The sequence below is a fragment of the Erinaceus europaeus genome, chromosome 5 (assembly GCF_950295315.1).
Source record: "Erinaceus europaeus chromosome 5, mEriEur2.1, whole genome shotgun sequence".
Lineage (NCBI taxonomy): Eukaryota > Metazoa > Chordata > Mammalia > Eulipotyphla > Erinaceidae > Erinaceus > Erinaceus europaeus.
The window spans coordinates 43,507-187,685 of record NC_080166.1 but is presented as its reverse complement, the minus strand read 5'-3'; the positions used below and the strand labels follow the sequence as shown (position 1 = coordinate 187,685).

Below are 144,179 nucleotides of genomic sequence, written 5' to 3'. Positions count from 1 at the left end.
TTTTAAAGTTTCCACTGGGAAGCTTGCTTGGTAGAAAATGAATGTATGTAATGAAAAATATCTAGTGACATAAAAATATGTACAGCATGAAGACAACATGATTAGTCTTGCAGGTACACTGAGTTAAGGAGTCCTTTGGGGGCTCATCCAGGAACCCAATCTTCATTTATAACGAGGCCGCTGTAAAGACTGAGCTCTTGGCTCCAAACTCTGGTTCCAGATCCAAGTCCAGAGCAGTCACATCTTCCTCTTCTTCTTCTTCTTCTTCTTCTTCTTCTTCTTCTTCTTCTTCTTCTTCTTCTTCTTCTTCTTCTTCTTCTTCTTCTTCTTCTTCTTCCTCTTCTTCTTCCTCTTCCTCTTCCTCCTCCTCCTCCTCCTCTTCCTCTTCCTTTAATTTTTTATTTATAAAAAGGAAACATTGACAAAAACCATAGGAAGAGAGGGGTACAACTCCACACAATTCCCCATATCCCATTCCCTCCCCTGACAGCTTTCCTATTCTTTATCCCTCTGGGAGCATGGACCCAGGGTCACTGTGGGAGCAGAAGGTGGGAGGTCTGGCTTCTGTAATTGCTTCCCCGCTGAACATGGCCGTTGGCAGGTGGATCCATACTCCCAGCCTGTCTCTCTCTTTCCCTAGTGGGGCAGGGCTCTGGGGAGTCAGAGCTCCAGGACACATTGTTGGGGTTGTCTGTCTAGGGAAGTCTGGTCAGCATCATGGTAGCATCTGGAACTTGGTGACTGAAAAGAGAGTTAACATACAAAGCCAAACAAATTGTTGAGCAGTCATGGACCTAAGGCCTGGAATAGTGCATATGAAGAGTTGGGGGGGGGGGGTCCTCCATTTTGTAGATAGTTAGTAGGCGTATTTTAGTTATATTCCAAAGGGCCTGTGGCTATACTGGTTTTTTTTTTTTTTTTCTCTGAGCCTGAAATCTGATATGCAGGTGGATCCAAGTTATTGTCTGGGGACATGATGACATGGCTGGAAAAGGAACAGAAAGCTGGATCAGGGAAGAGAGTAGCTCCCTAATATGGGAAAAGTATATAAATATTGTTGACTATAAATTTGATTTGGTCTGGGCCCCATATTCAGCTTAGGAGCCTGTGTGACCTCTGCATCCCTGTAGATCTGAGCTCACATTCTGTGGTCATGAGTAGGAACATTCCAAGCTGCCACAATCTCAGGACCCATCTTCCTCAGATGGAGCATAGACTATGTTGTCCAGCCTCCCTTCAGAGGATGGAACATTCTCTACCATTGTTGATCCAGGTTGAGGGCAAGGTCCTATGGGGGCCCGCAAAGGGGTCTGTTGTATTGTTCCTGATAGAGATGACCAGTAACAATGGAGAGAGGGATTTATTTGAGGTCTAAGCCCATCATGTCTGTTTGGGAATCTCAGGATCCCTGACTAGGGCCCCATCAGTTACAGCTTCTTCTTTCTCACACTCCTCACAGCCAGAATCCTCAGCTTCAGGTTTTGTTCACAAGATTTTGTTTTATTTCCTTGTGGGAATTTTATTTTACAGTAAAAATGTGTGTTTTTTTTTTTTTTTTAGATTGAAATAGAAAATGTACATGAGGACAGAGGACAGAGAAATTTTCTGCTTTGCCCACCGAGAAAATCATCCGGTGTGGTCACAGTCAGAAACATTGCACCTGGTTGCTGCAAAAGCCTCCTTACCGTCCATCTGAGTGGCAGAGCTGCTTGATGAGCTGCCGCCTCTCCTGACCTACTGCCTCCCCCAGCCCCTTGACCTCTCTCCCCACAAACTGCCGCTATACGCAGGGCTCCTGTTACAAGATCCTTCTGTGACTACTAGGAGCCTTGTGTATTTATATTTCTTTATTGTTATCTTTATTTATTTAATAGAGACAGGAATCATGAGGCAAATGGGAGATAGAGAGACAAAGAAACACCTGCAGCCCTGCTTTACCATTTGCAAAGTTTTCCCCCCTGTAAGTAGGGACTGGAGGCTCGAACCTGGATCCTTGCGCACTGTAATGTGGCACTCAGCCCCTATGGAGCCTGTTCTACGGCTCCTCTCAGCAGATCTGGACACCTGTTTCCAGCTCCATTTTCACCCTACAATCTCCTTGAAGCACTAAACAGAGCAGGCTGAGAATTTCCTAATTGGTGGGTTCGGCACCGATCCTTACACAGTGGTCAGATCAGCTTCACGTGGACTTGGTAGAGCTGAAGGGAACCCTCCAGTTCCTCGGGGACAGAAGCTTAGGGCACACTGAGAAAACATCGCGTGGGGCTTACGGTGGCTTTTCAGAAGAGGAAAGGTGAACCTCTGTTCCTCACGCTTCCTGCCTCTTCCAGCCCCGCCTGTGAGACTCCTGAAGAGAGCTCAGTTCAGAGGCTGCCACCCTCTTCCCCTGGAAGCAGCTGGTCTGCCCTGTGGCGCCCACGTGGCACTGCTGACATTCTGCTGGCGGGGGCTTCTAGCAAAGGCAGCTCCGAGCCCTCTCCCCGTACAGTCTCCCTCAGTACCCGGCAGCGTCCCTGACACACAACAGGATTCAAAACTGTGTGTGAAACTCCTGCATCCTGTTTCCCTGGCAAACACCACATGAGCAGGGACATTTTTATTATTACAAACACGTTGTGTGGAACTGATTGATGGAGGGTGTCCATACCTAGGCCCCTGAGGCCTCTTCCAGTTAAGCCTGCATGTGCGGCCATGTTGACAGTTTCTTTCTTAAAAGCAATGTCCGTTAGTCCTTTCTAGTGTCTCACAAGGCTATAACATCTGAAGCAAGTAGCTCCACAGCACAGCACACCCATCGGCAGAGTTCTTTGCCCCTGATGACAGCCACCCCGGTCCTCACCAAGTCTGAGAGACAACTTGCAGGTCCATCCGTGCTGGTTTTATTCCAGAGCCTTGATACCAGTGAGAACACTCCTCACGGTCACAGCGAGTGGACTGCCTGGAAGTACTGACCGCACCACCCATCACCACCCAGCAGACCAGGTGCTTAGCGTTCAGACACCGGTGGGCTCACGTGAGGCAAGCTGTACCGGGTACTACGCAGTTTCCGTATTATTTGATTTTACTGTTCTTGCCATAACTTTTATAGCATCTTTAGAGTGCCGGGGGAGTACGTTGTTAGCATTGTGCTTTCCTGCCCTGAAAATTACCACAAAGTCTCTCATTGGAAAACAACCTTTACGTCACTGCTCTACTTCAGGAAGGTGAAGGCTGGTTCATTCTAGCTGTGAGCGACAGCCGCCAGTTCCAGCTGATGACAACAGAAAAGAGATTCCTGAAAGCACAGGGACGGTTCACAGAAACGGGCCAGGTCAGGGACTGGGTCACAAGAAATACACCAAGTAGCACAGCGGACCTGCCCTGTGAAAACACCGCCATGTCCCGTTCAGACCCGCAATAATGCGACAGCCTTTCCAGTGCAGCCGTGGGCGCTGCCACCGCCGTCTGAGCAGTGTGGAGTTGCGTCACAGTGACCACGCTGACAGATGGGACTGGGACGTCGCTGAGTCTGTGAGTCCCCAGTTTCCTAGTCCAAGCTGGACAGAGGAGCACCAGGCAGGGCTCTAGCTGAAATGTGGGAGACTGATTACCCAGCACGCCTGTGCCCCGTGAGCAGCGATTACCCAGCACGCCTGTGCCCATTGAGCAGTGATTACCCAGCATGCCTGTGCCCCGTGAGCAGTGATTACCCAGCACGCCTGTGCCCATTGAGCAGTGATTACCCAGCACGCCTGTGCCCCGTGAGCAGCGGTTACCCAGCACGCCTGTGCCCATTGAGCAGTGATTACCCAGCACACCTGTGCCCATTGAGCAGTGATTACCCAGCACGCCTGTGCCCCGTGAGCAGCGGTTACCCAGCACGCCTGTGCCCATTGAGCAGTGATTACCCAGAATGCCTGTGCCCCGTGAGCAGTGATTACCCAGCACGCCTGTGCCCCGTGAGCAGTGATTACCCAGCACACCTGTGCCCATTGAGCAGTGATTACCCAGCACGCCTGTGCCCCGTGAGCAGTGATTACCCAGCACACCTGTGCCCCGTGAGCAGCGGTTACCCAGCACGCCTGTGCCCATTGAGCAGTGATTACCCAGAATGCCTGTGCCCCGTGAGCAGTGATTACCCAGCACGCCTGTGCCCCGTGAGCAGTGATTACCCAGCACACCTGTGCCCATTGAGCAGTGATTACCCAGCACGCCTGTGCCCCGTGAGCAGCGGTTACCCAGCACGCCTGTGCCCATTGAGCAGCGATTACCCAGCACGCCTGTGCCCCGTGAGCAGCGATTACCCAGCACGTCTGTGCCCCGTGAGCAGCGATTACCCAGCACGCCTGTGCCCATTGAGCAGTGATTACCCAGCACGCCTGTGCCCATTGAGCAGTGATTACCCAGCACGCCTGTGCCCATTGAGCAGTGATTACCCAGCATGCCTGTGCCCATTGAACAGTGATTACCCAGCACGCCTGTGCCCCGTGAGCAGCGATTACCCAGCACGCCTGTGCCCATTGAGCAGTGATTACCCAGCACGCCTGTGCCCATTGAGCAGTGATTACCCAGCACGCCTGTGCCCATTGAGCAGTGATTACCCAGCATGCCTGTGCCCATTGAACAGTGATTACCCAGCACGCCTGTGCCCCGTGAGCAGCGATTACCCAGCACGCCTGTGCCCCGTGAGCAGCGATTACCCAGCACGCCTGTGCTCATTGAGCAGTGATTACCCAGCACGCCTGTGCCCCGTGAGCAGCGGTTACCCAGCACGCCTGTGCCCATTGAGCAGTGATTACCCAGCACACCTGTGCCCATTGAGCAGTGATTACCCAGCACGCCTGTGCCCCGTGAGCAGCGGTTACCCAGCACGCCTGTGCCCATTGAGCAGTGATTACCCAGAATGCCTGTGCCCCGTGAGCAGTGATTACCCAGCACGCCTGTGCCCCGTGAGCAGTGATTACCCAGCACACCTGTGCCCATTGAGCAGTGATTACCCAGCACGCCTGTGCCCCGTGAGCAGTGATTACCCAGCACACCTGTGCCCCGTGAGCAGCGGTTACCCAGCACGCCTGTGCCCATTGAGCAGTGATTACCCAGAATGCCTGTGCCCCGTGAGCAGTGATTACCCAGCACGCCTGTGCCCCGTGAGCAGTGATTACCCAGCACACCTGTGCCCATTGAGCAGCGATTACCCAGCACGCCTGTGCCCCGTGAGCAGCGGTTACCCAGCACGCCTGTGCCCATTGAGCAGTGATTACCCAGCACGCCTGTGCCCCGTGAGCAGCGGTTACCCAGCACGCCTGTGCCCCGTGAGCAGCGATTACCCAGCACGCCTGTGCCCATTGAGCAGTGATTACCCAGCACGCCTGTGCCCCGTGAGCAGCGGTTACCCAGCACGCCTGTGCCCCGTGAGCAGCGATTACCCAGCATGCCTGTGCCCCGTGAGCAGTGATTACCCAGCACGCCTGTGCCCCGTGAGCAGCGATTACCCAGCACGCCTGTGCCCATTGAGCAGCGATTACCCAGCACGCCTGTGCCCCGTGAGCAGCGATTACCCAGCACGTCTGTGCCCCGTGAGCAGCGATTACCCAGCACGCCTGTGCCCATTGAGCAGTGATTACCCAGCACGCCTGTGCCCATTGAGCAGTGATTACCCAGCACGCCTGTGCCCATTGAGCAGTGATTACCCAGCATGCCTGTGCCCATTGAACAGTGATTACCCAGCACGCCTGTGCCCCGTGAGCAGCGATTACCCAGCACGCCTGTGCCCATTGAGCAGTGATTACCCAGCACGCCTGTGCCCATTGAGCAGTGATTACCCAGCACGCCTGTGCCCATTGAGCAGTGATTACCCAGCATGCCTGTGCCCATTGAACAGTGATTACCCAGCACGCCTGTGCCCCGTGAGCAGCGATTACCCAGCACGCCTGTGCCCCGTGAGCAGCGATTACCCAGCACGCCTGTGCTCATTGAGCAGTGATTACCCAGCACGCCTGTGCCCCGTGAGCAGCGATTACCCAGCACGCCTGTGCTCATTGAGCAGTGATTACCCAGCACACCTGTCCCCCGTGAGCAGCGATTACCCAGCACGCCTGTGCCCCGTGAGCAGCGATTACCCAGCACGCCTGTGCCCGTGAGCAGCGGTTACCCAGCACGCCTGTGCCCCGTGAGCAGTGATTACCCAGCACGCCTGTGCCCATTGAGCAGTGATTACCCAGCACGTCTGTGCCCATTGAGCAGTGATTACCCAGCATGCCTGTGCCCCGTGAGCAGCGGTTACCCAGCACGCCTGTGCCCCGTGAGCAGCGACGCTCGGGGAGTTTTTGTTGTTTTTTGGGGTTTTTTGTCCTTTATTGGGGGATTAATGTTTTACAGTTGCCAGTTTGTACATGCATAACATTTCCCAGTTTCCCACATAACAATACAACCCCACTAGGTCCTCCACTGCCTTCCTGTTCCAGGACCTGAACCCCGCCCCCCCACCCACCCCAGAGTCCTTTACTTTGGTGCAATACGCCAACTCCAGTCCAGGTTCTACTTGTGTTTTCTCTTCTGATCTTGTTTCAACTTCTGCCTGAGAGTGAGATCATCCCATATTCATCCTTCTGTTGCTCTCTCTCTCTCCCTCCCTCTCTCTCTGTCTCTCTCCCTACCCCTCCCTCTCTCTCCCTCCCTCTCTCTGTCTCTCTCTCTCCATCTGTCTCTCCCCTCCCTGTCCCTCCCTCTCTCTCTCCCTCCCTCTCTCTCCCTCCTTCTCTCTCCCCCTCTCTCTCTCCCTCTCCCTCCCCTCTTTCCTTCCCTCCCTCTCCCTCATTCCTGTAGGTCTGAGCTGGCATTCTGTGGCCATAGCTGGGAACATTCTAGGCTGCACTCATTTCAGGACCCATTTTCCCCGGGTGGCAGAGTAGGCTGACCCAGCCTCCCTTCAGAAGGTTAACCCGAACCCCTAACCCTTCATTGCTGCTCTGCGTTGAGGGCAGAGTCCTGGAGAGGCCCATTAGTGGGTCCATGATGCTGTTCTTGATGGAGATGACCGCGGTGGTGACGAGAGGGATCTGTTAGAGGTCTAGGCCCACCATATCTATGTGGAAATCCCAGGATTCCCTGACTAGAGCCCCAGGTGATAGGGTGGCCTGGTGGTGACCAAGAGAGCCGTCATTCAAGTGTGCCAGTCTCTTGCCCTTATTGCTGGGTAACTTAATTTGGTGTCAGTCACCACTGAGTAGGGCTTTTTGAATCTGAGAATCTCTCCCTCACCCTTTTTTCATCCACTGGCCACTTGTGTTTGCATTCACCTGTGGTTTAGTGAGTTTCTGGAGAAATCCTAGCTGTATTGTGTTGAGTTTTCAGGTGATTGGTCCTTGCTTTTTCTAGTTTACCAGGAGAGCAATCTGACATAGTTCAGCTCCATAGTCATGCCTCCACAAGTTTTGTTTTTGTTTTGGTTTTTTCCCCTTCTTCACTACTCAGCTCTGGTTTATGGTGGTTCAGGGGATTGAACCTAGGACTTTGGAGCCTTAGGCATGACGGTCTCTTTGCATGATCATTATGCTGTCTTCCCTGTGCTTCAATGTTATTTTGCTCATTCAGTTACTTTCTCTTACCCCCACCCCACAGCCCTTGATTTTTCTGCTGATCTCAGTTATTGGTGGAAGTTAAGAAACTGAAAACACAGTGTGAAACTTGGACTATTTGTCATGTGTTGCAACAAAAGATCTTAATTCTTCTCAGTATCTGATGGTATCTTACAGTGAGCCCATGGGAAAGTCTCTCAAACTTTCTGAGCTTAAGTTTTCTCACAGAAAATCCACAAAGTGCCTGGGGTTTGTAAATTCTCTTAGTGACAGTGTTAAATGCCAAAAGAGTGCCTTGGTGTGGCTCAGTGCTCTTAAAATCTGGTCATTCTATGTTAGCGTAGGGTCAGTGGTTTCTGAACCTGGAAATACATTTTAATTTCCTCAAAGTATATTATCAAATTTCAGTTTACTGTGACAGTTGTGTGCATATCTGCTACTACACGCCCGCAATTTACTATGACACTTGTGTGCATATCTGCTCTTACTGTGACAGTTGTGGGCATATCTGCTCTTACATACCCACGATTCAAAGCAGTAGGTGCTATTCGGCAAAGGTGTAGCCTGCAGTAACAGCCGCATCTAACAAAGCATAGAGCACCGTCATCATACTACAAAGCTTCCTTCTGCCCCACTTTGCAGTTGGTCCACTGGACCTCTGTCCTGTGCTACCACTGACACACTTGTCATCACTGTAGATCCGTGGTGTTCACTCTGGAATTTTATGTGCAGAAAAAATCACAACCGTATAGAGAATTCTCTACCTAGATTCTTTTTACTTTATTTTATTTTAGCCTCCAGAGTTATCAGTGACACTTGGTGGTGGCACTATGAATCCACTGCTTCTGGCAGCCATTTTTTCCATTTTATTGGACAGGACAGAGAGAAACTAAGAAGAGGGGAGGTGAGGGGGAGAAAGACAGAGAGACGCCTGCAGACCTGCTTCCCTGCTTTTGAGGTTTCCCCCTGCAGGTGTGGAGCCTGGGGCTCAAACCTAAGTCCTTGTGCTTTGTACTATGTGTGCTTAACCGGGTGCACCACTGCCTGGCCCTCTATCTAGACTCTTTTGCTAAGAACACCATTATTGAAGACATCCATATCGTGACTCATATGAGTGATTTTCCACTCTGTGAATGCAGGCTTGGGCTGCAGGGATCCTCCTGTGGACGGCATCTCTGCAGCTGATGTTCATGAGTAGAAAGAATTCTCATGCAAATCCGGATTCAGGAAAGCTTTAACTGGGATGTTTACCTCAGGTTGGCACCATTCCCTCAATCAGGTGTCCGTGGTTGACAATAGTAAGCTGGTCAGAGGTTGTGTGATGGTCAGACAACACTCACTTCTGTTCAACAAACTCAAGTCAGGTCTCACGACTTCCCCTGCTCATGAAGTTCCTGATGCTTTGGACAAATCCCAGAGTCAACTTTGCAAATACTCTTCCAGCTCTCAGGCCCCTGTAAATTGAATTTTGAGTCCCACTGCTCACAGGTAGGTCAGTAACGTGATCTATAATCTCCATCCTGTCAGAGGACCAGAGGTGCTTCCAGCAGCCTTCTGTTCAGTCTAGCTGTTGGAGTTACTCGTGGCAGTTTTACGAGTTGTTTTACTGTCTGGTGAAGTTTTTCTCTTTACAGTCCAGGGAAGCATTCTTAGACTATACTACACAAACGCCACCTTCAGGAGGAAAGTGAGACATTCTCGTTAGACCACAGAGAACAATTTCTTTTTTTTTTTTTTAATTTCTTTATTGGGGAATTAATGGTTTACATTCGACAGTAAATACAATAGTTTGTACATGCATCACATTTCCGAGTTTTACATATAGCAATACAGCCCCCACTAGGTCCTCTGTCATCCTTTTTGGACCTGTACTCTCCCCGCCACCCACCCCAGAGTCTTTTACTTTGGTGCGATATGCCAACTCCACTTCAGGTTCTACTTGAGATCACAGAGAGCAATTTCTTTGCCTCTATGAAAACTCCAAAAAGTCTTGAGATCTATGTATAATTTTTGCTTTAATCTGATAAAAAATTAGATTTATATATCTCAATCTTGTTATAATCGCTTATTATTTTCACATATTTCTGTTCTTTCTGCATAATCATGTCATTTCTGAACAAAGTAGTTTTGTTTCTTCCTCCTCAAATTGTGTTTAGTTTTTGTAAACTTTTCTTGTCTCATCGTAGAGTGTAGTGAATAATACAAATGAATGATGTTGTCTACAAGTGCAAAGAGGTCAAGGCCTCATGAGTTGCGGGCATTGTAGGACAGGTCAGAAGAACAGGTCCTGAAGACAGCAGACCTGATGGTCTTGGGACAGGGTGAATTCACAGTGTGTCTCTTCCTCTTTGTCTCCTGCCGGGTTAGCCTGAGGGTGCTTCTTCCCGAGCTCGTGCTCTCTGGGTTGGAGAGAACTCAACTGGAGCCGATCTAGGCTGCTGCGTGGGAGAGGGATCAGGAACTCGTGCCGCACTAACTTCGCAGGAGATACACTCTGGAACTCTCGGAGCCGGAAAGCAATTTCCAAGTGTCTTTAATCAGAAGAGCAGCTGTTTTTATACTCTCCAAGTAGGGTGGAAACAGGATGTGACATAGAGAGGGTGGAGCGAAAAGAGACTGGTGACAATCAGAGTGTGACAAGGAGAGGATCAGGGTGTGACAAGGAGAGGGGGTGGAGCAGGTGAGAATTCTACCACTAAACCACCAATGCCCTGGAGGGAGTGTGGTGCTTTCTGTCAATGTAAAAGTGATTTATGTAAATAGACCAAAGCTTTGAATGGGATCAAATCTGTCCCTATATAGGCATATGGTTAAGCAGAAGCCAGGGGGAGCTGGCATACCACCCAACAGTCTCCTTCAGTTTTGGGGATTAGGAACTGTCTGCAGCTGAACTAGAGGACAGAGGCAGAATCTAGACCCCACTAATAATCCCCTAGAGTTCCCAACTTTGAGGCTGGGAATTCAGTGGTAAGTAGAACTGCTAGTCACTCTTTTCAAGATATTTAGAATCTAGTAGAAAAGGAAAGAGGGCCAGGCAGTGGCGCACCTGGTTAAGCGCTCACAGCACAGTGCGCAAGGACCTGGGTTCAAGCCCCTGCTCCCCACCTGCAGAGGGAAAGCTTCACGAGTGTTAATGCAAGTGAATGGCTACAGGTGTCTCTCTCCCTCCCTCTCGGCCTCCCCTAACCCTCAGTTTCTCTCTGTCTTTATCCAATAATAAATCGATAAAAAGGAATACTAAAGAATAAAACTTAATAAAGACCATAGCAGTAAATGAGTATTTGTGTGGGAAGAACAAGAAAACTCATAGAGCAAAAGACCCAATGGCCTAATTTAGTTGACAGATGGGATAGAAACAGCCAAGTACTGAAAAATGCTTCGGGAAGGGAGTGTCTTGGGCAAAGGACAGTGTAGCTGGGGCAGAAAGTATGGGGACAGCTGCAGGCCAGGCCAGAACCAAGAGCCCAGCTTTGATGGCTTACAGGACTCTCCCCCGCCCTACACACATTTTATCTTGATTCGTTGTTACTGTTTTTCACCAGAGCGTTATTCAGCTCTGGCTTGCGGTGGTGCAGGGGACTGCACCTGGACCTGGGACTTCGTGGCCTCAGGCATTAGAACATACTAATTTACTAGAGTCTGTTGAGCTCATTGTGGTGGCAGGGCTAGATTGTGGGACCTGGAGCCTCTGGCATGAAAGTCCCTCATGTAAACCGTTATGCTATTTCCCAGGTTCTAAGTGAATCTTTTTGAGGAACATGGGTTTTTATCAAAAGTGTGATGGGAATGATTGAATAACTTTTAAACGGAGCCAGGCAGTGGTGCAGCACACATGGTGTGAAGCGCAAGGACCGGCGTAAGGATCCGGGTTTGAGCCCCCGGCTCCCCACCTGCAGGGGAGTCGCGTCACAGGCGGTGAAGTAGGTCTGCAGGTGTCTGTCTTTCTTTCCCCCTCTGTCTTCCCCTCCTCTCTCTATTACTCTGTCCTATCCAACAACAAAAAAAACTATAACAACAGCAATATAAACAACAAGGGCAACAAAAATGGGGAAAATGTCCTCCAGGAGCAGTGGATTTATAGTGCAGGCACCAAGCCCCAGTGATAACCCTGGAGGCAAATAAATAAATAAATAAATAAATAAATAAATAAATTTTTTTTTTAGGAGGCCAGGTGGTAGCGCAGTGAATGGGTTAAGCGCACACGGTGTGAAGCCCAAGGACCAGCACAAGGATCCCGGTTCAAGCCCCCGGCTCCCCACCTGCAGGGGAGTCGCTTCACAGAAAGTGAAGCAGATTTGCAGGTGTCTGTCTTTCTCTCCCCCTCTCTGTCTTCCCTCCTCTCTCCATTTCTCTCTGTCCTGTCCAACAACGACGATATCAGTAACCACAACAATAAAACAACAAGAGCAACAAAAGGGAATAAATAAATAAATATTTTTTTAAGTAGCCACATGTAAACTGTCACACTGGATCTTCCAGGAGCCAGATTTTCATGAGCAAGATGACTGAGGCTCAAACGCCTACTGCAGAAGGAAAGAAAAGAAAAGAACTGCTTTGTAGTGTTCAGATCAGAAAAGACAAGGAAACAGTCAGCACTTTGACAGTAATTGTCTTTCTCATGGGTGATTTTATTTTATGATTTCTGTTTCAGTGTATTGATTTGATAATGAGAAAAGCATGATAAATAAAGTTAAACTTTCTGAGTATTCTCTCCTTCACCGCTTCAACTTCTTTCCACCGCTGCATGTCCTGAGGGCCACGGAGAGCCTGCCTAGATCTTCTTTCACTCTTCAGGATTCTGGGGCCCTGGAGGACAGGCCTGAGAGTCTGACAGTCAGCTCACCTCAAACCTTACCTGCTGCTCCTCCTCCAGCCTCCTGATGGAGGTGTTAGGGACAGATGTCACGTCTTCTCTGCACCTGGCGCTGAGCCAGTCTGTCACTGAGGTCGGCTCATGTAAGTGCTTTTCTTCTGAAATGTCTAGAGGGTGTACCTGGGAGGAAGGTGTTTGCTGTCATCAGATGTGTGGCTTAACAGTGGCTTGGAAAAGAACTTACCTGAGACCACTGATGAGTTTCTGATCGCACAGACAGGTAAACCAAGGCCAGAGGAGGTACGAGACTTGGCCAAGACTATGGAGATAGTGGCAGAACTACAAGTGTATTTAATTTTTTTTAATTTTTATTATCTTTATTTATTTGATAGAGACAGCAAGAAACCGAGAGGAAGGGGGCATATAGAGAGGGAAGGAGGCAGAGAGACACCTGCAGCCCTGCTTCACTACTTGTAAAGATTTCCCCCTGCAGGTGGGGACCGGAGGCTTGAGCCTGGGTCCTTGTGCACTGTAACATGTGCGCTCAACCAGATGCACCACCACCTGGACCCCAAGTGTATTCAAATTTAACTTTTTTTCCTTGGTATTTCTTTCATGTTGATCTCACTCCATCCTACTGCCTGATTATTAATGGTTGAGCCCAGGGGAACTTGGGAAGGGGCAGGATGAGGTGGGAGCATGGTGAGCCAGGGCAAAGAGGATCATGGGAGTGGAAGTAGGGAGGGTGGAAGTCAACAGGGGAGGAGGAGAGGAGACTGCCAGCCTCAGAGCAGGGTCTCAGACTCCGGGTTAGTCCGACTCAGGCCTCAAGCTGCCTTTGATTGGACCATCCGGATGAATTCTCCAAGCCGTACTTCCGGGACTGTGCCCAGCTGGCAGGATGAAAATCATTTGGAAAATATCCGGAAATTACCACTCACCAGGGAGCATCTGTGAAAAACACTGGCCACAAAGAGGCTGGCAAGGGCCTGGGGACAGCGTCCTGAGGGACTTCCCAGACCCCACGCCAGGGCTGGGGCTGCTTGGGCCTTACAGACATTTTTTGGTGGTGGTGCCTCTTCTAATGCAGGACACGTGTTTTGAAAACCTGCGTAAGTCAGTGTTTTTATACCTGGAAGTGTGTTTTTCAAATGTATTCACATATGGCCGGTCTGTGATGACTCTCTAAAGGGGGAAGTTTCTGAGTCAGTGATTGGCCAGTCCACCGACTTGGGTATTGTGATGGTTAGAGAGGAGACGTTCTACCTCAGGCCTTGTTACTCCAAAGTTACCCCGGGTTACTCCAAGCATCACTCATTGTTCCCCTCGTGTCCTGGGTGCTTGTCTAAAAATGGCTGATGCTTCAGCAATATTTTCCTCACTTGGACATTAGAATACGTGCCCACACTTAGGGCCGGCTCCACAGTCCCTCTGGCCTTTTCATCTGCTGAGTAGGATTACGTAGTTCATCAGAAAGTAAGCCAGAGTTTTATAAAGAGGATGAATAAGAGAAGAAATGTTTGCTTGTCATCTGTACGGGTCAAGACTGTCCAGAGACACAGCACTGAGAGCAAAAATGGACGGAGATGCATGTGCATATGAAATGGGGACTTATTGTAGGGTAGATTCCTACGATATGATGGCTGACAAATCTCAGTCTGGAGCCTGCGAAGTGAAGAAGGCCAGTGGGCTGGCGGTGAAGACCCTCAGAGCTCTCAGGTGAAGACCCTCAGGGCTCTCAGGTGAAGACCCTCAGGGCTCTCAGGTGAAGACCCTCAGGGCTCTCAGGTGAAGACCCTCAGAGCTCTCAGGTGAAGACCCTCAGGGCTCTCAGGTGAAGACCCTCAGAGCTCTCAGGTGAAGACCCTCAGGGCTGACAGGTGAAGACCCTCAGGGCTCTCAGGTGAAGACCCTCAGGGCTCTCAGGTGAAGACCCTCAGAGCTCTCAGGTTAAGACCCTCAGAGCTCTCAGGTGAAGACCCTCAGGGCTGACAGGTGAAGACCCTCAGGGCTCTCAGGTGAAGACCCTCAGAGCTCTCAGTTGAAGACCCTCAGAGCTCTCAGGTGAAGACCCTCAGGGCTGACAGGTGAAGACCCTCAGGGCTCTCAGGTGAAGACCCTCAGGGCTGACAGGTGAAGACCCTCAGGGCTCTCAGGTGAAGACCCTCAGAGCTCTCAGGTGAAGACCCTCAGAGCTCTCAGGTGAAGACCCTCAGGGCTGACAGGTGAAGACCCTCAGAGCTCTCAGGTGAAGACCCTCAGAGCTCTCAGGTGAAGACCCTCAGGGCTCTCAGGTGAAGACCCTCAGGGCTCTCAGGTGAAGACCCTCAGGGCTCTCAGGTGAAGACCCTCAGAGCTCTCAGGTGAAGACCCTCAGGGCTCTCAGGTGAAGACCCTCAGAGCTCTCAGGTGAAGACCCTCAGGGCTCTCAGGTGAAGACCCTCAGAGCTCTCAGGTGAAGACCCTCAGGGCTGACAGGTGAAGACCCTCAGGGCTCTCAGGTGAAGACCCTCAGGGCTCTCAGGTGAAGACCCTCAGAGCTCTCAGGTTAAGACCCTCAGAGCTCTCAGGTGAAGACCCTCAGGGCTGACAGGTGAAGACCCTCAGGGCTCTCAGGTGAAGACCCTCAGAGCTCTCAGGTGAAGACCCTCAGGGCTCTCAGGTGAAGACCCTCAGGGCTGACAGGTGAAGACCCTCAGGGCTCTCAGGTGAAGACCCTCAGGGCTGACAGGTGAAGACCCTCAGGGCTCTCAGGTGAAGACCCTCAGAGCTCTCAGGTGAAGACCCTCAGAGCTCTCAGGTGAAGACCCTCAGGGCTGACAGGTGAAGACCCTCAGAGCTCTCAGGTGAAGACCCTCAGAGCTCTCAGGTTAAGACCCTCAGGGCTGACAGGTGAAGACCCTCAGGGCTCTCAGGTGAAGACCCTCAGGGCTCTCAGGTGAAGACCCTCAGGGCTCTCAGGTGAAGACCCTCAGGGCTCTCAGGTTAAGACCCTCAGGGCTGACAGGTGAAGACCCTCAGGGCTCTCAGGTGAAGACCCTCAGAGCACTCAGGTTAAGACCCTCAGGGCTGACAGGTGAAGACCCTCAGAGCTCTCAGGTTAAGACCCTCAGGGCTGACAGGTGAAGACCCTCAGAGCTCTCAGGTGAAGACCCTCAGAGCTCTCAGGTTAAGACCCTCAGGGCTGACAGGTGAAGACCCTCAGGGCTCTCAGGTGAAGACCCTCAGAGCTCTCAGGTGAAGACCCTCAGGGCTCTCAGGTGAAGACCCTCAGGGCTCTCAGGTGAAGACCCTCAGGGCTGACAGGTGAAGACCCTCAGGGCTCTCAGGTGAAGACCCTCAGAGCTCTCAGGTTAAGACCCTCAGGGCTGACAGGTGAAGACCCTCAGGGCTCTCAGGTTAAGACCCTCAGAGCTGACAGGTGAAGACCCTCAGAGCTCTCAGGTGAAGACCCTCAGAGCTCTCAGGTTAAGACCCTCAGGGCTGACAGGTGAAGACCCTCAGGGCTCTCAGGTGAAGACCCTCAGGGCTCTCAGGTGAAGACCCTCAGGGCTCTCAGGTGAAGACCCTCAGGGCTCTCAGGTTAAGACCCTCAGAGCTGACAGGTGAAGACCCTCAGGGCTCTCAGGTGAAGACACTCAGGGCTCTCAGGTGAAGACCCTCAGGGCTCTCAGGTGAAGACCCTCAGGGCTCTCAGGTGAAGACCCTCAGAGCTCTCAGGTGAAGACCCTCAGGGCTCTCAGGTGAAGACCCTCAGGGCTCTCAGGTGAAGACCCTCAGAGCTCTCAGGTTAAGACCCTCAGGGCTCTCAGGTGAAGACCCTCAGGGCTGACAGGTGAAGACCCTCAGGGCTCTCAGGTGAAGACCCTCAGAGCTGACAGGTGAAGACCCTCAGGGCTGACAGGTGAAGACCCTCAGGGCTCTTAGGTGAAGACCCTCAGGGCTCTCAGGTGAAGACCCTCAGGGCTCTCAGATGAAGACCCTCAGGGCTCTCAGGTGAAGACACTCAGGGCTCTCAGATGAAGACCCTCAGGGCTCTCAGGTGAAGACCCTCAGGGCTCTCAGGTGAAGACCCTCAGGGCTCTCAGGTGAAGACCCTCAGGGCTGACAGGTGAAGACCCTCAGGGCTCTCAGGTGAAGACCCTCAGAGCTCTCAGGTTAAGACCCTCAGGGCTGACAGGTGAAGACCCTCAGGGCTGGCGGTGAAGACCCTCAGAGCTCTCAGGTGAAGACCCTCAGAGCTCTCAGGTTAAGACCCTCAGGGCTGACAGGTGAAGACCCTCAGGGCTCTCAGGTGAAGACCCTCAGAGCTCTCAGGTGAAGACCCTCAGGGCTCTCAGGTGAAGACCCTCAGGGCTCTCAGGTGAAGACCCTCAGGGCTGACAGGTGAAGACCCTCAGGGCTCTCAGGTGAAGACCCTCAGGGCTCTCAGGTGAAGACCCTCAGGCCTCTCAGGTGAAGACCCTCAGGGCTCTCAGGTGAAGACCCTCAGGGCTGACAGGTGAAGACCCTCAGGGCTCTCAGGTGAAGACCCTCAGGGCTCTCAGGTGAAGACCCTCAGGGCTCTCAGGTGAAGACACTCAGGCTGACAGGTGAAGACCCTCAGGGCTCTCAGGTGAAGACCCTCAGGGCTCTCAGATGAAGACCCTCAGGGCTCTCAGGTGAAGACACTCAGGGCTCTCAGATGAAGACCCTCAGGGCTCTCAGGTGAAGACCCTCAGGGCTCTCAGGTGAAGACCCTCAGGGCTCTCAGGTGAAGACCCTCAGGACTGACAGGTGAAGACCCTCAGGGCTCTCAGGTGAAGACCCTCAGGGCTGACAGGTGAAGACCCTCAGGGCTCTCAGGTGAAGACCCTCAGGGCTGACAGGTGAAGACCCTCAGGGCTGACAGGTGAAGACACTCAGAGCTCTCAGGTGAAGACCCTCGGGGCTCTCAGGTGAAGACCCTCAGGGCTCTCAGGTGAAGACACTCAGGCTGACAGGTGAAGACACTCAGGCTGACAGGTGAAGACACTCAGGCTGACAGGTGAAGACACTCAGGTGTGACTTCTGAAGACACTCAGGGCTCTCTGGTGAAGACACTCAGGCTGACAGGTGAAGACACTCAGGCTGACAGGTGAAGACACTCAGGGCTGACAGGTGAAGGCTCTCAGATCTGAATGGGAACGGCTTTCTGGTCTGACTGGTGAAGGCCTTCAGTTCTCTATGGTAAATGACGAAAAGCCATGAATTGCCAAATCACTTCTGAGGAGAAAAGGGAAAATATGGAAGTATCACACTCCCCAACTTCAGTTCATACTACAAAGCAATAATAAACATAGTACTGGAATAAAAATGGACTCTTGGATAAGATCAAAAGTCCAGAAATAAACCCACACACATAAAACCACTCAATATAAAAACCATTCAATGGGGTGGAAAAAAATCTCTTCAACAGATGGTGCTGGGAAAATTGGACACGCACATGTAGAAAAGTGAAACTAGGGGGGCCGGGTGGTTGCGCAGTGGGTTAAGTGCACATGCCAGAAAGCACAAGGACCGGTGTAAGGATCCCGGTTCGAGCCCCCAGCTCCCCACCTGCAGGGGAGTCGCTTCACAGGCGGTGAAGCAGGTCTGCAGGTGTCTGTCTTTCTCTCCCCCTCTCTGTCTTCCCCTCCTCTCTCCATTTCTCTCTGTCCTAACCAACAACAACAGCAGCAAGAACAATGATTAGCAACAAGGGCAACAAAAGGGGAAAAATAACCTACAGGAGCAGTGGGTTCCAGGAGCAGTTGATTCATAGTGCAGGTGCTGAGCCCCAGAAATAATCCTGGAGGCAAAATTAATTAATAAGAAAAGTGAAACTAGACCACTACCTGACACCATATACCAAGGTCAAATAAAAATGGATTAAAGAATTAGATATTAGACCAGAAACTATAAAATTTATAGACGAAAATGCTGGTGAAACTTTGCAGGACCTTCACATCAAAGATGTATTTGGGCATGCAAGCCTCTGGTCAAGGGAAATGAAAACAAAAGTAAATAAATGGGATTACAGGAAAGTAAAAATCTTCTCCACATCAAAAGCAAACTTTGCAAGGATAGTCAGGCAACTGAGTAAATAGGAGAAGATACTTGTACATCAATACAAATAAGTGACTGACAGGAAACATCTGATAGGATTGGTACACATCTACAAATGAAGGGAAAATATCCAGTAAAAAGTGGCCTAAAGAACTAAACAGACAGTTTTCTAAAGAAGAGATACTCACGGCCCACAGACACATGAAGAAACATTCCACTCCTCTTGTCATTAGAGAAACGCAGGTTAAAACCACACTGAGATTCCATCTCACACCTGAGAGAAGGGCTCCCATCAACAAACAGGAAATGGCAGGTGTTGGGGAGGTCGTGGAGAAAGGGGCTCTGCTCCATTGCTGGTGGGAATGCAGATGGGGGCAGCCCTGTGGAGACTGTGTAGAGGGTGCTTAAATGCAAGTGGCATCACCTTATGGCCCAGCAATCCCACTCTCAGGCATTTATCCAGGGGACACTCAGACACTCGTTAGAAGGGACACGCACCCTGTGTTCATAGCTGCGCTGTTCACAACAGCCAAGGAGTGGACGCAGCCTACATGCCCGTCAGCAGATAACTGGATAAAGGAGTTACGGGGTATAGACTCCATGGAATACTATTCTGCCATCAAAAAAGATGAGACTGTGTCCTTTGAGTCAAAATGGATGGGACTGGCGGTGATGGTGCTTAGTGAGATAAGTAAGAGATGAAAGACAAGGACCAGATGCGTGGAATCCAGAGATCTGATTGACATGAGCTTGAACAAAAACAGAAGCAAACTGTTTCTAAGACTTGTGAGAACTCTGGTGGTTGTCTTTGGGCAGGTGAGAGAGTGGCAATACAGAACTTTGGTGGTATGTGGTGTGGAACTACACCCTGTAATCTTACAATTTTGTAGCATAGTATTAATAATAAAATAAAACAGTTTTCCTAGTAGCAACCCAGGTGTCCAGCAACATAAGTGGCTGAGAAAGTGTGGTCTATATACACAATGAAATGCCACTCAGCTATTAAAATTGGTGAACTCACCTTCTTTAGCTCAGCTTGGATGGAGCTTGAAGAAATCATGTGAAGTGAGATCAGTCAGAAACAGAAGGATGAATATGGGATGATCTCACTCATAGACAGAAGTTGAAAAACAAGATCAGAAGGGAAAACACACAGCAGAACTTGGACTGGAGTTGGTGTCTTGCACCAAAGTAAAGGACTCTGGGGTGGGGGGAGGGTTCAGGTCCTGGAGCAGGAAGGCAGAGGAGGACCTAGTGGGGTTGAATTACATGTATGTACAAATTATTGTATTGACTGTTGATAGTAAAACATTAATCCTCCAATAAATTTTTTTTTAAAAAAAGAGAGAGAAGGACGAATATGGGTTGACCATGCTGATAGACAGAAGTTGAAAAATGCCACCACGACGCCACCCTGACCTCCCTTGGCAGACGCCCTCACCCATGGGTCCTGGAGCCTCCCCTCCCCAGAGCCCTGCCCCACCAGGGACAGACAGACACAGGCTGGGGGTGTGGGTCCACCTGCCAACACCCATGTCCAGCGGAGAAGCATTGACGGAAGCCAGAACTCCCACCTTCTGCTCCCCATAAAGGATTTTGATCCATATTCCCAGAGGGATAAAGACCAGGGCAGCTTCCAGTGGAGGGGAGGGGACACGGAGCTCTGATGGATGGAACTGTGTGGCATTGTACCCCTCTTTATTTATTTACCTTAATTTTTATTTATTGACAAGAAATATTGACAAGACCATAGGATAAAAGGGATACAATGCCACACAATTCCCACAACCAAATTGTACCCCTCTTATCCCACAGTCTTTTTGATCATTATTAAATCACTAGTGATAAGACAATAAAGAAATTTAAATTGAACTGGAGTATTACACCAAAGTAAAAGACTCTGGGGTGGGTGGGTGGGGAGAATACAGGTCCATGAAAAATGATGAATGAAATAGTGGGGGTTGTATTGTTAAATGGGAATCTGGGGAATGTTATGCATGTAAAAAAAAATAAAAAGAAGTAGAAACGCAAAAAAAAAAAAAAAGAAATTTAAAAAATAAGAAAAAAAAACAACTAAGCACAACTTGGACTGGAGTTGGTGTATTGCACCAAAGTAAAAGACTCTGGGATGGGGGTCCTGGGACAGGATGGCAGAGGAGAACCTAGAGGGGTTGAATTGTTACATAGAAAACTGGGAAATGTTATGCATGCACAAACTACTGTATCTTACTGTCGACTGTAAACCACTAATCCCTCCAATAAATAAAAAAGGATTAAAATAATTTAAAACTCATCCCAGGATGGTGAAGCCCTTGGAGTAAATATATGTATTAAATATTAATTTATTTACTCACATTAAATAGTAGGACCGTGTGGCAGCTTTACTGTGATTTCAGTTTAATAGAAAATATAAGATACTCTCAGTAACTAGAATGTGATAAGAAAATAACTTCACTGTTGACAGCATCATTAATATGTTACTTGCCTATGTTCATAACTGAAGAAAGTTCTGCATTTCAAGTAACAAGTCACAGAAATAATGTTTCAAGGGTTTTCCATGACAATCTTTTACCCTCTAAGGCACATCCAGGTGTGAATTCCTCTTCTAAATTAATTTGACAATACCCTGCTCACTGTGCCTGGTGGTGTCCTGTTTTTTGGACACTGGACAGTGAGATCATTGCTACATCTTTCCAGAAGGGGTCAGACTTGCATCTCTGAGTGTCTGACATCCAGTTACTGCTATAATCTCCCAAAGGGAGAAAAAAAAAATCTCTTGATTCAACTTTTAAGACAGATAATCCACTAACTGTCTAAGACATTGAAGATTTGATCTCAACAAAGCTGATTTCAAAGAGAAGCAGAAAGCTTGAAGGAAACAGATTCTAAGACTGAGAAAGTGCGTCTGAATCAGGAGATTATCTGCCAGAAACACTGTCTGAGGAGGAAAGGACTTGAAGGAAGCAGATTCTACAAAGACTGAGAAAGTGCGTCTGAATCAGGAGATGATCTGCCAGAAGCACTGTCTGAGGAGGCAAGGACAGATGGAGAGACTACACTGTGGATGGAGGGTCTACACTGTGTGGATGGAGAGTCTACATGTGTGGGTGGAGGGTCTACACTGTGGGGACGGAGGGTCTACACTGTGGGGACGGAGGGTCTACACTGTGGATGGAGAATCTACACTGTGAATGGAGAGTCTACACTGTGGATGGAGAGTCTACACTGTGTGGATTGAGGGTCTACACTGAGCGGATAGAGAGTACACTGTGGATGGAGAGTCTACACTGTGTGGATGGAGAGTCTACACTGTGTGGGTGGAGAGTCTACACTGTGAATGAAGGGTCTACACTGTGTGGATAGAGAGTCTACATTGTGTGCATGGAGGGTCTACACTGTGTGGATGGGGAATCTACACTGTGTGGATGGAGAGTCTACACTGTGTGGATGGAGAGTCTACATGTGTGGGTGGAGGGTTGACACTGTGTGGATGGAGGGTCTACACTGTGGATGGAGAATCTGCACTGTAGATGGAGAGTCTACACTGTGAATGGAGAGTCTACACTGTGGATGGAGAGTCTACACTGTGTCGATTGAAGGTCTACACTGTGTGGATGGAGAGTCTACAATTTGGATGGAGGGTCTACACTCTGTGGATGGAGAATCTACACTGTGAGGATGGAGGGTCTACACTCTGGATGGAGGGTCTACACTGTGCGGATGGAGAGTCTACACTGTGGATGGAGAGTCTACACTGGATGGAGGGTCTACACTGTGAATGGAGAGTCTACACTGTGGATGGAGGGTCTACACTGTGTGGATGGAGAGTCTACACTGTGGATGGAGAGTCTACACTGTGGATGGAGGGTCTACACTGTGGATGGAGAGTCTACACTGTGGATGGAGGGTCTACACTGTGTGGATGGAGAGTCTACACTGTGTGGATGGAGAGTCTACACTGTGTGGATGGAGGGTCTACACTGTGGATGGAGAGTCTACACTGTGTGGATTGAGGGTCTACACTGAGCGGATAGAGAGTACACTGTGGATGGAGAGTCTACACTGTGTGGATGAAGAGTCTAAACTGTGTGGGTGGAGGGTCTACACTGTGGATGGAGAGTCTACACTGTGGATGGAGAGTCTACACTCTGGATGGAGAGTCTACACTGTGTGGATGGAGAGTCTCACTGTGGATGGAGAGTCTACACTGTGTGGATGCAGAGTCTCACTGTGGGTGGAGGGTCTATACTGTGGGTGGAGAGTCTACACTGTGTGGATGGAGAGTCTACACTGTGGATGGAGAGTCTACACTGTGGGTGGAGAGTCTACACTGTGTGGATGGAGAGTCTACACTGTGGATGGAGAGTCTACACTGTGGGTGGAGAGTCTACACTGTGTGGATGGAGAGTCTACACTGTGGATGGAGAGTCTACACTGTGTGGATGGAGAGTCTACACTGTGGATGGAGAGTCTACACTGTGGATGGAGAGTCTACACTGTGGGTGGAGAGTCTACACTGTGTGGATGGAGAGTCTACACTGTGGATGGAGAGTCTACACTGTGGGTGGAGAGTCTACACTGTGTGGATGGAGAGTCTACACTGTGGATGGAGAGTCTACACTGTGGGTGGAGAGTCTACACTGTGTGGATGGAGAGTCTACACTGTGGATGGAGAGTCTACACTGTGGGTGGAGAGTCTACACTGTGTGGATGGAGAGTCTACACTGTGGATGGAGAGTCTACACTGTGGATGGAGAGTCTACACTGTGTGGATGTAGAGTCTCACTATGGATGGAGAGTCTACACTGTGTGGATGCAGAGTCTCACTGTGGGTGGAGGGTCTACACTGTGGGTGGAGAGTCTACACTGTGGATGGAGAGTCTACACTGTGTGGATGGAGAGTCTACACTGTGGATGGAGAGTCTACACTGTGGGTGGAGAGTCTACACTGTGTGGATGGAGAGTCTACACTGTGAATGGAGAGTCTACACTGTGGGTGGAGAGTCTACACTGTGTGGATGGAGAGTCTACACTGTGTGGATGGAGAGTCTACACTGTGGATGGAGAGTCTACACTGTGGGTGGAGAGTCTACACTGTGGATGGAGAGTCTACACTGTGGATGGAGAGTCTACACTGTGTGGATGCAGAGTCTCACTGTGGATGGAGAGTCTACACTGTGTGGATGGAGAGTCTACACTGTGGATGGAGAGTCTACACTGTGGGTGGAGAGTCTACACTGTGTGGATGGAGAGTCTACACTGTGGATGGAGAGTCTACACTGTGGGTGGAGAGTCTACACTGTGTGGATGGAGAGTCTACACTGTGGATGGAGAGTCTACACTGTGGATGGAGAGTCTACACTGTGTGGATGTAGAGTCTCACTGTGGATGGAGAGTCTACACTGTGTGGATGCAGAGTCTCACTGTGGGTGGAGGGTCTACACTGTGGGTGGAGAGTCTACACTGTGGATGGAGAGTCTACACTGTGTGGATGGAGAGTCTACACTGTGGGTGGAGAGTCTACACTGTGTGGATGGAGAGTCTACACTGTGGATGGAGAGTCTACACTGTGGGTGGAGAGTCTACACTGTGTGGATGGAGAGTCTACACTGTGGATGGAGAGTCTACACTGTGGGTGGAGAGTCTACACTGTGGATGGAGAGTCTACACTGTGGATGGAGAGTCTACACTGTGGATGGAGAGTCTACACTGTGTGGATGCAGAGTCTCACTGTGGATGGAGAGTCTACACTGTGTGGATGCAGAGTCTCACTGTGGGTGGAGGGTCTACACTGTGGGTGGAGAGTCTACACTGTGGATGGAGAGTCTACACTGTGTGGATGCAGAGTCTCATGTGGGTGGAGAGTCTACACTGTGCATTGCCCAGCTGGCTTCGCGGTTGGGAGCAAGAGCCGACCAGGGACTCCTGGCTGAGCACGCAGTTCAGTGTTTATTCATGAGGAACGCAGTGCAGTCTCAGCCATCTCTAATCACAGTCCTGTCCTTCTACGTCCTGAGGCGCAAGAGGCAGGTCTGAAGAGGATGTACGCAGGATGGGGTGGGGAGAAGGAGAAAGCGTGAAAAACAGTGAGGATTAATCCATTGCCCTGCAGGCATGGCGGTGCTTAGTTAACAGTGTTATGTAAACAGAATACAGTGTTAAACGGGGATTAAACCAGTGCCCTGCAGGCAGGGTGGTGGTTAGTTAACAGTGGTTATGTAAATAGAATACAGTGTTAAGCAGGGGGATTAAACCAGTGTTGTGGAGGCAGGATGGTGCTTAGTTAACAGTGGTTATGTAAACAGAATACAGTGTTAAGCAGGAGGGTTAAACCAGTGCCCTGCAGGCAGGGTGGTGCTTAGTTAACAGCGGTTATGTAAACAGAATACAGTGTTAAGCAGGAGGGAACCAGTGCCCTGCAGGCAGGGTGGTGCTTAGTTAACAGCGGTTATGTAAATAGAATACAGTGTTAAGCAGGGGGGTTAAACCAGTGCCCTGCAGGCAGGGTGGTGCTTAGTTAACAGTGGTTATGTAAATAGAATACAGTGTTAAGCAGGGGGGTTAAACCAGTGCCCTGCAGGCAGGGAGGTGCTTAGTTAACAGTGGTTATGTAAATAGAATACAGTGTTAAGCAGGGGGGTTAAACCAGTGCCCTGCAGGCAGGATGGTGCTTAGTTAACAGTGGTTATGTAAATAGAATACAGTGTTAAGCAGGGGGGTTAAACCAGTGCTCTGCAGGCAGGGTGGTGCTTAGTTAACAGTGGTTATGTAAATAGAATACAGTGTTAAGCAGGGGGGATTAAACCAGTGCCCTGCAGGCAGGGTTGTACTTGGTTAACAGTGGTTATGTAAACAGAATACAGTGTTAAACAGTGAGGATTAAACCAGTGCCCTGGAGGCAGGGTGGTGCTTAGTTAACAGTGTTATGTAAACAGAATACAGTGTTAAGCAGGGGGATTAAACCAGTGCCCTAGAGGCAGGGGGTGCTTAGTTAACAGTGGTCATGTAAATAGAATACAGTGTTATACAGGGGGGTTAAACCAATGAAACAGAAGGCGTCTTAGAAGCAGAATTAGCAGACCAACAGTGTGGGTAGAGAGTTTGCTTGTTGGGATCAGAGCAGAGCCCTCCTGGTACCCATCCAGCATCATGGGCGCTGTCTGTTGGTGCCTTTCTGGTAGGGATCCGTCCACACTGCTGGTTCGTCTGCACAGCCTGCGGGTCCTGTGTCCTGGCGTCTGAAGCGACTTCTCTGTGTGGCGGCAGGTGTGGGAGAGCAGCAGGCGGCAGGAGCCAGGAGCCAGGAGCCTTCTTAGCGAGGAAGCCAGAGCCAGAGCGACCAGAGGCAAACACATAAACTAGTTTCCTGCTTCAAACTCAGATCCAGACACCAGTGTTTTCACTGAAACTTTCTAGTGATTTTTCGTATTTTATTTATCTATTTATTAGTGGACAGAGACAGAGAGAAATGAGAGGGAAGAGGAAAAGAACCACCTGCAGCCCTGCTTCACCACTTGAGAAGTTTCCCCTAGCAGGTGGGGATGGGGGCTTGAACCCGGGTCCCTGTGCACTGTAACATGCAGGTGTGCTGCCAGCCGCCCGAGTCACTGGGACTTTGTTGCGTTTCAGTTTCTGAATTTTCCTCTTAGGATGTGAGCTGAGTGTGGCCCAGGGCGGCTTAGGTTCAGGCTCTGCTGGCGGCTGCGAATGTCCTCTGGTGGGGAAGGTTCTGAGACCACCGCAGGCGCCTGTCCGCCCTCCGGCACAAGTCCCGAGCTCCTGCGGCAGCTCCGAGCGGCCAGCCTGGCCACCCCCCGTCCCGACCCTGGTGGGACTCCGCTGACTGGCCTGCAGGAGGCCTTTGCCGCTGCCTGCGGTGTCACCCTGGGGAGGCCTGTGCCCACCACGAGACCCCTGGCCGCTCTCTCCTGTGGGGCCAGGCCAGGCGCACCCTCGCCACGGCCACTGGTGCTGAAGTAAGGCACAGTCCACCTTCACGTGGTGACAGCCTGTTCTCTAGACGCATCAAGATCCCCAGTGGGGACCCCATGGGAGGACCGGCAGATGTCTTGCGGGCACCTGCTCCTCCTTTGCCACACGGGGCCATCAGTCAGCCAGAGACGCGTAAGCCCTCACCCCTGACCGGCGGGGAAGGTGCTGTGTCCCCCTGCTCAGCCTCCCCTACGCACGTGTGATGGAGCCGGCCTCCTCCTGTGCTGTGTCCTCCGGAGGACAGGCAGATTCTGAGCTGGGCGGACGATTCTTTTCATTCACGTTTGTTTTGATATTAGGCTCTGAAGCGTTTGTTTCAGAAGTTCTTCTTCATAAATAAAACTTTGTTTTTCTTAGAAGCTTAATGGTTCCAGCCCCCGGCTCCCCACCTGCAGGGGGATTGCTTCACAGGCGGTGAAGCAGGTCTGCAGGTGACTGTCTTTCTCTCCCCCTCTCTGTCTTCCCCTCCTCTCTCCATTTCTCTCTGTCCTGTCCAACAACAACATCAATAGCAACAATAATAACTACAACAAAACAACAAGAGCAACAAAGGTAATAAATAATTTTTTTAAAAAAAAACTTAATGCCACATAGTGCAGCTGATACATGGGTCAATTTCTGTTCTTCTTGGGATGAGTGTCTGCACCAAGCCCCAGCGATAACCCTGGCGGCAAAAAAAATAAATAAATCCAAGTAGTAAACCTCTAAGCCCACCAACTTCCAGAGACCAGGAATCCCACAGAAAGGTCACACACCTCTGTTACATGCAGATGCCTCTCACTGTCATCATCATCATCATTATTGGATAGAGTCAGAGAGAATTTGAGAGGAGAGAGGGAGACAGAGAGATATCTGCAGCCCTGTTTCACCACTCGCAGAGCCTTCCCACTGCAGGTGGGGACCGGGGACTTGAACCTGGGTCCTTACACACTGTAACATGTTCACTCAACCAGGTGCGCCCCCACCTGGCACCTCTCACTGTCTTTCATCTTTGCTGTGTGGTGTGAGACATTTCTGTGGGTCTTCAGTCCTCCAGAGGGCTGCAGATGAGGATATGCCAACTCTTGTCTTCCAGAGTGACTCCTTCAAAACTCATCAGGCGAATTTTTTGGTTTCTATCACTTGACTTAGGGAGGATGTGAAAAGTTTCCACAAACTCTCTCTTCCCAAGGGGGAAAAAAAAAAAGGCAATGGCCACAGATGAGATCTTTCGCTTTCCTCAGATGGTTTTGTTCAAGTCAGGCCTCTCACTGTTCAAGACAGGCCCGTCCTGACCTTCCTGCCAAGCGGGTTTCCTGTTGGTGTGCAAAGTTAGGAGGAAGGGAGGTGCTTGGAGACCGTGACAGAGCAGAAATGCAGAGACACAAGGAAAGTATCACGGCAAGAATGGAAGCTACAGGGGCCACGGGGCTGCTCAGCCGGCCCAGTTTAGTCATGCTGGCGCCCTGGTTCAAATGGCCTCACACCGCGTACCTGGGACGGCACAGGGCCAGTGCCCAGCATGGTGGGGTGGCCTGTGCCGTCTCCTTCCTCACATCTGTCTCACCTTCTTTCTTCTCTCCGTCTAAAATCAAAGATATAAAGTCTGGCCCAGGGACAGATGCTGAGTAGTCGTGTCACACACGCACAAGGCCCTGGTGCCACATTAATTCCTGGCAAGGTCCACTCTGATTCTGACTATTGACTCTGTAGAGTCTTTGTTCTTTACCATCAGAACAAAACAGCAGCAGAAGGTTAGGGAGTGAATCAGACGATGGCTCCTCTCAGGGTGAGAACCTTGCAGAAGCAGGACCCCCAGGCCCCAAGCATCCCAGGGTTGAGAGGAAGTAACTTCAGCCACCATGTAGTTCACCTGGAGAGTCTGGGGAACAGCACCCAGACACCTGGACTTGGAGAATGTCAGGTGTGCCAGTGATCTGAACTCTGGCAGAGTATTGACTGATAGAATCACATCACATCAAAAAGAACAGAATGATCAAAGATGTGTTTAAGTAAATTCAATTCAGGAGCAACTGTCAAAGCACAAATGATTTTCAAGGTGTGGGAGCCGGCAGGAATGTGTTAAACCTTGATGACAATAGTCTTCATCTGAATGTCATTAGTCAGGTGCAGTTCTCTGAGGCATCAAGAAACGTTCAGGTCACTCTATTATGCACCACCCTCAAACCCTTCAGAGAAGGAGCCAAGGTCAGAGCTACAGATGTGCATTTTGCACAATCTCAAGGCCTGTGTGTGGGCTGCTACTGTAACTCTCTGACATTCTTCATTCTTTTGTATGAAGGAAGAGGGACTTGGGACAAAGAGGAGAGCCTGAGCTTACTCACTGGGCAGGCCTTGTGGGACTCTGGGACAAAGGAACAAAGGAATGCACCTGTTAACCATCAGCCACATCGGTGTTGTAAACATGGAGTTCAAATCAGCAGGATTTCTAACAACAACTATCAAGAAATCTGGGGCCATAAAACTTTGACATCAGACCCCATGTTGGTGTCTGGGTTCACTGCTCCTTCCTCTACTTCTGCCTGCCTGCACGCTCTCCCTCCACAGGACACTCAGCCACTACCCTCTGTATAGCGACAAACTCACAAAATACCAGATTAGAGAAGACTCTAGAGATGATTTCGTCTGATCCCCTTGATGTACAGGTAGGAAAATTGAAACCTATACACATACAAGTTGGGAAAATTGTGTTTTCTTCCGTAGTCTGTTAGAAATGTGGGAAACAGAGGAGACAGAGTCAGGTGAGCCAAGTTGGTTTTAATCAGGCAGATTAAGAGGGGCAACACTCCCAGCTGGAGCCATGGGGAGTGAGGGCTGTGGGAAGCAGCCACAGGGAGCAGGAGAGCCACCTGACAGGAGGGGCCCGACAGAGGGTCTTGGTCCAGGGCAGTTTCCGTGGCACGGGAAGACCGGAGGTCCTTGGTTGAACTTACGGCGCATTCAGGGCGATTTCTCTGGCTCGGGAAGACTGAGCCTCAAGGTCTCTCAGACATGTCCGATGCAGGCAGGAGCAAGGTCAGTTTTTCCTGTTCGGGTGAAGAAATCTGTTCTTCGTGTCATCCTCGGACTGTCTGATGAGTTCTTCCGTTTAGTAGGGGCTGGGCCTAAGCAGTGTTTCCTTCACTGTCTCCTTGTGCCAGAAAGTCTGGCACGTTTTTTTTTTTTTTTCCTCCAGGGTTATTGCCGGGGCTCGGTGCCTGCACCATGAATCCACCACTCCCAGAGGCCATTTTTCCCCCTTTTGTTGCCCTTGTTGTTGTAGCCTCGTTGTGGTAATTATTATTACCATTGTTGATGTCGTTGTTGTTGGATAGGACAGAGAGAAATGGAGAGAGGAGGGGAAGACAGAGAGGGGAGAGAAAGACAGACACCTGCAGACCTGCTTCACCGCCTGTGAAGCGACTCCCCTGCAGGTGGGGAGCCGGGGGCTGCAGCCAGGATCCTTATGCCACGTGAGCTTAATCCACAGCACCACCGCCCGACCCCCAGTCTGGCACGTTTTAAGCACAAGTAAATATGTCCCAGATATTTCACTGAACTTACAAATGCAAGATGATTAGAATTACAGTCTGAAATATTTGAGGCTGTGGTTTTACACTGATTATTTTCAAGTCCCTTAAAAAAAACTTAAATTCAGAGAATTATTCTGTCTGCTTCATTTCCTTTTTTGGGAAATCTTTTTAATCTGGTTGACAAATTACTTGGAAAGTCAGACAGCCCCATCAGGCACCTTTGTCCTCACCTGGGAACCCTAGAGAAAGGAGCGATGCAGCTTATTAGTCAGAAGGTATGAAGGCTAATAGTGTACCAACTAGGACAGGCTTCAAATCTAGATATTTGCTTAAGCACCAGTATAGGTTTGCTTAAAACTCAGTATATTACCCTGGGTTTTTTAAATCTTTGTATTTATTTTTACTTTTTATTTTTTAAACCTAGGGCTTTGGGCAACACATCTGACCGGTGAGCACTCTCCTCATCCTTAGTATTATTTTATATTCATTCATTCCCTCTGTTGCCCTTGTTTTGTATTGTTGTAGTTATTATTGTTGTTATTGATGTCATTGTTGGACAGGACAGAGAGAAATGGAGAGAGGAGGGGAAGACAGAGAGGGGGAGAGAAAGACAGACATCTGCAGACCTGCTTCACTGCCTGTGAAGTGACTCCCCTGCAGGTAGGGAGCTGGGGGCTCAAACCCGGATCCTTATGTTGGTCCTTGTGCTTTGTGCCACGTGCACTTAACCCACTGCGCTACCGCCCGACTCCCTTTTAAATCTTTTTATTTATTCATTCATTATTGGATAGAAACAGAAAGAAATTAAGGGGGGAATAGAAAAGGAGAGAGACAGAGAGACCTGCAGACCTGTTTCACAACTTGCAAAGCTTTCTCCCTGCAGGTGGGGACGGGGTGTTTGAACCTGTGTTCTTGTGCACTGTAACATGTGCACTCAGCCAGGTGCACCACCACCCAGACCCATCATAAGTCACGTTTAAGATATTTGTTGGCATTTAAGCCAGCAGGCCTTGTAGAAAGCCCCTCCCCTCCCAAGGTGACCACCATAGTTCTGACAGTCTTAGAAAGACTGTTTACTTCTAATTTGGGGGGGGGGGGTTGTTTGTTTGGTCTGTCTGTCTCACATTCATCTATCTCAGACATTTAGGAAACTCATTTAACATGCTTATTCTTTGAACTCATGCCTTGTTTCAAAGTTAATTTTCAGATGACTTCCAAGAGCTGGCTCAGTCCTTCCCAGGTGCAGAGAGTAGGAGCTCTGTTCACCTAAAGCATGACCTTTGCTGCTAGATTCAAAGACAGCTTTCCGCTGAGTTTCCCCGAGCCTGTCTGTCCTCTTCCCCACAAAGTAGTGTTTGGGAAAGGACCGTCATTTCCACACCTGACTGCAACGTCCCCCTTCCCTCTGGCCCACAGGAGTCCCTGGGCTCATGCAGGGCTGCTGTTTATTCCATGGCTGGTCTCTGTTTGCAATTTCGGGATGTAGTGCCAACTGGCTTCACCAGGCTGTCAGCTAGAAAGTCTCCACTCTCCTTTTTGCCATGCAATGGAATTTTACTAGATGTTTGTGGCTGAGAAGGGGGGGGGGGAAGAGAGAGGAAGGGGGGAGGGGGAGAACTGTCAGTTCAGCGTCAAACAGGAAACAATTAAAATTGCCCATTTTACTAGGCCCTTTCCTTCTTATAAATCCAAGGAATCTCAGAATTCGCTTTTGGGCATTCCTGGGAGTCTGTTTCAATGTTGCTGAAGACACCTTTCCATTTCTCCACAGAGGCCAGCTTATCATCCCCAAGTTAATGCTACACTCTGTTTTAATATTTTAATTTATTTATTATTGGACAGAGACAGAGAGAAATTGAGAGGAGAGGGCATATATATATATATATATATACCAGGGGCTTGAACGCGGGTCCTATAATGTGAGCGCTTAACCAGGTGTGCCACCACTCGCCAGCCTATGGTGTGTGAAGATCCTGGCTACCTGTAGGCATGGCGCCTGACTGACTGTGCTGATGTTTCCCAGTGACACAGGGCCCAGTACTCACTCCAGCACCCTCTGACCTTAGTCCTGGGAAAGTACCTGACCCTACAAGGACTCCACAGTTACTTGCTGTGTAGTAATACATGAGTAGGATGAGTACACAAATGGTTCAAATTGACTGAAATGCAGAGTCGCATTAAGTCTGCAAATGCAGGCGAGGCTTACCATTAAAGTTCCAGTCCAGGGAACCTCAGCTTTCACAACAGTAATCATGTTAGAGAGTAACTTTTTCTTTTTTATTAGTAACTTAATAATGACTAACAAGATTGTAAGATAACAGGGGTACAATTTCACATAGTTCCCACTACCAGAACTCTGTATCCCACCCCCTCTCCCTGATAGCCCCCTCTGGGAGGATGGACCCAAATCCTTTATGGGGAGCAGAAGGTGGAAGTTCCGGCTTCTGTCATTGCTTCTCCGCTGGACATGGGTGTTGGCAGGTGGATCCACACCCCCAGCCTGTGTCTGTCCCTAGTGGGGTAGGGCTCTGGGGAGGGGAGGCTCCAGGACACATGGTGAGGGCGTCTGTCCAGGGAGGTCAGGATGGCATCATGGCAGCATCTGCAAGTTGGTGGCTGAAATGCTGTAAGATATGAAGCAGGACAAATTGTTTAATAATCAGGAACCTAATGGTAGGAATAGAGCAGATGAAACTAGGTGTCTTCATGTGGGAAGAAGCTAGGAAGTTTATTTTAGGTTTCCATTTAGCTCTTGTTGAATCTAATCAGAGAAACGAAATTGCAGTTCTAAACACCTTAGTGTGTACATAATGTGAACTCTATCATGCTTGGCACATTTGGGTCCTCAGACTTGAGTGTGTTTGAGAAATTCATGAGGAGTTGCCAAAATGGAGTCCTAGACCCCAACCCCAGAAATTTCAAAAATTAGGATGAGAGGCCCAGAAAGTTGGCATTTTAAGATACACAGTGTGTCTCTCAGGCGCTGCATTTGAAGTGTCATCTGAGAAACATTTCTGGGATGCAGTGACTTATAAACCAAGTCATGCCTCAGAGCTATTGGAAGAATTTTCTAAAATCAGCAGAGATCATAATGCACATTCTCAGACCTTAGCCAAGAAACGTCTATTTTTCAGTCACCAGTAAAACGTGACTTTGAGGGAGGAACGTAACCGGAATTACTTAAATCCTGCCCAAGGATATGAATTTGGATGGAAGACAGGGTGTCCACAGGTTTGTCATTTGACCAGTCAGGGAAAAGCAGTGCTGCCGAGAAGCACAGCTGGCTTAGCTGCGAGGACTCAGATGGAAACTTCCAGAAGGAGACTCAGGGTCTCCAGGGCTTTGTAGAGAGTTGCTGTTACCATTCATTATTTTCATTCACTTCATTTCAAAATCCAAAGCTTTATTTGGGTTGAGTGAAATGTTTCATTCATATCTCTCTAATTTTCAAAAGTTATCAGTAGGTTTAATGAAATGAAAAAGTCTGGTAGAAAGTGTACTGAAATACCAGTTTTAAAAATTCTCCCAGGAGTCGGACGGTAGTGCAGCAGATTAAGCGCACGTGGCACGAAGCGCAAGGACCGGCATAAAGATCCGGATTCGAGCCCCCGGCTCCCCACCTGCAGGGGAGTCGCTTCACAGGCGGTGAAGCAGGTCTGCAGGTGTCTGTCTTTCTCTCCTCCTCTCTGTCTTCCCCTCCTCTCTCCATTTCTCTCTGTCCTATCCTATAATAATGACAACAATAATAACTATAACAATAAAACAACTAGGGCAACAAAAGGGAATAAGTAAATATTTTTTTTAAAAATTCTCCCCAGAGTGTAAGAATGGAAACTGAGAGCTCGTGCTGGGGTCTCTGCCTTGTGAGGTGAGAACACTGCAGAAGCAAGACCCCAACCCAAGCCCGACTCTCTGGACCTGTGTGTCCTCTGTGCCAGGTTCCTAAGACCAGAGTGAGCACATTTCCTGACCAGTGTCACAATTCATCTTCCCCTCTCTACCCCTCATCTAGCCTGAGTTTCAAATAACCAGAACTTTGTTCTGTTCACTGCTAGCTTCTCAAATTTTTACTTGTCAGAAGGTGTAGTTCTTAATGCTCTGAACAAAGGGGCGTGTAAATAAGCACAGCATTTCAGGCTCCTGCGGGGAGAAAGGAAAATGTTGCTCCAAGCAACAGGCAGTCAGTTCTAAGAGGGGCAGCTGGGAAAATATTGACAAGTGAAGAGGCCAGGGTCTTCTGATAAGCTTCTATTTTCCTTATTTCTGGTCTAGACATGTTTACTGGATAGAAACTGAACTGTGAAATCTCCTGATTTCCTACGTGATTTCTGTGGACAGGGCCACCTGTTGTGTTGCTCACTGTGGTCTGCCTTCTGTCCTCTGTTGGTCTTAGTCAAATATCTGATCATCTCTTTTCCCATTCGTATGATGAGAATAGGCCAAGGTAGCTGAGGAGCTTGCATGACTCCCTCTACAGTTGTGCAGGTTCCATTCTTAAGGGGCAATTATCATCCACATGTGTGGTCTGTAGCTGGATTCTGTGGTTGGCTGTGCAGTGTTTTCAATAATATGTTGTAATTATCTGTTAGCCATATTCATTGACTCCAAGATTCATCTCTTGCCATGGATATATTGCATGCTAATGTTCAATTACTATGTCTTTTTATCTAATTGTAAGGTCTCATAATTTTTGTAAACCAGAATTAAATTACTAATCTAAAAGATCTCGTAGTAACTGATCCAATGCTGACAGCCATGTAGAGCTAATTGCAGCACCTGTATTTTTGTCTCTAGGAATAAGTTTTATATCGTATGAGTAAATCTGGAAGTGTGTGTTCACTCTGCTATTCTGATTATTCTTTCCTATACACAAGTTTAAGACATCTTTTCTCAGTTGTCTTAAGTTTCTGTTGAGTATTGACTGTGTACACAGGTTTACTTGGAAGAGTTGAAAATGGGAAATATAGGTCTGTTGACATCGTCTGTGGGTTTAGTATACAGAAAAGTGAAGGCACAAGCCAACCGGTAGGTCTGTGTGCTTCTGCGGGTAGGTCCCTGCACACTGGCATCTAGGTCTCCAAATTTCCTGCCACTAGTGGAGGAGCAAGGTAAGGGCTGGAAGTAGAAGCTGAATCCTTCTTGAATCCTGCTTCTGCTCTTGGGTGCTGTCTGCCCTCTGGGCTCTTTGCACCTGCACAATTCCCCTGCTCCCAGCAAACTCTTTTTAGGTAGAAGGTGAGAGACAGCGAAAGAAATAGACATAAGGAATGGCACAGCTCCACGGCTGGTGAAGCCTCCCTGTTTGAATGACTTTCCCATGTGGTGGTCAGGGGTGCAACTTGAGGGCCTGCAAGTAAGGCATGCCCTCTACTGGGTAATTTTCCTCCCAGCTCCCTAATTTCGCATGGTTATGGCCTCTGGTCCATGTGATAATTGAGGAATTCAAGAACCTGGCACTAATATTATCTTCAATCCAAAACATTCTGGTTCCTGATGAACAATAAGGAAGTGAATTCAGTGGCCTTGATGCAGATGTTGTTCTAGCTACACCCACTAGACTTCCAGCTACACCCACTAAACACTATTACTTGAGACTGAAAGTGTCTGAGCTATATCGCATGTCTGTGTGTGTGTGTGTGTGTGTGAGAGAGAGAGAGAGAGAGAGAGAGAGAGAGAGAGAGAGAGGGGACTGGTTCCTTCCAGTCAGGTTAATGAAGAGTAGTTACACATTTACTTAAATATTTTACAGTGTAAAAATAATTTTATAAAAGCAGACCTGGAATCATCACAAATACCATGTGCTCATCCTCCATGTCAGCCTTAATTCGTTGATACCACGTGTTATCCCGATTGTCTTGACACATACTCCAGATGTAGGACAGTCCTTTTTATCTATTGATGACTAGTGGTGATTTACAAGTTGTCAGGTACAGTTCCAGGCTCAGCCGCTGTCAAGGTTCTGTGCCTGTGCCCTCCCAGAGATAAATAAGCAGGCTTCTTACAGGTTTGCAGAGCATTTGTCTTCTCATTTGGGGTGTTTTGTTTTTTGAAAGTTCATGTGTTCCAGCCTCTAGACTCCACACATGAGTAAAGCTATTAGGTACAAACTTTCTTTTTGTTAGTTCACTGAGCACCATCACCTCCAGTTCCATACACTTTGTCCCAAAGGACACAACATCATCTTTTCATTGCAGAATAGTATTCCATCAAGTATATATCCCATAACTTCTGTAGCCAGGCATCTGATGATGGACATTTAGGCTGCTCCTACTCTTTAGCTTCTGTGACTAATGCAGCTATGAACACAAGGTGCATATGTCCCTTTGAATAAGTGCTTTTAATATATCAAAACTATTCTCACCCTAACTAATTACTATAAAATAAGATGAGTGGGATAAGAACTAGAGGGAAAAAGGAAAAAGGGAAGCAGAAAGGGGAGAGTAGCTTTTGATAGTTACTTTGTTCCCATAAATAAAAGTTAAAATGAAGTAACAAAAAGCTGGCTGGGTACAAGTTAATTTGCTTTGCTTTGGAAAAGATCCCAGCTAGTAGTATTTACCTTCAAAGAGTAAAACTCACTGATTGTGATGCCTGTGAACTTCAAACACTTTCAGCTGGAATTTAGACTCTGTAGGAACATTTGATGCAGCTGGCGGTGGGTGTTACAGAGCCAGAACCACTGACTCTGGACTCCTTTGCCATAGGACAAGCAGACAAAGTCAAACTTGACCTTTTCTGCCTTGCTGGTTTTATTTTGTCGTGTGTTTCTTTTTTCTAAGAATTGTCAGGAAAGATAGAAATATATCAAGCCACAGAGATTAAATGTCATCCCAAACAATAATCAAATTCCACTTCTAGAGTAACCAGGGAGTGTGACAGGGGAAACAGTTCAAGTGGTAGAGCATTGGACTCTCATGCCTGAGGTTCTGGGTTCGACTCCTGGCACCACATGTACCAGAATGTTGTAGTTCCTCTCTCTCTCTCTCCCCCCTTCCCTGCCTCCCTCCCTCCCTCTTCCTCTCTCTCTTTCACATGTAATAGAATTTAAAATTTTTTATTATCTTTACTTATTGGATAGAGACAGCCAGAAATCAAGATGGAAAGGGAGACAGAGAGGGAGAGAGACAGAGGCACCTGCAGCCTTGCTGCACTACTTGCAAAGCTTTCCCCCTGCAGGTGGGGACCAGGGGCTTGAACAATGTAACGTGCACTAAACCAGATGCACTACCACCCAGCCCCTATAATAAGTATTTTAAAGAAAATAGTCAAGTAACATTTCTATAATCTGAGACTGATTATCTCCTAAGCTCATAAGTACAAGACCCTTTTTTCCCCACTTGATGGCAGGGGCAGGGTTACACTTGCAGGCACCCTGGCACAAGCCTTCACCTCCTTGTGACAGCAGCCCTATATGGGACCTCTCCCAGCCCAAGTTGCCTTCCATCACTGTGCCCCATGCCCCATCCTTTGGGCACCTGATGAGAAGACACCCTCCTACTACCTGACAAGATTGGGCATGTTCAGGGCCGCATGACCATGGACACTGACCCATTATCAATAGTGCCGCGGAGATGACCTTGGGACCTACTACCCCCGAGGGAGCCCTGAGGCAACCAACTTCAAGACACCCCTTTGAGAAGAAGCCAGGATGAGTTTCAGCTGCCAAGGCAGTGTTTATGGAGTGAGGCAACGTTCTGATAACCGAGACCCAAACATTGGCTTTCGGGAGATTAAAGATCTATGATAGCAATTTCAGAACAATAAGCAGCTTTGATTAGTATGCAATTTGGTGCTCTGCCCGCGTGGCCTCCTGACTATGAACAGCAGCACGTGTTCAAGCAAAGCACAACAAACAAGCAAAAAACAGCCTCTGCTATACCCTGAGCTCCTCTTGTGGATTTACAAACATCAGCTCTGGGAATCCGGTTGAGTGTGGTAGTTAGGACACTCTTGGAATTAAAGTCACTCAGTAATTCAGAGTAGCATAAATCTGGACTGTCACAGAATTCTGCCTTGACGGTGTTTGATTTACAAACCACGTTAGTGTGTTATGAGATGATATCTTACAACTCTGTAGTCTCAGTCATGATATCTTTGGTGGAAGAAAGAATGGTTCAGGGGGAAAAAAATATACCAGTGACTATTTGATCTAAAGGGACAAAGAACCTATCATTTAAAATCAATGGACTATCTAAACCAGTCTTAACGGTAACTCCAAAGTCTTGAAGTACAAATCCATTTGATAGTTCCTGTACTGATCTAGGGGCAGCAGGGGTCTGGCCAGGGCCTCACTGCCTTGCTGTTTACTTTCTACTGGGGTCTTTTACCTTTTCATTGAGAAGAGAATGATAATTGCCATACTATTGCTCTGTGTTTATATAGTACGTGATCACAGAGAGCTTGTAGCTCAGCTGACATAACTTCTGAAAAAGCCAGGCTACTAAGCAAGCAAGTCACTTGTGGATTAACACAATTAACATAGAATGCATTTGTTCCTGCTTGCTTTAAAAGATTTTTTAATTTATTTAATTTAATAGGAAAGAGAGAGCTTAAAAGGAAGTAGGGAGAGGGAGAAAGAGACCTGCAGCACTGAGTTTTCCCCTGCAGTGGGGATGGGGGCTTTTTTTTTTTTTTTTACTTTTGCAACTTCTTGTGAATCTTTAATTATTTTTCCAGGGAACTCAGGATGGCTTCATGGGAAGAATCTGCTACTTAGTGGCTGAAAGGTGGTGTGATATAAAGCAAATTGTTCAGTAAACAGGCACCCAAAGGTGGAAATAGGGCAAAGGAAACTAGGGTGTCTTCATGTGGGAGGAAGTTCAGGAGTCTTCTTTTAAGTATGTTCCATGACTTTAGTGATTTTTGCCTGAGGCTGATTGTTCATGTGCAGATGAACTAAAAGTATTGTCTGGGAAGATGGCGTCAGTTGAGGCTGGGGACTTTTTAAAGCAGTGTACTGCTTTCTTTCTAAGACTTTATATTCACATAATGAATGCTGAATACTGTTGGCCCATAGGTTACAAAGTCTTTGTGATTCTATTTAGAACAATGTATTGAGACGTCTAAGAAAGCAAATGTGTCTGAGGTGATTCCAATCCGCTGAACATGGGCGTGAGGGCAGAGTGGCTATGATGACACAGCCATCCCCGCACTGTTGTTGCTGGACAGACAGCCACTGAACTCTGATGGAAGGGCACAGGACGAGCTGCGCTGCTCTCCTCACTCATGTCTCACGACTCACTGAAACATGCTTCTAGTTACAACACTCCCAGCTGGCGGTGAGCCACTAACAAATTCTCAGCAAAAGAACACCCCAGGTTTGATTTTTTAGGAATAAATACTCCTATCTGTTTTGAGATTTTATTTAAAAACTATCTAAGTACAAAATGACATCTATAACATGACTTAGTACTGCTCCAAAAACAATTACCCATACTGATTATCCATGAGAAAGACAAGCCCACTGTTACCTTATCTTTGGAAAATAAATAATATTTTCATTTTTAATCATGGGACTTTGTAAATATCCATGGGTCCGCTTATACTTTTCTGAATTTTCTTGTATATTTATATATGGTCATAGTCAGGGTAACTTCTGTGAGTTATCTCATATATCTATACATGGATGTTGGCAGCCTTGTAACATGGCCAATGTGAAGCAGGAAATAAATGCCAGATATTTAAGTCAAAAACCATAGTTTTCTTTTAAAAACATTTTTATTTGTATTTATAGTGGGTAACAAGACTGTTGGATGACTGGGTCTAGCTCCATATCCACCGCCAAAGTCCTGTGTCCTAGCTTCCACCTCCCAAAGTAACCTCCAGGGTTCTCACAAGTCTCAGAAACTGTTTGTTTGCTTTTGTCTTTGTTTTGACTTGCAAGTCCATGTGTATCCGTTTAGTAGATTCCACAGAGGAGTGAAACTATCCAGTGGCTGTCTTTCATCTCTTAACCTATTCTGTCCCTTTGGTTAGTGTTTGTATAACTTTTGCAGGAATGCCTCAGAGTGGTGTTGCTGGGTCCATGACAGTTTCATGTTTACTTGTTTAAGGACTCTCCGCACAGTCTCCACAGGGCTGCCCCAGTCTGCATTCCCACCAGCAGTGGAGCGGAGCCCCTTTCTCCACGACCTGGTCTGTCCATGGAGGCCAGTCTCTCAGCTGTGAGATGGAATCTCAGTGTAGTTTTGATTTGCATTTCTCTAATGATAAGTGGAGTGAAGCATTTCTTCATGTGTCCATGGGCCACATGCATCTATCTGTTCTTGGCCACTTTTTTTTTGTGGGTTTTGTTGTTGTTGTTGAGTTGTACCACTTCTTTATAGAATTTTTTATAATCAGTTGTTTGTCTGATATGTGATATGTAACTACCTTCTCGCGGTTACTAAGTTGCCTGGTTTTCCACAGGTAGTTTGCTTTGTGTATAAATGCTTTATATTTTCCATTTACTTACTTTGTGTGTTGTTTATTCAATGTGAAAGCAAGAAATAAATGCCAGATATTTAAGTCAAAACCACAGTTTTCTATGACAGGAATCTCAAAATAAGCCCGTCTCACAAGATATTACACTGTAAAGAACCTAAAAGTGGGGGCCGGTGGTGGTGCACCTGGTTAAGCACACACAGTGAAAAGTGCAAAAGCCCAGGTTTGAGCCCCCAGTCCCCACCTGCAAGGGGAAAGTTTTGAGAGTGGTGAAGCAGGGCTACAGGTGTCTCTCTGTCTCCCTCTCTCTCTTTTTAAAAATCTGTATTTATTTATTATTGGATAGAGACAGAGAGAAATTGAGAGAGGGGGGGGAGACACAAAAGGAGAGAGACAGAGAGACGCCTGCAGCCCTGCTTCACCACTTGTGAAGCTTCTCCCCTGCAAGTGGGGACCGAGGGCTTAAACCTGGATCCTTACATGTTGCAGTGTGTGCACTTAACCAGGCACGCCACCAGCTGGCCCCTTCTGTCTCCCTCTCTATCACCCTCTCCCCTCTAGATTTCTGGCTGTTTCTATTCAATAAATAAATAAAAGATAATAAAAACTGCAATATTTATGAAATATTTATAAAATAATAAAGGTAATTGAATAAATCATGTATTTTGTAAAACTTTTCATAAGTCAGTGTATGCTTGAAGAATTGTTCATTGTTTCATAGTAAAATGCAGACGCCCAACTAGAGCTAGTTAAGGCATTCTATTCTATTTTAAATGTTTTGTTTTATTATTTATCTGTTTGGATAGTGTTAGAGGGAAACTGAGAAAGAAGGGCAGATAGAGAGGGAAAGAGAAAGAGAGACATCTGAAGAATTGCTTCACCACTAGCGAAGTTTTCCCCTTGCGGATGGGGACCAGGATTTGAACCTGGGGCCTTGTGCATCGTGCTGTGTGCTGCTGCAGACCTCTTTTAAGAGGTTCTGTTCTAAAATGTCAGGGGAGCCTCCATTTCCAGATAGGCACAGGAACTGTGGGCTCCTGCGCTAAGGACAGACACCTCTGCTTTTCTCCTTTAGCCTGGCCCCTGCCTCTCTGAATCCGTGAGGAAGAATCTGCCGTCAGCAAGATTTCACTTTGTAGCTGGCTCCTAAGTTAAGCAAAAGGTGCTGGGATTTATGTTGTTAAGGAGAAATGAAATCGACTACTAGTCGAGCTTTTCAGGTAAATGCCAACTACTGTTTCCATGAGTACACTAGTTCAGAACAAGGAGACTGCAGTCGCTTCATCTTGGACCTGGAAGTAGCAAGAAGCACCGGTGGAGGCAGGGTAGGTAGCATAACGGTTATGCAAAGGGAATCTCAGGCCTCGGGCTCTAACAGTCTAGTGGGAACCAGAACCAGGCCTCTGAGAACAAGAAGTGACCTTTGTTTTTTTCCAGAACTCCAGCTGGTGACCTTGGCACTGGCTGCTATGTAAGGCCCCCTCTGAAGACTGATGTTTACAGAAAGTTCCTGCAGTGCGCATCCACAAGCTCATTATCAGTCAAGCTACAGCTTTGGAAGTTTGCAGGTACAAATGAGTTTCCACCCTGCTCTGAGCTTTTGTTTCAGTGAAAACAACACAACAGAACTCACTTGTGCGATCACTGTGAGGACAAGCCTTGCGGCTTTAGAATCTGCTCTGGTCACTGCCTCCTTCTGCTAATCAGCCTCCTGCCTGGCGCCTCTCTCTCCAGCCTCAAGATCTGCAGCCTCCTTATGCTAATCAGCTCCCTCCTGGTGCCTCTCTCCAGCCTCAAGATCTGCAGCCTCCTTATGCTAATCAGCTCCCTCCTGGCGCCTCTCTCCAGCCTCAAGATCTGCAGCCTCCTTATGCTAATCAGCTCCCTCCTGGCGCCTCTCTCCAGCCTCAAGATCCGAAGCCCAGGCAGGGAAACCACTGGGTTTGACTCACAGCCGTTTTTGTTTGTTTGTTTGTTTGTTTTTTGTGGGTGTTACTCTGGCAGGCTTCTCTACTTGAGGCTTTGAATTTTATGTCTGCAGGAGTAAACGAAAAAATGTCTGAGCTGTAATCTGTTAGAAATAGTTAAATTGCAGGGGTTTTTTTTTTTTTTTTTTTACCATAAGGGGGGATGTTTCAATGTGTTTTGAAATGAAAGAAAAATTGAGTTATGTTTTTATGGAAGCGAACTGGTCTTCAAATGTAGGAAAGTTATACTGGTAAATATTTCGGAATCATAACTGGAGAAAACTTGCAGATTATTAAGAAATAAATGTTTCCTGTGCAAACACATTATCTGCATGACCCTCTGTGGTTCTGGGTGTCTCGAAGATCATTTTGGATGGCAGGCTAAGAGAAGCCAAAGCCTTAGAGAGCCAGGATCATTGTCACACTGCCAGCACCATGTCTACACTGCAAGGGAGAGGCAGTCTCCACACCTGTGAGGACCAGCCACAAGGTGAGTCATGAAGGCTAGTGGTCAGGCGTGCCATGAGTTCCTGTCCATGTCTGAGGATTGATGGGCTGGGACAGCTCTGCAGAGAAATGCATGTGGTCTTCCTCTGGAAACTCAGTGTGTGGGGGGTGGATTGGATTCACTGCTAGTTATTTAAAAGCTGTGCAGGACTGTCGAGGCTGTATATTGCTTCGGCGCTGTGAACCTTGTGCACATAACCTTCTAGTCACTTGCTTTTTTCCTGGATCCTACTAGGTTTTGTTAATTCAAAACACCCCTTCAGGAGGGGCTGACACTCACAGGGGATTCACCTGGAAGCTGAAGTTAACAGGAGACTGTCCTGTCCTGCTAGCAATAGCACTGCACTTTTTTTTTCTTCTCTATTTTTTACCAGAGCACTGCTCAGCTGTGGTTTATGGTGGTATGGGGGATTGAACCTGGGACCATGAAGCCTCAGGCATGAAAGTCTCTTTGCAGAACCTTATGCTATCTACCCTACCCAGCACTGCATTTTTTAAATTTTGCAACTTAGGTTTACCTAGTTTTGTCTGAATTTCTACACTTGATCTTAGCCAAAAGGCCGAGAAGCGATCTGAATTTCTGATTCACTTCTTCACTGGAAAAATAAATATATTCTTGGCTCTTTCCCTCTTATGGTCCAGAAATAGTTGGAGACAGGTAAGGAAAAGTGCTTTAGTTGATTTGTTGGGCACAGATTCAGACTGAATTATGTGCCTTGCCGTCATTTTAAAGACTCCATCAGCCTTGTAAAGTTTCAGACCCACTAGCCAGCAGCTGCCTTCATTAGTGGCAGATGGCTGACATGAATAAGCAGGTTGGCCCCTCCAGCCTGTTCTGTCAGGGGCAGCAAGGACAGGCTGTGGGCGACATCATCAGCCCCGTGAGGTGAAAGACTGATCCCAGGCACGGCTAAATTCTCGGTCATCTGTGGTGGCTGCATGTGTGGACTTAAGCTGTGAGCTTTTTATTTTTCTACCAATGCAGTTTTAGAGTTCACTGGTGTTGGGACCATGTGTGAGCCTGATAGAGCTTAGGGAGAACCACCCCCATCTTTGGATGGAGGTCTGAGAAGATAACCTCTTGGTGAGTCTCTCTCAACCAAGGTGAGCATAAGGGGGGAAACTCAGACTTGGTTCTTTCCTTCTCGACTCTCAGGCCCACAGATACCACAGTACTTCCCTCCATTAACTGCAGGCCACATGGCCGCAGATTCACTCATTCAAAGTCACCTTCTGATCACAGAAGAACACACCTTATCACACACTTCATCACACCCCTCAGACCCCAGACAAGAGAAATTCCAAACTATATGGCCTTTTGATATTCATCTTCTCTCTGTCTCACCCTACGGGTTTAACCCCTATGCTTCTCTCAAATACCTTTGGATAATTAAGTTGCTTGTGTTATGGAGAATAACTGTCTTGTATCTCATCAATTCCTGTCATACCAGCCCCCTACCTTGGGGGCATGCTGACTGTTAAAAAACCTGTAATTTCTGTCATATTTCAACAATAATTAACTTCATTGCTTTTCTTTTTTTAAATATTTATTTATTCCCTTTTGTTGCCCTTGTTGTTTTATTGTTGTAGTTATTATTATTGTCGTCGTCATTGTTGGATAGGACAGAGAGAAATGGAGAGAGGAGGGGAAGACAGAGGGGGAGAGAAAGACAGACACCTGCAGCCCTGCTTCACCACCTGTGAAGCGACTCCCCTGCAGGTGGGGAGCCGGGGTTCGAACCGGGATCCTTGTGCCGGTCCTTATGCTTTGCGCCACGTGCGCTTAACCTGCTGCGCCCCCGCCCCACTTCATTGCTTTTCTATTTAACTCATGTCCACTTTGATAATAAACGGACTCTAGGATTCTGGGATTCTAGCACTCAGATTCTAGACACGCTACGAGTCCCCTGGTGTCTTTTACTTCGTGTCACCCCTGTCGTGAGTGAGAAAGAACCAGCCCGTTACCTTTCCCCTGGAGGCCACCCTGCCGGAGAAGGAGAGAGACACCCCGAAACACTGGCACGCTGAATTCTGGCCCAACACTGAAGTCTGGCTCCTAAGGTGGCTGACAATTGTGTGAGGTACCAGGCCACCTCCCTGTATCAGTTCCTGGAACCACACAAAAGCACAGCGGGATGTACCGAGTTTAGCATGCGGTGGGCAGAAGAGACCTTAACTGAAAGCAGTGGAGACTTGGGAAATCATTCTGTATTTCCAGGGCTCACATAAGTGACTTTGAGCTACCTGGTGTGTGTGAGTATGAGTCTGTGTGTGTGTGAATGTGAGAGCGTGAGTGTGGGTCTGCATGTGTGAGTGTGTGTGTGTCTGTGTGTGTATGCATGTGAGAGCATGAGTGTGAGTCTGCATGTGTGAGAGTGTGAGTGTGAGTCTGCATGTGTGAGAGTGTGTGTGAATGTGAGAGTGGTGTGTGAGTGTGAGTCTGCGTGTGTGTGAGTGGTGTGAGAGTGTGTGTGTGTGCGAGTGTGTGTGAGTGAGTGTGTGTGTGTGTGAGTGTGTGTGTGTGAGTGAGTGTGTGTGTGTGTGAATGAGTGTGTGTGAGTGGTGTGTGTGTGTGTGGGTGTGTGTGAGTGTGTGTGAGTATGTGTGAGTGTGTGTGCGTGTGAGTGTGTGTGAGTGCATGTGAGTGTGTGTGAGTGGTGTGTATGAGTGTGTGTGAATGTGTGTGTGTGGTGTGTGAGTGCGTGTGTGTGAGTGTGAGTGCGTGTGTGTGTGTGTGTGTGTGTGAGTGTGTGTGTGTGTGAGCATCTCCTCTGTTAGTAACCAGTGCAACATAGGTTTCTGCTCATTGCTGGTTTTGTTTGAAATGTTTACAGCTATGTCCCTCCACCCCAGCTGCTGATTTCTTATTTCCTATAGAAAACTGGTGAATGGAGCATGAAAAGATGGTACATGTGGCCTGTAACTCCTGATAGCCTGAGACAGTTGCAGATAACTGCTGTAAATATGAATGGATAGTCTCCTAGCCTTCCCTTCTGTGCACAGGTCCTAACTGTTCTTTTGCCTGATTTGTAAACAAAAATAGATTCATTTCACACGGACTGTTCTCACATTGCTCTTAGCCCAGCAGATTGTGAGTCCATCTGATGTCATCATAAAGCCCTGCTACAGCCTTAGCTTCACAGCTGTAGACTATTCTTGCTCATATGCGTGAGACCTGCTACAGCCTTAGCTTCACAGCTGTAGACTGTTCTTGCTCATACGCGTGAGACCTGCTACAGCCTTAGCTTCACAGCTGTAGACTGTTCTTGCTCATACGCGTGAGATCGCTTCAGGTGAATCCTTACTGTCAGTCGGCTCAACTATTCAGAGCTTTGTGTGTTGTCACCAGGACTCCACCACTCCAGTATGACTTTTTCAGACAGAAAGATACAGAGAGACAGACAGCCACTCCAGGATGACTTCTTCAGACAGAAAGACAGAGACAGAGAGACAGACAGAGGAAAGGGTGCCACAGCACCAAAGCTTCATCCAAGGTAGCAGAAGCCAAGTAAGCACACTATTCAGGCAAGTTACCTGCCAGCCCTTTGCTCACTCGCGCTTTCATGATTATAAATCTCTGTTCAAACTAGAGCGTAACATCACAAGCACAAGGCACCGCCATTTGGGTGCCTTCTCACAACTCAGATGACACGTGTGCTTCTAAGACTTTTTCCCCAGCTCCAGCCAGCAGTATGAGGTTATATTGTCAGTGACCCTGAGAATTGAAATATACTGTCCCAGAAGCATCCTACTATCCTTTTAATTTTAAGCAGACTGTCTTAATGGCCTCCCCGTTACTGGAAGCATGAAATGTCGTTATGATGACATCCTTCCTAAAATGCCAACAAGACTAGAAGTCGGGTCTCCTTTCTCTGGCTGAAGCTTTTGATTTTCCTTTTTGCAAAGGAATGTTTTGGAAGAAACCATATTATTCCACAGCCAACTCTCAAAATATCTGCCCACAGAAACCACGAGCCCCAAAGTGGCAGTGAGCTGATGCAGTCCATGCTGACAGAGGGCAGCAAGGAACATGTCACCGGGCTGACAGGGATGCTGGGAACGTGCTGCTCGACCAGTGACCATTCTAAGTCTGTTCGCTCAGTGCAGTGGCCTTGGTGGCCGCTCCAAGCTATATTTGAAACTTACTGCTCTGCAAAACCCAACAGTGGTGCGGGAAAGCAAAGCTGCTAGCCCCCAAGAGTGGAGCTCAGCTGTGGATTTTTCCCTGAGGCTCTATGAGTTCCACTTTTGGCCTAAACTCAGATGGACCACGTTTCCATCTGCTTTCAGTACACTCAGCATGACTGATTGGCACGTGGCTCTGTAGAGGGCATGACCAGACTTAGGGCTTCCTTTCAACCCTCCATGCTGGACGCTGACATGATGTTTTAACCCAGAGGGTCGTACCTCTTCCCATGTATTCACAAAGCCAGCACAATTGCATCTTGTAGGTGGTTGTTACTCTTTAACAATTATCTGGGCAGTGACTACACAAAGCTGAGTGACAAATGCTGGGCCTGTTGAGTTGAATCAAGTTACCTGAGCCATGGTTCCTGAGGGAAAGGGGAAAGAAAGGCCTCAGAGAAACCTACCAGACCAGCTGGGGGACTGCACGAAATATGGAACTGGAGTGGAAAAACAAAATAGATCTACATTTTACTTTCTTCAGAGCAACCTGTAGATAACAAATCTTTATGTATTCATATGGAGGGATGGATATAGACAAAGACAGATGTGCACGTTTATAGAGAACTGATAAATCAAATATATAGGAAGATAATTGCTTTGTTTTCCAAAATGACTTAAACAGAAGAAAATTGTACTAAGTGATCCGGCAAACACAAATTGCTTTGACTCTCGTCACAAACTTTAAAAATGCCTACACAGGGGCAGTGAGTAGCTTACCTGGACTTTGTCTAACTCTGTAATTGTCAGCCCAGCAATGAGTAACTCTCTATAGATGGTGGGGGGGTTAAAAAAAAGTAATACTTAAATAATTACATAAATGATTAAATAAAAACAACTGATAAAGAACCAGCTCTGGAGCCAAGAAAGCTGAGAGAGTACTGCCACTGTGTGTGGGAGGCTGGTGTGATTCCAGCACTGCATGGAGATAGACAGAGATGAAGCCAGCTGGTAGGGTACTGGCTCTGTGTGTGGGAGGCTGGTGTGACTCCAGCACTGCATGGAGATAGACAGAGATGAAGCCAGCTGGTAGGGTACTGGCACTGTGTGTGGGAGACTGGTGTGATTCCAGCACTGCATGGAGATAGACAGAGATGAAGCCAGCTGGTAGGGTACTGGCACTCTGTGTGGGAGACTGGTGTGACTCCAGCACTGCATGGAGATAGACAGAAATGAAGCCAGCTGGTAGGGTACTGGCACTCTGTGTGGGAGGCTGGTGTGATTCCAGCACTGCATGGAGATAGACAGAGATGAAGCCAGCTGGTAGGGTACTGGCACTGTGTGTGGGAGACTGGTGTGACTCCAGCACTGCATGGAGATAGACAGAGATGAAGCCAGCTGGTAGGGTACTGGCACTGTGTGTGGGAGACTGGTGTGACTCCAGCACTGCATGGAGATAGACAGAGATGAAGCCAGCTGGTAGGGTACTGGCACTGTGTGTGGGAGACTGGTGTGACTCCAGCACTGCATGGAGATAGACAGAGATGAAGCCAGCTGGTAGGGTACTGGCACTGTGTGTGGGAGACTGGTGTGACTCCAGCACTGCATGGAGATAGACAGAGATGAAGCCAGCTGGTAGGGTACTGGCACTGTGTGTGGGAGACCGGTGTGATTCCAGCACTGCATGGAGATAGACAGAGATGAAGCCAGCTGGTAGGGTACTGGCACTGTGTGTGGGAGACTGGTGTGACTCCAGCACTGCATGGAGATAGACAGAGATGAAGCCAGCTGGTAGGGTACTGGCACTGTGTGTGGGAGACTGGTGTGACTCCAGCACTGCATGGAGATAGACAGAGATGAAGCCAGCTGGTAGGGTACTGGCACTGTGTGTGGGAGACTGGTGTGACTCCAGCACTGCATGGAGATAGACAGAGATGAAGTCAGCTGGTAGGGTACTGGCACTGTGTGTGGGAGACTGGTGTGACTCCAGTACTGCATGGAGATAGACAGAGATGAAGTCAGCTGGTAGGGTACTGGCACTGTGTGTGGGAGGCTGGTGTGACTCCAGCACTGCATGGAGATAGACAGAGATGAAGCCAGCTGGTAGGGTACTGGCACTGTGTGTGGGAGACTGGTGTGACTCCAGCACTGCATGGAGATAGACAGAGATGAAGCCAGCTGGTAGGGTACTGGCACTGTGTGTGGGAGACTGGTGTGACTCCAGCACTGCATGGAGATAGACAGAGATGAAGCCAGCTGGTAGGGTACTGGCACTGTGTGTGGGAGACTGGTGTGACTCCAGCACTGCATGGAGATAGACAGAGATGAAGCCAGCTGGTAGGGTACTGGCACTGTGTGTGGGAGACTGGTGTGACTCCAGCACTGCATGGAGATAGACAGAGATGAAGTCAGCTGGTAGGGTACTGGCACTGTGTGTGGGAGACTGGTGTGACTCCAGCACTGCATGGAGATAGAGATGAAGCCAGCTGGTAGGGTACTGGCACTGTGTGTGGGAGACTGGTGTGACACCAGCACTGCATGGAGATAGACAGAGATGAAGCCAGCTGGTAGGGTACTGGCACTGTGTGTGGGAGACTGGTGTGACTCCAGCACTGCATGGAGATAGACAGAGATGAAGCCAGCTGGTAGGGTACTGGCACTGTGTGTGGGAGACTGGTGTGACTCCAGCACTGCATGGAGATAGACAGAGATGAAGCCAGCTGGTAGGGTACTGGCACTGTGTGTGGGAGACCGGTGTGATTCCAGCACTGCATGGAGATAGACAGAGATGAAGCCAGCTGGTAGGGTACTGGCACTGTGTGTGGGAGACCGGTGTGATTCCAGCACTGCATGGAGATAGACAGAGATGAAGCCAGCTGGTAGGGTACTGGCACTGTGTGTGGGAGACTGGTGTGACTCCAGCACTGCATGGAGATAGACAGAGATGAAGCCAGCTGGTAGGGTACTGGCACTGTGTGTGGGAGACTGGTGTGACTCCAGCACTGTATGGAGATAGAGATGAAGCCAGCTGGTAGGGTACTGGCACTGTGTGTGGGAGACTGGTGTGACTCCAGCACTGCATGGAGATAGACAGAGATGAAGCCAGCTGGTAGGGTACTGGCACTGTGTGTGGGAGACTGGTGTGACTCCAGCACTGCATGGAGATAGACAGAGATGAAGCCAGCTGGTAGGGTACTGGCACTGTGTGTGGGAGACTGGTGTGACTCCAGCACTGCATGGAGATAGACAGAGATGAAGCCAGCTGGTAGGGTACTGGCACTGTGTGTGGGAGACTGGTGTGACTCTAGCACTGCATGGAGATAGAGATGAAGCCAGCTGGTAGGGTACTGGCACTGTGTGTGGGAGACTGGTGTGATTCCAGCACTGCATGGAGATAGACAGAGATGAAGCCAGCTGGTATCTTTCTTTCACGTATACATCCCCTAGCTGATTTTAATCTATAAAGGTGTGTGTGTGTGTGAGTGTGTGTGTGTGTGTGTGTGTGTGTGTGTGTGTGGGTGTCTGCTTGCCTGTCTCTTCTGTCTGTCTGTCTCAAGACATAACTCTGCCTCCTGAGTCTGCTAGGCCTGGACTGACTACATCTCAGATCATGTCACACATCACTGCAGTATATTTTGCAGTCATGTATTTTGTTCTCTCCTCATAATCATAAACTCTGTCTAATCTTCACAGTAGATCTGTAAGGCAAGGATTCGTATAGTTGCTTCTCCCAGATGAAGTGCAGATATTCCCACTCTCCCAAAGTCCATAACTAGCTAGTGGTGGAACTTATACTGAACATTTGCCTGCCTGATACCAGAGCCCAAGTTCTTCACAACAATACTTTCTTCTGAGATGCTCATATTTAAAACTATCATATATATTCTAGAGTTAATAAGTTTCTTTCTGTAATCTTACCTGTGATAAGAAAATGTAAAAGAAAAGTAAGGTTGGCAGGCTCAAAGACACACTTTACCTACTTCAGAACACTGTTTCAAGACTGATCATTTAACTATTGAAATAGGCTTAGCAGGTAACGACATGTTACGTGGTCAGGGGAACATGAGTTATTCCTTGTGACTTTGAAGTGGTCATGCAATGCACCTATGCCACTTAGCAGGTAACGACATGTTACGTGGTCAGGGGAACATGAGTTATTCCTTGTGACTTTGAAGTGGTCATGCAATGCACCTATGCCACTTAGCAGGTAACGACATGTTACGTGGTCAGGGGAACATGAGTTATTCCTTGTGACTTTGAAGTGGTCATGCAATGCACCTATGCCACTTATGCCTTGAGACAGAGCCCAGATAGAAGCTCGGGTTCCATATAAGGTTTTCCACCCTTGAAACTTTTTATCATAGAGATGTTTATCATCTATAATCTCTTCATGAAGTTATAAACTCTATATTTTGTTTTCCTAAAATAGAATGTACTTTTAATGGACCATTACTATCACCTTCCCCAAGTGTCTACTTCTGCAGCTAACTATTAAGACCATCCATAGAGGCCAGGCCGTGGCATAGTCGGTGGAGCTCATGCTGTGCAAGGACCTGTGCAAGGACCTGGGTTCAAGCTCCTGGTCCCCACCTGCTGGGGGGAAGCTTCATGAGCAGTAAAGCAGTGCTATAGGTCTTTCTCCCTCTCTCCTCCCCCAATTTCTATCTCTATCAAAAATCAAATAAATTTTTACAAATATGATCATTAATAAACATTCAATTTATAGTATCCACATAAACTAGCCTGGATTTTATCTAAAGTCTTCAAAAGATGCAAAGGAAAACTCTCCAAATATTTTTAGTTGATGTTAGAAAATTCAGATTATGGGAGTCGGGTAGTGGCACAGCGGGTTAACCGCATGTGGCGCAGAGTGCAAGGACCGGAGTAGGATTCCTGGTTCGAGCCCTGGCTCCCCACCTGCAGGGGAGTCGCTTCACAGGCGGTGAAGCAGAAGTCTCTTTAGATAGAAAGGTGTCTGTCTTTCTCTCCCCCCCCCCCGTCTTCCCCTCCTCTCTCTATTTCTCTCTGTCCTGTCCTACAGTGACGACATCAGTAACAACAACAATAAAAAACAAGGAAAACAGCAAGGGCAACAAAAGGGAATGGATAAATAAAAAAATTTTAAAGAGAAAATTCAGATTACAGCTTGATTTATTTTTACTGATCCTTATCTTTTACAGAAAAATCTATCACTGTTCAACCAGTATTTGTTTTTGAAAAGAGAGAACAAATGTTCAAGGTAAGATTGAGCTGGGTTTTTGTTTACTTTTACTTTTCATAAAGAAGCCTGTATTTCAAGAAGCTAGCTATACTAAATGATATCACCACTGTCTAAACGTATCCTCTCATCCTTCACCAAGCAAAATATTTATATCATAGGGACTTGCAAACAGCAATTTGACTGCAAAGGAAAACTAGAAATCCTCTTGATACGATAGATAATATGTCATTTTTTAAGTATTTTATTTATTTCATTTTTGAGAGAGATGCAGAGAAAGACACAGAGAGAAACACCAGAGCACTGCACAGCTCTGCCTTATGGTGGTGCAGGGATTGAACTTGGGGCTTCAGAGCCTCAGGCATGGGAATCTCTTTGCATAATCACTATGCTCTTTCCCCCACCCAGTAATATGTCATTTTCACTGAAATTATGCGTGTAGTTTTGAGTCACTTGGAAAGGGAGAGTGAAAAGGATTGGGAGGCTTAAAACTCTTCCTGGGGGTCAGGTGGTGGCCTGCCTAGTAGAGTACAAAGACCTGGGTTCAAGCCCTGCTCTCCACCAGCAGGAGGCAAGTTCTGTGAGCAGTGAAGCAGGGCTCCAGGTGCCACTCTCTCCCTCTCCATCTCCCCCTTCTCTCTCAATTTCTCTCTGTCTTTACACAAAAGAAATAAATAACTGTAAGCATTTTTTAAAACTCTTTGGACTCCTGCCATGGACCTTGCCTAGTATTGTGTATTAAGTAGGTTCTACACCGGCTGTTTGATTCAAGACAAGAACACTGCCTGCTTTTCTATGTCATATTGAATCGGCTGCTTTCAAAGATCAGCAGTGTACTTAGTAGCATTTTGACATTAGCGTAATTGGCATTCCTTTGCAATTTATTCTTGCTTAACAAATAGTCTACCCTACTACCCAGAAGCATAACCAGAGCAAAACTCAAGGCCAACCCCTTTGTGAACAAGCCAATTCCTGGCGCCACCTCAGTGTTTCAAAATCTTCATTTTAGACGAACTATAGGGAACTCTGTAATACAAAACCACTCTGTTAGACTTTGTTTTCTCTTGAATGCATGCCTCCTGAGGAAAAGTAAGCTGCTTTGTCCTCTCCTAGTTGAACAGACTGGCTTGAGATGCAAAACTACCCAACACTGGGCTCTCACTGGCAGATCTGTTTCCTTCCATAGACCTGCAGAGGACAGACACCCCGCGTGAGGCAGCAGAGCAAGGTAATGGTCTGCTTCCTGGACTTCAGCACCAGCTAGCTCCAAACTGAAGCGACAGGCAGGCACGCCTGGGCATGTGGCACACATTGCAGAAACCAGTGTTTTCTTCACTTACTTTTAAACTTGTAAGTAGATCGACTTTTGTTTTAGCAGATAACATACACTGAGGACACTGACATGGGCGCCTCTGAGGTCTCATGACTCTTCACTGCCTGGCCCTCAACTTCCCAAATATGTTTTTGTCACAGTCTCAGAATTCCTTCGCAATTTCTTGTTCAAGTCATTCGTTCTCTGATTCTTCATGCTAGAATGGGAGGCCTATCAGTCTGTAGTCGCCAAACTAGTCACCCCAACATTCAGAATTGTGCTTCCAACTGGAGTTGGTGTATTGGACCAAAGTAAAAGACTCTGGGGTAGGTGGCAGGGACAGTACAGGTCCAAACAGGATGACAGAGGGCCTTATAGGGTTATAGTGTTATAGGAAAAACTGAGAAATGTTATGCATGTACAAACTATTGTGTTTACTGTCAAATATAAAACATTAATCCCCCAGTAAAGAAACTTAAAAAATTAAATAAATACATAAAATAAAACTACGCTTCAGGAGTTAGCACGTGATCAAATGTAGACAAAGAAAGAGAGCTGCTACCCTCCCAGATCACAGGCTGAGGATAATTGGCTATTGCATGCCGTTCTACCCCCACATTGATTTTCTTGCAGATTCTCATGGCTTTCTGAGAAAACGTGCACGATCTTCATCTTTTACTTTGCACGCTCTGGATTCTCAGTCTCAAGGAGGTAGGTGTCCACTCAACTGTTGGCTGTCCACCTTGTGCTTACTCTGTGCAATTACTGAGAGACTTTGCAAAGAGACAGTGTTTGAAAGGTAACCCAGTGGGTTGTTTTGGTGACATAGTGTTACATGAAGACAGAGTGTATGGATTGTATACAAGTTCCGACATAAATTTTCAACCAGTTAACAGTGGGAAAAAAAGATGCAAAGTACTTAAGCCCCATTTTCTAATGTTTATTTTGGTGTAAGATTATAGGTAGTTGGGGGATTTTCCACATCTCATTGTAATTTATTGTGTTTCTTCATCGTGTATATATTAGTTTCATAATTAAAAGAACTGACAGTTGCCTTACGTGACCACCAAGCAAACAGATGCTTGTCATATAAAAAGACACATTGTTCTGAGAGCTTTGTCATATGGTAAATCAGTGACTTTGCTTACCTCTCTCCGCCACATCAGAGCACCCAGGAAATCCTTTTCGCAGTAGATCACATCACCTTCTACCTGATGACACAACTCTGAATGTTGATCTCCCTGTGAGCCCTCTGAGGCCCTGTTCATGCCTGGTAGCAGTGCTTACACGTGGCAAACACTCACATATTTATTGAGTTAATTGTGACTCATAATTTTGTTAGCATACTTTATTCTTATTGATAAAAATACAAAGATTTTCATATATCAATCCTATGGAAATTTTCCTGAATTAGTAAATATTCTAATCAAAAGATGCACAGAAACCCACTCCTGACTGACTTCAGTTTGCAATCTGCTCTTAGTGTCAACCTTATCCCAGAAACGAACACGGTCTTCATCCTTCACTGACCTTCCAGTAAAAAATTCCAGTAAAAAAAACCTTCCAGTTTTTAATTACCTTCTGGGCCAGGTAATTAAAAACCTCTAGAAATTAAAAAAGAAAAGTTTCTAGAACCTCAAATCCAACACTCTAACTTTTAAGATCCATTCTTATCTAAAAATGAGCATTCGGGGATGGGCAGTGGACCCAAAGTGGAGCATACACAGTCCACCTCTCCCACTACACACACCTGTTGGGGAGAGGGCTTCACTTGCAGTGGAGCAGAAAGAAGGGTCAATCTCTCTCTCTCTCTCTCTCTGTCTCCCTCTCTCTCCCTCCCTGTGACTCTCCTACTCTATTTCTCTTTGTCTCTATCAGAAAGGGGGGGGGGGCATGGCTGGCAGGAAGAGCCAAGGAATCATTGTGGAGACATGGAGCTCCAGCAAGAACCCTGTCAGCAAAATAGATAAACACATAGATAAACAAAAACAAAGATCCCCTTACTGATACTTGAGTTTGAGAAACATTTCTACCTCAACATTTATTACTTTGGAAATGTAATTCTTACTCTTTTCTCATCTTAATCAAGTGTTCAAAAATGCTATTTCTGCAATTTGCAACCAAGTGGCCTTTTTGAAATGTATAATATATTATTCTATATTTGTGGGCACATTATTTTACCACAAACATGCTTCAGGGGGGAAGCTAGGGTAATGGTCATTTTTACTTATCTCTGTGAATGGGGCAGAATTGAATGGGGCAGAATTTGCTAGTAATTGTTTAACATTCTGCAAGAAACACATTAATGGACACAGAAATTTCACTATCAGTTCAGGTTTTATAATCTGTAGAATTCTCCCCAGTTTCCTATGTCCTGATTCTAAAGAAGGCCACCTGTTCCGTTAGTGACCTATTTGACATGTGTATCCTGAGAGTAGACAGAATCAGCATCCTCCTCCTGGGATCAGGCCATGGTAACAGAACCATCTCTCTGAGCTCTGTGCCAGACACTGGAGTGTTAATAGTGACATCTACTGGTGAGTTTAGTGCAAGACTGTAACTGAGATTTATAACTTGTATTGACTTTTCTTACAGTAAAGAAAACAATGTTTTCATGACACCAACTCTTTTGCAAAGAAAAGCTAACATGAGCAGTTCAAAACAAAGTATGTAGCTTCTTTAATTATGGCATTCTCAAAAACCTTACACTGTACATATGTCTGTGCTGGAGGTATAATGACGGGATGTGAATGAGTATATCCAAATACACAAACCAAGTGCCATGGTCTAAAATGAATAATTGTTGGGTGAATCTAGGCAGGAAGTAACTATTCACTAATTAATTAGTGATAATTTAACCTTTATCTAATTAAGACTTTAGTAAGTTAGCATTCAGTCAGTCAAAAATTGGGAGAAAGAAGTCTTTCAGTAAAAATACACTGACCTTTTAATTCTGTTCTTTCAAGATGCTGTTAGACTGTCTGAGCAAGTTCTGAGGCCTGCTACATTGCAGCCACCTCAAACCCAAAGGTGTGAAAAATTAAGAAAAGTATCTGAGCACAATGATTGGAATCCTGCAAGACCAAAGGAAAAGCAAAACATGAAGTAAGCAAATGTGTTGTGATCACACCGATGTCAGTTTCCCATCCTCCCTCTGACAGATCACATGGATCCCCAGGTTCTGAACTGGAAGATGCCTGACCTTGCTTCTATCTAGAGACCAGAATGGAGCAGCACCAGCAGGAGAGGACAAACACCCCTGTCACCTGACAAAGCTGGCCCTCTTCCTTTGGACTCGTTTCTAGAGCAAGTCTTGTGATGGGTCCTAAATTGTAAAAAATTCCCTGGCAGTGGAGCCCCTGGGATTCTGCTCATTTTAGAATAGCCTCAGGTGACCAGCAATGTGGAGGCAGGCTGCAGAGTCAAAAGTCAGAGAGAGGGACAGGGATATTTTTCATCCCCAGCTGGTTGCCCCAGCGTCTTTCCAGGAATCCACTGCAAGCCCATCGTGACATGTGACCAGAGTCAGGGACTCTGCACAGGGTAGTTGGGAAGGCTCTGAGGACAGGATCCCATCGTGATGTGTGACCGGAGTCAGGGACTCTGCACAGGGTAGTTGGGAAGCCTCTGAGGACAGGAGCCCATCGTGATATGTGATCGGAGTCAGGGACTCTGCACAGGGTAGTTAGGAAGGCTCTGAGGACAGGAGCCCATCGTGACATGTGACCGGAGTCAGGGACTCTGCACAGGGTAGTTGGGAAGGCTCTGAGGACAGGAGCCCATCGTGACGTGTGACCGGAGTCAGGGACTCTGCACAGGGTAGTTGGGAAGGCTCTGAGGACAGGAGCCCATCGTGACGTGTGACTGGAGTCAGGAACTCTGCACAGGTAGTTGGGAAGGCTCTGAGGACAGGAGCCCATCATGACGTGTGACCGGAGTCAGGGACTCTGCACAGGTAGTTGGGAAGGCTCTGAGGATAGGTGAGAGTCCCCTCTCCTCACTTATAGCCACTGAGTCACCCGTTACGTTTTGGTTTTGTCTGTGTATAGTGAGGCAGACAAAGGACTTCACAGAAGACAGAAGCCAGAGTAGCAGTCCAGCAACTCACTCCAGGGGTCAGACTGGAAGCTCAGGCATGAGTCCTGCGCTCTGCCTGCTGAGCCATTACCCTGAAGTTTGGTTGTGAGCCTTCTAAGGAGACAGTGATTGTGCCCATGGGTACAGATGGGTTTGGGTGCGAGCCTTTGGGTCATAGTCTGCTGCTATAGATTTAGCTGTGTCTAGCAGGCACTGGGGAGGAATGAAATACAGGACTGGAAGTCTGAAATTTGTTATTTTACCTGTCATGGTTGCCAAACATTGACATCATTCACCTACAACTAGGGTTTCCTGTGAGGACAGGGACAGCTGGAAGTTTTCTTTTTTTTTTTTTTTTTTAATATTTTACTTATTTTATTTATTTATTTTTTAATTTATTTCTTTATTGGGGAATTAATGTTTTACATTCAACAGTAAATACAATAGTTTGTACATGCATAACAATCCCCAGTTTCCCATTTAACAATACAACCCCCATTATGTCATTCATCATCCTTCATGGACCTGTATTCTCCCTACCCACCCACCCCAGAGTCTTTCACTTTGGTGCAATACGCCTGGAAGTTTTCAAAGACCAAGAATTTCATCAACCCAATGTTAACAAATTAGATCAGTAGTCATCTTGTCTCTCTCTCCCTCTCTCCCTCTCTCTCTCCCTCTCTCTCTCTGTCTCTCTCGCTCACTCTATCTATCTCTATCTAACGCCACCAGGATTATCATGGAGCCAGTGCTATGAATACACTGCTCCCAGAGGACTTTTGGACATTGTTCCCCTTTTTTTCCCTTTTCTATTTTATTGGATATGACAGACAGAAATTGAGAGGGGAAAGGAGGTAGAGAGGTAGAAAGAAGATGGATACCTGCAGACCTGCTTCACTGCTGTGAAGCACCCCCACTCCACAGTGGGGAGCCGGGGGCTGAGACCAAGCATTTATTCTCGAATAGTGTGTTATGGGTGTGAGTAGGACTGATTCCTAAAATCTGACTGGCTATTCCTATCCCTGAATTTTCTCTGTCTTATGATGACTTAGGAAGCAGGATGCTGGGAGGATCCTGGCACAGTGAGCACAGACCAGGTAAAAGGCATCTCTAGGTGAATTTTATAGAGTGTATGTGTTCCCAACCAATCTGTATATAGCATTAGAGCAAACTCTTTCCTGGAATTATTTCACAGTCACATATTGTGTAAGCAATAGAAAAGATTCTAGACGATCTAAGAGTAGAATCTGAAGGCCAGTTGCAAGCATGTACTTTGACCTTTGCTGGAGAAGGGCACATGCTCTGCTGGTATAGTTCTTAGCTCTCAGATTCAATTATAAAGGGGAAAGTTGCAAAAATGTAGTGAGGCAATAGACTGTACTTGAATGTGAACATAACATGTGTGTCCTTTTCTGATTCTTCAACAGCAAATCCATTTACATAAAAGTTTTGGCAGATTTTTTTTTCTTTCAGGACGCTGCAGGAAATTCCTCTTTGCTAAGTGAAAATTTACCAAGTATCAGGATTTCAGTCCAACTGACTACTAAATGGGGTTTTCCAGGTGCTTCTCTGGACAGGTGAGTGAGTGAGCAGGAGACAGGAAGGGGGTCTTCTCCCTACCATTTGTATCTTTCTGGAACATCGTTCACAGAAAATAGCTTTCTGGCATTATACAGATAGTCAAGATTCCAGTTTGATATAAAGAAGAGAAATTTACAATGCTTTCCACAGTGTCTCTGGTGTTTAAACAGTGTGTTGTTGTATTGGCTTTCTTGTCTCGGTGTGGATGGGAATATTTCAGGCCCTATAAACTAGTGTGTAGCTAGGCATGAGTTGCCTGGCTGCTAGATCTCTCTCTCTCTCTCTCTCTCTCTCTCTCACACACACACACACACACACACACACACACACACACACACACACTTCTTGGTTGCTCTCTTTTTTCTCCTCTTTTTAGTTATTTTATGCATTGTTCATTATTGATTAACATCAGCTGAATGGAAACAAAGCAGTAGAAATATGCAAAATGAAAGCTAATCTCTGTAGTGTTACCAGGCATGAAGGCATGTTTAACCTAGGAAAAGATTAAAAATAGCTGTGGACATAAATAGACCCACATGATCATGGTGTTGGTATGTGAGTATTTATTCACCAGCTGTGCACACTGGGGGTTCCCTGGGGGAGGGGCACAGCTATCTGCAAGGGGTTGCATGCCCTCAAGTTCCTCAACATGAAACGCTCCTTTTAGAAGGAAAGAAAATCAATGCACACTAATGGGTAGCTAACAAAATGGGTTGTTTTGACTATGCCATTGTGACCTCAGGTTGCCAGAGAGCACTGACCACTGATAGGTAGGACGTATTGAGAAGAAAGTGGAGACTAGAGAGGCTGGAAAGTCAAGGGCTGGGCAGTCCCACTAAGTGAGGACACTCAGTGCACGGAGAAGCCTGAGACTTACACTATCAGGCACTCAGTTATTTTCAGTGTCTCCCTGTAAGTTCTGTCTCAATTTCCCTTCCATCTCTCATTAACTTCTGAGACTTACACTATCAGGCACTCAGTTATTTTCAGTGTCTCCCTGTAAGTTCTGTCTTAATTTCCCTTCCATCTCATTAACTTCTGATAAGCAAGTCAGCAGTAGATTTTTGTTAGTTTGTTTTTGGTTTCTTACCAGAGCACTGCCAAGCTCTGGCTTATGGTGGTGCAGAAGATTGAACCTGGGACTTTGGAGCCTCAGGCATGAGGGTCTGTTTGCATAGCCATTATGCCATCTACTCCCACCCAGCATTAGATGTTGTATGCCTTAAATAAATCACTAAATCATATGACAGTTTCACTTATTAAGGTTTAAAATGTTTAAAATAAGGTCTTAAAAGGTTTAAAATAAAGTTACCCCTACATTTTGTCTTATTTTGACCAGAGCACTACTCAGTTTGAGCTAATGGTGGTGCTAAGGCCTGAACCTAGACCCTTTTGCATGCAAGTCCTGTGGGCCACCCTGCACACCCCCAGGCCCTACTCATATTTTAAATAGTATGTGCTTATATCTCTCTTTTAGCTGCCAAGCAAATGAAGATATGTATTCTTTTAAAAGCTGCAGTTCTGACTTCATATTTGGAGAAAACATGATGGAAAGAGTTCTGGTAAGACTTTGAAAACATTTCTATTACTATACAGAAAATCACTTCAGATTTACTAAGACAAATTAATTAAAACAATGTTAAATTGAGACCTGTTACTTACCTTCTGGGATGAGAGGCACATTATTTTAAACTGGAATTATTCTCCTAGGAAGTGACTTACAGTTGTCTGAATAATAGAGAAAAATCTACAGAGGGAAGGAAGTATATAATTGTAACATCATTAATAATAAGAAATATTAAATAGTGCTCTGACTTGTGTTAAACCAAGAAGACCCATGAAATCCCAAAGTAGTTAGAGAAGCTCGGCGGGTGAGGTAATGCATGTCTCATGAGCATTTCATGACAAGATGCATTTAAATCCATTTGCCATTTTCTGCTCATTACACCCTCCACTCCATGCTCATCCACCAAAAAGCGCAAAGAGGAAGATCAAAGGACTTTGTTTCCCTAAGGGAATATATACTTGGAGGGCAAAAATTCACAACTGTCACTTCTGTCATCCTTAGTGAATGCGGAGCCGCTGTTTGCATGAGGTAGTCACTTCTCAGTCCTCGTAACGCATGTCTAGAACAGAGCATAGTCTGCTGCGGGGATCAGGGAGCAACGTGGAAGCCAAGCACAGTGCTGACGGTCCGTCTGGTCCATTCCTCCTTCATACCTCTCCAACACTAGCTGATGCAGCCCAGGTGGCAGGCTTGCCTCAGGACTACCAGTTAAAGGAGGACTCTCAGGAGACCTTACACCTGGGCAAGGGTTCAGGCTAACAGAAGGGTCAGAGTGTAAGGACTGTCCATCAAAAGATTCTTACGGATTTTATAAATCAATCATTTTTAAGAACTGGGTTATTGTATACCTGCCTTGGGCTAATTCCCGATGCCAAGAGTAGATAGTTTTTGTTTTTTGGAGTTCTGTTTGTTTATTCTTAGCTTTTTTTTAAATTTTTTAATTTTATTTATTCCCTTTTGTTGCCCTTGTTGTTTTATTGTTGTAGTTATTATTGTTGTTGTCGTTGTTGGATAGGACAAAGAGAAATGGAGAGAGGAAGGGAAGACAGAGAGGAGGAGAGAAAGACAGACACCTGCAGACCTGCTTCACCGCTTGTGAAGCAACTCCCCTGCAGGTGGGGAGCCGGGGTTCGAACCGGGATCCTTATGCCAGTCCTTGTGCTTTGCGCCACCTGTGCTTAACCCACTGCGCTACAGCCCGACTCCCTATTCTTAGCTTTGAGGTGCCCTCTGTCATGTCTAAGATGAAAGCAAACTCCAGCAAAGCCAGAGTTGTTGATTTTGGATCTCAACTTCCAGAATGGTGCTCCCAGCAACACATCAGGGCACCTTTATTCCATGTGATTTACCCTCCACTTGGCATTGAATCTGTCACAGCTTCTGTACAATGTCTCAGGCACAGTGTAGGGCAGACGTTAACAAGGACATATTGAATTCCTGTGTTCTGTTACTCACTGGCATTGGCTTCAAGTTTGACTGTGTATTGGGATCATATCCTGGGCATTTAAATATTTTTTATACTGAGCATCTCCCGAAGTCAGTCAGATTTATAGAATTTCTGTAACTGAGTCCAGGCCATAGGCAGTTCTAATATACAGTAAGCGCTGAAAAGCAAGTGGGTAAAGTGGAAAGCTGAAGGTGCCTTTGTGGCCAGAGGTACTTAGCACCTAGTTAGGGGGCACAGAGAGAGCTAAGTATAGGAACTGTGCAAGGGGGAGTAGACAGCATCATGGTTCTGCAGAGAGACTCTCCTGCCTGAGGCTCCAAAGTCCCAGGTTCAATCATCCACACCACCATAAAACCAGAGCTGAGCAGTGCCCTGGTAAACTAAGTTAATTAATTAATTAAAACAAGTTATCCAATGCAGCTATTGATTAGGTTTGAGGAGGCACCTGTGCACATTTTCTATGAACATCTCAAATTTTACTTACAAGGGAAATTAAGTAAGGAGCTATAGAGGGAGCCAGGGTGTCCTCCCCACTCGTTAGCTGGCCATGTACTTTCGGAATAAATCATTACACTTCCAGTGTAATGAAATGAAATGGGAAAAAATCATGCCACCTTTATTTTATTTATTTATTTATTTATTTTAACCAGAGCACTGCTCAGCTCTGGTTTTTGCCTGTGCAGGGGACTAAACCTGGGCCTCTGGAGCCTCAAGTATGAGAGTCTCTTTGCATAACCATCATGCTATCTACCCCCAACAGAGTATCTTTATATCCAGCTAAATAATGTAAAAAATCTTGATGTTTTTAAGGAAAAGAAATTAAAATTTTAACTTCTAAAGTATTCCAATTCTCTCTATTCTCTAGAAGCACTACAGTAACATAAGTAGCAGGCTAACCACTTAGTCCTTTTTTAAAAGCACACACCTTCTTTGCAGCATACTGGGACCCATCTATGCAGTTTAAAATGACAAGTTGGGGGAGTGCACCTGGAGGAGTGACATATTATATATGATGCACAAGGACTCAGGTTCAAGCTCTAGTCCCCACGTGTAGGGGTGAAGATTCACAAGTAGTGAAGCAGTATTGCAGGTGTCTTTAACTCTCCTTCTCTCTTTTCAAATTCTGTCTCTATCCAGTAAGTAAATAATATTTTAAAAGAAAAGTTGTCTTAAGAGTGAAAATCATAAGCCTTTCCATAGAGAACATCTCTGAAGGCTGTGGACGCCAGAATCAAACCTGGGTTGCACACATAGCAAAGCCGTCTTTGGGTAACTTTTATTTTCTCTTAATGAAGCAAATAGAAAGAATGAGTCACTAGAGAGTCATTCCCTTAACAATGGTTAAGGGAGTTGGGCGGTAGCACAGAGGGTTAAACACACATGGCGTGAGGCACAAGGACCGGCGTAGGGCTCCCGGTTCGAGCCCCTGGCTCACCACCTGCAGGGGAGTCGCTTCACAAACAGTGAAACAGGTCTTCAGGTGTCTTTCTCTCCCCTCTCTGTCTTCCCCTCCTCTCTCCATTTCTCTCTGTCCTGTCCAACAACGACGACATCATCAACAACAACAATAATAACTACAACAACAATAAAAAACAACAATGCCAACAAAAGGGAAAATAAATTTTTAAAATTTAAAAAAAGAAAACTGACTTTTTAAAAGTGGTTAAACTGCCTCTGGGTGTTGGGCTTGGGTTGGTTTGCTGCTGGTATGGAACAGGAGTGCCTTCTTCTGGCCACTGAAGATTCTCCCATCACCCCTGGGATATCCAATCCTGTTTGAGGTGGGATGTTGTCTCTGTTTTCTGAGACTCAGAAGTAAGGTTCTCCAGTAGCTGGCAGGAGTTCTATAATCAGCATGAGGAAGTCCAAAACAAGGAGCCGCTGGGTTTGTTTTTCATCAGGTAGAAACAGAAAAACAAAGATAATATTGGTTTATTGACATATTTGGGGAGAATATTAACTAATGATCTTTTTTTCTACTTAGGGTACTCAAAAAAACCACCCAGTCTCAACTTGAAAATGATTCATCCACCAAGGAAAAAACATTCAAATCTACTCTAAAATTTCCTCTTGATTCTCCAAACTCAAGTAAGTATCAGTTCCTTTGTAAAGCAATTGTTTAGCTAGTTGACTTACTCTTTTCCCATCCCACTTTTTAAATTTTTTAAATATTTTTTGTTAGTGATTTAATATTGGTTTCCAAAATTATAAGATAACAGGGATACAATTCCACACCACCAAAGCTCTGTGTCCGCATTCCTTCCACTGGAAAGTGCAGTAGTTATCCCAAGGTCACAGATATGCATTGACTATTATTTCTACAACTATCTGTCTATATATATATATATGCCCATTTTTCTTTTTTAATTTTATTTTTCCCTTTTGTTGCCCTTGTTTTATTGTTGTTGTAATTATTGTTGTTGTTGTCATTGTTGGATAGGACAGAGAGAAATAGAAAGAGGAGGGGAAGACAGAGAGAGAAAGACAGACACCTGCAGACCTGCTTCACCACCTTTGAAGCAGCTCCCCTGCAGGTGGGGAGCCGGGGGTTCGAACCAGGATCCTTACACCAGTCCTTGTGCTTTGCACCATGTACATTTAACCCACTGTGCTACCGCCTGACCCCCCCCCCCCCGCCCATTTTTTCTGTGGTCCTGCCTTCTCTTCCTTTCTAAATCACACCTACACCTATTCCTACTTCCTAGTGTCTTTCTGTTTTTTTTTCTCTTCTTTCTCTGGGTCCTGATGGAATTGGAGTTCAGAGCCCTCTGGTCATCTTCCCTAATATTTCTCCCCCTCTGCGAGTATGGACCAGAATTCTTTATGGGGAGCAGAAGGCGGGAGTTCTGGCTTCTATAATTGCTTCTCTGCTGGACATGGGTGTTGGCAGGTGGATCCATCCCCCCAGCCTGTTTTTATCTTTCCCTAGTGGGGTCAGGTGATGAACTTTTTCTAAGTTTCCTTTTTAGCATTTGAAACAGAAAAAGATAATTGGTTGATGGCAGGATAGGGCTCTGGAGAGGTGAGGTTCCAGGACACATTGGTGAGGTTGTCTTCCCAGGGAGGTCAGAATGGTGTCATGGTAGCATCTAGAACTTGGTGACTGAAAAACAATGATATAAAGCATGACAAAATGACTAATGAACAGGAACCAAAAAGTGGGAATAGAGCAGATGAGAATAGGGATTTAAAGGTGGGAAGAAGCTAGGAAGTCTATTTTAGGTATGTTCCTAGGGGCCCATGACTTTAGTAATTTTTGCCTGAGCCTGATAGCTAATATGCAGGTGGACTAAAAATATTGTCTGGGAAGTTGAGAATAGAATTAGAAAACTGGATTAGAGTAGAGAACAGCTCCCAAAACTTAACAAAAATATATAAATACAGTTAACTGTTTATTACTTTATCTAACCCAGGGCCCATATCTATTCCTATTTAGTGCAGGAGCCTGTGTGACCTCTGAGTCCTTGTCGGTCTGAGCTCGCAGTCCATGGCCACAGCTGGGACATTCCAGGCTGCTCTCGTGTCAAGACCCGTCTTCCTCAAGGGGCAGAGCAGGCTGATCAGCCTCCCTTCAGAGAGCGGGGAGTCCCCACCATTGCTGCTCTGCAGTGAGGGCAGGTCCTGGGGAGGCCACAGGAGGGCTTGTGATGACGTTCCGATGGAAGTAACAGTTATGGTGCGGGGGGATCTGCTAGAGGTCTGGGCCCATCATATCTGTAGGGAAATCCTGGGCTTCTCTGACTAGGGCCCCTAGGATTTTAGTGGGGTGTAAGTAACCTCAGGTTTTACTGCATTTGCTTTTTTGATGGTTCTAATAACGGTTGTCATAGGCTGTCATCCTTGTCCTTTAATTGATGTATGTATTGCCAATATATCTCTTGGCCAACTATACAGTGTTTCTTCTAATTATCAAGGGGTGACAATAATGCTGATGCTGTCAGAAGAGTTCAAAGATGTACCTTACTTTCTATTTACATCATCACTGTTTTACCTGGGTCCCGCCCTGCCTGCAGGGTACTGGTTTAATCCCCACTGGTTAGATGGAAGCTTTCTGTGTTCTGTTGGAGCTCTTTTTTTTGCTCCGCCCCCTCTCCTAGTCATTTCCTTTCCCTTGTCACTTCCGGTGAAGAGATGCATAAAAGGATGTATCTGATTAATAAAGGAGATACTGCTTTCCAGCTCAGCCATGAGTCCCTGGTCATCTGTCTCCTGCCTGCGAAGCTAGAATGGCATCTGGCGTCCCAAACTGGGACTGACAAAGAATGGTCTACAAATCATTTACAAACTAATTCTGGCAAAAGATCAGACAAATAATTGTGTCAGAGCATTGGGTGGAATTCACTTTTTTACAAGTCTGTACTTTAAAAAACTGTCCTTTAGATCAGCTGCAAACTTTTCATATTCAACACAACCTCTGAGTCCTGGACTGAAAGAGGCAGAGGAGCCCTTAGGCTGAAGGACATAGTAAGCAGTGGCAGCAGAACATTCCAGTCAAGGCTAGGTAAGGAGCCTTTCTGCAAAGCAAGCCACTATTTCTCAGGGTGAAATTGCAATATAGACACAAATGATTTTCTGGAGATGTGTTTTGAAATGTGTCACTGTAATCAGACTGTTGAAAATAATGCTGTCTCCCTTCTTTTCACTGTTTTCTTACAGATAAAATAATTTACAAGACAGTTGTCACATAGGTACAATCTCTCACCTTTCCATAAGAGTCTGCACACTAATCTCACCACCAACTTAGGTTCTTTATGTATGTATATTTAACTTATTTATTTTTTTAATGAAAGAGAGATACAGAGAGAAAGATACACAGAGATATACCAGAGGCCTACTCAGGTCTGGCTTATGGTGGTGCTGGGGGGACTGAACCTGGGAGCTCAGAGCCTCAAGCATGAAAGTCACTGGCATAACCATTACACTGTTTCCCCAGCCCACTAATTTAGATTCTTGCTCACTGGCTTCCCAGTGCCCAATCAAAACCCAGTGCCACCCCGACCCCTACACACACACACATACACACAGACACACACACACACACACACACACACACACCTACCTTTGACCTGGCCTCAACAGACCATATCTAGTCCAAGTTTCACCCTGTGTTTAACTTTTTCCTCCTTGTTTCTGCGTTCTGCCAATTAAAAATGATGAATGTAATGTTTCCCTTTTTTTATTTATAAAATGGAAATATTGACAAGACCATAGGATAAGAGTGCACAGTTCCACACAATTCTCACCACCAAAACTCATATCCACTTGAGGGGCTTCCTGTCTGATGTTGGTTCCAGTTCTGGTTCCATCACTGATTTACTCGTGATTTCAGAGATGTTACTTCATCTTTCTCTGCCCTGTTGCACCAGCTTAAGATGGGGACAGTAATATTGCTTAACTTACTAACTGTGAAAATATACAAAGCACTTAAATGATAGTAGCAGTAGTATTTAAAGGACTCAGATGATAATTGTTATATTTTAATCAAGATGAAGTTGGTTTAAAGATTGTACATTTTAAGGGCATAATTTCACATCTTTTAAAAGTATGTATTTAGAGTATGTGGGCATAGGAAGTTGGGAAGGGCAGGGCCTTAAGAGAGAGAATATCTGCCCTTTGGCTTACCTATCTTAGGCATTTTTTTTCTTTTGATGGAGACAGAGGTCAAGTGCGAAGGAACAGAGAAATAGAGAAGGAGAGAGAAAGGCGGTGCGGCACCACTTCACTCATCAAGTTTCCCCTGCAGGTGTGGACCAGAGACTTGGGGTTTAAAACCAGGTCCTTGCTCATGGTGATACCTGCACTCCACAGAGTGTGCCACCACCTGGCCCCTATCCAGAGCATTCTAAACTTGCTGTGTGCCTTGGGATGGAGGGTCATTTTCTAAGGAGAGAGTGGCTCGTGATTATTAATTCCTCTTTCCAGAGAATTAGTCAGAATCTAGAGTCAGTCAGACTGGGAAACTCAAGAGGGGTTGGATGTACTAGAAAACAAGGGCGCTTTGTTTAGAGACCCAAATTCAAAGTGAGCACAAAGCCCTGAGCAGAGTGAATGGGTGAACTGAGGAGGCCACAGGCAGAGGTTGGATCCAGGAGTATGGGCATTTGTCTAGTTTCAGCTATCCAGCTACAAAATGGGTAAGTGTCAGAATTCAGAATAAGAGAAAGGGAACAGTGTTTCAGTTGTGTAAGGAGCAGACAGGTCTCTAAGCTTAGAGTGCTGCTCCCAAGGCAGCTGCCGCTTGGTCTGTACCCCGGCTTACGTCCAAAGTCTTCACTGCCTACCAAAAGTATGTGAAACAGGTTTTCATTATAAGGCAATACACACTGATTGTAAAAGCGAAAAATATGGATGACCAATAAGGAAAAGAGTGAAATCACTCTTGGTCTATCTTGCTGTGATAGTATCTGTTAAGAGAATGTATATTTCTGGTGTGGAGCTACACACATTAATCTTACATTCTTGTAGCACACTATTATTACAACTCAAAAATTATTTGAAAATTAGAGATTAAAAGAGAGTGCATATTGCTGGATTTTGTGCTCTGTATACAGAAATGTATACATTCACTATAGGATTTGTGACTTGTAATGTTTATCTTAATTATATAGTATACAGTGATAGTCTTTTCACATCAGTAAACATCTTTCTTCAATACTCTAAGTAGTTACAGAACATTAGCACCAGTAGCTGCACCACCATTTATCTAATTGCTTTGTCTGAATGTTTAGAGTTGGTTGGTTCCTCCATTGCAACTGATTTTTGGATAAATATGGGATTTGAATTAAAAAAAAAAAGTCCTCAAACATAAAAAAAGAATCAGTGTGAAAACCTAGTTATAATCTAGTCAAGTTGTGCCTTGATCATGAAAATACAGTTTGACAAAGAAGATTTCTTTTGCTTTCATACATGGCAAATTTCCCTGGAGGGCTAAGGAATAAAGGGTTCTGTCTTCTGATATTCCTGTTCAGTTATGCACAATCAAGGCGGCCTGAAACTGATTCTCAATAGCAAAATCTGGGCTCAGATGGAGATTCGAAGAGCAGATCAAAAGAATTTATGAATAAAAGCTACTGACTTACAAGAATACAGCATCAAAGTGTTTTTAATTCAGGCAAGTGGAACATTTTAGCAATAAAGAATTGCCTTTCTACAATTAGAGATATCTCCAGTTACTAATTTGATTTTCTTATTTATTTATTTACTTATTTATCTATCCAGGGCAGGCACTGATCAGCTCTGGTGGTGCTGGGGATTGAACCTAGGACCATTGGTGCCTCAGGCATGAAAAGCATTTTACATATTTCCTCAGTGTCAATGATTTGATTTTTATGTTTTATTGTATTATGACCTGTACAATGGTCTGAAAAGAGTCATTCATTCAGTTGTTTAAAACCTAATATGTCTGAAATTTTAAGCAAAATTTAGAGGTCAACAATAAATCTATAATGATCATTTGGTATCTCAGCCCAAGACATTTGCCAAGATATATGCCAGCGAATTTCTACATTTTTTTCTTTATCACAGAAAGTATGTCAACAGTCTGACTAAGCCACTAACAGGTCTCGGGGAGAGCTCCCGGGGGCCTCACACTCCAGGGCCTGTGCTTCAGCGGCAGACACCAGAAGGGCCCTGAGAGCACGGGAATCCTTTCCTGTGAGGAGTGGAAAAACACAAGGCCAGCAAGTGAAAACAACCAGGCCAGCAGCACATTCCAGATCTGGACACGAATCAATCTCCAGGGTAGCAGAATGGGAGCATAGCTTTAGCTGTTCCTGCCAACAGGAATGCTTGACCCCAAATACAAGACCCAAGCACACCACAGAGAACTAACTGGCGGGAACAAGGACAGAAAGGGCCGAGTGCACCCCTCCTACCACCACCACTGATAGGGTGAGATTCAGAGGACTGCATATTTTAAACAGATAAAATAAAGATTAACCCAAAATCCTGCTCTTAGAAATTCTCCCTATTAATCTGTTGTAATTAGATCTTAGTCTATGTAGGTATGAGATGTGTATGTGTCACTTCCACCTGCTGTGACCACACCACCTGTACTCTGATTCTGCAGGTAACATATCTAGTTTTCTTTAAAACGATTTGTTGTCTTTCTAATCGGGGTAATGATAATATACTTCTTTATAGTCTTGATATTAAATAACTAATATTTGATTGTCAATTATACTTATGTAACATTTTCACTTACCAGAAAAAAGTGTTTCATTGTAACTTATAGAAATTGATTATTATTATTATTATTTTAGAAATTAATTATTTTATAAAATTTTATTTATTTGTTTATTATTGGCTAGAAACAGAGAGAAACTGAGAAGGAAGGGGGAGATATAGAGACAGAGATACACCTGCATCCCTGCTTCACCACTTCACTAGGGGCTTGAATCTGGTCCTTGTGTGCTGTAGTGTGTGTTCTTAACCAGTGCACCACCACCTAGCCCCATCATTGATTCTTTACAGTGGAAAAGAATTATTTTCTACTATGTCTCATAGTTCATTCTATTAACCTCACTTTTAAAAAAAAAACCTGTAGATAGCTTTCTGTTCACTATTATAAATTCTGCAAGAAACTTCCAAGAAATTCTCTGGATGGGGGCTGGGTGGTGGCACCCTGGGTTAAGTGCACATAGTAGGAAGCACAAGGACCCACAGGGATCCCAGTTCATGCCCCCGGCTCCCCACCTTCAGGGGACACTTCACAAATAGTGAAGCAGGTCTATGGTGTCTATCTCTCTCTCTCCCTATCTTCCCTCCCCTCTCAGTTTCTCTGTCTTGTCCAATAAAATGAAAAAAAAGTCCTCCAGGAGCAGTGGACCACCAATACCAAGCCCCAGCAATAACCCTGGAGGCAAAAAGAAAGAAAGAGAAATTCTCTTCATGTCAACATGTTAATTTTCATGGGAAAAGGTTTTGAGTTGACAAATTCCTTTCCATAAGGGCTGAATCAGTTTACATTTCTTACCAGCACTTTCCCCCCCTACTTTTACAATAGTTTTTATTTGTTTCTGCTATAACCTTGGCTTATAAATCTGTAAGTGGTTTAAAAGTACAGTTCATCACCTCTTCAAAACATATTAACACATCCTTACTTATACCACAACACTGAGTCTGCTGGAGTCTACTGGACCTCTTCCCCTTCTGCAGCCTCCTTGCCCAGCCCGTTAGTAGCCTCGTCTTCAGTACCAACCCACAGGTTCATCTTCACAGAGTTTTGCTTGTTTTCCCCATGGGTAAGATCATTCAGCATTTCCTCAAGGTCCGGTTTAGTGGTAATGAATTCCTGTAGCTGTTGTTTGCCTGAAAAGCATTGAGCTTGGTGGTCACATAAACTGACAACAAAAGAAAAGTTCAGAACTCTAGTAGTGAAGACAGTGTCTTTCACATCAAAGGTAAAGATTTCTTCAGACATGACTGATAACCTAGAGGGATGAAGCATCCTTGGGTAGAGGTCTTTTCCATTTAAAAACATGAATGCATTCTGCAAGTCCTTTCTAGCTTTTAGAGTTTCTGTAAAGAAATCAGCTGAGGGGCCAGGTGGTGGCGCACCTGGTTGAGCGCACGTTACAATGTGCAAGGACCCAGGTTCTAGTCACTGGTCCCCACCTGCAGGAGGAAAGCTTCAGAAATGGTGAAGCAGGGCTGCAGGTGTCTTTCTCTTTCTCTTCCTCTCTATCCAACCCTTCCCTTTCGATTTCTGGCTGTCTCTATCCAATAAATAAATAAAGATAATAAAAAAAAGATCAAAAAAGGAAATCAGCTGATCGTCTTAGGTGATATTCCTTCTAGGTGTCTCTTAGCTTTCTCTAGCAGTCTTCAGAAGTTTGTCTTTGATCTTTGTCATGTTAATTACTATATGCCTTAGTAAGTTTAGGTTTGCATTCATTTTTCTTGGGGCTTTTTCAGCATTCTGGATCTGAGTGTCTATCTCGTTTAATTTAGATAAATTCTCAGCTAGTTTTTCTTCAAATATAAATTGTTCTTTTTTCCCCCCTGTTCTCCCTGTACTCCTGTAGGGTGAATCTGGGTGGTGGGCTAAGTGAGCTCTACTGATGAGAGGCTAGAGATTTCCTGCGTTGTGTGGAATTAAGCACAGAAGAAATCTTTACCTTTGATGTGAAAGACACTGTCTTCACCACTAGAGTTCTGAACTTTTCTTTTGTTGTTAGTTTATGTGACCACCAAGCTCAATGCTGTGGTATGTTCAGGTCCTGGAACAGGAAGGCAGAGGAGGACCTAGTGGGCATGGTATTGTTATGTGGGAAACTGGGAAATGTTATTCATGCACAAACTACTGCATTTACTGTCAATTGTAAAACTTTTTCTTAATTTTTTATTTATAAAAAGGAAACATTGACAAAACCATAGGATAAGAGGGGTACAAATTCGCACAGTTCCCACCACCAGAGCTCCGTATCCCATCCCCTCCCCTGACAGCTTTCCTATTATTTATCCCTCTGGGAGCATGGACCCAGGGTCATTGTGGGATGCAGAAGGTGGAAGGTCTGGCTTCTGTAATGGCTTCCCCACTGAACATGGGCATTGGCAGGTGGATTCATACTCCCAGCCTGCCTCTCTCTTTCCCTAGTGGGGCAGAGCTCTGCGGAGTCGGAGCTCCAGGACACATTGGTGGGGTTGTCTGTCCAGGGAAGTCTGATTGGTGTCATGCTGGCATCTGGAACCTGGTGGCTGTAAAGAGAGTTAACATACAAAGCCAAACACATTATTGACTTATCATGGACTTAAGGGCTAGAATAGTGCAGATGAAGAGTTGGGGGGTCCTCCAGTTTGTGGATAGCTAGTAGGCATATTTTAGTTATATTCCAAAGGGCCTGTGGCTATATCAGTGCTTTTTTTTTTTTTTTTCCTTTTTCTTTTTGCCCCTGAGCCTGAAATCTGATATGCAGGTGGATCCAAGTTATTGTCTGGGGAGATGATGTCATGGCTGGAAAAAGGACCAGAAAGCTGCATCAGGGAAGAGAGTAGCTCCCTAATATGGGAAAGGGGTATAAATATTGTTGACTGTAAACCCCATCGATTTGTTGTGATCTGGGGTCCATAATCAGCTTAGGAGCCTGTGTGATGTTACTAGAAAGAGAACTGACTTTGATGATAAAGTCCTCAGCTTTAAGTCTCAGCTAGTTTGTGCAAAAGTCAGATGTGCTGTTGTATCTTTCTGAGCCATCAGTACTTCATCTGTAGAGAGGAAAACAAGTATGTGTATTGAATACCTGTGCTGTGTGCTTTTGTTGACATAAAAGGAGTAATTAACATGTAGTTTTGTTGTAAGGATTGGATTTTAAAGAATTGCTGTTTCCGGGGGTTGGGCGGTGGCGCAGTGGGTTAAGCACATGTGGCGCAAAGCACAAGGACCGGCGTAAGGATCCCGGTTTGAGCCACCGGCTCCCCACCTGCAGGGAAGTCGCTTCACAGGCGGTGAAGCAGGTCTGCAGGTGTCTATCTTTCTCTCCCCCTCTCTGTCTTCCCCTCCTCTCTCCATTTCTCTCTGTCCTATCCAACAACGAACAACATCAAAAATGACAATAATAATAATAACCACAATGAGGCTACAACAAGGGCAACAAAAGGGGGGAAAAAAGAATTGCTGTTTCCATCACTTTATATTAATAGCAGTCAGAATGAAAACAGGGACTTCTGAAAAGTTCATGGTGTCATACCATAGGTTACACCAATAAGCTCTCATTTTCCAGGGGGATGTTTAACTAAAGCAGTGTAAAAGAAACAGAATTCTAACCCCACAGCCTATCATTCTTATGCAGTGTAAAGTAGTGGAAGAAGGTTGGTCTTAAATTTAAATTTAAATTCAAATCAAAATTTTAAATGACAAGATTTAACATTTTCAGTTTAAATTGCTTTAATTATGGCGTGTGAAATTACCCACTTCAAGACTTGATTTAATTCAGAATGAAGTGACTTTTATCCTTGGGTTCATTTAAATTCTTCACTTTGATTCATGTGTGTAATTCCTTTCCTGTTAGCAGTGAAGTGTAACACATGTGCAAGCTGTGGGCACTGCCAAGTTGCTTATGTTCTCACCATCTCAATGTTCCTCACCCAGGCCAGTGCCCAGGACACAGGGGCCTCTATGCAGCAGTACACCACCGTCTGCTTGCACTTCGAAGCTTTGATGAGTGGAATGGTGCACATCCAGCTGAAAGCCAGTCAGAAACGGTCCTCCAGCAACTAGACTTTGACAGCTGTGATGAGGATGAGGATGACCTCATCCAAGTCCCTAGAAATAGATTAGGTGAATAGCTTTTGTTTTTGCCAGATCAGAAGTTCCAGAAACATTATCTACAATTCTAATAAGCAAAATAAATATTCTGTTGAAAGTAGGACTGATTTACCTAAAGTGGGTGTTAGATCCCTCGCTATTTAGACCTGAGAGGTAGATTTGAAATTCAGTGTTCTATATTTGGGGTTTAGGCCAAATGTTTAAAGGTGAGTGTCATCATGATGCCTGCATATACTTTGCATAAGAGCTTCTTCCAAAAGTCCTACATTACTGTCCTGAATCTGACCACTTACTCCTACTTCACTTGCTCTCATTCTCTGGTTATTTACTTAACACAAGAAATCACAAATATATATACTGGAGCCCCAGGTAAATCTGCTTTGAAACTTATTTATTTACAATTTGGAATTTGACGCTTTATTTCCAAGGATTTGTTTGCAGCCAAAAGTATGATTCTTTTTAATTGTTTTGGGACTTGTTAACTGAATAAACATGAAGTGGAACCAATAGTTAATGAATGTTTATGCTTCAGTGCTTATCTTACAATGAGAGAAAAACACCACCAAGGAAAGAATGAGCCCAGATCTGTAACTCAAATGCAGCTGCTAACAAAGTCATTCGCGTGTATGTGTGTGTGTGTGTGTGTGTGTGTGTGTGTGTGTGCGTGTGTGTCTACTATTTATTTATTTATAAAATGGAAGTATTGGCAAGACCATAGGATAAGAGGGCTACAACTCCACACAATTCCCACCACCGAACTCCATATCCCATCCCCTCCCCTGACAGCTTTCCTAGTCTTTATCCCTCTGGGAGCGTGGACCCAGGGTCACTGTGGGATGCAGAAGGTGGGAGGTCTGGCTTCTGTCATTGCTTCCCCGCTGAACATGGCCGTTGGCAGGTGGATCCATACTCCCAGCCTGTCTCTCTCTTTCCCTAGTGGGGCAGGGCTCTGGGGAAGCAGGACTCCAGGACATATTGGTGGGGTCGTCTGCCCAGGAAAGTCCAGTTGGCATCATGGTAGCATCTGGAACCTGGTGGCTGAAAGAAGAGTTAACATACAAAGCAGAACAAACAGTCATTGTTGACTCATCATGAACTTTTAAAGCCTGGATTAGTGCAGATGAAGATTTGGGGGTCTCTGTTTTGTAGTTAGTAGGCGTATTTTAGGTAGATTCTAAAGGGCCCATGACTAGTGCTTTTTATTGAGCCTGACATCTGATATGGAGGTGGACCCAGGTTATTGTTTGGGTAGATGACGTCACGGCTGGAAAAAGGACCAGAAAACTGGATCAGGGAAGAGAGTAGCTCCCAAATATAGGAAAGGTGTATAAATATTATTGACTGTAAACCCCATCTATCTGATTTGGTCTGGGGCCCATATTCAGCTTAGGATCCTGTGTGACCTCTGCATCCCTGTAGATCTGAGCTCATATTCTGTGGTCATGAGTAGGAACATTCCAAGCTGCCCCAATTAAAGGACCCATCTTCCTCAGATGGAAGATAGAGTATGTTGTCCAGCCTCCCTTCAGAGGATGGAACATTCTCTACAGTGGTTGATCCAAGTTGAGGGCAAGGTCCTATGGGGGCCCACAAAGGGGTCTATTGTTTTGTTCCTCATAGAGATGACTGGTAACAATGGAGAGAGGGATTTATTCAAGGTCTAGGCCCATCATGTCTGTGTGGGAATCTCAGGACTCCCCGACTAGGGCCTCAGCTGATGGGGTGGCCTGATAGTGACTAAAGAGTCATCGTTAAAGTATGCCAGTCTCTTGCCCTCATTCAGCTTTTGCAGTCCTTGCTTTAATAAGGTTAGCTTTGGAGTGACTAAGGGAAGTGTAATAGGAGGTAGATGAGGAGGGTATCTAGGTCTAAGTAGACACTATTTCATTAGGAACTTTATGGTGTCTTTTTTAGGTCTTTCCACTTGTTTGCTGCATATACTGACTCACTGCAGACTATTGTGCTTTTTTGCTTTCAGGTATTTATTTTGCCCTAAATTATGGACATGAACATACGCTCTATCTCATGGGACCTGGTCTATATGGGCAGAGGATATGAACAGAACATTCACTACAGAAGAATTCCAAAAGTGGTTTTCTTTAGCCTTGAGTTCTACTCCACAGTGAGCTGAGTGATATGTTGACCAAGGCAGCATGTGAACAAGCACTTTTTCAACTTTTAATCTTTCTCCTTATCCTAAAGGCTTTTCAATCATATAAAATTTAAGAACCTATCAAAGAGCATTTGCAGAGCTTGGTGAAATAGCACGTTTAACCTAGTACACCAATATAATCAAGATGAAAAATGCAGAAAACATACAAAGCATGACCCTAAACAGCTTGACTTAGTAAAACAGAGAACCAAGAGATACAATTATCTTGATCAGATAAATGGTTTATTTGTTTAAAATAAAATGTATAAGTATCTTTTATATTCATATAGTCAACAATAGAAGAGTCTGTCAAAAAATTAATTGGTATTAAAATATTTATTTGAAATAAAGATTAAATAGCAAAGTATTCTTATCACAAGTGATGTAGTTATGAAATCTACATGTGTACTGCATTCCACTTTTAGAAAGAGTAACGTAACTGTGTTCATATGAGTCCAGAAATTATGGAAGACAGATACAAAGTAAATGCCGATCGTGTGAGCACCTCCTTCACGGCCATCTCCCCCTTTCCAGTTACTACCTCCTCCAGAGGTGTTGTAGGCAAATGCTAAGATGCTACAGAAATCATAAAAAGCCTGATATTTTAAATTGTACTTGCTGATTTTAATGAGTTACAGAAAGATAGCAAGACCGGAGCACTGCTCAGCTCTGGCTGAGGGTAGTGTATGGGACTGAGCCTCAGAATTCCAGGCTTGAAAGTCTTTTGCATAAACATTATGTTGTCTCACCAGCCCCCAAAGTCTAATTTGTTTAAATAATATCTTGCTGATTTTGGATAGAGAAAGAGAGATGTTGAGCGGGAAGGAGGAGGCAGGGAGGGGACGGAGAGACACCTGCAGCTGTGCTTCACTACTGATGAAACCCCACCCCACCGCCCTACAGGTGGGAGCCAGGGGCTTGAACCCAGGTCCTTAATGACTGTGATGTGTGTATTCAACCAGGTCAGTTACTGCCTGACACCCAAAAGTCTAATTTTTTAATGTTGTTGCTCATAAGTTAAGAAGGATTTAATTATCTGAAAATGTCATGTTTAAAATGAGCAATATTTCTAAATATTGCTGATAAAGATGTTCTGTGTATTTAATCTCCTTACCAGTAAGCATCTACCAACAGCCATGTGCAGTTAAAGTCAATATTGACAGATAGAGAGGGGAGGCAGAGATAGAGAGGGAAGGAGACAGAGAGACCCCTGCAGCCCCGCTTCACCACTCATGAAGTTTTCCCCTTGTAGGTGGGGACTGGGGGCTCAAACCCATATCCTTGTGCGTTGTAATGTGTGTGCTTCACCAGGTGCGCTGCTGCCCAGCCCCTCATTATTTCTGAGTTAAGCAGTGACTCAGAAAATGGAGACGAGCCCATGTGAAAGGACGGAAAGTGCACATTCCAGCAGTGCATACCTCCACAGGTTAACCTAGTCCTTGAGTGAAAGAGGGAAGGAGAAATGGCAGAGAGAAAGGAAAACACACAGAAGAAAAGCTCTAGCACAAGAGGAAGCATAACAGGAACAGGGAGACATCTGCAGCAGTTAACACCAAGGTTGCACTAAACTGAAGTCCAGCAGAACCGAGATCTGTGTCTCCGCATGTTCATTCTCATCCCCATTCAGGGAAGAGGTGAAGCACTATTTGTCAACATATCCAGTGTTTTAATATCATTGAATTCGTTCTTCTGTGATTTTCCTGGTTCTTGTGTACAGCTGACAACTGACCGAGTGCCTGGATCACAGGAACCATAAAATATAAAATCCTTATCATTGGCATGCACTGTTTTTTTTTTTTTTCATTTTATTTGGTGATTAATAATTTATGGCACAATTGTCTACACATGGCCTCCATTTCACACCATGAATATCTGCAACACACTCTCCCCCCAAGCTAGGACCCCCCATGACCCCCTCTCTGTTCCTTCCCCAGTCCTTTGCTTTAGTGTAGTACCTCACCCCCAGCCCAAGTCCTACCCTATGCCCCACCCACAACTCTTGTCTCCAGTTTCACCTATGTGGAAGTTCGAACTGAGGAGCTGAAGCTCAAGAGAGAATCTGGGTTAGAGTGGCAACAGCTTCACTCTTGGAAGAGGAAAGGGGCTGTATTTGCAACTGCACAGTAACAATTATATTTTATGAACCAAAGTCGGGTCAGAGAGGTTAAGAGAAAAGCTGACGATGTCAATAAATGGCAAGGGCGGAACTTGCCTTTTAAGCCCATTGCCTAAGTGCTTACCATTGCACAATATTGAGACTCGTGCAGAAGAATGAGAAGGAAGTGTTTGTGGCTTGTCCTGAACATGAGCCAAAGAAGAGCCCAGGAGGAGGACAGAGGGATAGAAAGAACGTTAGGGAATAAGGCACTGGGAGACAGAAAGAAACAGATGTCAAGAGGAAATAGCTATTTCAAGTGTGGTGAACATAGCAAGTCTATTTAAGGGCTGAAAAATATTTTCTGAATTTAGAATCAGATCTTTTGGTAACTGTGGGACGCGCAGTAATCAGTGAAATGGTGGAGAGACCCTAGACCACAACAGACAGCAATGAATAGGAGTCCAAGATACAATAATGACGAACCCTTTCAAGAATTTTAGTTGTAAAGAGAAGACAGACAATACTAAAAAGATCAGACTTCGATAGTGTAGACATTTTCATTTTTAGTTAATTCATCCATAAATGTTTTCCTTTTCTAGAATGCACACTGCAAGGATTTCCTCAATGCTGAGTAAACACCCATTTTACAAAAGCAAGACACATGTAGAGGATTGCCTAGTGGAAAGCGTTTCTGTCTCTGTCTCTGAGATAACCCTACATGGCCTTGTTTCCAAAAATTCATGTGTCTCATTATAATTCACACTTAACTCCTGCTAAAGTTCCTGAAAACTTTACTCATGAGAGAGAAGAAAAAATCCCCACTGAATTATCTTGAATACTATGAAAGGTTAAGTATTAACTATAAATCAAGTTCACGTTCACAGCAGTAGCTGTGGTTGTCTTCTTTCTTTCATAAAGCACAATGAATCATAGGAAGTGCCTATACTTTAGCACATTATTTTTTCAGTTACCAATAAAGTTTTTCAAAAAAAAAACAAAAACTTTCTCAGGCTTAGGAAGTTGGCATTTAAAAGTGGTAGAGAGATATGAAAATGTTTAAACAATGAATAAAATCCAGTGGGGGAGGAGAATGAAATATATATTTAGGGTATGACTGGATGGACTATGCCTGAGGAAGTGGAAGGGAATGAAATCCAAAACAAACGGTCACTTTGATCAACACTGAAGATGTCAATAGAGATAAATGTGTACCTGGAAATAGATTAGCATTCTCAGTCATTTGTAAAGTGGGAACTCAGGCTGATGCAATATATGTTTTCTAGATTGATCTTTTTAGATAGCGATCAAGGCAGAGAGAGTGAAAAGACCACACGGTCCAGAAGCTTCCTCCAGAGTGGTGGGCTGGAACCTGGTCTGCAGAGCCCAAGCAGTGCAGCTCTGAGTGAGCTACTGCAGTGGCCCCACCTAGACTTTTTCCCTTTCTGCCCAGTGGATCAACTGAGTGTTTCCTCACCCAGGCCTCTACCCTATTGTCCTCTGAACCCCACTGTCACTCTAGTCCAGTTCCCTCATTCTAAGGTGTAGATCTGATGACCAGAAAGATGCCCAAAGTCCCAGGGTGAGCTGCTGATACTGCTCGAACTACAACCAGGCTGCAAGTGGCAAAGCAAGTGGATCTGAGGAGTGAGCAGGAGGCTGCGGCCCCACGTGCCCCTCGTCCTGTCCGGCCCCCACGTGCCCCTCGTCCTGTCCGGCCCCCACGTGCCCCATGTCCTGTCCGGCCCCCACGTGCCCCTCGTCCTGTCTGCGGCCCCACGTGCCCCTCGTCCTGTCCAGCCCCCACGTGCCCCTCGTCCTGTCTGCGGCCCCCACGTGCCCCTCGTCCTGTCCGGCCCCCACGTGCCCCTCATCCTGTCTGCGGCCCCACGTGCCCCTCGTCCTGTCCGGCCCCCACGTGCCCCTCGTCCTGTCCGGCCCCACGTGCCCCTCGTCCTGTCCGGCCCCCACGTGCCCCTCGCCAGCCCGTGCCCCCACGTGCCCCTCATCCTGTCTGCGGCCCCACGTGCCCCTCGTCCTGTCCGGCCCCCACGTGCCCCTCGTCCTGTCCGGCCCCACGTGCCCCTCGTCCTGTCCGGCCCCCACGTGCCCCTCGCCAGCCCGTGCCCGCCCTCCTCTCCAGCTCGGCGCTCCAAAGCCGGATCAATAGTCATCAAACACGGCCTTCGGGACTCATCTGCCTCTAGGAGAAAGTCTAACCCTTCATTCCCTCTCTCCCGCCCAGAAACGCCCGTCCAGCACGCCGTCCTCCCGGTGCCCTGCGGCCACTGCGCTGGGGGTTCTCGGGGGGTCGTTCCCCCCCACGATCCCGGCTTGGGACTCTGGCCAAGGGCGCAGGCGGGCGGCGTGGCCTCTGCGGACCCCAGCGGTCATTCTGCAGCCTGGGACGAAGGCAGGACCGGGGCTCCGCCTTTCATTTGCATTTTTATTCTTCCCAGAGCCCTGCTCAGTTCAGGCCGGAGGGGGTTGAGCCCGGAACCTCAAAGCCTCAGGCGGCAGAGCCATGAGCCGCCTACCCGCTTGCTCTCCTTTGAGAGCCTGAAGCCGAGGCGCAGCTGCAGCAGAGGGTCGGGCAGGCCGGGGTGCTGCGCCGCAGCCGCCAGGGCGGTCGCAAGGCTCCCTGCGAGCTGTCACGTGCGGGCGGTGGGGTGGGGACCCCCACGTCCGGGGTCGCCCCGCAACTATAAGGGCGCGCAGCCCGCGCAGGGGACCGCGCAGCCTCGGTGCAGCCCCGCATGGAACGCAGCCCCGGCCCCAGCCAATGCCCGCAGGCCCTCGGCCCTGGGGTCCAGCCAATCGCCGCAGCCCCTCGGCCCTGGGCCCCAGCCAATCGCCGCAGGCCCTCGGCCCTGGGCACCAGCCAATCCCCGCAGCCCCTCGGCCCCGGCCCCAGCCAATCCCCGCAACTCTTTAGCCTCTGCAGCAGCGACGGGCTCTGATTGGCTGAAAACCCGGGAGCGCCTCTGGGAAGGGGGTGGAGTCGGAGACTGAGGCGGCGCGGCGGCCACCGCGCAGGCGCGGTCGGAGGTTCACGCACACCCCGGCGCCGGCGCCCTGGACCTCCCGCCACGCCTCCCTCCACCCCTCGCTGCGTCCCGCCCCGTCCCGCCCCGCGTCGCTCCGCTTTCCCCGCCTGCCCGGCGGTGCCTCGGCCCAGCCCCCTCGTGGCGCGGCCCGCACTTAAGCGCGGGCGCCGCTGGCGGGAGCGGAGCGGGAGTCCGGAGCCCGGGCGTCCGGGGCCGGCGATGACGTGCTGCCGAAGCCTCCTGCTGGGCGGCTGCCGCGTGGCGGGCGGGGCGGCGGCGCTGAGGGGCGCGGGCGGCGGGGCGGCGGCGCTGAGGGGCGCGGGCGGCGGGGCGGCGGCGCTGAGGGGCGCGGGCGGGGCGGCGGCGCTCAGGGGTCCGGGCGCGGGGCCGCGTCTCGGGGGGCAGCCGCGCGAGCTGGCGGGCTGTGGCGGCCGCCCCGACGGCTTCCGCCCGTCCCGGGTGGTGGTGGTGGCGAAGACCACCCGCTACGAGTTCGAGCAGCAGCGGTACCGCTACGCGGAGCTCTCGGAGGAGGACCTGCGGCAGCTGGTGGGTGCCCGCCGCGGCCGGGGTCGGGTCGGGGCGTCAGTCTGTCCTGGGGGTCGGGGTCGGGGGCGTCAGTCTGTCCTGGGGGTCGGGGTCAGGGCGTCAGTCTGTCCTGGGGGTCAGGGTCTGGGGCGTCAGTCTGTCCTGGGGGTAGGGTCGGGGCGTCAGTCTGTCCTGGGGGTCAGGGTCTGGGGCGTCAGTCTGTCCTGGGGGTAGGGTCGGGGCGTCAGTCTGTCCTGGGGGTCAGGGTCTGGGGCGTCAGTCTGTCCTGGGGGTCGGGTCGGGGCGTCAGTCTGTCCTGGGGGTCGGGTAGGGGCGTCAGTCTGTCCTGGGGGTCCGGTAGGGGCGTCAGTCTGTCCTGGGGGTCAGGGTCTGGGGCGTCAGTCTGTCCTGGGGGTCGGGGTCAGGGCGTCAGTCTGTCCTGGGGGTCAGGGTCTGGGGCGTCAGTCTGTCCTGGGGGTAGGGTCGGGGCGTCAGTCTGTCCTGGGGTCAGGGTCTGGGGCGTCAGTTTGTCCTGGGGGTCGGGTCGGGGCGTCAGTCTGTCCTGGGGGTCGGGTAGGGGCGTCAGTCTGTCCTGGGGGTCAGGGTCTGGGGCGTCAGTCTGTCCTGGGGGTTGGGGTCAGGGCGTCAGTCTGTCCTGGGGGTCAGGGTCTGGGGCGTCAGTCTGTCCTGGGGGTAGGGTCGGGGCGTCAGTCTGTCCTGGGGTCAGGGTCTGGGGCGTCAGTCTGTCCTGGGGGTCGGGGTCTGGGGCGTCAGTCTGTCTTGGAGGTCGGGGTCTGGGGCGTCAGTCTGTCCTGGGGGTCGGGGTCGGGAGCGTCAGTCTGCCCTGGAGGTCGGAGTCGGGGCGTCAGTCTGTCCTGGGGGTCAGGGTTTGGGGCGTCAGTCTGTCCTGGGGGATCGGGATCTGGGGCGTCAGTCTGTCCTGGAGGTCAGGGTCGGGGCATCAGTCTGTCCTGGGGGTCAGGGTCTGGGGCGTCAGTCTGTCCTGGAGGTTGGGGTCGGGGCGTCAGTCTGTCCTGGGGGTCGGGGTCTGGGGCGTCAGTCTGTCCTGGAGGTGGGGTCGGGGCATGAGTCTATCCTGGGGGTAAGGGTCTGGGGCGTCAGTCTGTCCTGGGGGTCGGGTCGGGGCGCCAGTCTGTCCTGGGGTCAGGGTCTGGGGCGTCAGTCTGTCCTGGGGATCAGGGTCTGGGGCGTCAGTCTGTCTTGGAGGTCAGGGTCGGGGCATCAGTCTGTCCTGGGGGTCGGGGTTGGGGCGTCAGTCTGTCCTGGGGGTCGGGGTCGGGGGCGTCAGTCTGTCCTGGGGGTCGGGGTCGGGAGCGTCAGTCTGTCCTGGAGGTCGGGGTATGGGCATCAGTCTGTCCTGGGGGTCAGGGTCTGGGGCGTCAGTCTGTCCTGGAGGTCAGGGTCGGGGCATCAGTCTGTCCTGGGGGTCGGGGTCTGGGGCGTCAGTCTGTCCTGGGGGTCGGGTCGGGGCGTCAGTCTGTCTTGGAGGTCGGGGTCGGGGGCGTCAGTCTGTCATGGGGGTCAGGGTCTGGGGCGTCAGTCTGTCCTGGGGGTAGGGTCGGGGCGTCAGTCTGTCCTGGGGTCAGGGTCTGGGGCGTCAGTCTGTCCTGGGGTCAGAGTCTGGGGCGTCAGTCTGTCCTGGGGGTCGGGGTCTGGGGCGTCAGTCTGTCTTGGAGGTCGGGGTCTGGGGCGTCAGTCTGTCCTGGGGGTCGGGGTCAGGGCATCAGTCTGTCCTGGGGGTCAGGGTTTGGGGCGTCAGTCTGTCCTGGGGGATCGGGATCTGGGGCGTCAGTCTGTCCTGGGGGATCGGGATCTGGGGCATCAGTCTGTCCTGGGGGTCAGGGTCTGGGGCGTCAGTCTGTCCTGGAGGTTGGGGTCGGGGCGTCAGTCTGTCCTGGGGGTCGGGGTCTGGGGCATCAGTCTGTCCTGGAGGTCGGGGTCAGGGCATGAGTCTGTCCTGGGGGTCAGGGTCTGGGGCGTCAGTCTGTCCTGGGGGTCGGGTCGGGGCGTCAGTCTGTCCTGGGGTCAGGGTCTGGGGCGTCAGTCTGTCCTGGGGGTCGGGGTTGGGGCGTCAGTCTGTCCTGGGGGTCGGGGTCGGGGGCGTCAGTCTGTCCTGGGGGTCGGGGTCGGGAGCGTCAGTCTGTCCTGGAGGTCAGGGTCGGGGCGTCAGTCTGTCCTGGGGGTCAGGGTCTGGGGCGTCAGTCTGTCCTGGAGGTCAGGGTCTGGGGCGTCAGTCTGTCCTGGGGGTCGGGGTCGGGGTGTCAGTCTGTCCTGGAGGTTGGGGTCAGGGCGTCAGTCTGTCCTGGGGGTCGGGGTTGGGGCGTCAGTCTGTCCTGGGGGTCGGGTCGGGGCGTCAGTCTGTCCTGGGGCTCGGCGTCAGTCTGTCCTGGGGCTCGGGGACCTGGCATCACGGTCTCGAAATCAGGGTCTCACAGTCTGACCTGGGACTCAGTGTCTCGGAATCATCTGGAGTCGGGGCAGGAATCTGTCCTGGGAGTCAGGGCGCCAGTCTGTCCTTGGGAGGGGGCTGCAGCCATGGGGTCACCGGGGTCAGCATTAAAGGTGGGTGACAGCTCAGGGCAGCAGCCAGGGTGGGTGTGTGGGGCTGCAGACACAACACGCAACCTGGGGCTCGGTGACCCTGGAGAGAGCGCCCACTGGGTGAGCCTGCTGACAGTGAGAGCCCACTGGGTGAGCCTGCTGAGTGAGAGCCCACTGGGTGAGCCTGCTGACAGAGCCCACTGGGTGAGCCTGCTGACAGTGAGAGCCCACTGGGTGAGCCTGCTGACAGAGCCCACTGGGTGAGCCTGCTGACAGTGAGAGCCCACTGGGTGAGCCTGCTGACAGTGAGAGCCCACTGGGTGAGCCTGCTGAGAGTGAGAGCCCACTGGGTGAGCCTGCTGACAGTGAGAACCCACTGAGTGAGCCTGCTGACAGTGAGAGCCCACTGGGTGAGCCTGCTGAGAGTGAGAGCCCACTGGGTGAGCCTATTGACAGTGAGAGCCCACTGGGTGAGCCTGCTGACAGTGAGAACCCACTGGGTGAGCCTGCTGACAGTTAGAGCCCACTGGGTGAGCCTGATGACAGTGAGAACCCACTGGGTGAGCCTGCTGACAGTGAGAGCCCACTGGGTGAGCCTGCTGACAGTGAGAGCCCACTGGGTGAGCCTGATGACAGTGAGAACCCACTGGGTGAGCCTGCTGACAGTGAGAGCCCACTGGGTGAGCCTGCTGACAGTGAGAGCCCACTGGGTGAGCCTGCTGACAGTGAGAGCCCACTGGGTGAGCCTGCTGACAGTGAGAGCCCACTGGGTGAGCCTGCTGACAGTGAGAGCCCACTGGGTGAGCCTGATGACAGTGAGAACCCACTGGGTGAGCCTGCTGACAGTGAGAGCCACTGGGTGAGCCTGCTGACAGTGAGAGCCCACTGGGTGAGCTTGCTGACAGTGAGAGCCCACTGGGTGAGCCTGCTGAGTGAGAGCCACTGGGTGAGCCTGCTGACAGAGCCCACTGGGTGAGCCTGCTTGAGTGACAGCCCACTGGGTGAGCCTGCTGACAGTGAGAGCCACTGGGTGAGCCTGCTGACAGTGAGAGCCCACTGGGTGAGCCTGCTGACAGTGAGATCCCACTGGGTGAGCCTGCTGAGAGAGCCCAGTGGGTGATCCTGCTGAGTGAGAGCGCACTGGGTGAGCCTGCTGAGAGTGAGAACCACTGGTTGAGCCTGTGGAGTGAGAGCCCACTGGGTGAGCCTGCTGACAGTGAGAGCCCACTGGTTGAGCCTGCTGACAGAGCCCACTGGGTGAGCCTGCTGACAGTGAGAGCCCACTGGGTGAGCCTGCTGACAGTGAGAGCCACTGGGTGAGCCTGCTGACAGTGAGAGCCCACTGGGTGAGCCTGCTGACAGTGAGAGCTCACTGGGTGAGCCTGCTGACAGTGAGAGCCACTGGGTGAGCCTGCTGACAGCGAGAGCCCACTGGGTGAGCCTGCTGAGTGAGAGCCCACTGGGTGAGCTTGCTGACAGTGAGAGCCCACTGGGTGAGCCTGCTGAGTGAGAGCCACTGGGTGAGCCTGCTGACAGAGCCCACTGGGTGAGCCTGCTGACAGTGAGCCCACTGGGTGAGCCTGATGACAGTGAGAACCCACTGGGTGAGCCTGCTGACAGTGAGCCCACTGGGTGAGCCTGCTGAGTGAGAGCCCACTGGGTGAGCCTGCTGAGTGAGAGCCCACTGGGTGAGCCTGCTGAGTGAGAGCCCACTGGGTGAGCCTGCTGAGTGAGAGCCACTGGGTGAGCCTGCTGAGTGAGAGCCCACTGGGTGATCCTGCTGAGTGAGAGCCCACTGGGTGAGCCTGCTGACAGTGAGAGCTACTGGGTGAGCCTGCTGAGTTTGAGAGCCCACTGTGTGAGCCTGCTGAGTGAGAGCCCACTGGGTGAGCCTGCTGAGTGAGAGCCACTGGGTGAGCCTGCTGACAGTGAGAGCCCACTGGGTGAGCCTGCTGAGTGAGAGCCCACTGGGTGAGCCTGCTGACAGTGAGAGCCCACTGGGTGCGCCTGCTGACAGTGAGAGCCCACTGGGTGAGCCTGCTGAGAGTGAGAGCCCACTGGGTGCGCCTGCTGACAGTGAGAGCCCACTGGGTGCGCCTGCTGACAGTGAGAGCCACTGGGTGAGCCTGCTGACAGTGAGAGCCCACTGGGTGAGCCTGCTGACAGTGAGAGCCCACTGGGTGAGCCTGCTGACAGTGAGAGTCCACTGGGTGAGCCTGCTGACAGTGAGAGCCACTGGGTGAGCCTGCTGACAGTGAGAGCCCACTGGGTGCGCCTGCTGACAGTGAGAGCCCACTGGGTGAGCCTGCTGACAGTGAGAGCCCACTGGGTGAGCCTGCTGACAGTGAGAGCCCACTGGGTGAGCCTGCTGACAGTGAGAGTCCACTGGGTGAGCCTGCTGACAGTGAGAGCCACTGGGTGAGCCTGCTGACAGTGAGAGCCCACTGGGTGAGCCTGCTGACAGTGAGAGTCCACTGGGTGAGCCTGCTGACAGTGAGAGCCCACTGGGTGAGCCTGCTGACAGTGAGAGCCCACTGGGTGAGCCTGCTGACAGTGAGAGCCCACTGGGTGAGCCTGCTGACAGTGAGAGCCCACTGGGTGAGCCTGCTGACAGTGAGAGCCCACTGGGTGAGCCTGCTGAGAGTGAGAGCCCACTGGGTGAGCCTGCTGACAGTGAGAGCCCACTGGGTGAGCCTGCTGACAGTGAGAGCCCACTGGGTGAGCCTATTGACAGTGAGAGCCCACTGGGTGAGCCTGCTGACAGTGAGAGTCCACTGGGTGAGCCTGCTGAGAGTGAGAGCCCACTGGGTGAGCCTCCTGAGAGTGAGAGCCCACTGGGTGAGCCTGCTGACAGTGAGAGCCCACTGGGTGAGCCTGCTTGAGTGAGAGCCCACTGGGTGAGTCTGCTGACAGTGAGAGCCCACTGGTGAGCCTGCTGACAGTGAGAGCCCCCTGGGCTAGCCTGCTGAGAGTGAGAGCCCACTGGTTGATCCTGCCAGTGAGAGCCCACTGGTTGATCCTGCCAGTGAGAGCCCACTGGTTGATCCTGCCAGTGAGAGCCCACTGGGTGAGCCTGCTGACAGTGAGAGCCCACTGGGTGAGCCTGCTTAGAACGTAGAGCCCACTGGGTGAGTCTGCTGAGAGTGAGAGCCCACTGGGTGAGCCTGCTGAGCGTGAGAGCCCACTGGGTGATCTTGCTTAGAGCGTAGAGACCACTGGGTGAGCCTGCCTAGAGTGTGAGTGTCCACTTAGTGAGCCCCAGTGTCTGCTGTCTCTAGGTTAGCCTGCTTCCTGCTGAAATGTGGCCCTATTTGGTCCAAGAATTGGTTTGAAAGCAACGGTTACTTGTGTGCAGGGAAGAAAATGGGAGGCCTGTATGTGCAATGGAATATTACAGAAGATGTCTAAGGCAGAGTGAAGGTACAAGGCTTCCGCTCATAGAGCCAAGCCCATCATAGGATTAGAGCGAGAACCAGGGTCTATCACTGGCTTAAAGAGATAACCAGGGCCCATTACAGGGTTAGTAGAGAACCAGGGCCTATCATGGGTTAGATAGAGAACCAGGGCCCATCACAGGGCTTAGAGAGAGAGAACCAGGGCCCACCACAGGATTAGGGAAATAACCAGGGCCCGTCACAGGCTTAAAGAGAACCAGGGCCCATCATGGCTTAGAGACAGAGAGAGAACCAGGGGCCATCACAGCATTAGGGAGAGGACCAGGGCCCATCACAGCCTTAGAGAGAGAACCAGGGCCCATCATGGCTTAGAGAGAGAACCAGGACCCATCATGGGCTTAGAGAGAGAACCAGGGCCCATCATAGCTTAGAGAGAGAGAACCAGGGCCCATCATGGCTTAGAGAGAACCAGGGCCCACCACAGGATTAGGGAAATAACCAGGGCCCGTCACAGGCTTAAAGAGAACCAGGGCCCATCACGGGCTTAGAGAGAGAGAGAGAACCATGGCCTATCACAGGCTAGAGAGAGAACCAGGGCCCATCACGGGCTTAGAGAGAGAGAACTAGGACCCACCACAGGATTAGGGAAATAACCAGGGCCCGTCACAGGCTTAAAGAGAACCAGGGCCCATCACGGGCTTAGAGACAGAGAGAGAACCAGGGGCCATCACGGGCTTAGAGAGAGAGAGAGAACCTTGGCCTATCACAGGCTAGAGAGAGAACCAGGGCCCATCACGGGCTTAGAGAGAGAGAACTAGGGCCCATCACAAGATTAGAGAGAGAACCAGGGCCCATCACGGGCTTAGAGAGAGGGAACCAGGGCCCATTACGGGCTTAGAAAGAGAACCAGGGCCCATCACGGGCTTAGAGAGAGAGAGGGAGAGAATCAGGGCCCATCACAGGCTTAGAGAGAGAGAGGGAGAGAATCAGGGCCCATCACAGGCTTAGAGAGAGAACCAGGGCCCCTCATGGCTTAGAGAGAGAGAGAGAGAGAGAGAAAACCAGGGCCTATCACAGGCTTAGAGAGAGAGAGGGAGAGAATCAGGGCCCATCACAGGCTTAGAGAGAGAGAGGGAGAGAATCAGGGCCCATCACAGGCTTAGAGAGAGAACCAGGGCCCCTCATGGCTTAGAGAGAGAGAGAGAGAGAACCAGGGCCTATCACAGGCTTAGAGAGAGAGAGGGAGAGAATCAGGGCCCATCACAGGCTTAGAGAGAGAACCAGGGCCTATCACAGGCTAGAGAGAGAGCCAGGGCCCCTCATGGCTTAGAGAGAGAGAGAGAGAGAACCAGGGCCCCTCATGGCTTAGAGAGAGCCTGGGCCCCTCACATATGTGATGCCAGGGATGTGAACTCGCCCGTGTAAAGAGCCCAGATTACCCACTACATATCTTCCTCTCCTTGCCCCCAGCTACTGATATTGAAAGAGAGAGGAGTAATATTGCTCCATGAACTGTGTGTCTGGAAAATCTCCACTGGCTGTTTCTAATTGTTGACGCAGATAAGTCTTGAATGACTTTGGAATCATATGCCTAAAACCATGATTTTGTAGACTTCCACACAAGACAAGGCGGCCTGTTTATTAAATTTCTGGTGTGATTTCTAATCTTCAGCAAAATATTTGTAGAGGCATCAAAATAAAATTGTTAGTAGTTTTGCTTCAGTACAGAAGCTGTGTTGAGCTTCAGTTTTTTTGAGTCCAATTATTCATAATAGAAGCACTAGATGTAGGTTTGTTTTCTTTCCATAAGCACTGGATGGTAGCATGTTGTAAAAACATTTGTGTCATCTAAAGAGTGAATCAGCAAACATCTTGATCTAGAATTTGTACTAATTTTTGTGTTACGGAGTGAAATTGGAGTCAGAGAATACATCAGAAGCAAGTACCTTGTTTCTATTTTAGGAAAAGATGTGTGTCTAGGTTTGTAGTGTGAATTTTTCAGGGTACACCTTTTAGAAATTCTCTGCTCCTGTGTATACATACATTTTCCACATAATAATATGGACATCTCTCTAAAAAAGTTTAAAATGGTTAGAGTGGTATGATAATAGTATAGGAACTGGGGCTTAGGGACTTGGAGTTTTAGGCCCTAATTTTGCTTGGTTAATTTCCTGCATCCTTTAACTTCTCAGGTCTCTTGGGTGAAAATGGCAACTTCTTGTGTGCTATTGATAGTCTTCAAAGTGTTTTCACTCTAGAATTATTAGACTAGGTAGCTGCCAAAGCCCTTTGGCAGTTTTGGAAATTGGGTAAGTTTTTTAAGGCCTCAAGAAAATTACTGTCATTTGAATTAGATTAATTCTTGGGTTTCTGAACTTTATTATTATTTTTTTATTGTATCTTTTTTTTAAATTTTTTTAAGAAAGGATTAATGAACAAAACCATAAGGTAGGAGGGGTACAACTCCACACAATTCCCACCACCCAATCTCCATAACCCACCCCCTCCCATGATAGCTTTCCCATTCTCTAGCCCTCTGGGAGCATGGACCCAGGGTCATTGAGGGTTGCAGAAGGCGGAAGGTCTGGCTTCTGTCATTGCTTCCCCGCTGAACATGGGCGTTGACTGGTCGGTCCATACTCCCAGTCTGCCTCTCTCTTTCCCTAGTAAGGTGTGTCTCTGGGGAAGCTGAGCTCCAGGACACATTGGTGGGGTCTTCAGTCCAGGGAAGCCTGGCCAGCATCCTGATGGCATCTGGCACCTGGTGGCTGAAAAGAGAGTTAACATACGAAGCCAAACAAATTGTTGAGCAATCATGGACCCAAAGCTTGGAATAGTGGAGAGGAAGTGTTGGGGGGGGGGGTACTTACAGCAAACTCTAGTGTACTTCTGCTTTCAGGCATATATTTTGCAGTAGTTTATGGATACGTGTGAACATAAGCTCTCTCTCACAGAAACTGGTGTATATCTAGGTTATGGGACTTTGTTAGAAAGTGAACCACCTGAGATGAAATTAGAGTGTACTATAAAAGGAAAGGTCTCACCCGAGTAATGAAGCTGAAGGGTTGTCATTCCACACGTGAAGTCTCTGGACACAGTCTGAGGTGAAGCATGTTGAGGTGGCAATCGTTGCGTTGGTTAGGTTGTGATCGGTGGATGCAATATTATTTGGTATGGATTGGGAGACGCATACGGGAAAGTGGGCTCTATCCAAGGGTTCCAGGACTGGGGGAAGTAGGGGCTCTATAGTGGAGATGTGAGGTTCCTGCTGTCTTAAGGTTCCAAAAGACCTTTAAATGAGGGTGGATCAATAAGTCTTTAAAAATCAGACTATCTAGAGTACCCTCTTTGAGTACCTGAGAAGAAATCTCTACCAGGTAAATGTTTCTGTACCACTAGATAATGCTCTTCAGGATAAGAAAACCTTGGGGTAAAACTTGTGTAGAAAACATTTGTATCACTGGGCAGTGAAACTGGTTATATAATCGGCATTTTGTTGGATTAGCTTCATACTGATTTGAGTCTGCTTTTCATTATATTAAAAGTAGTACTTGGAGTGAAATAGCATTAGGTAGATCCCAGGCCAGACACGAGGAATTCCTGGCTGTGTGACATTGTTCCTCAATGGGGGTCTGCAGTTGGACTAGCACACTGGTTAATATTGTTTGCTCTGTTAGTGAGGTGAAAGACAGGAAGACACGCATGTGTGATTGGGTATAAAGGCAGTTGGATAAGGGCCAGCATGATAATTCATCTGGTCTGCTGCTAGCCTGGCCCCTTCTACTCTGGGGTGGCTTCCTTTTGTTTCTCTCTCTCTCTCTCTGTGTGTGTGTGTGTGAGAGAGAGAGAGAAAACAAATACTTGATTATATCTGTAGTGTCATGGTAACCTGAGCCTTGTTATCAGAGGGCTCTCGTGACCTTATTGTAAAGAATGTCTCTGCTAAGAGAACTGTTAAAATGCAAGTGAAAGATGGAGTGTTGATAGAATTTTGTACCCTGAAGTCTCATGATTTTCTGACTAGAAACAAGTGATAGGAAGAAATTATTCTTGGTTGATAATCCTGTACAGAATAAGTTTGCAGTATGAAAACTCAGTCAAAGTCTAACTTTCAGTTAATTTTTCAAATTTGTTATTTGCTTTATTTTGCTTTTAAAATGTATTTGTTTGGGCTGGTTGAGTTAGCCTAATGGTTATGCAAAAACTCTGATGCCTGAGGCACCAGTGGTCTCAAGTTGAATTCCAAGAACCACCATAAGCCATAGCAGAACAGTTGAAAAGAAAAAAAAAAGTAGTACTGCAGTTTAACATATTCTGGGGTCTTTGCTAACTTGGTTGGTAGGTGAAACTTTGTGTTTCAGGGTAGATTGATTTGCATTCTGCAATCTCTTCACTGTTTCAGCCCTTTTACTTGAGAATTTGCACCTTTACCTGCTAGCCACTTGTTCCTTTATTGAGGTCAAAGTATTACTCTCCTAGGAAGTTGTCTTTGGTAGCCTTGCTACTGCTTCTCACTTACCTCCAAGGGCATATTACGTGTTTTTCACTTTTTTTTTTTTTTAAGTTTTCTACTTTAGAATATAGTAAATCATTATTTTCTTTATGCTATAAGATTTTTTGAGAGCAAGGACTGTAATTTTACTCATTATCTTCTTTACCTTCCCATCCCTCTAAACATGGTGGTGAAATGTTTCTAAGGCTCTTTATGTACTGTTTCATTGTAGATTTATTGTTTAAATTATATGAGAGAATCGAAGTGCCTTTTCAGTATGTGGTGCAGGGAGTAGACCTGGGAGCTTCAGACGCGCAATTCTGCGCTCTGTCAGATGAGCTATTTCCCTAGCCCCTGTTCATTCTTTTTAAATTTGGATTTATTTTATGAAGGGAGGGGAAAGGAGATGAAGGTAGGTAGGAGAGAGGCACAGACAGAGACTAGAGCGTTAATCAGCTATGACATAGTGGTACCAGGGCTTAAACCTGGGGCCTGTGGCATCTCAGACTTCCAGATTCTGTGCACTTACATTGCACTATCTCCATACCTTCCAAAGTTATTTTTAGTTCTTTTTTCCCCTGGTATTTCCAGTCCAGAAAGCCTTGTTTCCAGCTGCCAGTATTCCAGAAGTTCTGACTGCTGAAAACTTAATGCAGAGATTGCTAATGTGAATTCTCTAAAAGAGTTTTCTTTTTCTTTTTTTTTTAAAAGAATTTATTTATTTATTCATGAGAAGATAGGAGGAGAGAAAGAACCAGACATTAACTCTGGTACATGTGCTGCTGGGGCACATGTACCAGAATTGAATTTGGGGCCTCACGCTCAAGAGTCCAATGCCCTATCCAGTGCGCCACCTCCTGGACTACTCTAAAAGAGTTTTCAATATTAAACATATTCTGTGAAACATGATAATCTTTACCTCTATTATAATTTTGTAATTCAACATTAAGTCAGATAATTTTTACTTGACCCACAGATTTTTTTAGGGGAATAGGGATTAAACTTGGAAAATTTACCATAAATTATGTTATTTTTCATAAATGTTTATAGTTGAATAGGAAAGCTATAAAGACATAAAATACTTGAATATTTTTTAATCGAATACTGAATATCACATTAGCAGAATTACCACTGTGCTTTAAAACCTTGATTTTCAACCTTTAGTGTCTCAGTATAACTCATGAGCCATGAGAGTGTAAAAAAAGTTTTTTATTGTCATCATTTCTTTCTCCCTCTCCCCCCCCTTACACATACACAGACACACATGTACACCAATTTCTTTCCCATCCCTTCTCTACCATCTCTATCATAATTATTATTGTTATAGATACCCCCCTTTTTTGCCATCCTGGAAAAAAAAAGCCAGCTTTTTTTTTTCTTAGATAAATAAATAGAGAGCAAGACAGGGAGAAAGGGACAGATAGCCCAGCAACAAAGCTTCCCCTAGTGTCGGGGGGCAGGCCCCAGCATGGGCCGTGCACATGAGAAGGCAGGCTCACTGTAGGAGAGCTATCCTGCTGGCCCACTTATTGTACATTTTTGATTTTATGAGTTCAACTCTGGGTTTAAAAAGTGGTAATACGTGCTAATATTGTCTCTCTTAATTCTAAGTTGGCTTTATTTCACTAGCATTGACATTATAACATTATAACGAGAAGTTAAAAAATATCTATAACTGCCATTTACCACATGCTTTAGAGAAGAAATACATCAGATTTATTTTTTCTTAATAATAACCACTACACTGTGCAGGAGATTTGGCCAGCTATACATTTTACATTCAAGAGTTCATTCAGTCAGCTTCAGTTTGGTCTTTCTGACTGAAAGCTGGTAGAATTGGTGTTGTTAAAATTTCGGAGGCTCTTGCCGGGCTGGCTGGCTTCACGGCGGGTAACAGAGACGCAGAGACAACGGCTGGGCAGGGCAGCTGTATTTCCTTATTCAGGAACAACGATTCACAAACTAAGACAAACTAATCACCAAACAGAACTCTGCTGTCTCTTTGCGGCAGCACAAGCACTCTCTCTCTTACTCTGGAACTCAGGAACCCAGGAACTCTGCCCTCTGGAACTCTCGTACTTGTTTAGTTAAAAAGAAAAGGGGGAATTGTCATATGCTTTACATTGGTTTGTTCTAGCCCTCCCCCGCCAAGAGAATCGGATCAGTCCAGTTAATTTCGCGGGCCCGCTTGGCCCCGCCCCAAGGAACCCCGAGAGAGGGTTCCTGAGTTCGAGAGTGCCAGAGTTGCAGAGGGTTCCTGAGTTCCTGAGTTCGAGAGTTTCAGAGTTACAGAGTAAGAGAGAGTTCCACAGTGGGAGAGTTTCAGGGGGTTCCCCAGTACGAGAGTTCCAGAGTGACAGAGTAAGAGAGGGTTCCTGAGTTCCAGAGTAAAAGAAAAGAGTGCTTGTGCCGCCGCAAAGAGACAGCAGAGTTCTGTTTGGTGATTAGTTTGTCTTAGTTTATGAATCGTTGTTCCTGAATAAAGAAATACAGCTTCCCTGCCCAGCCGTTGTCTCCGCGTCTCTGTTACCCGCCTGTGAAGCTAGCCGGCCCAGCCAGAGCCTCCGAAATATTAACAACAAATTGGCATATGATAAGGAACAAAAAAGTTCTTGGTCTGTGTAACTAAACCATTTTAGTTGAAGCTTCATGGCTTATCGAGTATTTATGACTCTAGCAGAAGTGAAATCATTAATTTAGGAATATTGGCACCTTTGCATTTAGTATGTAGTGGACAAGGCTTAGGTTAAGAGCAAGAGATTTGAGGGGGCCTGCTGGTAGCTCAGTGGGAAGAGTGCACACATTACTATGTCCCAGGACCCCATTTCAAATCCCTGGTTCCCACCTGCAAGGAGGTCAGCTTAACCAGTGAGAAAGCAGTGCTATCTGTAGACATCTATCTCTTCTCTCCCTCTGTCTTACTTGCTCTTAGTCTCTTAAAAACAAACAAACCACAAGGTTACAAAGTTGCCAAGATGACCTGATGAAGGGGTGTGTGTGTGTGTGTGTGTGTGTGTGTGTTAGAATATGATTTGAATATTGATCCTTGCAACACAGTCTATTTATAAATTTGAACTAGTGACTTAAGCTATCAGCCTCTTTAACTTTGAAGTAGGTACAATGTCTGGTGTGTTTTTTTTTTCTTTTCTATTTCATGTAATTTTAAGGTAAAGCAAATGAAATTATATATGATTTCATAATGTAATTTAGAACAGCATGATTAATTCTAACTTCCACAATAGAAATCACTTTGTAAATTTCTATTAGTAGTAAATTGTTTACATAAAGTAACACTGATGTGGTTACTTCAAAGTAGGCTCATTTGTTATGAGATATCATTGAAATCACTGAAGGTTTGCTAAATTTAACTCTACATATGTATATTTTTCATTTTATAAAGTTAATTTTGTGGAAGTTATTATGGTTCTGAAATTTTTGCCTTCTATTAAAAATAAAAAACAGTGTTAAAGATTATATCTGCTTTAAAAGTACTGCTTAGGGGCTGGTTGATGTGGTTAAGTGCACATACTGCCATGTGCAAGGACCCAGGTTCGGAGCCCCAACCCCCATCTGTAGGGGGAGGGCTTCCCAAGAGGTGAAGCAACTACTGGAGGTGCCTCTGTCTCTCCAGCCCCCAACCTCTGCTTCCCCTTACTGTGTCAGTTACCAGCCCCCAACCTCTGCTTCCCCTTACTGTGTCAGTTTCTTGCCTATCAAATTAAAAAAAAAAAAAAAGCTACCAGGAGCAGTGCGTTAGCAGCGATAATGCTGGTGGCAATTTAAAATAATAATAATAATAAATTAAAATGTTTGCTTACATTGTCGCTATAGTCATTATTTAGTAAGATTGTTGATTGGCTTAATTTGTTTAAAGTGCCCCTTTTAATTATTCACAATCCATTTATTGGGCGCCCACTAAGCGATATGCATCATGCTAGATTCAGTCATCAAAAGTGAATAAACAATTCCAAAATGTGTGGGGAAAACTATAACTTCTATTGTAAGTTCAGTGATATATGAGAATACTGAAATGAAAGAAGAGTTGGTGAAAAGGGCAGGGAAGATAGTAAAGAAGCATGAAGCTCAGCTTTTGAGAGGTCTTTATAAAGTTTAGATTTTCAGTTATGAATCATTCCTACCATATAGAAAAGTTTTCAAAATAAAATATACTCTGAATCGCATTAACTACACAGCTGAAGACTGTTCCGTTTCTCAAACTTTTTTCTTTGTGACATGCTGAACTGTTGTTTGCAATGCCCTTCTGCTTAATCTCCCCAGCCTTGAACTTGAATTCTTCAAGTAAATATACTGAGCATGAATTTATTAGTTTACAAGAAATTTGAGGATAAGTACTTATGGAATGGTGTTTTTGTTCCAGTATTGAGAACTTTAATGCAAACTTTGTGTTTAGAGTTAAAATAGTTGGAAATTTAGTTTTTTTAGTGAAGCTTGTGAAGATGATGGAAAACTTCATTTTTGTTTGTTTTGTCAAATTATTTTCCTACAAATTCTGCCCCCCACTGCCATTTATAATGAATTTTTTTTTTTTTAGCACTACCTTGCTAAGTAATCTTAACTTCAGAGTTTAGTTTGACGAGACAGAAAACAAGCACAAAAACTTATGAATCGCCAGACTAGAATTTATAGTGTGCGCAGAGTGGGACTAATGGCCTTTGTTCCTGGGTGCATATTCTTTGTTGTACAAAGTAAAAATTAAAACAAAACAGTCTGGACACAGAATTGAAATCTATGGGTCAGCACCTTTAAATTTTATTTATAGCAGGATAAAAGCAAAAAAAAATGGTAGAACCAGAATTGATTCTACTTTATACTTCAGTAATTATTTAATAAGTGCATCCTTAGAATTGCCTTTCAAATTAAAAATTTGATAGGCAATTCTAAGGATAGAATAATTTCTTGAAAAATTAATTTGCATCTCAAAGAAGCAGAGTATAAGTTAATTTGGAGAAAGAAAATAACATGATTTTGAATTCTAGCACTCACCGTGATTGACAGATTTCCTATATGATGGTTAAGCAATTCACTGGGGGTATGTCTACACTCTCAATATTTTACTTTTGACATAAATTTAAGCATAATTTAAGCGTAAAGAACTACAGTTAGTTGAAATTAATACTATGTATGCTTTTAAAAGAATATTAATGGCCAGATTGTGACATTATAACATTTATTGTAATGACTAGAATATCTAAAACTTGTCCATGCTCAGGGAACTAATCAGTCTGTCCTGTGGATAGCATAAATTCCATGTAGTCCGTAAATCTGAACACACCAGAACTGCAAATCCAAGTGGAACAAAGGTCATTTAACAGCCTTCAAAATATTAGATTTTTTTGACCTTCAGGTAGCCTTAGGCAGTGTTAAAAATCCATTTGAAAAAAAAAAATTCAAGTTGTAAAATATACAACTTCTGAAATCCTATTGACTATTTGGTTCAGAAAACCAAAGGCTGTGTTTTTGTATCACAGTCAAAATACAGTTTTTTTCTGAAATCAGATTTTATAGTTGAGTTTAAAATTTGTCAGTCTCATAGGTACTAATTGAAATGCACCCTCTAAACATTTCATTCTATTTCATATAAGCTTTTTAAAAGAAATACAACATGTATGTATATCATGTAATGAGACAGAATTTGCTTTGTTTTAATGTAGCTTGCGTTGAAAGGCTCTAGCTACAGTGGACTTCTTGAACGACATCGTATTCACACCAGAAATGTAGAACATATTCTAGAGAGTTTAAGGTAAGTGTATGGATCTGAGCATTCGGGTGGATTTCTGTACTCAGGACTTAGAATTTTTGGTTTTCACTACCAGTTACTCCTTAGATGTAGCAGCTAATTCTTGGTTTATTTATTAAATATTGCCATTATAAAATCATTTGCAGATCAGTCATTTATGGTAAATGAATCTGAGAGTATTATTTCTAAGGAAATTTTTATTGTACTCTGAGAATTTCACAGCTTTTAAGTTGTTAGTCCTGCTTGAGTGGCGGTGTTTTTCTTAGGAAGAGTTGATTTTGTGAACAGCAAACTTCATTTGATCAGCTCTGGCTTATGGTGTAGGGGATTAAACCTGGGACTTCTGAGCCTCAGGTTCACCATAAGTTTTATTCCTACACAAAATTGTTATGATAGGATGATTGAAAATATAGAAACTTTGGTTGATTCAGGATTTAATGTAGTCAGTGAATAAGTTTCTGTTTATATAAGAGAATCAGAGTGAGAGCCTGACATTACAAAGTATTTTAGTCACTGCTTCAGTGTCTGGCATACAGTGAATATTTGTTTTAAACAGTGGATTTCAGATTTATAATGAAAAATCTTCTCTCTAGATGTCAGTCTTCTGAGTCAGGTTTTTTTTGGTTTGTTTGTTTTCTGTTATTTCTGTGGCTTCACAGTTCTGGATGACTTCATTTTGATAGAGTCAGAGAAAAGGGAAGATACTACAGTACAGAGATTCTTCTAAATGTGGGGGCAGGGCTCAAAATTTAGTCCTGGGGCAAGGTGGTGGTGCACCTGGTTGAGTGCACAGTGTGCAGTGAACTTGTGTTCCCCCAGTCCCCATCTGCAGGGGGAAAGCTTCATGAGTGTTGAAGTAGGGCTGCAGGTGTCTCTCTGTCTTTCTACTTCTCTATCTCCCCATTTTATCTCCATTTCTGGCTGATTCTATCCAATAAATAAATAAATAATCAGCCCTAGTTAGTATTGCTATTTACCAGGAGCTATAGAAGATGTTTTTTTAAAGCACAAAGATTTTTTTTTGGGGGGGGGGGCACTATTTAATTTACTCATATGATTTCTAATTTGCAGTTAATTATCTATTATAATTTAATGAAAATAAAGTAGTATTACAAAGCTAAGTATGAGATTTATTTATAGAAACATTTATTCCACATCTCCACTGTGTTAATGTCTCTCAGAAAATATACTCCATTATACGAAGACATTCTATATAACCTTTATTTTTTTAACTTAGGAGTGAGGGAATTGAGGTTCGTCTGGTAAAGAGGAGAGAATATGATGAAGAAACTGTCCGATGGGCAGACGCAGTTATCGCCGCAGGAGGTAACAGATTTATAGAGATGTTGGATTATGAGAACGCTCTTTTAACATATTGCATAGTCCCAACCTTTTGATAGTATACTTATAATGAAAACTTCAGAATTTTACCATAAAGACAAATTTTGGGATTTTTTTTTATGACAAGGTTTAGCTTTACAAACATCTTTTTTATTTACCACTTCACATTTTTAGTGAACAGGGTTACTGTGATAGCCTCTGCATATTATTCTGTGTGTCTGTTGTGCATTTGACTTCAAATATGAATTGGAGGATTGATTGTAACTAATTTGCTTTAATTGTATCACTCTTTTTAAAAATATATTTTATTTAATATATTTTATTATTTAATGAAAGAGATATACAGAAAGGCACAGAGCTTCGGGCATGAGAGTTTTTTGTTTTGGCTGGGTGCCTGTGCTACAAATCCACTGCTCCTGGAGGCCATTTTTCCCATTTTGTTGCCCTTGTTGCTGTTACTGTTATTGTTTCCATTGCTGTTGTTGTTGTTGTCGGATAAGACAGAGAAATTGAGAGAGATGGGGGAGACGGGGGAGAGAAAGACACTTTCAGACCTGCTTCACTGCCCATGAAGGAACCCCCTTGCAGGTGGGGAGCCGGGAGCTTGAACCGGGATCCTTATGCCAGTCCTTGTGCTTTGCGCCACATGCACTTAACCTGCTGTGCTACCACCCGGCCTCCCATGAGAGTTTTTCACATTACCATTATGCTATCTCCTCAGCCCAATTGTGCCACTCTTAAATTCTTTTAAAAAACATTTTATTTATTTATTTAATAGATATAGAGAGAAATTGAGAGGAAGAAAGACACCTGCAGCACTGCTTCACCATTCCTGAAGCTTCTCCCTGCACATGAGGACTGGGGGACCTGAGTCTGAGTCCTCACTCATTGTAACATGAATATTCTGCCAGGTGTACCACACCTGGCCCAAAGCTTGCTTCCTTTCTCCTTCCCTCCCTTTCTTCATGCCATAGCACTACTCAACGCTAGTTTATAATGTTGCTAGGGGTAAAGCCTGGGATCCTCGTGCTTTAGTCATGAAAGTTTTTGCATAGCCATTGTGCTATCTCCTTAACTCACTTGTGCCACTCTTTAAAAAGAATTGAGGTTGTTTAAGAATTTATTAAGATTCAATAAATTCTATCCCTCTTTAATCCTCATATACTTAGTTTTTCCTGATGTTTATTAATATTAAATTTTTTAATGGTTTAAATTTACAGCATTTTTTGTAGAGAAAAATCCCAAGTTGGACATTTTGTTTGAACAATTTTCAGAATGGTGAAGAGATTTTGATAATAGTGAGAGGATTGAAGCAGTGGTTCTCAGTTGGGGCATACTCCTGGCGTCAAGTGGGTAGGAGCCAGGGATATTGCTAACTACCCTGCAATGCACAGGACAGCATCCCACAACAAAAGACTCCCTGACTTAACATCTCAGTCTTACCACTGTTGAGAAATCATGTATTAGGTGGGAGAGATAACACAGAAGGATACAGGCCAGAAATGTGTAGAATAGACTTATAACAAGCAGAAAAATAGGAGGGGTGAGGCTGGGGAGATAGCTAATGGTTCTGCAAAATACACTCCTGCCCGCGGTTCTGAGGTCTCAGGTTCAGTCCCTAGCACCACCTGATGGTGCTCAGCAGGGCTCTGGTCTCTTATCTCATTAAAATAAAGATTTTTTTAACTCTTAAAAAAAAAAGGAAAGAAAAGGGGGTCAGGCGATAGCACAGTGGGTTAAGCGCATATGGCGCAAAGCGCAAGGATCCCAGTTGAGCCCCCAGCTCCCCACCTGCAGGGGGTCACTTCACAAGTGGTGAAACAGGTCTGCACATGTCTATCTTTCTTTCCTCCTCTCTCCATTTCTCTCTGTCCTATCCAACAGCAGTGACATCAATAACAACAACAATAATAACCACAACAACAGTTAAAACAAGGGCAACAAAGGGGGAAAAAATGGCCTCCAGGAGCAGTGAATTCATAGTGCAGGCACTGAGCCCCAGCCATAACCCTGGAGGCAAAACGAAACAAAACAAAACAAAACAAGAAAAGAAAGATAGTGGAGTAAAGCTAATATAAAAAGAACCTAGTGTTCAAGTGGTATCTTTTTTTCCTGAGGCTTATGAGTACTGAACAAAAAATGAATTCTTTTATGACAGGAGTCTACCTGTGTTGTGTGTCCTCTAGGTGATGGCACAATGCTTCTGGCAGCAAGTAAGGTCTTAGACAGACTTAAGCCAGTTATTGGAGTCAACACTGACCCAGAAAGGTAAACAAAAAGTCTTTTTTTTTTTGTACTGCCAGGCTAGTGTTGCGGGTGGGAGAGAGGATACAGGAACTCGTGGCGGCGTGGTAATACAATTATTTATTCACACGGGAGCGCCCTAGAGTCAGGTGTGAGCGTAGCGGGTTAAGCCACGTGGCACCAAACTGCAATGGCTGCCTCCCACTCTGCATGCCAGTCCTTCTCCAGGTGGGTAAGCGGGAGAGAAAGAGAGTGAAACCAGGAACAGAAGTGGGATATGGGATAAAACTGGAAGTGGCAAGTTGGAACAGAGATGGCTAGGAAAGGGGGTGGAGAAAGGCAAAAGGCATGCTGGGAATGTGGAAGCGTCCTTAGCAACAGTTGCTAGGGCTTTAACTGGTGGGATTAATATACCCTGCAGGCAGGGCGGGTCTCGAGGTAGAAAGTAGATAGATCTGGCAAATGATTATGTAAATAGGCCATAGTGTCAGCAATGCAGCATGGAGTTTGGGGAGCTGGTTTAATGCCTGACAGTATAAGCATTTTTACTTGTTTTTTGCAGAGTGTCTATTGGTGGGAAATTTGAAAGCTTTTCATCGTTTCTTTCTATAGTCATACTGCATGACTCTGATGCTGCAGGGAGTTGTTGATGAGGTTAAGCCTCATTGTTTGTGACTACCATGAATGTTGGAACCATGTTCCAAAAACATTCTAGTGGTGGAATATAGGCCTGTAGAATTGCTCTTTCTGCTTTTAGTAGAATTTGCCTTCTGTCTAGCTCTTTTCAATTACATAGTTTTCAGTTTTAGCTCAGGTATGATAAATGTAAGTATTAAATGGAATTGGAAGTAGAAACCTATGATATGAGAGATAAAAATCATTTGACTTCCTAGTTATTTGGGGGGAGTGGGATTGTAAAATGGACTTTAACTACAGTAGATGGTTTGTATCTCTTGTTTTACATTGCTTCTTAAGCACTAGTTGTGCTTTCAGTGTTCACTGGTCAGATTTTCTCAAAAAGAGAAAGATAAATTTACTAAAGATAATACTAAAGTTACTTAGCCCAAAGTTAATAATTAAACAGTTATTTTTAATAAAGGTTGAGTGCATAGACTCACATACCATTAGAGCATTTTGTAATCATTCAGTGACATATTGTTTTTATTTTTACTGTAATGTGGAAACTTGAGAAGCACTCTAATATGGCAGTAAAGGTGGGTACTGAGTGGGGAAGTGCTTTAGTGCAGTACCTACTTGCTCTGCAAGCACGGCTCTCGGTTCCATCTGGCAGTGCACTAAAAGGTAAAAGTCGGAGGTGAACTGTTATTTCTGTTTTTTTTCTCTGTTAAAGGTACAGACAGTTTTGCAAAGAAAAGCACATATATAATTAAAGTTGTTTTTGCTTCTTCCCTTTACACCACCCCAAATCCCTTTTAAATAAAGGTCTGAGGGTCATTTATGTCTTCCGGTTCGATACACACACTCCTTCTCAGAAGCCTTACAGAAGTTCTATCGTGGTGAATTCAGGTAGGTATCTTGATATATGGTGTTAAGATGAGTTCAAAGGGGCCCACCAAATAGCTTACTTGTGTGGTGTACCTGCCTTGTCTTATATATGTCTGGCCTGCACCTCTCTGGAGAAAGTTGAAATGTTGTATTATGTGTCCCTCTCTCCCTTTATCTTTCTGTCTTTGTCTCTTTCTCTGTCTGAAAAGAAATTATATATAGGGGAGTTGGGTGGTAGTGTAGCAGGTTAAGTTCAGATGGTGCAAAGCACAAGGATCGAGGTTCGAGCCCCCAGCTCCCCACCTGCAGGGGGGTCGCTTCACAGGTGGTGAAGCAGGTCTGCAGGTGTCTTTCTCTCCCCCTCTCTGTTCTTCCCCTCTTCTCTCTATTCCTCTGTCCTATCTAACAACACCAACATCAATAATAACTACAATAAAGCAAGGGCAGCAAAAGAATAAATAAATAAATATTTTAAAAAAGAAAAGAATATACATATATTTGGAGTGGTGATGGTGACAGTTACAAATATGCCGTGAAAAGGAACAAATTAGATTATATTTGGATCAGTAGATATACACATAGCTATAAAAAGCAATACATTATCAGAAACATACAAAAAAATTCAGTCACCTTCTACTTCTATCAAAACTAAAGAAACATGGACAGTGCCACTTGATCTATAATGGAATTGCAGTTAGAGCCCATGTCTCTACTGTCTTAACCTTGTGAATTCTTCTTAGCAGTTTGGTTGAAAATTAGCTAAAACTGTTGGCCAAGGGGGCTCGGTGGTGGTGCTCCCGGGTTAAGTGCATACAGTACTAAGCACAAGGACCTGTGCAAGGATCCCAGTTTGAGCCCCCATCTCCCCACCTGCAAGGGGGTTGCTTCACAAGTGGTGAAGCAGGTTTGCAGGTGTCTGTCTTCCCCCTCTCTATCTCCCCTCCTCTCTCAGTTTCTATGCCCTGTCCAATAAAATGGGGAAAATGGCCACCAGGAGCAACGGATTCATAGTGTAGGCACTGAGCCCCAGTGGTAACCCTGGAGGCCAAAAACAAAACAAAAGAACAACAAAAAACTGTTGGTCAAAATGAATGTTCAGATGTTCTGAGGTTTTACACTTTTATCCTTCTCTTCTCCCATCTGGAGTGACTGAGGAAGGTTCTATGTACTTTAACCACAGTAGATTCTTGGCATCTCTTGTTTTACATTGCTTCTTAAGCTTTAGTCATGCTTTTTGTGTTCAGGGATCAGACTTTCTCAGAAAGAGAAAGATGAGGGAGGAGCTGAGATGAACTTGCTGATTATACTAGAGAGCCATGTTGAACTATTTTTTATTTTCTTACTTGGACTATTCTTTATTATATTTTGAGAAAATTGACTCTTTAGAAGACAGATGAGAGGAGTGTGTGTGCGTATTTCTCTGCATAACCAGGGCTTCACACACACGTAGTTTTACCCTCTTGGCTACTATTTCATTCAGATAGAGGGAGAGACAAAGAGCCTGGGAAGAGCATGTGGCGAGGTACGCATCTTACCTGGCAAACTCTCTGACTCCTTGAATTAAATCTTCTTGACTTCTGGAATTATTTTTAATAATTTTAGTTTTGTAGTCGTTTCAGAGGCTTGGCACCTCCAGATACTGCTCACTTGTAACTATCAAATTGGAGTATGTTTTGACATACTTGTTTAGCAAAATCTTTCTTATTAACTTTTTGTTGATTTTTGGTAAGAACAAAAGTGCCATTTATTATTTTGTTTGTTTGTTTTTTTCAAAAGTGCCATTTAAATGTGTAGGTGTACTTTTAAGTGCTTTTAATATGTGTGTCTTCCTGTTATTGGGAAGGGTTTTTATCCAGAGTGATCACTTTATGCAGTAATATTTCAGTTCCAGAATACTATCTTTTTTTTCCTTTAGTCACCAGGATTATTGATGGGGCTTAGTGCCTATCTAACAAATCTACTAGAGAAATTGAGAGAGGAGGGGAGAACAGAGAGAGGAAGAGAGATGCCTGCAGCCCTGCTTCACCACTCATGAGGCGTCCCCCTTTAGGAAGGGGCTTGGGGCTTAAACTCGCTACGTATGTGCTCAGCTGGGTGCACCACTGCCCTACCTCGAGACTCTTCTTTATATGTTAAGTTTTTGATGAGCAAATCGTGATTTTATCTAGCCCCATATCTTGTATTTAATGGAAACTTCTAAACAGTTTGACTTTAATTTAGATTATTGTTAGATTTCATATAAATAAATTAGATACTTGTAGAATAATTGAAAAGAGAAAGACATATCTAAGTCTGTTTTTCAGCACGAGGTTTTTAAGTGATATTACTTGTTTGAATTAATTGTAAAAATTTTATTTTAAAATCAAATCATTTTCATTTATAAGATTTTTTTATTCTGGAGCATTTATAAGAATGTTAAAAGCTTTAAGTAAAGTTTTAAGATGAATTTAAACTCTTGCCATCCTTAGTTTGGTTGACTGTGCTTTACTTGCTCTCCCTTCACTGCGCTAAGGTGGCTGTGGCGGCAGCGCATCAGGCTGTACCTGGAAGGCACTGGCATAAACCCCATTCCCGTCGACCTTCACGAGCAGCAGCTCAGTCTGAGCCAGCAGAGTCGAGCCTTCAACATTGAAAGAGTCCATGACAACAGTAGGTGGAACTAGACAAGTTTGGGGAGTATCTGACTTAGGGTTCTTTCGTCTCTAATTTTACATGCATTGATTAGCGTTAACTTACTCTGTACTCAGGGTTCTTTCGTCTCTAATTTTATATGCATTGATTAGCGTTAACTTACTCTGTACTCAGGGTTTTTTCGTCTCTAATTTTACATGCATTGATTAGCATTAACTTACTCTGTACTCAGGGTTCTTTCGTCTCTAATTTTACATGCATTGATTAGCGTTAACTTACTCTGTACTCAGGGTTCTTTCGTCTCTAATTTTACATGCATTGATTAGCATTAACTTACTCTGTTGTCTTAGTTCTCCTAAAACACAGAAGTGCAGTGAACTACTTCAGGTGCGAATATGTTATGACTAGATTCTGAAGTAAGAAAGGCAGGTGTTTTTTTTGTTGTTGTTGTCTTAAATATTTATTCCCTTTTGTTGCCCTTGTTGTTTTATTGTTGTTGTTATTCTTATTGTCGTCGTTGTTGGGTAGGACAGAGAGAAATGGAGAGGGGAGGGGAAGACAGAGAGGGGGAGAGAAAGACAGACACCTGCAGACCTGCTTCACTACCTGTGAAGCGACTCCCCTGCAGGTGGGGAGCCGGGGGCTCGAACTGGCATCCTTATGGCGGTCCTTGCGCTTTGTACCAGGTGCGCTTAACCCGCTGCGCTACCGCCCGACTCCCAGCAGTTGTTTTTGTTTTTCTATTTGGTTTGTTTTGAACCAGAGCACTGCTTAGCTCTGGCTTATAATGGTGCAGGGAGATTGACTCTGGGACCTTGGAATTTCTGTCATGAGGGGTTTTTTTTTGCAGACCTATAATACTATTCCCCCCACCCTATGTATAGTATATATATAAAACAGGTGATTTTTTTTTCCTAGGACAGGCTTGAAAACTAGCTAACTAGGAAAGAATTATAAAATGTATGAAAGAATAGTTGATATTTGAAGAGTCTTAGCCTTAATCTTGTATTTAATGGAAACTTCTAAACAATTTGACTTTAATTTAGATTATTGTTAGATTTTATATAAATAAGAGAAAGTACTAGAATAAAATAATGTCAACAAAAGGAAAAGAAAGTACTAGAATAAACTAATCAGGTGGACATTTCATAAAAATAAGCATATTCAAGCACAAGGACTGATGCAAGGATCCCAGTTCGAGCCGCCAGCTCCCCACCTGCCAGGAAGTTGCTTCACGGGCAGTGAAACCAGGTCTGCAGGTGTCTGTCTTTGTCTACCCCTCTGTATTCCCCTCCTCTCTCCATTTCTCTCTGTCCTATCCAACATCAATAACTACAATAAAGCAATGGCAACAAAAGGGAATACATACATATTTTTTAAAAATAAGCATATTCAATTATATTTAAGCTAATTCTCATAACTATATATAGTAATTGAAGTCATCTGGAAAGAATATTTCACCTCAGCCTTCAGATTGCTGTTCTGAGTAACTGTGCAAACTGTGAAGAGAGGAGATCTCTAGCTGTTTTACTAAATATTAAGGTGAATTATCAGTTTTTAGCTAATTTGTGGGCTATAATTTAACCCTATTTTTCTACTTTTCCCCAGCAATTGTAAGATTTTTGTGATCCCTGTAGATCCCAGGAGAGATCATAGATACATATAGACTATGTAAAAAGTTTTTTTTTTTCCTCCTCTGTTTCTTTGGCTAGATATATTGGGATAATTACCTGTCCTGTGTGGTACCTAATATTTTCTATTTTTCCCAGAGTTTTCCAGTTTCAGAGTGCTTTCTTTTTCATACATGCTTTACTTCTTAATAAGAAATACCTAATTACATCTAGCTCAGTATCTTGTATCTATGAATAAACTTTCCTGGTGATTTACAGTTCTATAAGTTAGCATGCTTATAAAGTATGTGTACCTGTCATGTTTTATCTTAGTCAAATCTGACTGACTTCCCAAGGTGTGCAAGTGTACAAGCTTGAGAAATGCAGCTGTATACCTTGATATGTGCCCACCACCAGAGTACAAATCAGTCACGATATTTCATGGTACCCTCCACACATTTCCCTGCCCCTTCACTTTCTACACTGGTAACTGTCATATTTTCCTCAGAGTAAACACGTTATTTTTGTTGTGTTTTGTTGGTATGCTTCACATTGGTTTGGTCTCACTCCCTCCGCCTCTGGGAGATTTGGTTTAGCCCTTGCTAGTTTCGCGCTTCTCCCTTCTCCCCGCCCCCTATCCTGCTTACTTCCTGAGTTCCTGATGCTGCCGCGGGAGGAAAAAGATGGAGGAACACATTGTGTGGTGATTAGGTGTTGGACTGTTTGCCCGCTCATGAATAAAGATTAAACTGCGTTCTCAGCTCAGCTGTGTGTTTCTGGTCGTCAGTTACCCGCCTGTGAAGCCAGCCCGGTGAAAACAACATTGCTTTATTTTTTTCCACATGAAAGTTGAACTATCTAGTAATTGTTTTTCACTTTCTCACTTAATTTCTTAGTATGATGGCCTCAAGTTCCATCTATGTTGCTGAAAAGGACAAGGTATCATAATTTTAATAGGCAAGCAGTATTTTATTGATTCTACAGGCCGCAGCTTCTTCATCTAGTTAGCCACAGATCGACACCTAGGATAGTTCCATATCCCAACTCGTGGGTGACAAGCCTGCGAACATAGGCATGCATATATCCCCTGCCTCCCTCCCTCCCTTCCTTCTTTCTTTCTTAATCAGAGCCCTGCTCAGCTCTGATTTATGGTTGTGCAGGGGATTGAACCTGGGATTTTGGTGCATTAGATATGAGAGTCTCTTTATATAACCGTTATGTTATCTCCCTCACTGCATTTACTTTTTAAATGGTGCTTTCATAGTTTTTGGGTAATTATCTAGAAGTGGACTTGTTGGACTATGTGGTATGTCTGTTTTTAGTTTTGGAAAGCTCTGCAGAGCAGGCAAGACAGCTCACCTGGGAGGGTCCCAGAAAGAGACCCAGGATCAAAGCCAACCCCAGCACACTCGGGGAAGCTTTAGTGCTGTGGTTTCTACCTCTCCGTCTATGCCTTTGTCTCTTTCTCTGAAAAAGTCAGCCTTGAACAGTGACGTTTGTCTCTTTCTCTGAAAAAGTCAGCCTTGAACAGTGACGTCCCAGTGACAAATAAAAAACAAACAAACAAAAAGAATCTTTGATTGTTTTCCACTGAGGTTATACCAGTTTGCATACCCATCTGCAGTGTATGAGGAGCAAGGTGACAGCATGCAAATGGTCATGCAAAAAGACTTTTGTGCCTGACTTTTGCTTCAGTCCTCTGTCCCTAGCACCACCAGAGCTGTGCAGTGTCCCGCTGGGGCACGGTGACTGCACTATGAATCCACTGCTCCTTCGGTCATTTGATTTTTTTCTTTCTGTTTTTGGATAGGACAGAGAGAAATTGAGGGGGAGGGGAAGATAGAGAGAGACAGACACCTGCAGACCTACTTTGCCACTTGTGAAGGCACCCCCTGCAGGTGGGGAGCCAGGGGCTCGAAGCAGGATTCTTTGAGTCTTTGTACTTCCTACTGTGTGCACTTAACCCAGTGTGCCACCACCCCACCCTGGGGGTTGCTTTTCTCTTTCTGTTTCCAGGTGAGGTTTTTTTTTAAAATGAACTAATTTTTAATAAACTGTACATCTAGGTATGAGGTCTTAGATACCACTTGGTGGAGTGTGTGATTTGGCCAGAGTGCAGCTCAGTTCTAGAGCTCAGTTCTAGCCTATAGTGGTTCTGAGAATTGAACCTCGGGCCTTGGCCCTGTGCTTGAAGTTTGTGTAGACAGCTGTTACTCCCCGTGGTTGGATGTATGTTTCTCTGCTAGTAAATGACTCGAGCACTATCCTCTTCACTCTGCCAGGGACTGAGCTGGACTTCATGCTGGGTCCACTGTTGATCCACATCACCATCTGTATGTCTGTTTTTTAAAAATCTCTAGATCGTTTATTTTTTTTTGACTCAGTTGTTGAGTTACATGACGTCTTTGTTGTTCAGATAGTAACCCTTGTTGTATGTGTGCTGCGCAAATACCTTTTAACTAGTAGTTTGCATTTTTATTTATGTGCTGACTTTTCTTCTGTTCAGGTCATATCTGAAAAATACTGTCTTCCAAAAATAACTCAGTTTAGCTATTAAAATTTTTAACTCTCAGAAATGTCAGTGTTAACACACATTAAAAAGTGGTTATATCTACTACCGAGAAGTGTTCAGGATTTGCTTTTTTCTTTTCTTTTTTTTTAATCAACAGTTTCATATGAAAGCTATAGATTGGTGTTGTCAGCTTCCTGAGTCACTATTGTTAGTTTATAATGACATGCATGTGTGCATGCATCTCCATGTGAAATTACATATAGACTTAGTGACCTCTTATTTGTTCACATGTGATTTATGGTAGTTTTAAGAAAAAACAACAATGTTCAGAATTTTAAAAATACAGAAGCGTCTTACTAAGTCTGAGTTGAAAGGCCCCACACATTACTTAGTGTAGTAGTAGAAACTCCACATCAAGCTGTGTCAGAAAAATAGCTGTCGTAGGCTTCAGAGGGGAAGCGATGGTGCTGTTGACAGTGGCTGTTTGGAGTAAATTATTAGATGTATAAGGAATCTGGAGCCAGGACTTTGAAATTCTTAATGATAACATAGAAAATGGTTGTGCCTATTTTACTTTTATAATTATTGTTTTTATTTTTAGTAATTATGTGGATTTTCTCATGTCTAGACACTAAGAAAGCTTTTTAAAATGTTTATTTGTATCATTTTAATATATCATTTTAATGTTTTATTTTTATTTTTGTGTGGAGACAGAGGACTTGAGAGGGAAGGGGGAGGTAGAGAGGACTAGCAAGAGATATCTACAGCACTGTTTCACTACTTGTAAAGCTTCCCCCCTGCAGGAGGAGAGTAGAGGCTTGAACCTGGGTCCTTGAGTAGTGTAACATGTGCACTCAAACAGATGCACTGCCACTTGACCCCCTGGGAGCTTTCTTATTAGATCTGTTTTCTGAGAAAGTTTAGAAGATCTCAGTGTATTTGACATTTCCTGTTTAAATTATTTTCAAGTTAGTAGGAAACATCCTAGACTGTTGCTATGAGATTTCTGTATATAGGAATAGGCTTGAGATGAAAAAAAAATAATCTATCATATTCACTCTCTTTGGCTTTCTAATTTATGATAAAAGATTATAGAAGGGTAAAAGATCTTAGTTTTTTAACTTTTCATGTTAGAAATGAGATTTACTTTAAAATAATGAGATGATAAACTTTAAACAAGTAAAAAAAACCTTCTAACTTGTAGATTGGGTATATCATTAATTATACTGTCCTTGTATACATTTCAAGAAGCATTTTTGTCTTAATATGGAAGGTCAAAAACAGAGAGAAAAAAGACAGAAGGGGAGACACCACAGCACTGCTCTAGTGCTCATGAAGATTTCCTCCTACACAGTGCTCCCGTGTGAGGGTAGAGTCCTCACAGATGGTAAAATGACACCGCACTATTTGAATTTCTTCCTATAGCCCCATTTAAAACATTTTAACTCTATAAACTAATAACGTGTTTGTAAGCGTGGTTGTATGTATTTGGGTCAGTGAATTGATTTGATAACCAATCCCAGTATTACGGTGGTTCAGCACAGTTTATTTCTAGCTCTTCACAGTGTCCAAGGGGTATTACAGCCACTTTCAGATAGGGACTCTTAGCATCTCTGAGTGTTTGAGGAGAAGAAAGCAGGGTATCAGTACCTTGAGTTTATGAGCCAGAGTTTTGAGGTTAATTTTGCCCCTTTTAAAAATTGGCTTTTACTGTACCTGGAAGCTTCTTTTTTTTTTTTTTTTGGTGTTTATTGTTGTCACTGGGACTTCACTGCTCTGGTCCAACTTCTCATATATAGAAACAGAGAGATTGTCAAAGGGAAAGAGGGAAAGGCATCATACCCCATCAGACCCCTTCCAGTCCCCTAGTGAGGTGAGGACTGTGGTCAGACCTGGATTATGTTGTGATAGAGCTGGCTGCTTCCCAGGTGAACTGTCATACTGTCCTGGAACAGTCTAGCACAGTGAGCATAAGACATCTGTGCAGTGTCATTAGTTTGATTCTATTTTTAAAACACTAATCAAAATTTTGCAGTCCATTTATTTTGGATAGAAAATTGTCAATGGATACTAAGGCCATTGTTTCCTGACGGTGAAGCATGCTATAAGCGAGCAATTGTGTGATAAGATAATGTATGGAAGTCAACATGAAAGAAAATATCAGCAGAATTAAAAATGGTTAATGAAGCTTGAAGAAGTCTTACCTAGTTTCTTCCTCCTTTGACAGAAAATTCAAGTGAAGTTCAACAGCACACATAATCAGAGTACAGTGTGGAAAGGAAAATTAGGATGAGGGAAATGTCAAGACCATATAAAGACAAACATGGTTGCAATTTGATGGTGAGAGTTCAGAGTTATTAATTAGTAATATCTAGCGACTCCCTCTTGTTAGTCTCACATTTGTAGAAAATCTGGGGAGACATAAAACAAATTCATTAGCAGTGACATTACGTAAAGTATAACAGTTCAGGGCTAGGAGGTAGCTCGTCGTAGGGCACGTGCCTCGTCACGTATAGCTCGTATTGGCAAGAGCCATGGCCCTGAAGGAGCTCAGATACTGTGTTATCTCTGCCTCTCTGCCTCTCACTGCAAAAAATTCCACACATGCAAGGCCTTCTGAAAAGAAAGATAATGTAAACAAGACATTTCAGCTTTTTCACATCTGCAAAACTGTTGGATGTGAGAATGACTGTATCTAGTGCCAAATTAAGACAATTTTCAGTGTTAGTAGGGTTTTCAGTCTTCAGTGCAAATAATACTGGTTAGATAAATAAAAAATTTACATGGCTTTGTATGCCATTCTTTCAACCATGTTATGATTTTGAGTTGATAATATCTACTGGCTAGTTAAATAACTAATTTTCAAATAATCCTTAGCATTAAACTAGTGCCTTGTTAAATTTGAAAATATAGGTGGGTGAAGCACTTGAGAGTCCTTGAGAATATAACAATTAGGTTAGCAAATGAGAAGAGAATATTAAATCAATGATTGTGTTGCTGGCAGCAGTGAAAAGTGTATTAAATGCCTTAGTGCTTTTAAACAAATCCCCCCAAAAGTCAGCATCATAAAACAGAAACCTCTGCTTCCACAGAGATTGTGAAGGTTAAAATCTAGAGTCAGTATGACATTTTTGTTCTTGTTTAGGGTTTCTCAGGAGATGACAGTCAAACTGTTGAACAGGACTAGTAAATGGGCTTTTTCTTCTCATTTCCTGACTGTGTGGGAGACCAGCTCTTCACCTTCCTGATCACCGTAAACTCATGAAGTACCTGCCCCTAAGCAAGGCATCTGAAGAGCAGAGAAAGCCCAAGTCAGAGGCCAGGATGTCTCTTTAAACTCAATCTCAGAAGTGATATGCCGTCACTTCTACCACAGTGTGTTGGTCACATAGCACACGTAGTTGTATAAGGGTGTACTGTGGGAGGGAGAGTTAGACAGTGTTGTGAGTGCCAGGAGGCGGGGATCCCTGGGGTTAATGGGATTGTCTTGCAAACTGACTATTACAGTTGGGTACTTCTAAGCTTTGACTTAGAGGGAGAGGGAGTGGAAAAATGAAAGGAGAGCCTGTCCTGTGGTTCTGATCCAGTAGCAGATGCTTGGTGCATGTCTATTTGCATACTTGGTGACACAGAGAAAATAATGCTGCCATTTCCAATTAGAAATGATCGAGATAAAATGTACAACTCTTTGCAGTTACTAATCACAAGCTTGATACGTATGGAATCCTTTCAAGAATTTTGTTTGAATGATGTTGTTTATTTAGGTGGTCAAAGATTGCCTAAATGATCAAGAAAGAGCGCTATACAACTTTATAAAGTAAAAGGAAAAAAGGTGACTTTTTTAAAAGTACAAATGGTAGTGTTTCTCCAGTGCTGCTGCTATTATTAAAAACACTCTTGAGGGTTTATATTTATAGAAAAATAGGTGATTACAACCAAAATTGATTTGGCTTTCACTATGAGACATCGGTGTAATTTGTAGTTTAAGTCTAAAATGATTGTCCTTCCAAAATGATCAGTTCCACCTTTGAAAATGATAGTGAAGCTAAGTGTGGCAGGAATCTTATGGACTGGATAAGTCCATTTTGTCATAGCCCAGAGTTAGCACACAGACTTTTACGTGTGAATCCCTCAAGGTCCCACATTTAATACCTGGTATACCATATGCCAGAGCTGCACAGTACTCTGATCTCTCTGTCTGCTGTATTTCTTGCTGCCTCTGCCTCTCATGAAACTAAACAAATACAATTCTTTTTTTAGTTCTTTTCTTTTTTTCCCAAATCACTTTCTTGAGGGAGGGTTAGTAGTTTGTATACAGTACAGCTGGTGCATCTTATCATCTCCCCATGATACATATCTGCAAAACACTGTCACCTCCAACTTGGATCCTTTGAACCAGCAAGCACTAAGTCCCCACTATCTCAAGAAAAAAGGAAGGTTTATTTTGAGTAGATAGTTTTATTGCAGGTAAAATGTAAAGTTTCTGTAGGAATTCTTAAAGTAAGAAGTTTAACTTGTATGTTGATAAAGTATATGATTCTACTAAAATACTATTATGATTTAAATTTTTATTGTAAATATTCTAAAATTGAAGGAGCTATTAAAAATTTTTTTTTTATTATTATTACCTGTAGAGTCTGAGGCTTCAGGACCCCAACTTTTGCCAGTGAGAGCCCTAAATGAAGTCTTCATTGGGGAAAGTTTGTCATCCAGGTACTTGTACAAAAGTGATCTTAAGCTTGGGTTCTAATATTTTAGCACTTTCAGGTGTTCATTCAGTTTCTGTAGTCTGGCTAGGATTTGTAAAAGTACTGATGGTAAATAATTAATAATTTCCAAAGTGATCATACATGGTAATTATTAAAAGGAAAGAAAATTGTATGAGCAAAAGATGTGGAACCTTAGGTTAAATAAAATTATTTGAGTTTCTTTGTTAATATTTTATTATTTATTGAATAGAGACAGAAACGGAGATGGAAGGGGGAGAGAGGAAGACAGAGATACCTGCAGCACTGCATCACCACTCGTGAAACTTTCCTCCTGTAGGTGGGGATTAGGTGCATATCTACAGTTAATAGGCATATTTGCTTTATAGACAATCCACACTAAAATTTCCCTGCTTAATATTTTACTAGTATACTTTAAAACTTTTATTTGCTTGTTTATGTGCAGTATCCTGTAAAATCACACACTGCATTTATCTTTCACAGCCTTTAGAATGAACAACAGTTCTTTGTACCAATTCTGTTTTGCCATTTAAGATAGTAATATTGTAATGGTCCAAGTCAGTTGGCTTCCAGATTATATGATATTTTAGAGTTTAGTGTATTTTCTTTCTGTCATTGATAATATTTAAGACTAGCCATTTTTTATCATAACATTGTAGCATTCTTAGTGTAACAAAATAAGGCAAGTGAATTGACAGTGTAATTTATCAGCAAAAATTTAAGCTTAATAAAATCTCTAAGTATAAAAGTATGTGTTTTATTATTAATTAAATCTGTTTTGTGATGTTGAATCTACTTAGGTTGTCAGACTTTTTTTGTACAAACTTTTTTCTCAAAAAAAGTTACTTGTCAGTTACTTAAAACTGTCATAATGTAAAGTTGATTTAATTTGACAGTACTTTAGAATATGCCTTACTTCTTATTTTTATAGATATAAGTAAATTAGGAGCGAAGATTAGAGATGAGTCTATGTCTCACTTTTCTGCTACCAGGACCATATGAACCTTTGCAGGTCATGTAGTTGCTTCCCTAGTTTACTGAAAGTTGCATAGATTCTGAGATTCTGATTGTTGTAAGTCATATCCTTTCATAAGCAGTTTAATTGTGGTAAGAAAAGTTTGTCTTAACTAAAAAAGATAATATGTATATTAACCAATGACTTAACTCAGTTAATAGTGAAAAGAACAAAGCCTGACTTCTTAGCAGGTGGTTTTAAGAATTTTTTCAGTAGTTGTAATTACTTAAATGTAACTTTAAAATAGGATAATAAAATATATTGTGCACCTGCAGTGTGTAAAATGTGTCATGAAGGATGTGAAAATGAATAAAAATGTAGTTGTGTCTTACTTTTTTGGAGAATGATAAAAGTATTAAAGGAGAGCTCAAAATATCAAATCAAGTGCATTCTTTAAAGAACTTTAAAAAGAAAGTATAAAATACTTATGCTGTATAGTTTTTTTCTTCCACATATCAAATGTGAAGCAACATGAAAAAGAGTAAGACGACACCTGTGTGATAGAAGGAAGTAAATATAACTGATTAGTTACAGAATATAGTCATTACATGAAATAAAATAAAGCAATAACTTTACATGAGATCAGAGAAAGTCTACATTAAAATAAATAGATGACAAAGGTAAAGTCTTGAGTTTATGCCTGTCTAACAGAAACTCATATGCCATCTAATGCCCATATTTTGTTTTCTTATTTTAAAATTTGAAACTTCTGAGAGCATCTACTAGCATTGCTCGTATAATTTCTATTTACTAAAGATTTAAAAAATGACAGGAGGAGGAAAACTGGCATCAACTGGTAGGCTATTGAAAACTCAGTAAAGTCCCCTTAGGAGTTTTTAGATTGGATGGTTCATTTCCTGTTGAGGAGGCGTCCCGGCTGGAATAGCTCCTAAATGACGTCTGGTCCTGCTGAGTTGGCGTTCTTTGATGTCTCATCTTGCATCTTTACTTAGAGAAGGAAAGCAACGAGCCGATCTGCTGATGCTACTGAAAAAATTATTATTGCAAGGGAGATTCTGTGACACAGACACTTAAGTGGGAAAGAAAGGGACATTTGATAAGACACGTTTAATGCTCGTAGCAACCTTGTGAGACAGACAGTTGCATTAATTGGTGAAAAAAATTGAGATTTGGAGAGTTCATGTAACTTGCCCAGGGTCATATACTCAGCACCAGAACTATCATATAAACATACCAGTATTTCTGATTCCAGACCTTTATTGAGGTTTTGCTGTTCCCTGAAAACTTAAGTGCTTTGCTTGAAAAATATAAAATGCAGCAATATTATTCCTGCCTCATTTTAATGTTCTTAGATTTGAGAACATTTAAAAGCCCAATTTTTTCCTTTTTTTTTTTTTTTTTTATAACCTAGAATGTCTTATTCTTGGGCTGTAGCAGTGGACAAATTAAGAAGAAGTATACCCACTCTAAAGGGACTGTGAGTTTTATTGCTGCCTTAAAAAAATTTCCCCAGACAAAAATCCTATTATGAGTTGACTAATCTTGATAAACCTGCATGTGCAAATGATACTAAATCTACTTATTATTTTGGACGCAGTCCTTGTCGCATAATTGCACTTTCCTTCCTCTCTGCCTCTTTTATCCCCCTGCTAATTGCTCTTGTTTCTATTTGATCCTAGCGTGAAAGCAGCCGTTCCTATGGATTTGACTGCCTTCTCTGTACATATTAAATTCCTGATGTACCTAAAACTCCTAGTTTTTATAAAACATAACAAGGTTGTGGGGTAGACTGAGTGTAAATCCTAGGCCTGTTGTATTTTATTTTTATGAAGTATGCTTACTTGAGAAGATCCATCACCAGGAGCTGTATCATGCAAAGCATTTAAATTTAGAGTTTGATGGGAGCAGTTGAAAGGGTTAGAATAAGAACTAAATTACCTTAGAGTGTTAGTGTATGCAAGCTTGTCTAACAGTTGTCATTATTTTGAAAAACTGTATTAAGGGTATATTAAAACTATGTAACTTTCTAAGTAGACTTTTACATGATCAAGTTAGAAAGCCAATTAATTTCATATTTGTAAAATATTCTTTTTTTTTTTTAGAGATAATTTTTTTTAATTTTTTTTTATAATTATTTATTTATTCCCTTTTGTTGCCCTTGTTGTTTTATTGTTGTAGTTATTATTGTTGTTGTCATTGTTGGATAGGACAGAGAGAAATGGAGAGAGGAGGGGAAGACAGAGAGGAGGAGAGAAAGATAGACACCTGCAGATCTGCTTCACCGCCTGTGAAGCGACTCCCCTGCAGGTGGGGAGCCGGGGTTCGAACCGGGATCCTTATGCGGGTCCTTGTGCTTTGCGCCACCTGCGCTTAACCCACTGCGCTACAGCCCGACTCCCTTGTAAAATATTCTTAAGAAGTGTACATTATAAACATAATAATACTGTAAGAATATCAGTAAACAATTTAGCAGAAACTATTGGTAACTTGAAGGATTACTTAGATGGATCAAAAATAAGTTACCAAGAATGCAACTTACTTAAAATAGTGTTTTCTTTTTGAACTCTGAAGTAAGACTCTGTTAGATTTCATAAAAGCAGTAGCAGAATGGTAGGGAAGATGTACAGTGAGAGAACAATGTGGAAAAGGATGCAGATATACAGACAAACTATTCTTTTTTACTTGATTTGTATTGGAATTAGCATAATGTGTGTACCTGTTAGCCAGCTGTCTCTAAACCCATGTAGCCTACTCATATGCCATTAGTTCTGAAAAATACTCTGACCTATAAGGTAAGTAAATCTAATTTCATATTCTCAATTTATAGAGCTTCCTACTATGAGATTTCAGTTGATGATGGCCCATGGGAAAAGCAGAAAAGCTCAGGGCTCAATTTGTGTACTGGAACAGGATCCAAGGCCTGGTGAGTAGCTTGAGATGTTGCTTTTCAACTTTTGTGAAATATTCTAGTTAATGTAATTTTCATGGTCCAGGAGGTGGTGCAGTGGATAAAGCATTAGACCTCTCAAGACTGAGGTCCTGAGTTCATTTCCCAGCAGCACAGGTGCCAGAGTGATGTCTGCTTCTTTCTTTCTCTCTCTCTCTCTCTCTCTCCTATATTTCTCATTAATAAATAAATAAATAAAATCTTGAGAAAAAGATTGTGTAATTTTCTCAGTAGCTCATAGCAGTGCATCTAAAGTCCCTAATATGCCAAACTAGCCTGGTTTTGTGTTGGCTGCCTTAGTTTCTGTTTCAGTTATCTTTTGTTGGTTTCAGGAATGCTACCCTTACTTTTTTTAGGTCATTATTTTGCCTACTGCAGTAGGTTTTAAAGAGGAAAAGAAAATGAGAAGCTTTTCATTATTTTTTTTATGGGGCTATCTTTAGTTTGTGTGTGTATAAGACAGACAGACAGGTGCACTTAGGATCTCGTGCATGGGAGGCATGCACTCTGCTGCCGAGCCATCTCCCAGCCTGCAAACGAGGGCTATTAAGTAACAGTAACGAATGAAAACAAGGATGTTCTTTGGGACGGCTGAGAAGATGGCCTGAGGATCTGAAGTCCCAAGTTTAATCCCCAGCACCACCATAAGCCAGAGCTCAACAATGCTTTGAGATCTCTCTCCCTCTCCCTCTCCCTCTCCCTCTCCCTCTCCCTCTCCCTCTCCCTCTCCCTCTCCCTCTCCCTCCCTCCCTTCCTCTCTGATTTAAAATAAAGAAAGAAAATAAAACATACAGAACCCCTCAAAACTATGCTGGAGGTTTGTGTATTAAAGACCTAAATGGAGGTAATATAAGGCACCTGTATTTTGTTTATCCTAGAGACTCTCAGTGGGCAATCTTTCCTTTTTCTTAGTATACTGTGTGCAGATGCCTCCCAGACTTCTATCTCACTATCTTCTCTTTTGAGTATAAGCTCACATTTATTTATTTTTAAAATGTATACTTTTATTTCATTGAAGATACGGTGTTTTTATTTTTATTTGATAGGACAGAGGGAAATTGAAAGGGGGAAGAGAAAGATAGAGAGGCACCTGCAGACATGCTTCACAGAGTGTGAAGCTTGCTGCTAACAGGTTGGGAGCAGGGCTTGAACTTGGGTCCCTGCGCATCGTAAAGATGCTCTTAACACAGAGTGTGAAGCTTGCTGCTAACAGGTTGGGAGCAGGGCTTGAACTTGGGTCCCTGTGCATCGTAAATATGCCCTTAAGCAGGTGCACCACTGCCTGCCCCCAAAACCTTCATATTTAAAATGACCTGGTTGGAGGGTGGCAAAACAGCACATCTGCATAGCTCTGTCATGTGCATGACCCAGGTTTGAACCCAGCCCTCACTGCATTGGAGGAAACTCTGGCACTATCTCTTGTGTCTGAAAAACATTGGCCCAGAGCAGTGAAGCATGATGGTAAATAGAGGTTGTGCCTATATGCTAAAGATCCACTGTAAACATTAACCCTCCAATCAACAACAACAACAAAACCTGTAAGAAAACTAGAGTGATGCTAACAGCACTTCAGATTTAACATAACCAAAAGCTGAGTGAGGGGCTGGGTGAGCAGTTTACTTTGTAGGTCTCGTAATCACCATGTTCGGGGTCCTGATTTGAGCTCTGTTGCTGCAGAAATTTATTGGATGGTGAAACCATGCTATGATGTCATCTTCTCTCTATCACTCTGTCTTTCTCAAAAAATAGAGGAATGAGAAAATTGATGTAGGAAAGAGTGCTGAAAATTGCATATGCTTGAGGCCTCACCACTCATTACAAAGAATTTCTTTTAGTTTTCTTCCTATTACTTAGTATTTTTTCTTATTATTTTATAGCCTGACATTACTTTTTAAAAAAGTTTTATTTAATTTGCTTATTGTTGGATAGAGACAGAGAGATTGAGAGAGGAGTGAAAGAAAAAGAGAGACACCTGATCCCTGCTTCACCACTCATGAAGCTTTCCCCCTACAGGTGGGGACTCGAGACTTGAACCCAGGTCCTTGTACACTATAGTGTGAGCGTTTAACTAGGTGTGCTACCACTTGGGCCCACCTGACATGACTCTCTAGAGAGAAAAAAATTTACTCCTCAAATTTTAGCCTTGAATCTCCCCACCTCTATAAAGACCTATCTCTTAAATCATGTTAGTTACACTTACTGTTCCTCATTTCATTTTCTTTTGCTGTTTCCTTAGACAAGACCCTATCTTTTTCAGTCATTGTTCTTGTAACTCACCCTTTATTCTTTCTTTTTCTTTTTCTTTATTTATTTTTTTACCTCCAGGGTTATGCTGGGGCTTGGTGCCAGCAGTATGAATCCACTGCTCCTGGTGCCATTTTCCATTTTATTGGAGAGGACAGAGAGAAATTGAGAGAGATGGGGAAGATAGAGAGGGAGAGAAACAGACCTGCTTTACCACTCATGAAATCTCCCCCTTGCAGGTGGGGAGCTTGGGACTTGAACCCAGATCCTTGTGTGGGTCCTTGCGCTTAGTACTATGTGTGCTTAACCAGGTGCACCACCGCCTGGCCCCATTCACCCTTTACTCTTCAGGCTGAAATTCATGCTACCAACAGAGTGATATTTCTGAAAAGCAGATAAATTTGATCACAGCCTCTGTACCTAAAAGATCTCTCTGACACCTTCCTGAGATTACTCATTTGCTATATATGGCTCTTTAAATATGACTTAAGTAACTTGTCAGCCTCTGCCAGCCTTTCCCTGTACTTCATCACAATGGAAACACTGCAGACTACTTGCAATTCTCAGCACAATCCGTGTTCTTTCTGGGCCTTTTGTTTTTGCTCAGTGCAACTTATTCCCTGCTCTCAATGTCTGAATGCTCTCCTCTTTTTTTTTTTTTTTTGCCTCTAGGGTTGTCATGGGCTCAGTGCCTGCACTATGAATACACTGCTTCTGTGGCCATTTTTGTTTTCCCCGATCTTTGGATAGGACAGAGAAATTGAGCGGGGAGGGGAAGATAGAAAAACACACCTACAGACCGGCTTCACCGCTTGTGAAGCGATCTCCCTGCAGGTGGGGACCCAGGGGCTCAAACCTGAGTCCTTGCACGGGTCCTTGCGCTCCATGCTACGTGCACTTAACTCGGTGTGCTACTGCCCGGCCCTAGACTTTCCTCCTCCTCCTCCTCCTCCTCCTCCTCCTCCTCCTCCTCCTCCTCCTCCTCCTCCTCCTCCTCCCCCTCCCCCTCCCCCCCCTCCTCCTCCTCCTCCTCCTCCTCCTCCCCCTCCCCCTCCCCCTCCCCCTCCCCCTCCCCCCTCCCCCCTCCCCCTCCCCCTCCCCCCTCCCCCTCCCCTCCCCCCTCCCCCTCCCCCCTCCCCCTCCTCCTCCCCCTCCTCCTCCCCCTCCTCCTCCCCCTCCTCCTCCCCCTCCTCCTCCTCCTTTTTAAATATCTTCTGCCATTCTTTAAAAAAATATTTTGTTTATTTTTTTATATTGGATTGAGAAGGAGATAGAGAGGGAAAGAGACAGACACCTGCAGCCCTGCTTCACCACTTGTGAAGCTTTCCCCCTGCATGTGGGGACCAGGGAGCTTGAACCCTCCTCCTTGCACACTGTAGTGTGTGCACTCAACCAGGTGCTCCACGGCCTGGCCCCCATTTTCTGCAGTGTATCTTTGCTAGGACCTAGCTCCTCCTACATGCACAATTAATCCTTTGTCTAGAGTTTTTCCAGCACTTTTCCCTGACAGTGGAGAAACACTCATAGTGCTAGTTTGGCACTACTATATATTATCTAAAAGTTAATGGCTGAATAGTTTAAGTAATTCAGATTTTTTGAGATGGTTATTAGTATTTTTTTTTTTTTTTTTGCTTCTTCATTTGGCCACCAAAGTTAACACTGGAGCTTACTGCTGGCACAACAGATTCTCATCTCCTGATGGCCATTTTTTTTTTTTTATAGGACAGAGAGAAATAGGGAGAGAAAGAGAAACACTTGCAGGCCTCCTTCACTGCTCTTGAAGCTTCCTCCCTGCAGGTGGGGAACAGGGGCTCGAACCCAGATCCCTGTGCATGGTGATAGGTGCATTTAACCAAGTGCACTACCGTTGGCCCCTCTCATGAATATTTGTATGTATAGCACATCACCTAATACTTTATCAAATATTTTTAAGTGACTATATTCTCATAAACATAGCTAAAACAGTTTAGTACTGCTTAAAACAGTTTAAAATAGCTTTATTTATTTACTGGCTAGAGACAGAGAAATCAAGAGGGGGGAGACAGTGATGGAGAGAGAAAGACACCTACAACATGGCTTCAATTAGTGAAGCTTTTCTCCTGCAAGTGGGGACCAAGAGCTTGAACCCAGGCCTTTGCTCATGGCAACATGCAGCTCTAATGAGTGTGCCACCTATGATCAGTCCCCAGCACCACCATAAGCCAGAACTGAACAGTGCTACACTCTCTCTTTCCTTCTCCCTCTCCTCTCACCCTCGGATAAGAAGAAATGAGTAATCCTGGGAAAATTTGTATTATGAAGAATTATGAGGGCTAGTCTTCAGAGAAGTACACTTATAAAGGGACTTTTATTTTTCTTTTTATTTGATAGGACAGAGAGAATTTGAGAGGGAAAGGGGAAATAGGGAGACAAACACCTGTATACCTGCTTCACTGCTTGTGAAGTTTCCCTCCTGCAGGTGGGGAGCCGGGGCTTGAACCTCGGTCCTTGTACATTGTAATGTGTGCGTGCTTAACTGGGTGTGCCCCTGCACAGCCCCCCATAAACTGATTTTTCTAATATTTGGAAAATATATAATTTTTTATTATCTAATGATAATATATGTATACACACATGCTATGTTTGTTAGTTACCCAACAAGTAGAAGAAATTATAATTAACATCTTTAATTTATCATAACATTTTATCCCCTTAGCTTGGTGATTGGATTGAGAATTAAAATAGCTTCCTAGATAATTTCCACTTCTAGTATTCTCATCCCTAACAAATGAACAAACTGGTACAATTGAAAAGAACGTTGGAATGGAAGTCGAGAGCAGACTAAACCATTGAGCAACTTTCCACTGTCAGTTTTTTCTGAAAGTGAGGGAATTATAGTAGATAAAACAATAACTTGTCTTCTGAACTCTGTGATTTTTCATATATCTGTGTGTGTGCAAATTAATATATATACATTTGCATCATTTTGTGATCTAGTTACTTAGCTCTTTTTTTTTTTTTTTGCCTCCAGGTTTATTGGTGGGGCTTGGTACCTATACTAAGAATCCACTGCTCCTGGCAGCCATCTTTTTTCCATTGTTCTTGCTGTTGTTGTTGCATAGGACAGAGAGAAATTGAGAGAAAACTAGACACCTCAGATCTGCTTCACTGCTTGTGAAGCAACCCCCTGCAGGTGGGGAGCTGGAGGCTCCAACCGAGATCCTTGTGCCAGCCCTTGCATCACTCTATGTGCGCTTAACCTGGTGCACTGCCGCCCAGCCCCCTGCTTCTTTGGATGTAATGTGCTTTTATAATGACTCTAATCATATAGAAATCCTACAAAAAAATAATAGAATCCCCAGTTGATGAAGAAATTCAGGTTTAGCAAGTATAAATAAGTAGACTGACAGGTAAGACTGTAAATGCCAAAACCTGGATATATAAGCACAGATGTGAGGAGGGTACACAGCAGCTAGAGGTCACACAGTTGAATGATGAGTGACAAAATTGTTTATGTGAAGTTTCATCAGGCTCAACTTGTTAGTCTTAGTGAATAATGCTTAGACTAACAGTAGTTAGGTTAATGGGTTCTGAGTTCTGCGTATGTAGTTCTATAGTTTACAGTTATATAGTGTGACAAAACTATATAGAACCTGAATCATTGTGCTTGTGAAATATTTCCTGCTCTACCCCCACTATGTTTCTTCTATTTAAGTTCTATGCTGATGGTGCATTTGAATAAGTTTCGCTTAGATTAGTTTGTCTTGTCTGTTGCTTTAAAATCTACTATTGTATCCTCTGTTCTGGAATAGAACTCTTTATCCCCCTGACTGCATCCGTTTCCTACCCTCATGGTTACTCATTCTCTTTTTAATCCTGTGCAGCTTACTTGCTCAAAATATTCTACCCTGTAAATAAATAACACTGAAAATAAGAAAGCCATACAGAAGATCAGCGGAGCTTGATGTTGGTTTTTTGAGAGAGTAAACAAACCAACAAACCTTTAGCCAGGCTCCCAAAACAAAAAAGGGAGAAGACCCAAGTAAATTAGATTGTAAATGAAAGAGATGATATCACAACATATCACAACAAACACCACAGAAATTCAACGTATCATGCGAGTCTTCTATGAACAACTATATGCCACCAAGCTAGATAACCTGGGAGAAATGGACAATTTCCTAGGTACCTACAAACTTCCACAATTGAATGAAGAGGAACTAGAAAATATGAACAGGCCCATCAGAGCCAAAGAAATTGAAACAGTTATCAGAAACCTGGACCAGATGGTTTTACAAATGAATTCTACAAAACCTTCAATGAAGAGTTAATACCTCTCCTTTTAAAACTCTTCCAAAAGATGGAAGACGCCGGAATACTCCTTCCCAGCTTCTATGAAGCCAACATCACTCTGATACCAAAACCAGACAGGGACACAACAACAAGAAAAAGAAGAAAAAAAGAAAAGAAAGAAAACTACAGACCAGTATCTCTGATGAACATAGATGCTAAACTGTTGAACAAAATTCAACCGGATACAGCCGTCTATTAAAAAGATTATTGATCATGACCAAGTGGGGTTTATCCCAGGGATGCAAGGTTGGTTTAATATACGTAAATCAGTCAATGTGATCCACCACATTAATAAAAGCAAGACCAAAAACCACATGGTTATATCAGTAGATGCAGAGAAACCCTTTGACAAAATCCAACACTCCTTTATAATTAAAACGCTACAGAAAGTGGGAATAGATGGAAAATTCCTCAAGATAGTGGAGTCCATATATAGCAGACCTACAGCCAACATCATACTCAGTGGTGAAAAACGAAGCATTTACCCTCAGACCAGGTACTAGACAGGGCTGCCCACTATCACCATTACTATTCAACATAGTGTTGGAAGTTCTTGTCATAGCAATCAGGCAGGAGCAAGGAATTAAAGGCATACAGATAGGAAGAGAAGAAGTCAAACTCTGTTATGGTTATATATATATATATATATATATATATATATATATATATATATATATATATATATAAGCTTTTGGAAATTATCAGGCAATATAGTAAGGTATCAGGCTAAAAATTAACATTCAAGAGTCAGTGGCATTCTTTTATGCAAACACTAAGTTGGAAGAAGAAATCAATTCCTTTTACTATAGCAACTGTTGGTCTGCTTCTAGTTCTGCTTCTGGGATCCCTTCTGTTACATTGCTTGACGTTGTGGTCTATTTACATGGTCATTCTGTTACATTGGTTTGGTCTCACTCCCCCGCCTCCGGGAGAGTGTGGTTTAGTCTTTGCCTTTTCGTGCTTCTCCCTTCTCCCCGCCCCCTATCCCTACGTACTTCCTTGGTTCTCAATGCTGCTGCAGGAGGAGAAAGATGCAGGACAGAACTGTGTGGTGATTAGATTAGATTAGTTTTTTGAAGCATTGGCTCGTGAATAAAGATACACTTTATTAAAGCTTTTCCGCTCAGCCTTGTGTCCCTGGTCGTCTGTCTACCACCGCGAAGCTAGCCTGGCATACTGTCGCCGTGAACTTAAATGACAGCAACAAAAACAATAAAATATCTAGGAATAAACCTAACTAAAAAAGTGAAAGACTTGTATACTGAAAATCATGAGTCACTACTTAAGGAAATAGAAAAAGACACAAAGAGGAAGCCGGGCGGTAACACAGCGGGTTAAGTGCAGGTGGCACAAAGTGCAAGGACCACTGTAAGGATCCCGGTTGGAGCCCCAGCTCTCCACCTGAAGGGGAGTTGCTTAACAAGTGGTGAAGCAGGTCTGCAGGTGTCTCTCTTTCTTTCCCCCTCTTTCTCCCCTCCTCTCTCCATTTCTCTCTGTCTTATCCAATAATGACATTAATAACAATAACTACAACAATAAAACAAGGACAACAAAAGGGAATAGATAAGTAAATAAATAAGTAGAAAAAGGCACAAAAAAATAGAAAGATATTCCATGTTCATGGGTTGGAAGAATTAATATCAAAACAAATATACCCAGAGCTATATGCAATTTAATGCAATCCCCATCAAGATCCCAACCACATTTTTTAGGAGAATAGAACAAAAGCTACAAATGTTTATGTGGAACCAGTAAAGACCTAGAATTGCCAAAACTATCTTGAGAAGAAAGAACAGAACTGGAGGCATCACGCTCCCTCATCTCAAGTTGTATTATAGGGCCACTGTCATCAAACCTGCTTGATACAGGAACATAAGTAGAAACACTGATGAGTGGAATAGATTTGAGAGCCCAGAAGTAAGCCCCCACACCTATGGACATCTGATCTTTGGCAAAGGTGCCCAGACTATTAAATGGGGAATGGTGATGGCTGGGGCTGAGGGGAGTGTAGATTTGGTTTGAGAAATAACTATCCCATCACTGCATCTCTAAAATTATTAGAGGACATAGGTAACATCTGTTAAGTGTATAGTTTGCTTTTGCTTTTTTCTGTAAACTTCTGCTAACGGTTGAGATCCAGATTGGACTACAGGAAATTAATTTTATTCCAATTTGTAGGCATTTGGGTTGGGTTGGTTAGTAGGTCTAAGACATTAGGACAGTCTTCTAGGATTTGTGTTGGTTCAAATGAAGTTTTCATTACAGTAAGCAGATACTAACTAATCTCAAATATTTGGCTATGTATGTTTTACCTCAATGGCACCCTAGAATGTGGTTTTTATATCAACATTGATTATCTTCCTATGTCAGTATACACATTACTATAATTTTTATCTATATGATACTCTGCTGAGTATCGTTTACTTAACAGGGACATGTATTTGAATTATTCTGTTGTTATATACAGTGCTTCGATAAATATCTTTGTTTCTTTTGCATAATAATGTACATGAATAAGGCTCTGGGTTCACTTTGTGCCCCACCCCACACACACTCACTCACCCCCCCCCCCATACACGCCCCACATGTCAGCTTGGCTTCCCAACCATCACTCTGATATTCCTATCAGCGTTTGGAAACGTTTATGATGTGCTCTCAACCAGGTGCACCATCACCTGGCCCATCAGCATCATAAATACAGCGCTCAGTTCTTTAATGAATACCAAAGCTTCATTTTAATCAAATACCTGATTTTAATTAAAACTAGAGGTAAGTCTATCACTATATTTTGCAGTTTACCTGTATTCTTTTTTTTTTTTTTTTCCTCCCATCAGTGTATTCTCAGCTTTGGCTTATGGTGGTGCAGGAAATTGAACCTGGAACTTTGGAGCCTCAGGCTTAGGGTCTCTTTGCATAACATTATGCTATCTACTCCCACCCTACTGTTCTTTCTTTTGTTCTTTCCATCTGTCTTTTTTTTTTTTAATACCTAGTCAGGTTATTAAAAACTGTCAATATTGGAGTGACATGGCACTATTAACTATAACTGTACTAATTCTTAGGTAATGTCACTAATACTTCTTGGGGTGAGATGACTATTGTCAATTTGATTTTTTTATATATAGAACATTGTAGAAATTCTTTGTACACTAAGAAGAATGTCTTTCTTACATTTTGTGTTTGTAGAATTTGAAGAAAAATGATTTCATATTTGTTCCTAGGTCATTCAATATCAACAGGGTTGCACCTCAGGCTGTGGAGGATGTTCTAAATATCGGTAAGAACCAAAGTAGTTGATACACTGTGATTTATTAACTATAATATGCTAGATAGTGTATAAAGTTTATTGTATGTCAGTTATTATATAAAATATTTAACCACAATTCTTCCTTTTTCTATAGCAAAACGACAAGGACATCTAAACCTCCCACTGAGTAGAGAATTAGTAGAGAAAGGTTAGTAACACATTTTCATTTAAGTTCTGTATTGATTTTGAAGATGTTATTGTAAAGTGTTCTTATTTAGAAAGGTTGTCACTTTTTAATGCAAATATATTATGTAATATCACTCTTAATATATTTAAACAATAAAAAGTTTTGTGCTGAATTTTTGTGATTTTTATGAGGCATGAAAATGTAATCTCAGAGATGTCCTGGGACATAGGAAGTTATGGAAAAATACAAGCTGGCAAATGAAAAATGTAGACCATTAGTGTGCCGTTAGTATTCCAGGAGTAGAGGAAATCTACTGGGTTGTGAATGTTAATATCCACATTCACTGTGGGAGAACATACACTGATCAGGGGATTCGAAGATGTTGATTTCTAGTCCTGTCCACCATTTTCAGAAACTGTGGGCAAGACTGTGTGTGATTGTCATATAATTCTGCTTTCTCAGCAGAGAGAGATGAAGGAGTAGAAACAGATCACTGAGAGAGAGAGAGGGAGAGAGAGAGAGACAGAGACAGACCACCGAGCACTGTTGATACTAGGGACTGAACCTGGCACCTTCTGTGTCTCAAACACAGCTTTACTGGCTACAATGCACAGGCCTCTCAAATTCATTATTTAATTTTAGACTTGTAAATTGAGAAACATTCATTTGATTTGTATGTGAAAATTTTTTTATTATTTATTTTCCCTTTTGTTACCCTTGTTTTTTTATTGTTGTTGTGGTTATTGTTGTTGATGTCATTGTTGTTGGATAGGACAAAGAGAAATGGAGAGAGGAGGGGGAGACAGAGGGGGAGAGAAAAAGAGACACCTGCAGACCTGCTTCACCACTTGTGAAGCAACTCCCTTGCAGGTGTGGAGCTGGGGCTTGAACCGGGATCCTTACACAGGTCCTTGCACTTTGTGCCACCTGTGCTTAACCCACTGCCCTACCACCGAACCCCTGTATGTGAAATTTTAACATACTTAAAGCCTTTCATCTAAAATATTAATTTTGTACATATGTAAACTAAGACTTTTCTTGCTGTTTAAAGGGTATTCTATAATTTCAAAAACAAAAATTCCAAACTTTTTGATAGTTGTATCAACTTATCCAAGTAAGTATTTTTCAACATAAACAACCAGAACAAAATATAAACACAGTACTTGAAATTGAAAGGTGAGAGGCTAGCCACATTCTTATTGGTTATTTATATTGGTTATATATATATATCTATATCTTTTGGATTTTTCCACACAAGGCTTCCTTTGCTGGTGAAAGTTTTATCTGTAAAATAATCTGGGGGCTGGGTGGTGGTGCATTTGGTTAAGTGCACACATTACAGTGTGTAAGGACCTGGGTTCAAGCACCTAGTCCCCACCTGTAGGGGGAAAGCTTCACAAGTAGTGAAGCAGGACTATAAGTATCTCTCCACCTCTCTCCCTGTTTCTCTCTTCTCCTTCCCTCTCAATTTCTGCTGTCTCTATCCAATAAGTAGAGATAGTAAAAAAATTCAAATAAAATAAAATAGTCTGAAAACAAGAGTCACTTTCTGAAGTCCCTTTCAATTCTTAAGTGGACCTTATTTTTTCCTTTTTTTTAGTCTTAAACTTAAAAGATTATTTTAATCATTACTTACGACATAGGATTCGTATTAAATATTTTTTAAATTTTTATTTATAAAATGGAAATATTGACAAGACCATAGGATAAAAGGGGTACAATTCCCACCACCAGAACTCTGTATCCTATCCACTCCCTTGAAAGCTTTCCTATTCTTTATCCCTCTGGGAGCATGGACCCAGGGTCACTGTGGGATGCAGAAGGTGGAAGGTCTGGCTTCTGTAATGGCTTCTCTGCTGAACATGGGCATTGACAGGTGGATCCATACTCCCAGCCTGTCTCTCTCTTTCCCTAGTTGGGGAGGGATCTAGAGAGATGGGGTTCCAGGTTACATTGGTAAGATCATCTGCCCAATTTGATCTGGGGCCCATATTCAGCACAGGAACCTATGTAACCTCTGTATCCTTGTCAGTCTGAGCTCGCATTCTGTGGTCACAGCTGGGAACATTCCAGGCTGCACTAATTTCAGGACCCATCTTCCTCGAGTGGTAGAGTATGTTGCCCAACCTCCCTTCAGAGAATGGAACAGTCCCTACAATTGTTGGTCCATATTGAGGGGAAGGTCTTGTAAGGGCCCACAAAGGGGTTCATTATATTGTTCCTGATGGAGGTGACCAGTGACAGTGTGTGGAGAGGGCTCTCTGTTAGAGGTCTAGGCCCATCATGTCTGTGTGGGAACCCCAGGACTCCCTGACGAGGGCCCCAGGTGATGGGGTGGCCTGGGCCTGGTAGTGACCAAAGAGTTGTCATTAAAGTCTGCTGGTCACTTGACCATATCCAGCTTTTGTAGTCCGTACTTTGTCTGACAAGGTTGGCCTTGGAGTGACTGAGGGAGGTGAAATAGGAAATAGATGAGGAGAGTGTCTAGGTCTAAGTAGAAACTATTTCATTTGGTACTTTATGGTGTCTTTTTAGGTCTTTCTACATGCTTCATTTATTGACTCACTGCAAACTTTTGTGTACTTTTGCTTTAAAGTGTATGTTTCCCCTAACTTATGGATACATGTACATATGCCCTCTCTCATGGGCCCTGGTCTATATCTAGGTTCTGAGGCTTTGTTAGGAAGTGCACTATGGGAAATGGAATTAAGGAGTCCTATCAACTAGAAAGGGTCTCACCAGAGTAATGAAGCTGAAGGGTTGACATTCCACACCTGACGTCTCTGGACGCAGTCGAAGTAAAATATACCAAGGTGGTACTGGTTGCAGTGATTAGGTTGGGATCAGCAGATGCAGTATCAATTGGTGTGGACTGAGAGAAGCATGCAGGAAAGTGAGCCCCACCCTAGAGGTTCCAGGACTGGGAGAAATACGGGTTTTGTAGAGACCGGGGAAGATTACTGCTGTCTTAGGGTTTAAGAAGGCAATCGATAGTTACTGCTATAACCAAATTATTTGGCAATTGGGTTAACTTTGAAAATCCCCTTGTTAAGATTGGCTGTATCAGACAAGACCTCCCCATAATTTATGTCCTTTATGCTATTTACATACAGCTGTATCTTATAAAGCAATGCCACCAGTTGCTTATAGGTGATTTAATATTTCAAAGAACAAATCATTATTATAAATGTATTAACATTTTGTGCCCACTGTTAAAATTCAATCAGATTTATAATTTGAAGTCTTAAGTGCTTAGATTTAAGGGATATATACTCAGAGCTATGGTCTAAATTAAATCTCTTTTTTAATTTTGCTTTTAAAGTTTTGTCTGTTTTTTTAGAAAATTCCTTTTTTAATATTTCATTTATTTATCGAATAGAGACAGAGAAAATTTGAAAGAGAAGGAGGAAATACAGAAGACTCAGCCTGCTTCACTGCTTCTGAAACTTCCCCTTAGAGCTAAGGGCTTGAACCCAGGTCCTTATGCTCTGTGACCTGTGGGCTTAGCCAGGTGTGCCACCACCTGACCCTGCATTCACATTGAATCTCTATCAAAGAAAGGAAAATAAGTGTTTATACTAATTGGTTCTTCATTATAAAATTTAATATATGTTTAACTGAAGTTTTACTAGCTTCATTAATTTTCAATTATATATAAAAGCAGTGATTTGCTTTCTTTGTAGTTTGTACTCTGCATGTTGCTTTGAAGATCTGACTGTCAGATGGTATAGACTGTCTGGCCCGTGGTGTAGGCACTTCTGAAACTATTTCCTTCTGAGCTAGCACATTACTTAAATGTGTGTTTTCAGCAAGGCATGTTTTTATTTTTGAGATTGAATTAGCTTTTTTAAATGAGAACCCCATAATTCAAACACAGTTTTGGTAAGTAAGATGAATTGTCTGACAGTCTTGTAATGTGATACTGAGCTAAATATTCTTTCAATTCCAGTTTCTCAATTTGTGTTTTGCCTGCCAAATCTTATGCTTCTTTTAGTGAGGAAGAAGGTCCTAAAGACTTCTGAAAGTATTCTGTTAATGAGTTTCTCTAGAGAAAAACATAGTGCCTGCCAGTTTGAAGACTGCATTTCATAGAGACTGCTGATTTGTATTGACACTGATGGACTCTCTAACGTGGTGGTTTGGGAAGGAACTAAGCCCCAAAAGGAACATGACGACTCATTTTCCAATGCTGAGTGTCCACAAACGAGTCTCTATTTTTGTTTAATTACTAGCTTTGCAGGGTTTTTCTTGTTTTTCCAGTTTTACCTATTTCTGTTATATTGTGGCTCATCTAGGCTTCTGTGGTCTAATCTGGGAACCTTGTTCTATTTACAAGATTTTATTTCTTGCTTTTGCTTTTTATTGGGGTGTGCTGTGAACTGTGAAATGTGCTACTAAACAGACTGTTAGAACAAACTGCTTTGAAGTTGGGGATAGCATCATTTTCTTCTTTTGTTTTCTATCTTTATTTTTCTGACCCTGACAATAGCATTTTATATTTTTTGAAACAACTGCATTTTACTGAATGCTCTAATAAATATTTTTTCTTCATAGTAACAAATGAATATAATGAATCACTGCTGTATAGTCCAGAAGAACCAAAAATGCTTTTCAGTATTCGAGAGCCAATATCCAACAGAGTTTTCTCAAGCAGCCGTCAGCGCTGCTTCACCTCAAAGTAAGCTCCATAACTGTGACTGTGTATTTACTGTGTTTCACTTGGCTGTAAAGATACTCCACTCACTAAGTGAGCTTATTCAAACAGTCTAGGAAGAGCCTATGGAAAGTAGGAGGTAGAGCAAACTGGCTAAAATGATTGTTTCAAGCTGAAAATGCTGTAGAGAAACTAGTTTTTTTTTCAGTTGTTGGGGCTTTACCACTCTAGGCCAGTATTTTTTTTTTCCTTCAGACAAAGACTGAGGAGAGAGATACCACAGTACAGAAACTTGTCCCATTGCAATGGAAAGTGAGGAAACTTAAGTTTTAAGTGACTTGTTAAAAATATGATTGGGTAATGTGAATATTTTTTTATCTGTTAGACATGTGAAAACCAAATTACTTTAAAAGAAAGTGACTGTAAAGTGATATGCCATAAGTAAAGTAGACCAAGCACTGATAGAAAACTTATTTGCGGGTGAGGGTAGCATAGCATAATGGTTATGCAAACAGACTCTCATGCCTGAGGCTCCAGAGTCCTAGGTTCAATCCCCCGCACCACCATAAGCCAGAGCTGAACAGTGCCACTTCTGGTTAAAAAATTTAAAAAAATTTTTTTTTTTTTTTAAAAGAAAGAAAACTTACTTGCGGGAGTCAGGTGGTAGCGCAGCAGGTTATGCACAAGGACTGGCATAAGGATCCCAGTTCGAGCCCCCGGTTCCCTACCTGCAGGGGAATCGCTTCACAGGCGGTGAAGCAGGTCTGCAGGTGTCTTATCTCTCTCCCCCTCTATCTTCCCCTCCTCTCTCCATCTCTCTCTGTCCTATCCAACAATGATGACATCAATAACAACAATGGTGATATCAGTAACAACAACAATAATAACTACAACAATAAAACTACAAGGGCAACAAAAGGGAATAAATACATACATAAATATTTTAAAAATATATTTTTTTCCCCTGCCTCTAGGGTTATCACTGGGGTTCAGTACCTACACTACGAGTCTACTACTCCTTGTGGCCGTTGTTTCCATTTTGTTGTTTTGTTATTGTTGTTGCTGTTACCGTTGTTGTTGGATAGTACGGAGAGAAATCAAGAATGATGGGAAAGACTGAGGGGAGAGAAAGCTAGACACGTGCAGACCTGCTTCACCGCTTGTGAAGTGACCCCCACTTCAGGTGGGAAGCCAGGGTCTCGAGCCAGGATCCTTGAACCAGTCCTTAAGCTTCTGGTTTCGTCATGTGTGCCACCACCCAGCCCCCAGGGCTTAAAATATTTTTGGTTAAGAAAACTTAAGTATACCGGCATAAGGATCCCGGTTCGAACCCCGGCTCCCCACCTGCAGGGGAGTCGCTTCACAGGCGGTGAAGCAGGTCTGCAGGTGTCTGTCTTTCTCTCCTCCTCTCTGTCTTCCCTTCCTCTCTCCATTTCTCTCTGTCCTATCCAACAACGACAACAACAATAATAACTACAACAATAAAACAACAAGGGCAACAAAAGGGAATAAATAAATAAAATAAATATAAAAAAATTAAAAAAAAAAAAAAGAAAACTTAAGTATGTGGCGCACCTGACTGAGTGCACGTTACAATGTGCAAGGATCCAGGTTCAAACTCCCAGCCCCCACCTGCAGGAGGAAAATTTCAGGAGTGATGAAGCAGGGCTGCTTCCTCTCTCCTTATCTCCCCTCCCCTCTGTATTTCTCTACATCTCTATCCAGTAAATGAAGGAAGAAAGGGAAGACAGCAGAAAAGAAAGTATGTAACATTAGTTGTTTTTTTCTCTCAGGGTTTGTGTCCGTTCTCGCTGCTGGGATGCTTGCATGGTTGTGGATGGAGGGACTTCGTTTGAGTTTAATGATGGGGCCATCGCTTCAATGATGATCAGCAAAGATGATGAGCTGCGAACTGTGCTTCTAGAGCAGTGACGGATTCCCACAGGTGGCAACAGACTACTTGTTACAAACCTGCATTTGTCGTTGTTGTTATGCAACAAGTGGAGACTGGTTGACCCTGAATTCACAGGTGACCAAAAAAAGAGATTCACATTATTCTGTTGAAGCCTAATCAAAAAGATGCTGTGTGTGAGAGTGGATGCGCTAAACTGATCAGAACTAATGCCAGTGAAAATTTCCATATTGTTTACAATTGGTGTGCAAGAGAGTTGGTGCCTTTTTTAATTTAGATGCAAAAACAAATAAAGGATTAAATGTGTAGGATTTGAAATTCAACTGCACAAGTTTTTCTTCCTTTCTCCTTTCCCCCTAACTTTGTGGAGTTAGTTATATAAAACATATCTTGGTTAATGCATGTTTTTATAGTGCTACTTAAGAATCAAAATTTTTAAAGTTTTGATGATGGAATCTTTGAAAGATCCTGAAATTGACCTGATTGAAATAGGGAAATGTGTTTTTATATGTGCAAGAGATTTTGTAGCTTCAGAGAATAATGCTGTTATGATTTAATTTGGACTTCACGTAATCACTTTTGAAATTATTTGTAGGTGTTTTCATTTGGTTGATTTTCAGGTTAGTTTTAAGAGTGAGTGGAATACATATCTGTACAAAACATGCTGTTAAGTATGTATTGATTATCTTATCTCGATTTAAGTGAGTTTTTTTTTTTTTTTTTAATGATTTGAGCCTAATAGATTTCCTTCAGATTTAAAACTCTCTGACATGGATTCAAAGACAAAAAGGATGAACTTATTAGACATACTCTGTTAGTTTGGTTGAACCTTTAAACGTATTCCTCTCGGGAGTATAAGTAGAAAGAAAATGAATTCTTTAATAAATAAGCAGCACATGGTAGTTTCAGAGTTTTCACACTGGTTTTCACCTAGCTCTTATTCCAAGTTTCATTACTGTCTATTTCATCCGCTACTATGAAATTGTCTTTATTTTTAGAGGAAAGCACAATCTGCTTCCTGATCTGCTTATAAGTAATCCTGGATGTTTCGCAGCGCTTTTCTGCACGAGACAGTTGGTATTCTCATACCGTTTATGCACAGTTGTTGCCTGTTTTTCACTGCTATTTACATTTGTTATTCAGCCATTGAATTATGTATTGAATGCCCTTCTGCCATTTATTGTCAGGTGCTGAATGTTAGTGAATGAGGCGGTTTCTATGTATGATGATAGCAACAAGTTTAGTGAGCTCAGAAGCAATTTCTGTGACTATTAAGCTGCATATCAAATGGATTTAACATTTAACATGCTCTTTAAATTTTTATACAAAGATAATCTAGGTTTTGATACATATCCAGAACAGGAATCTGTTTTTCTTTCCTTGGTTAAGGGTGTCTGGATAGACACTCAGGACCATTTACAATCATGTATACAATATGAATTAGTGTTTTCCTAGAGCTGGATCTAGTTTCTGGTCTGATTATCAGTGATGTACGTAAGATACTAATCTAAAAAAATGTGAAATTTGATGTTATAGAAACTGTCTTTGTAGGTTTAGAATATGTTTTTTGACAAAAAAGTGCCATCTCTTTAAAGTCAAGGAAATATAATGGTATAAAATGATACCATAAATCTGTTAATATGTAACATATTAATAAGTAACATCTGTAAAATTGTTCTGAAGCCATATTTTATAGATTTTTTTAAATACTCCATCGTGCTGACTTGTAATATTTCTGCTGTGTGGTGGGGATTCGTATGTGTAAAATGGTAAGAGACAAAGGTTGTTAGTTTAGGAAAATGTTTCTATGAATAAGTTAACTCCTTTTAATGGCAACTGTATGTGAATAAAATTAAACCATTGTTTTGTCTTTTTTTTATTTCACTAATTTCCTTGACTCTTATGGGGTCATTATTTGAAAATCAGATTTTCCCAAGATTTTATTTCAGAAATCTTTATTCTGCTCTCTGTGAGCCTATGCCTTGTTGACTTCACTCAGTGGTAGTATTTTACATTGAATTGTGAATTACTCGGGGCTGGGTGGTGGTGCACCTGGTTGAGCAAACAACGTTACAGTGCTCAAGGACCCAGGTTCAAGTCCCTGGTCCCTACCTGCAGGAGGAAAGCTTTGCAAGTGGTGAAGCAGTGCTGCAGGTTATCTCTCTCCCTCTCTATCTTTCCCATCCCTCTCAATTTCTGGCTGTCTCTATCCAATAAATAGATAAGTAAAAAAAAAGAAAAAAAAATTTTTTTAATTGTGAATTACTCTATAGCCATGGAGTAAAGTGCTTACTTAGCTGGTAAACATGGGTGCTTCAGATAATTTTGAGTCATTTTTTCAATTTACTTTTTTAAAATTAATGATTTAATAGTTTACAAAATTATAAGATTCCACAGCCATACATAGCTAGTGTATGACTCAATATTTTTGATGTTCCATTTGTATTAATGACTGAAGTAAATTAAACCACATTAATGTTTACTAAATGTGCGTAACCTCTGGATATGAAGAATTTCCACTGATTTTACCTTTTTTTTTTTCCTTTATTAGGATTAATGGTTTACAGTCAACAGTAAAATACATGTGTAACATTTCTCAGTTTTCCACGTAACAAGTCAACCCCCTCCAGGTCCTTCTCAGCCATCAAGTTCCAGAGCTAAAACCCCACCCCACCCCCATCCCACAGTCTTTTACTTTGGTGCAAAAGGTAAAATCATATTGCACGAAAGAAAAAGATTTTACCTTTTAAAAGAAAAATAAGAAATATGCAACATGTAGAAACATCAAGGTAACAGAAGTTCTTACTGAAAAATTTTTATGAGTTGAAAAAGTTGCCAAATATATATGCATTATTGCTCCACTGTGAAAATATTTCAAATTTAAATGATTGAATGATTAATTCAGTTGTGCCATGTATTCTCTGTGTGCGGGTGACTGCGTATGGGAGACTCAATTGAAGGAGAGAAAGGACAGAGAAATTGAGAGGGGGGTAGGGATAGAGAAGGAGAAAGACACCTGTAGACCTGCTTCACAGCTTGTGAAGATTCCTCCCTGCAGGTGGGGAGCGTGATTTGGACCTGGGTCTTTCCACCTGGTAACCTGGTGACTTGTGCACTTTACCCTGGGGCACCACCACCTGGCCCTCTTAAGGTACATTTCATATAAAGAATATTATTAAAATAGAGAAGTGAATGTTTTAAAAATAGAGGCATGAGTAATAATGTTCTTCATTTTCAGAAATATCAGACAATAGCAAAGTTTTGCATTTTAAAATGAACAATTCAAGACATCTACATAATACGCAACGTTGTCAGTTCTGCCCTATTCGGTTTCACAGTATATACGTAGACGCACAAGAACCTGGGTTCAAGGCCCTGCTCCCTGTCTGCGTCAAGCAGAGCCAGTGTCTCCCTCTCTCTGCTCCCCTTTCCTCTCACTTTCCCTCCTGTGGTGCAGCTAGTGGTGCAGTCTGTGATGACAGTAGAACTATCCTGAAAGATAGCATTCTTTAGTTAAAGGGTATAGATAGGGGAGATTCAAACAGTCTGCGAAACAGGTTTTTTAAACTTGATTTGTAAGTTTGTTTTAGCCTATTCTCTCTGTGTCACATGACTGAAATGGTATTTAATGTATGTATAGGTTTTTCAATTCTAAGCTTTTAAGTAGACGTGACATTTCCCTCAGTGACACCACTACTGTTCGATGCAGTCTTGGAAATCCTAGCCATAGGAGTTAGACAGGACAAAGGAATTGATGTATACAGACTGGAAGAAAAGTCACGCTCACCTCACTGGTATATGATTGCATACACAGAAAATCCAAGAGTCCAACAGGAAACTTCTGGAAATTATCAGGCAATATAGTAAGGGGGCAGGCTTCAAAATTAACATACCCAAATCAGTAGCATTCCCTTACGCAAATATATTCAGAAGGAGGAATTCAGAAAGCTATCCTACTCTCCCCAGTGGGAAATACTAGGAGTAAACCTTGTCAGGTGAAAGCCCTGTATATGGAAACCTGTAGTTACTACTCAAGGGAATAGAAAAAGATGCAAAGTAGTAGACACTCTATGCTCATATTTGGAATGATTAGCATGGTCAAAATGATTATTACATCCAGAGATATATACAGGCTTAATGCTATCCCTAACAAGGTCCCATCAGAATTTCTGAAGTGCAGAACAAAGAATTACTTGGAACCAGAAGATATCTAGGATTACCAAAGCAACCCTGAAAGAAAAGAGTAAGAATGCATCAACCTCCTACCTCAAAACATACTTCAGGGCTACAGCTGTAGTAGCATTACTGCTGTGACTGAAACTGCCTGCTACTGGAATCCAATGGAAGAGAACTGAGCCCAGAACTAAGCCCCCATACCTGGAGGCATTTAATTTTCAACAAGGTCAAAAACATTAAATGGAGGAAGGTCTATTCAGTAAATGATGTTGGCAAAATTGGGTTGAAAGGTGCCAAAGGAATGAAAATGGACCACATTTCACTACAAAAGTAAGCTCCAAATAAGTCAGTCTGGGCATTTTTTTTTTTTTTTTATCCCTAATAAGGATTTCTTCAAATGAAAATGACGTATTTTTTAAGAATTCAACAATGATTAGATGCACTAATTTTTTTTTTCTAGAAAAGTATTGTTTTAATTTCAATGATTCCCTTGATTATAAAAATGAAAAGTGCATATAAATAATTAGCATGGTGGTCTGGGAGGTGACAAAATGGATAAAGCATTGGACCCACAAGCATGAGGTCCTGAGTTCAATCCCCAGCAGCACATGTACCAGAGTGATGTTCTTTCTCCTATCCTTCTCATGAATAAATTCTTTTTAAAAACTAGCATGCAAAATCTACATTCTGATTTTATCCCATTAGAAAGTTATATAAAACTTTTTCCCACCAGGGTTATCCCTGGGGCTTGGTGCTGGTGCTACGATCCACTGTTTTCAGTTGCCTTTTGTTTGTTTTCTAGACAGGACAGAGAAATTGAGAGAGGGAGAAAGTGCAGACCTGCTTCACTGCTCACAAAGCTTCCCCCCTGCAGGTGGGGCAAAAGCTTGAACCTGTTTCCTTGAAGATGGTGATATGTTAACCAGGTGCACTACCTCCTGACCCCCGTATAAAACTTCATGGTATTGACTTTTACTCTGTTTTAATGAACTCTTGAATTTCCAGTTCAAGAAGTTGGAAGTAAAGTAATCCAGCCTGAAAAGCTAGATTAGAAAATTATTTATTGTTGGCATCATTGATTGGGCTTAACCTCTCTGAGCTAATTTATTTATTTTTATTAGTGATTTACAGAATTACAAAATAACGGGTACAATTCCACACCATTCCCACCACCAGAGGTCTGTGTCCCCATTCCCTCCATTGGAAACTGCAGTGGTTCTCCCAAGATCACAGGTACGGGCTGACTTATTTCTATAACTGTTTTGTCTGTTTTTGCCACAGAAAGATCTTATAGGTGGAGCACAGGAAGCAAGACAGAGCGGGAAAGCATGACAGTTGAGCTCTAGAGGAGGGGATGGGTTGGGGGCTCTGGTGGTGGAAACGCACCTGGGTTGGGGCAGTGTCTTGCAGACACTTATTGTGGACAGAGAAGAGGCTGCACCTACATGTCAACAACTGTATTGTAAACCATTAAATCCCCACCGAAAAGTAAAAACGATACAATGCAAGGTAACTATTTGAAGCTTGGCACGTTGCTGTGCCTATTAATTTACTATGTGACTATGGACATTAATGTCCTTTATGGTCTTCCATACTTAACAGCCCCTCAATTTTTTTTTTTACTTTTTAAATTATCTTTATGTATTCATTTGATACAGACAGCCAGAAATCGAGAGGGAAGGGGGAGGTAGAGGAGAAAAAGACACACCTGCAGCCCTACTTCACCAATCGTGAAGCTTTCCCCCTGCTGGTGGGGACGGGGCTGAAACCAGGTGCACCACCACCAGGCCCCCAGCTCCTCTACTTCAAGACCTTAAAATATGTATTTTAATGTTCTAAAATTGCAAGTTAAACATTTTGGAATTTCATTTGAAATCTACCTCAATGACAGCCCTTTAAAGATCATTTTTATTTAAACATTATTTATTCTGTATGCAAATTTCACTTGAGGTAGAGTGAAGAGACACAGGCCACCCCACAGCCTGTGAAGCTTCTCCCTTCTAGATGGGGCCAGGTACCTGAGCATGGTACCTGTGCACTGTACCAGGTGAGCCACCAAGGCCATGCATTCTGATTTTTTAAATTTTTTACTTATAAAAAGGAAACACTGACAAAAAACATAGGATAAGAGGAGTACAACTCCACACAGTCCCCACCACCAGAACTCCGTATCCCCTCCCCTCCCGATAGCTTTCCTAGTCTTTAACCCTCTGGGAGCATGGACCCAGGGTCACTGTGGGATGCAGAAGGTGGGAGGTCTGGCTTCTGTAATTGCTTCCCCGCTGAACATGGGCATTGGCAGGTGGATCCATACTCCCAGCCTGTCTCTCTCTTTCCCTAGTGGGGCGAGGTTCTGGGGAAGCGGAGCTCCAGGACACATTGGTGGGGTTGTCTGTCCAGGGAAGTCTGGTTGGCGTCATGGTAGCATCTGGAACCTGGTGGCTGAAGAAGAGAGTTAACATATAAAGCCAAACAACTTGTTGACTAATCATGAACCTAAAGGCTGGAATAGCACAGATGAAGAGCTGGGGGGAGGGTCTCCGCTTTGTAGATAGTAGGCATATTTTAGTTATATTCCCAAGGGCCCATGACTATACTATTTTTTTTTTCCTGAGCCTGACATCTGATATGCAGGTGGGTCCAAGTTATTGTCTGGGGAGATGATGTCATGGCTGGAAAAAGGACCAGAAAGCTGGATCAGGGAAGAGAGTAGCTCCCAAATATGGGAAAAGTATATAAATATTGTTGACTGCAAGCCCCATCGATTTGGTCTGAGCTGGGGCCCATACTCAGCTTAGGAGCCTGTGTGACCTCTGCATCCCTGTAGATCTGAGCTCACATTCTGTGGTCATGAGTAGGAATGCTCCAAGCTGCCCCAATTTAAGGACCCATTTTCCTCAGATAGAAGACAGAGTGAGTATGTTGTCCAGCCTCCCTCTGGAGGATGGAATATTCTCTACCGTTGTTGGTCCACATTTAAGGGCAAGGTCTAGCGTTCTGATTTTAACTACAGTTCTTTATTTCTTGAGTACTGTTTGGAGTTTGACAGATTTACTGTTATTCAGTTAAGACATTCGTTGTTGTCATTTCTCCATCTTAACCTTGAGCTAATAGTTCATTTGAGTCAAGAAAAAAATACCAGTTGGGAAATAAAATAGTTATGCAGATTCCCATGCCTGAGGCCCTTGAGGTTCAATCAATGGTGCCTCTATAAGACAGAGCTGAGCATTGCTCTAAGGAAGTAAACACAAAAACCAAACAACTGCAAGAATCATATGCAAGAGAGGGAGGTCATATTAAGCAAACATTAAGATGAATAAAAATGGGGAGTTGGGTGGTAGAGCAGTGAGTTAAGCGCAGGCGGTGCAAAGCACAAGGACCAGCGTTAAGGATCCTGGTTCGAGCCCCCGGCTCCCCACCTGCAGGGGCATGGCTTCACAGGCGGTGAAGCAGGTCTGCAGGTGTCTGTCTTCCTCTCCCCCTCTGTCTTCCCCTCCTCTCTCCATTTCTCTCTGTCCTATCCAACAACGACATCAATAACAACAACAATAATTATTACAACAACAAAACAACAAAGGCAACAAAAGGAAATAAATATTTTAAAAAATGGATAAAAATGGAGAGTCTGTCCAAATTAAAGCAAGCTGCACTCATGATAAATCATGTTACAAGGAATTTATAGTTCCGTATTCATTTACATTGTCTTTTGCTTGAGACTTACTCAAGTGAGCTGTGTTAGAAATCTATACAGGCTACTTCAGGCTGCTTCTCTGCAGTAATACCTGTACCTGTCAAAAATGCTTAGTTGCCACCACATCCAAGTCTAAAGCTGCCCCCAAACTTAACATAGTATGAGCTAACCAGTCATTAAGAAACCCAGAGAAAGGAAAAAGAATATAAATATGCTTAAGGCTTATTTTCAAAAAATGTGTTTTATTTCAAAACAAGTCTATAAAAGTAGAAATCACATACAAAAATACAGATTACTCTGACATGTGAACAAAATAGCTTATGGCTGGCCTTGAGTTTGTAAGAGCTGTATGTTTGAGGGCATCAGAATCAGTTTAGCCAGGTCCTACAAAAATACAGATTACTCTGACATGTGAACAAAATAGCTTATGGCTGGCCTTGAGTTTGTAAGAGCTGTTTGAGGGCATGTTTGAGGGCATCAGAATCAGTTCAGCCAGGTCCTACTCGTCAGCCCTTGTCACTAATCTGTAAACAGTAATTTCAAGTAGTATGTAGCACTGCTGGACTACTGTGAAAATGAAACATCATTTCCTGTCTAACATAACTTTAAATGTTCTTGGGTCTAAGCAGAAAAGGTCACTTCACACTACTGTTTCTAACATTTGAAAAGTCTGGTCCACTACCCCAGTTTGAATACATGGGGAGGTCATCAATTTAAATACAAGACTAGTGGTTTTTTTTTTTTTTTTTTTTTGTAAAGAAACCCAATCCTTTTATTTCTAGATAC

General features: G+C 44.5%; 2 protein-coding genes across 5 annotated transcripts; both read left to right on the top strand.

The window, feature by feature from the left end:
- The first annotated feature begins 41,440 nt into the window (after positions 1 to 41,440).
- On the top strand, positions 41,441 to 69,352 carry RANBP3L (RAN binding protein 3 like). The gene is given in 15 exon segments (XM_060191915.1): positions 41,441 to 41,686; positions 41,799 to 42,818; positions 52,141 to 52,199; positions 53,373 to 53,406; positions 54,124 to 54,289; positions 56,086 to 56,156; positions 56,424 to 56,552; positions 56,555 to 56,605; positions 59,051 to 59,144; positions 60,626 to 60,710; positions 64,147 to 64,155; positions 64,157 to 64,250; positions 65,132 to 65,163; positions 66,543 to 66,663; positions 69,131 to 69,352. Coding segments are annotated over 14 exon segments (1,161 nt in total). The 5' UTR covers positions 41,441 to 41,686; positions 41,799 to 42,763; the 3' UTR covers positions 69,292 to 69,352.
- A 12,787-nt stretch (positions 69,353 to 82,139) lies between these two features.
- On the top strand, positions 82,140 to 137,396 carry NADK2 (NAD kinase 2, mitochondrial). Of its 4 annotated transcripts, XM_060190950.1 has the most exons (12): positions 98,370 to 98,459; positions 99,694 to 99,782; positions 101,956 to 102,065; positions 103,485 to 103,568; positions 106,060 to 106,196; positions 114,935 to 115,013; positions 117,415 to 117,480; positions 118,831 to 118,926; positions 128,748 to 128,803; positions 128,928 to 128,981; positions 133,515 to 133,638; positions 135,408 to 137,396. In XM_060190950.1, the coding sequence occupies exons 2-12, from the start codon at positions 99,735 to 99,737 to the stop codon at positions 135,544 to 135,546; spliced, it is 993 nt and encodes a 330-aa protein (XP_060046933.1). In that variant the 5' UTR covers positions 98,370 to 98,459; positions 99,694 to 99,734; the 3' UTR covers positions 135,547 to 137,396. The 4 variants fall into 4 exon arrangements, with proteins under 4 accessions (XP_060046936.1, XP_060046933.1, XP_060046934.1 ...); XM_060190951.1 differs by lacking the exon at positions 117,415 to 117,480; XM_060190952.1 differs by lacking the exon at positions 101,956 to 102,065 and having other exon boundaries at positions 98,371 to 98,459.
- Positions 137,397 to 144,179: the final 6,783 nt, after the last annotated feature.

Excerpts from the sequence above, each read along its gene's own strand:
- NADK2 (XM_060190950.1), top strand. The coding sequence starts at position 99,735 with ATGATGAAGAAACTGTCCGATGGGCAGACGCAGTTATCGCCGCAGGAG. Across the intron at positions 102,066-103,484 it reads GTCAACACTGACCCAGAAAG|GTCTGAGGGTCATTTATGTC; the intron begins GTAAACAAAAAG and ends TTTTAAATAAAG. Across the intron at positions 128,804-128,927 it reads GGAGGATGTTCTAAATATCG|CAAAACGACAAGGACATCTA; the intron begins GTAAGAACCAAA and ends CTTTTTCTATAG.